We start from the raw sequence: 144,179 nt of genomic DNA on the forward strand, positions 1-144,179 counted from the left end.
GCATCATCCAAACCCCACAATTCCCTTCAAATGTGAATTCAATTAGGAACAGAACATCCCAGTGCAATGCATTGTGGGGTATGTAGTTCCTGCATGCTGTCTGTAAGCTGTGAAGTTATTACAATTTGTAACATCAGTGTTTAGTCCCTCCTTCCCTGCCAGGATTTCAAATTATGCAGAAAGAGAAGAACTGTTAAACAGTTGGATTTTAGCATAGAAAATGGCATTTATTCAGATTTTTTGAAGAAACAGGTAATGGTGATGGGTATATTAGGGGTTTCTGTGTTATGTGGGCCTCTGTATCAAATTTTGGTTTGGAAGCTGGAGTTCCCCTTTAATTTTTTTCACAGTTGCGTTTTCTTGCACCCTTTACCAAAAAAAACAAAACTCATCGAAAAACAGCCTCAATCACAGACGAAAATCGCAATCTTCCCTTCATGTTCAATGAATCGGAGAAAATAAAATTGCTTGAATGTTGACAGTTTTTTTTATTTGCCAAATTTTCTCATTCGAATTTTGGATTTTTGGATCGATAAATCTCCCAAATTCTTGAAAATTTAATCATTTTTAGATTGAACGTTTCACTTACAAACACATTGGAAAAAGTAATTTTTGAAATTTAATAAATTTGCCCCTTCGCTTTTAATAATATACTACCGATTCTAGAAAACGTCATATATTCAAAGTAATATTGAGTTAGAGCTTATGGGAGGCCATTGCTATGTATGATTTAAAGGGGTTGTTCACCTTTTAGTTAACTTGTAGTAGGATATAGAGAGTGATATTCTGAGACAATTTGCAATTGGTTTTCATTCTTTATTATTTATGTTTGTTGAGTTATTTAGCCTTTAATTCAGCAGCTCTCCAGTTTGCAATCTGGTTGCTAGGGTCCAAATTCCCCTAGCAAGCACACCGATTTGAATAAGAGACTGGAATATGAATAGGAGAGGCCTGAATAGAAGGATGAACAATAACAATACATTTATAGCTTTACAGAACATTCGGTTTTAGATGGGGTCAGCAACCCCCATTTGAAAGCTGGAAAAAGTCAGAAAAGATGGCAAATAATTATAAAACTATAAAAAAATAAATAATGAAGAGAAACTGAAAACTTGCTTAGAATTTATAGAAGTTATTAAAGGTGAAGCACTCCTTTAAGCTTGGACTAAAATCTGGATGAACACAGCAAAGCAAACACAAGGCAATAATATACATGACTTTCACTTCAAAGAAAAGGTTTGAACATGCTCACAAATTAAATAACTGTTATGACAAGTCCTACAAAGACTTTTGGTGTAACTGATCCTTGAAAGGAGAACTAAACCGCTCCAATAAGAAAAGCCCCTACCTACTACCATAGATAGCCCCCTCCCTGCATCTCTCCTGTATATTTCATTACCCCTGAAAGTGTCCCAAATACATTGCTCACGTACTGGTGTAGAGTAAGAGAGATATAATTAATGTGAGGGTATGGAGGGGTTTGTGTATGGATGCTGGGTTTTTGTTTGGAGGGGATGAATCTGGTGCAGAGTAAGCATAGTGGAGCTCATGGGCAACATCTTCTGGATCTTTGCTCTTCATCTATAAGGAGCTCCGTATTGGCGCATGCGCAGATGGAGCAGTCTTCCAGTGCGTAATAACTTAGTATGAGCCAAAAGTGCCATAAATTGCAGAAGGGAAGGAAGACGACCCAAAGAAGACTGAAGATCCGGAAGATGGCACCCATGAGCTCCACTGTGCTTACTCTGCACCAATGTATTCAGAATACTTTTAGGGGTAATGAACTATGTGGGGGAGGGAGCAGGTTGGGGGGGGGACAGATCTAGGGTAGTAAGTAGGGAATTTTCTTAATGGGGGGTTAAGTTCTCCTTTAAGACTGTTTTGCTTATGCAGGGCTATCAATAGCGCTGCGACAATTGGTTTCTATCTTCTTTTGGAGATCAGTGTTCAATCAGAGGAACTGACCTGAATTCTGAACTAGCTGCTCAATAACGTCACTACATTATTCTTTATTGTTACTACTCATTCCTGAATAAAGTCACGGAAATAGAAGTCATGGAAATAGCAGCTGCTCCTAAAGTATAAATGGTGGTCACCATATCAATGATGTCGCTGGCCTGACCCATATTCTCTATCAGTAATGCAAGAAGAATATACTGTATTGCCCTGGGACGAGCTTTATCCATTTCGGCACACATTCTGCAAAGGTGCATGGAATTTCAAACCCAGACCCTTAGTTACCAATACCTATTACTGTTACTCAGGCACAGTGGGCTTTTTACACATACACAAGGGTTACACAAGATAGGGTTGAGTGCTTTCCTATGGGCACATGGTAACTGCAATAAAGCAGCCAAACCTATGAAACCCACTTCTATAAGATGCATATTCCACACTCAACCTGATGCATTGGCTTTATAACTGCTGGACTTCAGGCTAACGCTCTATCCATTTGCTTCAGCAGAGACAATATGGGTGGTGACGTAGTTTTAAGTCATAGCTTGTGCTATATTACATAGGCTACAAAAATATTACGTTTGCTGTTTCTCTTGAAAAGTCAGTGGTTTTAAAAATACAAATATACAACCCATGTGTTGCCGCTCGTGTCTGAAATTCCTCAGCTGGTGGTGGGACTTCTTCAGACTCTATAAAACGTATGTGGGGGGGGTCGGCATCCTGACAGGGTTCCTTATTGGCAGTCGCGACTGTACTCCTGGCACGTCGATCCGTAACCGGCTACTGACAAGTAGAGTTTCCCATCTGGGCAAACGCAAATTTCATAGAGTTCCTGAGAGTTGCCAGAATTACGCCGCGAGTCAGAAGGAGGAGTCGGCAGACTTAGCTTGGGCAGCCGCACCGTTTCAGCATCAAGTACCAACTGGAACACAACAGCGGCAGAGAGAAATGACAACAGACAACAAGAAGATTTATTCTGAGCAACTTTAAAGGGAAGCTGTCATCATTATGACAATGTCCATTTTAATACAGGTATGGAACTTGTTATCCAGAATGCTCGGGACCTGGGGTTTTCCCGGATAAGGGGTCTTTCCATAGTTTGGATAATCATACTTTAATTTTGCTGGAAATCATTTAAACATGAATAATAATAATAATAATCATAATAATAAACATAAATCCACTAGGATTGTTTTGTCGCCAATATGGATTCATTATATTTTAAGATTAAGCACAAGGTACTGTTTTATTTTTACAGAGTTAAAGGAAATAATGTGAATTATTTGATTAAAATGGAGTCTATGGGAGATGGCCTTCCCGTAATTTGGAATTTTCTGGATAACAGGTTTCAGAATAATTCATCTTATACAGTACCTGGACTACATTACGCTTGCAAATAATTCATTCTGATGTTTAAAATTGTATTTAAACTCTTTTTTTTTAAATTTTAATAATGGTGTGTATGCAGCCATATTAGTTCATTAAGGGGCAGATTTATCGAGGGTCGAATTTCGAAGTAATGGGAGTTTTTAACTCCCATAATTTCGAAATTCAAATTAAAAAAGGCCAATTAAAATTTAGCAAAAAAATATGTTTTTTTTTTGGGACAATAGGTCCGTTTTCGATCTAATTAGAATCGTACGAATCGAAGTAATAGAGCATTCGAGCGATTTGAAGTTTTTCCAAAAAAACCTTTGATTTTTCAAAGTCCACCAATTGACTCCAAATAGGTTCGAGGAGGTCTCCCATAGGCTAAAACAGCAATTCGGCAGGTTTTAGATGGCGAATGGTCAAAGTCAAATTTTTAAAGAGACAGTACTTGATAAATTTTAATATTCAAATTTTAATATTTTTTTTAATTTGGACTATTCCCCAGTCAAAGATTTTTTTTATTCGAATTTTCACTTCGACCTTTGATAAATCTGCCCCTAAGCGTTATGCTGTACTTGCAGAAACAGTCAGCACAGCATCATGTCAGTCCTTTTGGGCAGCTAATGCCATAGCCATTTCATCTCCCTGTCATCCACAGTACAAGTGATTTCAGAGCTAATTTTGACCTGTAGGATGTTGAAACTTACTCTAACCTGCTTTTTGGAAGGGTAAGGGGGTGTCAGGACCCACAGCCTCTCTCTGTATATAATGTATCTTTGGCTATAGGCCCCACTGCCTCAGAGAGAAACACCTGAAGCCACCCATGCTGCTTCCTATGGACATAAACTGAAACTGCATTAAACAGCAAACACAGGCAGTTCTTGGTATGAATATGCAAATTATGTCACCACTCCTAATACTATCAAAAGAAAAAGACTCTATGTATCAATGTAATATGAGCAATACAACTTAGCAGAGGAGCGCCAGGCAACACTTCCTTAATCAGTACCTTAAAGGGATACTGTCATGGGAAAAACATTTTTTTTCAAAATGAATCAGTTAATAGTGCTGCTCCAGCAGAATTCTGCGCTGAAATCCATTTCTCAAAAGAGCAAACAGATTTTTTTTTATATTCAATTTTGAAATTTGACATGGGGCTAGACATGTTGTCAATTTCCCAGCTGCCCCAAGTCTTGTGACTTGTGCTCTGATAAGCTTCAATCACTCTTTACTGCTGTACTGCAAGTTAGAGTGATATCACCCCCCTCCCTTTTTCCCCCCAGCAGCCAAACAAAAGAACAAAGGGAAGGTAACCAGATAGAAGCTCCCTAACACAAGATAACAGCTGCCTGGTAGATCTAAGAACAACACTCAATAGTAAAAACCCATGTCCCACTGAGACACATTCAGTTACATTGAGAAGGAAAAACAGCAGCCTGCCAGAAAGCATTTCTCTCCTAAAGTGCAGGCACAAGTCACATGACTTGGGGCAGCTGGGAAATTGACAAAATGTCTAGCCCCATGTCAGATTTCAAAATTGAATATAAAAAAATCTGTTTGCTCTTTTGAGAAATGTATTTCAGTGCAGAATTCTGCTGGAGCAGCACTATTAACTGATTCATTTTGAAAAAAACATGTTGTTTTCTGATGACAGTATCCCTTTAAAGAAACAGTAACACCAAAAAATGAAAGTGGTTTAAAGGAATGACAATGTTATGTCCTGTTGCTCTGCACTGGTAACACTGGTGTGTTTGCTATAGAGACACAAATATACTTTATATAAACAAGCTACTGTGTAGCCATGGGAACAGCCTTTCAAGCACAGGTTACAAAGTAGATAACGGATATGTTCTGAAGAATCCCATTGTTATCTACTGTTTATCCTGTGCCTTTACTCCTTTTCAGCTTTGAATGGCTGTCCGCATGGCTACACAGCAGCTTTATATAAACAATAGTAGTGTTTCTGAAGCAAATACACCAGTTGTACCAGTGCAGGGCAACAGTACATTATATTTTCATTCAACAGTTTAAATGTTTTGGTGTTACTGTTCCTTTAAGCACTTGCTATTATGTCCTTCTACCGGGAAGAACAGCATGGGGTGCTGCCACTAACCACCAATGATACTAGCATCATACCACTGCTGATACCACCATACAGTAAAAGCAAATAATGTCAATTGCAAAAGTGCTCAGAGGAGCACACGGAGCAATTTTATATTGTTGTATGCCTGGATATACAACCCCTTTACCCATTAAACAAATAACATACATGAAGCGATATCCTACTATAATTAGCTAACATTTATTTTAAGAAATAGGTTCCTGTAGTAGCATAGGCCAACAGCAAAACACAGCAATATGCTACAGTAAGGTGCAACCCATCTTGATTTATAAAATAGTCATTTTAGTAGCACATTATACAGTATTAATGCTAGTTTCCTCGTTTTCCCCTAATAGGCCAAGCCTCACGGTACAGCATAGAAAGTACACAGAACATGATCTTTTTCTGCCACCATAACATTTTGTAAAACAAGGTTATTTCTGAAAAAGAGAGTACAAACCATTCCATCGCTGCTCTGCAACTTGATGTCCTGTTGAGAAAGGACTTCAATGTTTCCTGCTTGAGCCTTTATGTGAACTCCTTTTGGCGCATCGATGCTCAGAGAGCGAGTAGGTGATTCTAGTCTGGAGGGGAGAGAAAATGTGTTAATTTTAAAATACACATTCGAAACATTCATTGAAAAGCTTGTTTACATAGTTACTTAGTTAAAGGTATCCTGTCATCGGAAAACATGTTTTTTTCAAAATGCATCAGTTTATGAACTTGACGTTGGTCTTCTTTCAACCCAACTTAAAGGGATACTGTCATGGGAAAAAAATTTTTTCAAATTGAATCAGTTAATAATGCTACTCCAGCAGAATTCTGCACTGAAAACCATTTCTCAAAAGAGCAAACAGATTTTTTTATATTCAATTTTGAAATCTGACATGGGGCTAGACATTTTGTCAATTTCCCAGCTGCCCCTGGTCATGTGACTTGTGCCTGCACTTTAGGAGAGAAATGCTTTCTGGCAGGCTGCTGTTTTTCCTTCTCAATGTAACTGAATGTGTCTCAGTGGGACATGGGTTTTTACTATTGAGTGTTGTTCTTAGATCTACCAGGCAGCTGTTATCTTGTGTTAGGGAGCTGCTATCTGGTTACCTTCCCATTGTTCTTTTGTTTGGCTGCTGGGGGGGGGGGGAGGGGGTGATATCACTCACTTAACAGATTCATTTTGAAAACATTTTTTTTTCCCATGACAGTATCCCTTTAAGGACTGGAGTCCAAAACTGCACTACATACTCCAGATGAGGCCTCACCAGGGACCTATAAAGAGGCATAATTATGTTTTCATCCCTTGAGTTAATGCCCTTTTTTATGCAAGACAGAACTTTATTTGCTTTAGTAGCCACAGAATGACACTGCCCAGAATTAGACAACTTGTTATCTACAAAAAACCCTAGATCCTTCTCAGTTGAGGAAACTCCCAACACACTGCCATTTATTGTATAACTTGCATTTATATTATTTTTGCCAGAGTGCATAACCTGCATTGAACATTGAACCTCATTTTCCAGTTTGCTGCCCAGTTTTCTAATTTTATCAAATTACTCTGCAACTTAAATTAAGGTTTCCCTTTCCGTTCTGCGCCAACAGGCACAGAAGACTTTCACCTAAAGAATTATGTGTAAACATCATTTTTGACGCAAAGCAATGGATGTGACACAATCCTGAATGACAATTTTGCATCTTATCTGTCTAAATATGTGCTCACAATTGCAGTCGATTTGAAGCATCAGGTGCAAATTCACTGGAATTATGGGGGGAAAACTTCAAGTTTATAAGTCCTAATATCTCTCACTTGATAATATATTTATTCCTATATATTTATATGTGCATCAAACCTTCATAAAACGCTTCCGCCTCTTCTTTAACCCTTTTTTATAATTTCAAGCCTCCCATCCACCTTACCGACCAATCAGGGCCTGATGCTTGATTATACGCATGTCTGGAACAAAGGGGTAGTTCACCATGAAGTTAACTATTGATATGCTATAGAATGTCGTAATCCTAGCAGCTTTGCAATTGGTCTTCATCATTTATTTATTACAGCTTTTGAATTATTTGCCTTAATCTTCGTCATCTTTCACTGACCCAGAACTATTGCTCTGTGAGCTTAAAATTGTTATTATTGCTACATTTCTATTCATACCCTTATTTATATTCCATCATACTAAAAGTTAATTTAAAGATGAAAAACCCCTTGTCAGTATAATTACTCTTTCCTTTTCAACTTTGTTGTTTTTAGAAAGCCCTTGGAATTCCTTTTGTATTGACTTTAACAGATCTCACATCCATTTAAAACATTCCTTTTCCCACAATGAATTACTTATTGACTTTAGAATGTAAATGTTCCAATTGCTTACTTCAGTTGCCTGTCCATACACTTTTCCCCTTCAATAATATATTTGATCTGTTGCCCAAAGATTGTTCTACATAATGAATAGTGAGCCTGACTAAAGATTTATATGAAAGAAAAGAAGGACTTGTTCAAGTCAAGGCTAAATCGCAAAACCGTTAAAATATGGACCTGGCATCAACATCTTTCTCACGTATTTCTGCTTGGAAAAAAACCCAACATTCGAACAACATTTCAATGATTTACCGTAACCCTAAATATCCATCTTGTCCAAAAAAGGTTACCCAATTCTCCTCCAGAGGCATTAAGGCAAGCTGCCAATACAGTGTCCTCTGGCAGAGACTCCCATCATTTTACTGCTCTATAAACCCTTTTCTTGCTGATAGTTAACAGCATTTCTATCACCACAAAATTATTATTAAACATAAAAATGAACAGATCAGTTCAGCATTATAATGCCCAAAAGTCATGCCATCGGTTAAAGCAAGTGCTCAATGATGTCACCCGTGTCTCACATGATGGTCATTTTACTATGGCCAATCTGTAAATTATCTCTGTCTAAATGGTGCTTTGTGATGTCATCAGTTATAATAGCTGCTTAGTGATGGAATTTATGTCACATGACTCACTGAAACTTGTATAGTATATGATAATAAATAATGTACCACCTGTTGTAAAATATGAGGATATTATGCGTAGCTCCTCGTTGGCTAATAACACCCTTATATTTTACAATTCAATATATAATACACAACAGCCATGAATATCTTATCTTATATCCTTATAAATGGTGACTAGTGATGTCATCAGTTATAAACGGTGAGTAGTGATGTCATTTCTGTCACAAGACTCACTGAAACTGGTGTATTATAATAAATAAAGTACCACCTGTTGCAAAATATGAGGATATTAGAAGTTACCTCGGAGTTCCATGACCCGTATAAAAACACTCGTCCTTCGGCCTCTTGTTTTTATATGGTCATGAAACTCCTCGGTAACTTATAATATCCTTATATTTTACAAAAGGGGGTACTTTATTCACTGTATAAACAGCAGATTCTGATGTCAGAATGTGCCATTTTTGACTTAAAGGGGAAGGAAACCTCGTCGGCGCTAACCCCCCTCCCCCCCTCCCGTGTATTGCCCCCCTCCCTCCTCCCCCCTGGCCTACCCCTCCCGCTGGGCAAATGCCCCTAACTTGTTACTTACCCTTCTGCGCAGGTCCAGTCCAGGGAGTTCACAGGCGACATCTTCTTCCACGCGATATTCTTCCTGCTTTGACCGGCGCATGCGCAGTAGGATCGTTTCACCGGTACGATCTACTGCGCATGCGCGTGACTTTTGGCGCATGCGCAGTAGATCCGTACCAGCGAAATGCTCCTACTGCGCATGCGCCAAAACGCCGGTCAAAGGAGGAAGAAGAACGCGTGGAAGAAGATGTCGCCTGTGAACTCCCTGGACTGGACCTGCGCAGAAGGGTAAGTAACAAGTTAGGGGCATTTGCCCAGCGGGAGGGGTAGGCCAGGAGGGAGGGGGGGCAATACACGGGAGGGGGGAGGGGGGTTAGCGCCGACGAGGTTTCCTTCCCCTTTAAAGACACAGGCACAGTGATCAGTGCTGTTCTCTTTCCAAACACGTTCAATCACATTCCCCACATGTAGCTTACTTACACCCACCCCAGTTCCTCTCTAGTTTCCCTACTCCTCTTTGCTCTTTCTCTTACCACTGCAAATATGATGACACTACTGATGGTAGGCTGGACCGTGGTGGTGGGGGGGATGAGAGCCAAACAATAAACAGGAACAGAAGGTACTCAGCAGCAAAGGGGAAGGGCACAAAGGTAGACAACAAATTAAACCAAAAAGAGGCAGGCAGCAGAGGTGAATAGACACCAGGGAAATACTAAAGTGGAACATAAAGTAGGGAGACACTAGTAGAAAAAAAAAGCAAAGGGGAGGGTGGGGAACAGAGTGGAGGGTGCCAAAGTGCTCCCTGAAGTGAGACACTATACATAAATCTTGTGTACAATATAGTGGATAATGTACTGCCTGCATACATTTAAAGATGAGAATATATTTCTGTCCTTGATGTTACAACCTGATTCAGTCACTGTTATAAAGGTGACCAATTTTCGTGAGATCCAACAAATCTGTTAAATTATCGTGAGGTTAGTGGGCACCGAACAATCTTGCAGCTAACGATTTTCGTCCAACAGATTAGAAAGTTTTCATCGGTCACAGTGAAATGTATCCGTTGTCCAATTGTTTGCAGGGCCAAGAAGGCTACTAGATGTATCGTTTGCACGTTTTACATTTAAAGGATCGTTTCAGGTCGTACCATAACGAAAAGATCGTACATGGGGAACGAGAAAGAATGTGCATGTCCATTTGCTGAACTTCAGTGTGTTCTTTAGGTTTATGGCTGGTGCTAATTCATGTAGAGACATCAACAATGAATGCTCTTAGGTTCCACATCTGAGCACTCTGCATCTGACCCTTTAAAGTTAAAAGGCTGGATATTTCATTGCTCTATAAAAAGCAGCGCATAATGAAAACAATAGAGTGATCCGTAATGTACATCACCAAAAGAATCTCTCGATGCACTTACTTTATATTTCATTTCAGCTGCTGCAAATAACATGGTATATTCGAAAAACGGAGCACCAAGGAGAACAAACTCCAATAGTTAAAAAGGATGTCATTTATTAATATCCATAAGCTTGCCACACAAATATTTTGGGTCGGCCTGTTAGACGCGTTTCGTGGCTTCCCGACACTTTCTCAAAAGAGGATCCATCATTAGGTGAGACTAGGGATGGGTGAATTTGACCCGTTTTGTCAAAAATTCGCCTTGGGCGAAATGTAGCAGACGCCCATTAAAGTCTATGGGCATCAAAAAAATTGTTGCGCGGCAAATTTTTTTTTGACGCACGGCACCATACAAGTCTATTGGCGTCATTTTTTCGGCAAAACAAGGCAAAAAATTCGCCCATCCCTAGGTGAGACTATAAATGTAAGCAGTACACCACAGATTGCAAACCAATAACATACCAAGCATACATCACATAATATGAATATTTCTTTCAATTCATTACACTAGAAGGAATACAAGTAATAATTTGTTAATTAATAAATTGCTATGATGGGTTCATCAAGCAAAAAACAACTGAAGCAGGGCTCCTTTCAGAGGCCTCTTACTTAATGCGTTGACCAAGTACATCAGGAGAATGACTTAACGAGACTCATGGAGTTGACTGGATACATTGTGCCAATTTGATACACGTGAATGATTGGAGCACTCACGGGCCAATAAAATTTCGACTTGACACGCTAGATACCGCATAAAAGTGTCCTACTAAATTCTCTCGCTGCATAAAACCTATAAAAATGAGCCCAAGGTAAAAAAGAGAATAAGATAAACGGTGATGAAGCCTGAAGTAGCTAATAAATATCCATTTAGGCAGCCTGTACAAGCTGGCAGCGCCGCAGGCAAACGGAAGAGTGTGAATGGAGCCATTATTATTATTTTCCTTTAGATAATAGTCAAGATGATCTTTAGCGAGCCAACAAGGCCAATCTTCGAGATTAGGGGAAATGCTGTTGGACAGGCAGCGAGTCGTAAATGAAACTGAATGAGGATGGGAAGGCAAGATTTACTAGTGAATATAATGCAGTATAAAGTAAAGAAAGCAAGTAACATGGAAGCATGGGTCATTTTCACTGGCATACGTACTCTGCGCTTATGGAAATGAATGGAAATAGTTATTTCTTTGCTGCATAAATCTTCTTTATGGATTTATAGTTATACTGCAGCTGCCAAGTGCTATACCCACAGTTACACTGCACTGAGCTCCCTCCCCACAAAGCTTTTACTTCATTCCTTGGGCCTGATACAAGGGGTATAATGAGACATATCCAAGGTCATAATAGGCTGAAGATACAAGCAGGGTCATTGTGCATTATATTTTGGGCTTCTGTACCAGGCAACGACAGCCCTTTAGCGGTAAAGATCTGTGTCTCCAAAGATGCCCCAGTAGCTCCCCATCTTCTTTTCTGCTGATTCACTGCACATGCTCTGTGCTGCTGTCACTTACTGAGTTTAGGGACTGATTCACAATACACAGTAAACATAGGGGGTTATTGACTAAAATCCAAACGTTTTTTTTTATTTTTAAATAAAATATGAGATCATTTTGGATTTTAGTAAATAACCCCCATAGAAGCTCCTCATAAAAGGGTAATAATCAGAATAAATCAGTGCTCCTCCATATATCACTTGACAAGAGAAGCAACCTGTAGGTACTGCCATCAGCCTTGTCTTGGCTACACAAGTTACTGTATATGAGCCGCTATTCAAAACCCACTTTGAGTCCTTTGCATTTAAAGCATTTGCAGCTTAGTGTATGGTAAGCCATTAGTACTAGACTAGGACTGTGCACACATGAGTATGATCTGTGCTTCTGCATATGAAAATCTAGAACTCATGGAGGACAGGTTTTGGTAACAGCAGTACAAACCGGATGAAGACAAGAGAATATTTTCCCTCTTGACCTGGAATGTAGATCAAGGCCAGGCCATGGGTCAAAAATAAGTTGACAGAATAATAAGACAGATAATATGAGAGTGTTCTGTGTTGCCTACAGTCCCTTCAGGTAATCTGTTAGGAAAACTTTCTCCTACCAGTTCTATTCCTCCCACTTCTATGTTTGGGCTAAGTATGAATTATGTGCATAACCATAGCCGCCAGCAATACCTGCACAATAATAACCCATAACAGTTATTAAGACCTTATAATAACCATACAGAATGCATTAGCATAGAACAGCAAGTACAGACAGAAGGCGGACGTGAGTAAAATAGAAGCTCTATTTAATACATGATGGGCAGCTGGGAGAGAGAATGATAAGCAAGCCGTTTTGAAAGCAGAGAGCACATTGACCTCAATTTTGTGATGTGCCGACTCTTTGGATAATTAAAGAAATGACAAAGGTTCTACTGAGAGTAATTGAATTTGTCAGGTCACAGATGCTGTTATTATAGACCATGATGGCATCCATCATATTTCTGTGCAACACAAGACAGGTACCTTTTTTCATTTTCATTTTTGGAAATAGTTTCTTTAAACAAGTTAAAGAAGACATATTATGTAAAAAAAAACAAGAATGTACCAGTGCATTATACTATTTTAGATATAGCAGGAATGTGCTTTAAAAAGTTGTGTTTCTGTTTACTTCATTGAATATTTCTGCAAAAACCCTACTAGTCCCACCCATCAGTTCCACTTCCTGCTGCCTCCTTTCCAAGGCTATGCAGGGGATCTGGAGGCACTCAGCACACTGCACTGTAGGATAGGAACCAATAAGTAGCTAGGTTGACCTGATATAGAAGGAATGTGCTTTAAAAACTTGTGTTTCTAGTAACTTTATTAAAAATGTATGCAAAAGCCCTACTACTTCCACTTCCTGCTGCCTCCTTTCCCAGGCTGTGCAGGGGAGTCAGCGGCACTCAGCAAACAGCACTGTAGGATAGGAATTAATCAGCAGCTAGGCTGACCTGATAGGGAACTGAAGCCTGTCTTTGCTTGTGTGACTGTAGGGCTGTGATTGGCTGTACCCCTCCAACTGTGCTTCTGTCAGGGACCATTAGGAGACCCCCGCTCCTCTTTGAAACAGGGGCAGGGACTAGAGAACATCTAAGGGGAGCTCCAATGAAGGGGCTATTTTTGAAGATAATGTTAATTTACAACCGAAAGGAACATCTAGTTTTATTCCACATACCTCCATCATATGGGAATGCCGCTTGTTCCTTACTTACATAAACTTTCATTGGTGAAGATATATTAAAAGGCCACCCTCTGAGATGTTCCTTTTTTTGTAATAAATCATTTTTTATTTGCATACAATATTTTTTTATTTAAGTTCAGTTTTTGTGCCAGCCTACCATTGAATTGAGAATGTATGACATTACTTCCCTAAGCTGAAGGTCTGGGGCTTGAGCACCTGGACCCCCTGTTAGAATTGGTAAGTGTACCTTACTGCTTACAAGTTTTCGATACTGGACATTTTTCTTTCCTTTCCCCTTTAACACGCTTTTTTGCCCTATTATTATTATCTGAATGCAAATTGCCTTGTTTGTTAAACTTTTGGATAGACAGTTCACGTAAGGTCATATGAATAGATGTTGTCACATTATTTTTCTTCTAGGGGTACTGTTATCAGTAAAGTCACTCCAGTCTTACAATTTGTCCAGTGACCTCCATGGGCACATGTATGGAGCTATTTTAAAAACCCACATTAGGATGAGTCCCAGCTTCCATATCGGTCCAATTTCCCATCCGACTGGCTGCTCTACCTATGTGGCCAAACTAGACTTATCAGACTGGTTGGTTGTTGGGGAAGATAGCTGGATAAGTCAAAAATTGGCTTATGACTATCACAAGGTACTAAAAGACAATTCGTTTATTATGCTATTATTATTCCATTATTCCATTTATTTATAAAGATCCAGCATATTCTGCAGGGCTGTACATAAGGGTACATAATAACTGATGTAATGTTAATGTTGAAGAAATGTTACTGATATGTTAGTGAGAAGATAATGGATCTGTGGGATGAGATGTGAGAAGGCTGATGTGTTATTCCAGGAACATATATTTTTTTCATTACTTGTGTTATTTAGCTTTTTACTCAGTAGATGTATGATTTAAAGGGGTTGTTCAACTTTGAGTTAACTTGTAGTAGGATGTAGAGAGTGATATGCTGAGGCAATTTGCAATTGACAATTAAATTTTTTTATTATTTATGTATGTTGAGTTATTACGCCTTTAATTCAGCAGCTCTCCACTTTTCCACTTCAGCAATCTGGATGCTAGGGTCCAAATTTCCCCAGCAACCATGCATTCATTTCAATAGGAGACTGGAATATGAATAGGAGCAGTCTAAATAAAAAACTGAGTAATAAAAAGTAGCAATAATAAAACAATTGTAGACTTACAGAGCATTGTTTTTTTTATATGGGGTCAGTGACCCCATTTGAAAGCTGAAAAGAGTCAGAAGAAGAAGGCTATTCAAAAACTATATAAAAGAGAAAATGCAGGTCTATTGAAATATTGTTTAGAATTAGCCATTCCACAACAGTTAACTTAAAGTTGAACCACTCCTTTAGGTAGAAAATTGTATTCCCTATGCACAGATAATCCCGCTGTATAATGGACTCCTGCTTATCTGTGCTCTGGGAATTAAACAGGGAGACCAAACTATTTCCCCGTTTGCCCTGTTTAGCTCAAGAAACACCAACAAACATAGATTTTCTGTAACTAAAACCATAGGCAAAAGGTTTGTACAGTACAAGCCCTGTTCATTGTACTCATGTTGATAAGGGGGGGGGGTATACTGCCCCTTTAAAGTAAAATGATACCCCGGAATAATGTAGGTGTCTATACAAATATACTGCAGAAAACAGCTCACGTGTAAAATCCTGCTTCATCTTAATAAACCATTTTAACAAAGATATACGTTTTTAGTAGTATGTGCCATTGGGTAATCCTAAATAGAAAATTGGCATTTTAAGGGCCGCCCCCTGGGATCATACTATTTACGGTGCAAACAAACAAACCAAGGAGACACATACATGTTAGGTCACATGAGCCAATCTGTTGGTTAAGTATTTATTCTGAGGGTATAGTTTTCCTTTAAAGTGGACTTGTCACCCAGACACAAAAACCTTTTCAGATTAAACATGAAATCCAATTTCTATTTTTTATTAAAGCATTCATAGCTGTTGTAAGCTCAGTTAAAAATCTCAGCTGTCAATCAAATATTGTCCAACCCTCCTCTATGCCTTAGGCATAGAGGCGGGGCTAACGATTACTTTCACTTTCCAATCAGCACTTCCTTGATGTTACTTCACTCCCCACTTTCCCCGGTTCTCTTCACTGTTTAATTGTGTAGCCAGGACATGGGGATGGACATCAGGTCCTCCATTCTGGTGCACAAACATGATTCTGAGATGACACAAGGCTTGTCTTAATAACAGTGTCCACAAAATGGCTCCTGCCTGCTTGCTATCATTATTAATTACCAGACTGAAGGAAACAAGATTCAAATAATTTATATTGTGTAATTAAAGTTAATTTTGCTTGACTAATGTGATAAAATAGGATTTTGAATAATTTTTATTCGGTGACAGGTCCCCTTTAACAATGCCCTGTCTGCTCCATCTGTAATAAACTCATTAAGCAAAAGGTAGGGCAATGCTGAAAGTGGGTCTATAGTCATTACCTCAATTGCTTAGAAGAATCCGCTCTGATCAGCGGCGTTTCCACCGAGTGTTCAAATAAAGCCCCTTGCGGTCCTGCAACAATGAAGAAGAAATCAATGAATTACATTTTCTGGAAGACTTTAACAAAAAAACGTATACAGGTATTGGATTCATTATCCTGAATGCTTGGGACCTGGGGTTTTCTCTTTTGTGGATAAGGGTTTTTTCTGTAATTTGGAACTTGATAATTTACTAAATTGACTAAATAAACCATTTAAACATTAAATAAACCCAATAGGCTGGTTTTGCTTCCAATAAGGATTAATTATATCTTAGTTGGGATCAAGTACAAAGTGCTGTTTTATTACTACAGCAGAGGTACACTTGCCGTAACTCTGAGCTTTCTGGATAACGAGTTTCCAGATAACGGAACCCTGTATTGATTTCCCAGAGTTATTTAACGCATACAAACAAAATGTATATATTAGACTTCTACAGAATAAGAACACTTACTTCTTATAGAATATGAACAATGGGCTATGCAATGCCTTGTACTCAGCATAGTTTACATTTGCTTATTTTTATAGCTATATTTGTCCTCTAGAAGCTTGCCATTATTTCCATGTATTTATGTGCATGCCATTTATTGTAATGCATATTTAATGTCTCTAAAAGTGCTTAATCTGTCAATATTAAAAGCCATTTACAAATGGCGAGCCTTCGACTACAGGAAATTTAGCTCGGCCACTAATAACGCTACACTGGAGTGGCTGCAATCACAGGAAACACTCTTTGTGTAGCAGATATATATGATAATTATGGTAATAGCCTAATAATTAAATTTTAAATGCAGATCAGATCAGCAGACGGAAGAAATCTCAGATGCTAATTACATTTCGCTCCCATTGAGCTGCTATGCATCAGAGGAAAATCCAGCTGATTTGGAATTTATATGTAATTATCAAAGGAATGAAGAATTAAGAGACCATATGTGATCGAAGATGGATAACATTAATAAAATATATATATATATAAATGTGAAGTTACGCAGGATTGGCGTTAGGGAAAAGGGGGTTGAAGGCAATGAAGGAAGGCTGGGGATTATCTGGCACTGCTGGGTTGCCATTGACAAGGACAGTGTGCAACAGCAGGAATAGAATGTGAGATATTGATTGGAAAACTCCTTTTATCAGTGTATCACATTTCAGAGCTTTGCAGCTTTTGTCTAGTTGCTGGCAGAGTTGTGTTGCTGACTATGGCAGAGTGGAAAGACCGCCATCATGGGAGGACAGGATGAACTTCTATTAGGGTTGGACCACCGAGGAAGGGGGGGGAAGTATTTGGTCCAAAAGAGGCAGGGTGTTACAATGCAAGTACGAACATTGGGGTCCTTAATTCAATCCATTCCTACCTAAATCAGGTAGGGTATATAGAAAAATATCTGTTTTAAGCAAGGAACAAACCTGTTACTCTTAGTTTATCTGTTCCTACCAACACCTCGTGTTCATCAACAGAAAACAGCATCTTGCCGTTGGCCGAGTTGATCTGAAACTGCTGTCCGTGGGTCTCTATTGCGTTAGGGCCTAGAAAGAGAAGCAACAGTCAGTGGATATTAATTCGGTTTCAGGCATGTCCCAGAACACGTGTAAGGGTAGGACAACACAGACGTTTTCGGCGCGATCCGAAGCACTCCGACAAAACACACACAACAGAAATAAGGTAAGTGAATGCATTGTCGGTTGACGTTGTCGCGTTGATCCGATGCGACAGCATGCAGGGTCTGCATCCGACAGTTGGTCCAATCAACGCTGCAACTTCATCTGACAATGCATTCACTTACCTTATTTCTGTTGCATGCGATTTTGTTGCAGGCGTTTTGTCGCAGCGCGTCAGATCGCGCCGAAAACATCCGTGTAGTTCTACCCTAAAAGATTTCATAATCTTTGGTCATTCATTTCTTCTGGAATTCTGGGAACTAAAATGAGAAATTGTGCATGACTTTATTTCCATTGATTTAATTCATTGGCTTCTTTTCTGCTTGGATATTCCTGGACTCGGCACTGCCTCTGTTTCCTTTCTTGTAACCGACAGGAGCCCTGCTTTTGCTTTGGCAAACAATCGAATACCCTTCAAGGCGGCACCTCTTCCTGGAATTCCTGGACTCATTTAACTATTCCCAGTTCCAATGTATTGGAATTTACGGCCAAATATCTATTTGAAATAGATAATAACCTTGTTCGGACATGCAGAAACATTGAAATAACTATTAACACCAAAACTCCATATGAATATTAATGTCTTAATAAAGTGAAGCACATGTGCACCTTGCAGTCTCTGCTTCCTACAATTTCTGCCACATTAATCCTGTCTGAAATGCTAATCCTTCCCTTTCTCTGTAATGCTGCTGTCACCAGGTTATATACAGAAATGTTACCTGAGGGCTATGTCATTTATAAATCTATTTAAAAGCACTGGAATAAAAGATTTTACATTTCATACACATAGGTTTTCTGTTTTGCTTTGTTATTAAAATATAAATATTCACTCCAAATTCCTTAAGGTGCAGTGCGATTTCCTTCTGTGTCCATGTAAACATACTGCACACTCTTCCATCAGAGTGCAATCGGATGTGTATAATATAAATATGTTTCAGAATATAGTATAGAAAATGAACTTGCAATTGGTAAGCTTGAAGTGCATCTTTTTTACGTAAATAGGACAGATACAGAAGGACATGTATAATTGAGCACATCCATATTGGATTAAAGTAAAACATAACTTTTATTAGGATTGTTAGGCATGCCCACTGGTACTAATATAGGCACCATCTCTCCCTACTTTACCTGCTATCCCACAGTCACACTCCCTTCCCAGAGACTATTATCCCACTGTTACTATAGGCACCATCTCTCCCTACTATACCTGCTATCCCACAGTCACACTCCCTTCCCAGAGACTATTATCCACTGTTACTATAGGTACCATCTCTCCCTACTATACCTACTATCCCACAGCCACAGTCCCTTCCCAGAGACTATTATCCACTGTTACTATAGGCACCATCTCTCCCTACTATACCTGATATCCCACAGTCACACTCCCTTCCCAGAGACTATTATCCCCACTGTTACTATAGGCACCATCTCTCCCTACTATACCTGCTATCCCACAGTCACACTCCCTTCCCAGAGACTATTATCCTAGTGTTACTATAGGCACCATCTCTTCCTACTATACCTGCTATCCCACAATCACACTCCCTTCCCAGAGATTATTATCCCACTGTTACTAATGGCACCATCTCTCCCTACTATACCTGCTATCCCACAGTCATACTCCCTTCCCAGAGACTATTATCCCACTGTTACTATAGGCACCATCTCTCCCTACTATACTTTCTATCCCACAGTCACAGTCCCTTCCCAGAGACTATTATCCCACTGTTACTATAGGCACCATCTCTCCCTACTATACCTGCTATCCAGGGCCAGAACTAGGGGTAGGCAGAAGAGGCAGCTGCCTAGGGTGCAACAATTGAGGGGCGCTGGGCAGCTACCTCTTTTGCTTACTCCTAGACGGCCATCCAGCTTGCTCGCTCTCCTACCAAGCACGTATGCGCACGACGTCCATGCATGACGTCACTTTGTGTGCGCAATGCCATTGAGCGTGCGCACAATCGACAGGTAATGGATGAGGTCGAGTTGTCCGGCTGGGATGCCTAGGGCGCCCAGCCGGATTGGCCCACCTCTGCTGATTTCCCATAGCCACAGTCCCTTCCCAGAGACTATAATCCCACTGTTACTATAGGCACCATCTCTCCCTACTATACCTGCTATCCCACAGTCACACTCCCTTCCCAGATACTATTATCCACTGTTACTATAGGCACCATCTCTCCCTACTATACCTGCTATCCCAAAGTCATGCTCCCTTCCCAGAGACTATTATCCCACTGTTACTATAGGCGCCATCTCTCCCTACTATACTTGCTATCCCACAACCACACTCCCTTCCCAGAGACTATTATCCCACTGTTACTATAGACACCATCTCTCCCTACTATACCTGCTATCCCACAGTCACACTCCCTTCCCAGAGACTATTATCCCACTGTTACTATAGACACCATCTCTCCCTACTATACCTGCTATCCCACAGTTACATTCCCTTCCCAGAGACTATTATCCCACTGTTACTATAGACACCATCTCTCCCTACTATACCTGCTATCCCACAGTCACACTCCCTTCCCAGAGACTATTATCTCACTGTTACTATAGACACCATCTCTCCCTACTATACCTGCTATCCCACAACCAAAGTCCCTTCCCAGAGGCTCTGCCTTAGGAAGACAGGCACAGAGCAATTTTGGGGAGCAAGGCTGCAGAGGTTGCAATACAGAATAAAGAAGCATAAAACAGTTTGCAGAGGAGATTATAAAACATATACACAGACAAACATCAAATCTTATCAGGCAACATGTACTGCATCTTCTTTCTGACATTAATAGGCAAAATATTTCAAGGCACATCCTCTGGTTACATGAAATCTGCATCCTTTTCACTTTCATTAAATGCTTGTTAGGAACTTTTCATAACTCCAGCACTTAATAACTTCGTGATGTATCTCTTCTAATCACCCTTATATTAAATCACCACTTTAACGGCCCGGCCACATATTAATTAAGCAGCACAGAAGTCTTTATTCTGGCTTGTGGAAGATCTCAAACAAAGTCATTTGTTCCCTCACGATAAATAAGAAGGAGCTGCTTCTCAAGATGAATTCCAAATGATGTTCATTTGGGATTCATAAAGGGAAAAAACCTAATGAGATAATGATGTTCATCATTAAGTCAACTCTGCAAACCTGACTTAAGGGTATTGTGTTAAAAATACTCTCTCTATGCTTCATTAACGCCACTTAATATACTGCTCTGCTGTTTTAAAGAACAAACACACACTTACAATGTATGTTTAGTGAAAGGCAAATATCCATACTTGCACATTGCTGATCTGTTACCTAAATCTTCTACACATTTTTAAAAGAATACGTTCATCTTTTATTTCTTGTGCTATGCCCCCTAATTAGTGTTGGGCATTTTGTATGATGCCAATATATCCAACCTTCATGAAGTTAGATATATTAAAACTGCTGTTTAATGGCTTCCTTTGTCTCTTTAGGCTTCCATATCTCATCTATTCCAATAATTAATCCTAGTTCACCTTTAAATCATCACTTAGTATGTGGCAACCCTAGCAAGCATTCAGTGGTTTAAACTAGAAGACAATATTAGAGAACCAGGATAGAAAATAATATTAAGGGGTAGAGTTATCAAAGGTCGAAGTGAAAATTCGGATTAAAAAAATATGACTTTTGAGCTAATTTTTGTGACCAGGGAATAGTCCAAATTCGATTCGAATTTGAAAAGAAATAAAAAATTTGAATATCGAAATTTATCATGTACTGTCTCTTTAAAACTTCGATTCGACCATTCGCCATCTAAAACCTGCTGAATTGCTGTTTTAGCCTATGGGGGACCTCCTAGAACCCATTTGGAGTCAATTGAAAAATCAATGTTTTTTTTTTAAAAAACTTTGTATCGTACGATTCGAACGTGATCAAAAACAGACCTATTCGATGGAAAACGGACCTATTTGGCGAAAAAAAAATTTGATTTTATTTTTGTTGGTCTTTTTGAATTCGGATTTCGAAGTTTTTAAAATTCGAAATTCGACCCTTGATAAATCTGCCCCGCAGCAATAACATTGCAGCGCAAGGCTTGTTTGGATAAAAGGGTGATATATACTTCAAAGCAGAAAGGAAAGGTAAAATCACCGGAGGGGGGAACCAAATTGTTAGGCATCCCCTAGTGATTCTAGCCACTTCTTACTATGCACCGCTGGTCTCATACTCAAGGTGAGGCCTTGTCTCAATGTACTAAATATATCGATAATGGGTTGAGTGCAGAGGACTCTTGTATTTGTCTTTAGATATTTTATGGTGCCTCATTGCACCTCGCTTAATGGTTTTAAAAATTAGTGGTGGGCACAACTTTGCCTGGTTTGTTATACAAGACAGTACTTTATATTTGCTTTAATAGTTACTGAGTAACACTGCTTACTGAGTTACACAGCTTGTTACCCTGGGATGGAACACTCATTTTTAAAAAAACACACCAGCTTGTGATACTGTTTGCAGAGTGATGAGTCACCATCTTCCAGTCCTCCATATGTCCCACGGCTTGGGCTTGTGCATACAAAATATGAAACCTTATTTCAGTAATGTACCGGTACATGCGTTTTTCTAAAATAGGGACACTTAGGAGAATGAAGGGCGATTGTGGTAAAGTGGTTGGGAGGTATCCTCTACTGAGAAAGAATTGGGGATTTTTTTGAATAACAAACCGTATAACTCCAAGCAGTGTCACTCTGTGGCTACTAAAGCAAATAAAGTTCTGTCTTGCATAAAAAAAAGGACAACTATAGGGATGAAAACATAATTTTGCTCCCTGGTAAGGCCTCACCTGGGGTATGCAGTACAGTTTTGGGCTCCAGTCCTTAAGGAGGATATAAATGAGCTGGAGAGAGTGCATAGCCATACAACTAAACTGATAAAAGGGATGGAAGATTCAAACTATAAGGGCTGACTGTCAAAGTCAGGGTTGTTCTCAAGGTTCTTGCGAGGGGACACGATTACTCTCAGTGTCGGTCTGGGACACCAAGGGCCCACCAGAGAACCTGATATTAAGGGCCCTCATAACCGCATGTTTAAAAAGTTCATTGTTTAAATAAAAATTATGAATATATCCTTAAAGGCACTATTTTTTGGGCAATAGATGCCAGTTCACTGAAATCTATAAAAAAAACATTTAATACACAGAGTTGTCCTTCCTGAGAAACTCCCCTTGTCCCCTTGACAGCTTCCCTGGATCCTCCTGATTATCCATGACAATAAATTTGGCCTCAGTCATTTCCATGACCCCATCACAGACTCCTAAACTGACTCTTTTCTATCTGCTGGGAATTAATGAAACACAAGCAGAACCTGGAAAAGGTTGACATTTGTTAATGATCTGTGCTCCAGAAAGGGCAAAGGCCCACCAAAGTCAGGACCCACCCAGGAAAAGTCCCAGTACCTGGCAGGCCAGTCCAACACTGATTTACCATTTACAAGTACATTAGAGTACCATTATTACCAGAAGCCACTCTTTTAATAAGGGGAACATATGAAGCATGAAGGGATTCTTCACGATGAGGACAGTGAAGTTGGGGAATGCCCTGCTGGGTGAGGTTGTGATGCGATTCTGTTAATGCCTTTAAGAGGGGCTTGGATGATTTCTTTAACAACCATAATATCCAAGGCTATTGTGATACTAAACTCTACAATTAGTATAGATATTGGTATACAGTATATCTATATATATAGATATTTATGTATGTATGGTTGGTATAATATAATATAATATACAAATAAGCTACTGGAATCACTAAGGAATGCCTAACAACTAGGCACTTCTCCTTTAAAGAGCATCGTCAAAAATACATTTTCCCCCACCAGAGGTGCAGGCTAATAAAGCCTGAACTCCAGTTGGGGAAAAAATAGTTTAGAATAACAAAATGCCCCCTGCAAGTGCTATGCTCCCGGTGGCGGCAGCCATGTTCAGTCACAAGCATGCGCATAATGATCGAGACCCGTGACACTTTGCTTAGTGCCACAACATGGCTGTCTGCACTGGGTGTCCCCATCTGGTGTTTGTGCACTCGCACGCACAAGGGGTGGGGCTCTATTAACTTCCACCTCTGGTGGTGTAAATGTTTTTTTTGATGATAAGTGTCCTTTAAGTGCTCATACATTATTCCTGCAATTTATCTAACAGTGATTCAATGCAAGGGAAGCATTAGACTAGTCAGACCAGCGCTAATTATGATTCTGGGGGAAATGCTTTAAATATTTTTATGAATGTCACAAATAAATTATGCCTTCTTAGAGCATTTATGCAAAATATTACCTTTATAGAAACAGTATCCAAAAGGAATGTCACACAAGGTAAAAACTGCTTTAAAAAGACTTTGATGTCAGCAAGAATGCACTTTCACATTTTCCCAGTGCTTTTGATATTTAACAGGGAAATGATAGAACTCTAGGAATAACTCTGCTGCAAATGTGGCTTCAAACACTCATTAAACTGACGTTAAGGTGGGTTCCTTCATTTATTAGGAGATGAAGAGTCAGCAATGGAAAGTTTAGCTTCCACTTAAAGAATAGAAACTTAATTTGTATGGTTTAGAAAAGGACATTTTTTTATATTTATATTTAGCAAACTTTGCTTCACACTGCATGTCATGGCTCACACCTTGGCACAACAGGGCATTAATATTAATGGGTGCGGCATGCACAGACAGTTGTGGCTATCTACACTGACCTACTAAGGAAAGCCTGGAATTAACACCAGGTCCAGGCTCACATTTATTTCAGAGGTTCCTTATGTAACTGCATGTTATTCATCAAAGTATGCTAGAGGGGTGCACTGGTGTTTGCCACAATTCTCAAAGAGCCTATGACTAAGTGTTTGTAACATGACACACATAAGTCTATACTTATTTGACATAATAAATATTTTTACCTACCGGTAATTTAATGCCTGGTGGAAGATTGCCTTCTTTTGAGTGCCTGCTCTACAAATTTATGGTTTGGACAGCTCCTCTAGCGATCCACTACCCCCCTCGACCCATGATGGAGCCCCTGGAGGTAAGCATCGGGGGCAGCAAGAGGTATAAAAACACCCCTGTCCACTGGGTTGTGGCTATGTTTCACCAGTGACTTTGATCCCACCATTAGTGAACAGAACATTATAAAATAAGCCTGATCTGCTAAGGGCTAGGGCTCCCAAATGACCATAAACTTATGAGGAGGCAAGGTGCTGTTGAATTACGAATATTCAGCATTACATAGGAATTGGACACCAAGTGGATCTTGTAACTTCAGCAGAACGTGTGTATTGAGAACAATCCACAAGGGAGATCACAGAAATACATAAGGGGATAAGTATTAATTTAGCATATACTCACGATACTGCTCTTTGAGAACAGCATTCACCCCTATATAGAACAATCAAGGGAAGCAAATCAATCCACTTAAGATTCTCTCCCTTTTCTCTTGGAACTCTTCTCCAACAATGCAGCTGGCAACCAAGTCCCTCTAACACTCCTCAGTGGAGCTCAAACTGCTCAGATAAATAGTCCTGAGCCTAACTATCTCTCCTAGGGAGACCTATAACAGGAAATAGCTGACCACTTACTAGATCCTGCACTTATCTAGGGATCCCCTCTTAACTCCCTTCCATTATATCAGGGAGCCTCTGACAATAAGCCCTGAATCCTTATGGGCGGGCTCCAACATATATATCCACAAACACTGCCACAGCCTTGGAGGAGAGAGAAAGGATTCCAAATCAATGATATTTTGGTTTTATTCCAGCAAGTAACAAATATCTTTGCATTTTCCACTTTTACTTGGTTTAATCCTTAAAGGGTTGGATTATTGCTTTGGATTCAAATGCTTGCCAAGGATAGTGACCTCAACTTGCCTTTTAATTCATCAGTCTCTGGTACTAGTTGCTATCACTGCTTCAGGAATTTCAAAAAATTGAAAGTTTGGTGAAAACTTTTATTGGCTAACTGAATAAGTTACCATTGCAAGAAACTGAAATGTTACAAGAAAACCTCACAAGCTGAAAAATGTCCATATGATAAAACCTTTTCTATATATATGGATCTAAATTCATGTAAATCTTGAATATAACTGATGTAACTTCCCACTGGGATAAAGCTATTTTGGATAGATGCATACAGACATCACCCAACCCTTGTAGTTGTGTTATTGATTGAGAAAACACCCAGTATCAATAGTAAATAAGGGGAACATTATGACTTACCCACTGTGAGTCTGCCCATTATATGACCATCTGAGTTGCGAGCATTTACAGTGATATTCTGTGATGAATGTAAAAGCAGGGAATCGTCCTGAATAAGAATGCAGACTCATTAATATGAGCAATTTATTGTACCATTAAAAACATGCATATTTTAATTAGTCATAAAATGCCCATGTTGCATATTCAAACAAGACAGACTAGTAAACTCCAAAAGCCCCTACAGCTTCCCAATGACCTAAATGGAATACAAAAATATACAACAGGGCATTCTCAGTGCTGGTATGTTCAGGCAATTAAGAAGCAGCATGGATAATTTTTTTACCCAATTGAATCTGTCCTATAGACGATTACGCTAGATTTTTAGGTGGATAAACAATACTAAGGAGTTTGACGCTAAACAAGCATCAAGAAGAGAACTAAGTAAAGGATACAGTATTAAGGATAATATCAATGCACATTCAATCCATTTTAGAGCTTTGCACTTCATAAATGAGCCTTCGCGTCGGCAGTGAAAGCTTTAAGTGGGTTGGTTCACCCATGAGATAAGGGGAGCGTCTTACTTCAGAAGGTACTTGTGGTGGTCACATGGCTCTGGCAGAGCACACATTTCCATATTTTTTGGGGACAGTCAATGACCTAATATATCAGACTTGTCATTTTTTAGAGTTATATTTGGTTTTCTTTCTTTGGTTTTCAGTCTCCATTGACTTCCAGCGACAGATAATCTATTTGTAATCTTTGTAATTTTTCCCTCTCGCCTCTTCTTTTCATGTCTTTCACTTTTTCTTCCTACTACTTTTATAAATTGAATTGAGTGAAGACTTTAAGAGAAAAAAAACAGGAGTTCTTCATCAGTAGTCAACCACTTCAGTAAGGATGGGATATTTTACAAAAGTGGCTTAAGGTGGCCATACAAGCTCCAATTTTATCGTATGAAACCAATTCTTGTACAATATTCAGTGCGTGTATGGTGGGAGACGAGCCGACTGATATCGGCAGAAGATTTGGATATTGGTTGGTTTCTTGATCGGCTGTAAAATTGTAGAATTTTGATCCGGTGCCTTCGCCATTGTTAGTGCTGAATCATCTGATATGGGTAGAATTCTATTGTTTCTACTTGTATATCTAATGATTCAGCTCTACACGTGCATATTAAAATGAATGATGAGAAAGGGTTAAATAAAATGGGCATATAAGACCAGTAAGGAACCCTAGAGGATATTCTTGAGAAAGAGCAAGAGCATTAAATGCACAGAATATTGCTCCAGAAAGAACCCATATCACGAGAGGATGCAGTGATGCCAAGGGATCTGGTGAATAAAGTACCCCCTCTTGTAAAATATAAGGATATTATAAGTTACTGAGGAGTTTCATGACCATATAAACGCACAAGACCAAAGGCAGAGTGTTTTTATACAGGTCATGGAACGCCGAGGTAACTTCTAATATCCTCATATTTTGCAACAGGGGGTACTTTATTTATTATAATTTACAAGTTTCAGTGAGTCATGTGAGAGAAATGACTACTACTCTTCGATTATAACTGATGACATCAGTACTCATCGTTTATAAGGATATAATTTACAAGATATTCGCATTATATGCACAATGCGGTGTTTAATGATGTCATCGGTAGGGATGTAGCGAACTGCCGATTTGGTGTTCGCGAACGCCGTTCGCGAACACCGGCAAAAAATGCGAACGTTCGCGAACAGTTCGCGAACTTCGAACACCCGCTAAAATCGTTCGATTCGAACGATCGAAGGATTTTAATCGTTCGATCGAACGATTTTCATTCGAATCGAACGATCGAAGCATTCGATCGAATGCTTTTCATTCGATCGAATGCTTACAATCGTTCGAACGAATAGAAATCGTTCGATTTTTAGCGGTCGAAGGAATTCGAATGGTCGAACGATTTGTATTCGAATCGAACGCGAACTCAAAATGCGAACGTCGCGCGACTTTCGCGAACATTCGGCGGACGCGAAGGGTCGAAGTTTGCCGGCGAACAGTTCGCTACATCCCTAGTCATCGGTTATAATCGGAGCTTGGTGAAACTTGTGTATTATAATAAATAAAGTACCCTCTGTTGCAAAATATGAGGATATTAGAAGTTACCTCGGAGTTCCATGACCCGTATAAAAACACTCTGCCTTTGGTCTTGTGGGTTTATATGGTCATGAAACTCCTCGGTAACTTATAATATCCTTATATTTTACAAGAGGGGATACTTTATTCACTAATATTGGCCCTAGAATCTGTAGAATCTTCTATCCCATATTATTGTGCTTGTGTTGACCCTGGATTCCATTGCATTCAATAACATTTCTTACTATGTATGCTTTTGCATTGGCCCTAGCCCCTCTTACAGTGCATGCCTTTTTACAGAGGGGTCTATAAACTTTTTACTCAACTTCTATTAGTGAAAATTGTTTCTTTCATACTAATCCTAACGTTTTTTCTTTGCTGTTAACTGCAAAAATAATGAAGAAATACTCATTGTCAAGTCAACCTGCGTTCACTCAACACCTTCTTACTCCCCTTGCCCCCCCCAAAAAATAAACATCAGTATATTATTTACTACAATGGATTAAATGTCACAGAGAAGTATACCAAATAAAAATTAGATTGGATTTACTTAGCAGCTAGTGGTCTATTAAAACGGCAGGTCTTTAATACTGACATTTAATCTATTCGCAGAAATGACTTTGAAACCTTTTATTCCCCAATTAGAAAAGATAAAACTGTTATCTAACAAGCGTAAGAAGCCGGCAAACTTTTAAAAGCATGATCAGAATGGATAATTCCTACAGGAGGAAAGATGTTTGGGTCCAGTGTATGGTGCTCCAGATATTCCATTCAAGACCATGCTGTGTGCTGAATAAGAAGATTTGGATTTAATATTGAAATACTTACCACTCTGGAGTGAATTTCTTTGGCATACAGGGGGTAAAGAAACTCCGATTCCCCTTCAAGGCGCAGCCCTTCACTTGTAACACGTAAGTGTCCCATTCCGCTCTGTGGAAACATTAAAACATAAATTGTTCTTAAGGAAAATACTCTAAAGGATCAACAATTCTTAAATAAAGTTACACGTCAGATGGCACCTTTTCAAAATATTAATTCATCTCAAACTACTCTATGGTCCAGCACTATGGGCCCCACAAGGGATTGCCCAATGAAGCTTGCCACTTGAATGTGAAGGTTTAGTTAGAAAACCTTTTTTTATTTTTCAGCATAAGGAGTTTACTTGTTGGCTCACAGCAGTCTTGCTGTGAATGTGAAAAATAAGTTTTGGGTTGGAACTTGTGGTCTGAAAACCCTGAATTAAAGACGGATAAAATCTAGCCCAGAAACTTTATCTTTAGAAGAGCATTTTAGGGACAAAATGACATGAGTTTTGAGAAAGATGAGTTTATGGCTCATAGGTAGGGTTGCCACCTTTAAAAAAAAAAATACCGGCCAGTAGTAGGGGCGGGAACAAAAGGGACGGATTGTGATGCAAAAGAGGCATTTTCCTGGGGCATTTTCTCAAGTGATTTAGCTTAGAAGACTAAGAAACCACTGCTGTCTTCAGTTGATGTCAAAGGGAACCAGCTGAAATGGTGAGTAAAGGTGTTTTATCTGAAAACATCTGTATGTGCAAAAAGCCGCACCTCTCACCTTTCCTTTGATGTTCCTGCTTAGGTGCTGCAGATTTCTCAAGACGGTCAGCACACCTCATAACATTCAGTGGAAAATGGAAAGAGAATCGCACAGACACCAAATATGTTGCAGGTGGGGAACTTCCCCTATTTTTTATTGTGACCACCTGTGCATCAACGTTTCGGGGGGGATTAACCCTCCCTTCATCAGGACGTCAGCACTTATCTGAAAACATGTCTTTTTTTAGGTAAAGAACTGTCTACTATCAGTAACAGATGGTTACTTCTGAAGACGATGGAATGCGGCAAATGTCATTTTGGCCATTTTTCTGCCAGCTAAGATCCTTGTACATGAAATATATAGATTGACCATTACATATCCCCAGATCCCCCAAAACTACTATACAAAGACATTTTTATAGGAATAAATACCTTTTTTTTTAAAAAAAAAAATTTAAACATTTAATTGGAATTTCAGCAACAACATTTCTTTTTAAAAAAAGTGATATGATCCATTTGGCTAATTCTACTGAAACATTAAAACATAAATTGTTCTTAAGGAAAATACTCTAAAGGATCAACAATTCTTAAATAAAGTTACACGTCAGATGGCACCTTTTCAAAATATTAATTCATCTCAAACTAGTCTATGGTCCAGCACAAAATATACAAATCAATCTAGAAGGCAGAACAGACATACTGTATATTGGACATTGGAAAATAAGTTATAAGGAGAAGTTGTAATATATATATATATATATATATATATATATATATATATATATATATATATATATATATATATATATAGTGAATGGCATAATATTAATGCAGTTGAAGGATGACAATATTTATTTTAGTAAACATGATTACATTTAATTATTAACCACTGAAATGCTTACATTTTATTCTCCATAATTAATAATTAAGACCCCAGGCCTGATGCGTTTCGTGTGTACCAGGGACACTTAGTCATAGGCTGACACAAAAAGTCACAAAGCAGCAGTGATGCCATGCTTTGAGGCTGACTTTCTGCCTATCTTTATATATAGAAGATTCAGAACACAGTGGTCCAATTTCTAATGTGTTTGTCACTCTCGATAAATTACAGTTTTACGGGGTTTATTAACTAATGCAAGTAGCCATGTTTTTACCCATAATTTCAGGTAATCGCAGGCTTGAGGTGGCAAAGCACTTGAAGCAATTATGACTGATGTTTTAAAATATGCACTGTTATTGGATGCATTTGTATTTAAACTTTTTTATTGACTCACTTCTGTCACGTGGCATCAGAATGTCACAAGCAAAATGGCACTTACACCACCTTCGCCATTTTGGTAGCACCAGGCTTTCCCCGCATCAATAGACACACTTCTGTACAATTTGGAACTGGAGGTGAGACGGAGGCAGAAGGGTTGGAATGCATGGAGCGGCTTTGGACGCAAGTACTTTTAATGAATGGAGCAGGTTGCAATTGCCATTTCATTTATAAACGAGCCTTATAGGGTAATGTGAGCATGAACTAGCTGTGGAGCAACGGGCATCCAATTCTTCAGTAAAATGCCAAGTGTATTTTTAGTGGGGCAAGAGCTGTTCAATGTAGGCATATATTTCACATCTTATTCTTTGGCACCCAACTCTTCACTAAGGCAGTAAAAAGCTTCAAACAATTCAGAGTATCATACTCACCACATGTTGAAAGAGAATCAATAATGCTCATCTATCCCATGACAATTGTATTTTCCAAACATCAAGCCTTTTCATAAGCACAGCCAGATAAACAATACACATCCTCCTTCAAAAACTTTGAAGAAAGAATTTGCCGTAACAAATATAAATGTTTCCTTCCTCAGAAATCTGAGATGCTCGCTTTGTTCAGTTTGGTAGCTCATTACTAAACTTTTATTCCTTAATGTCTCTTTTTTTTATTATTTGGAGGTGCCTGTATCTAAGGTTCCATAAGCAAATTGTGGCCAGCCAAAGACTTTTGAAAGGATCAAAAGATCCTCTGTTTCAACCCATCAATAGCTCTCGTTCCGCAAGCTTAAAAGGTGGTCAATCTCTGCAGCAATACCTTGATGTTTAGAACTTCTGCTTAGTCTGTTAGTGTCAGCGACATGTCCCTTTCAACTAAGGATTACTTTTATCTTCATGTGTTTTTGAAGGACTTTGTGCCTGTTCCCATTCAATATACTTATTTTTATGCTCGGAATAATATGCAGAAAATGTGATGGTCATATTCCGCATTGACGTTTCTCCGATCTCCCTTTCCTATCACATACAGTGCAGGATACAATAAATCACAATCTAAATGGTCATTACGCTACTCCAGTACAAAATCGTTTAAAGGACACAACGGCAAACTCACAGCTATCCAAATCAGTAATTTGCTGGTATTGTGGCCGAATAGGAGGAAACCGACAGTGCAGACAGCCCACACCTCAGAAATCCTCAGAGAGGTTTCTGCTTTAATGATCACAGTTAGGGATACTTTGTTCTCTATGGGGATCTTACTAAATCACTATAAGTAGGAATGCAATGGAATTTCACCTACAGAACACTAAACTACAGTATATGAATAGAAGATATTACTTTGACGATCACTACAAGAGATTTAAGACTCACAGGGGCAAATTCACTAAACGACAAAGCGCCTAATGCCAGCGTGAATGCGCTAGCGTAGCGCATTTTCGTTAATTCGCCGATTCACTAATGGATGCTGGCGTAAATTCGCTAGTGTTACTTCGCACTCTTACGCCTGGCGAATTTGAGCAACGGACGTAACTACGCAAATTCACTGACGCGCAAATTATTGTGAACGCTACCCTTTTCGCCAGACTTCCTTCGCCACCTCAGACCAGGCGAAGTGCAATAGGGATTGCTTCAAAAAAAGTTAAACGCTGGCGTTTTTTCTTTTTTTATGGGTGGTAGGCTGAGAAAGATCGAAATTTTTTTTGGGGCTCCCCTCCTTCCCCCTACATTTCCTAACTCATGGCAACTTAACTATACAGTAGGCACATGTGTAGGGCAAAATAACAATTTTATTTGCTGTTTTGAAGGTTTCCCAGGCTTGTGTAGTGATGCTACATATTCCTCCATTGTAACTTGAATTTGGCGCCGTATGCAAATTAAGCATCGCTAGCGTAACTTTGCTTTGCTTGGCGAATTAACGCTAGCGCATCTTCGCAACCTTACACTTCCCCTGAGCGCAACTTCGGATTTTAGTGAATTTGCATAGCGCAGACGAAAATACGCCTGGCGAAGTGCAGCGAATCGGACGCTGGTGCAATAATGAATCTTAGTGTTAGTATTAGATTCACTAAAGGCGAATTTTCGCCAGTGTCAGCTTCACACAGTTCGCACCTGTTCGCCAGGCGCAAATTGGTACGCCAATTCTCTAATATGTGGAGTTTCGTTCTGGGCGCTGAACTCTAGTGGCTTTTTGCTAGCGTTACTTTGGCAGTGCGAGCACTTCTTAGCGAAGATGCGCTAGCATTCGTTTGTGCCTATTGAAAATTCGCTAGTAATCTTTCGCTTAGGTAAATTTGCATAGGGCGGGTAATTTAAAGTTGTATGGACGTCTTTATTATAAATGTTGCTGCAAATGCTTGAAGTTACCACTTTTTATCGCACATGGGAACCTTAATAAAGACAAGTCAGTTAATATAATGCCCTACACATGAGCCCACTGTAAAATGAATGGTCCATATCTTATAAAATGTCTGGAGAAAACCGGTTACCCAAAAAAAGTTTGTTAGAACTTTTGCAGGCAATCCCGCCTAAAAAAAGGAAAAGTCGCCAGTGTTTTTTTGAACATTTTCGGCACACAGAATATGATGTAAGTAACCCCAAGTCATGTGACTTGTCCTCTGATAAACTTGAATCACTCTTTACTGCTGTACTGCAAGTTGGAGTGATATCACCCCCCTCCCCCCCCCCAGGAGCCAAACAAAAGAACAATGGGAAGGTAACCAGATAACAGCTCCCTAACACAAGATAACAGCTGCCTGGTAGATCTAAGAACAACACTCAATAGTAAAAACCCATGTCTCACTGAGACACATTCAGTTACATTGAGAAGGAAAAACAGCAGCCTGCCAGAAAGCATTTCTCTCCTAAAGTGCAGGAAAGGCAAGTCACATGACCAGGGGCAGCCGGGAAATTGACAAAATGTCTAGCCCCATGTCAGATTTCAAAATTGAATATAATAAAATCTGTTTGATCTTTAGAGAAATGGATTTCAGTGCAGAATTTTGCTGGAGTAGCACTATTAACTGATGCGTTTTGAAAAAAACATGTTTTCCGATGACAGGATCCCTTTAAGCTGAAGGTTCAGGGCAGAGTACTGGGCCTCCTCATATACATGGTGATTCTCTGAAAAACATTTTTTTTGCTATCAGCATATTAAACACCAACAAATTAGAACAGGAATCATATACATATATATACTCTTCCATCCAATAGTGTAATGGCACAAGGTTAACCCTGTATAACCCTAGGGTTATCATGCTTTGTCACAGACATATGACATTTGGGTGGCAGGGCATATGATGATGTTTGCATACCTCCCAACATTCGCGCGTAGCTTGGCGAAAATTTGTTGAACACACTCATTTATGTGGCCACACCGCCTAATTACCATGTTCATTTTACAAAATTTGCCAGATTATGAAAGTTTGAACATATTTCTGTGTTTTTTATTCAGTTATTACAGTTTGTTTATGAAGTTGAATTGCCCTTTAAGCTGTGAGTCTAACTTTTCCCAAGGGACCTCCTTATCTAAATGGTTACAATTACTTATTTGCTTATCTCAAAATTGTTACAAAAGTATCTTAGCTGCACTTGGTGGCTGTTCTGGGCTCTCCTCCAAAAGCCAATTCAGTTAGAAACTTTGTATTTTTTTCTGGCTGTTCAGTGCAGAGAAAGTCGGGATTCTTCAGTACAAACGAGGGACTGCAGGTAGAGCTGTCAAAAGCGGTACTGTCCCGCTGAAAACGGGACAGTTGGGAGGTATGCGTTTGGGGTGGGAATAGTGGAACTATAACATCAGAGGCAGGAAGATGATTAGAGATCAGCGAAAATCCCATGTTCCACTAGACTTTGGAAAAGGTATAATTCTGAAACCCGGGCAGGTATTACTAGTACCCACTGCAAACTGGATATTGAACTATGTAAGACGTAACCAGCTCCTTATATAGAACATTTGAGTGGCGCAGAGAAACATTGGCAGGCCAGTTCATAACAGAGCGCTTGGCAAACTGGCAAACCTTGCTCTTGGAACGACTGAAGGGAGCTCATTTATGAACTTTCTCTTCTCTAAGGTATAAACCTGAATATTAAAGCACAGCGCTCAAATTCTGACAATTCAATTGACTCAGCCTCTGCGAGCTTGAGCAAGACTAATGGCTTTCTGAATTTCTGCAATGTACTCAAATTGTTTTATTTATTAGACTGTCAGTTGGATAAATGTTATTATATAGACTTCTGGCTTCCAAGATGCCGTTTTCTTTATGCATTTCAAATGTTCGGCAGTTTGTTTCTGAACTCAAGAAATACAAGTCATTTGTTTATAATAATGAGTTTGGGAAGATTTCATTTTTATCTGTCTGCAGAAAAACAAGGTTTCTGGTACCTGCACATGGGCAGCAACCCCAGGATACCAACAGTGTCTTAAATAGAGCTCTGTGAGGCACCAATGCTAACAATGGTATTATTTAGGCATCTGATTCCTTTGAACCCATTTCAACTTGACAGCTTTTAGGTTGCACACACTGATCCAGTGTCAGACTGCAGACCCTTGGGCCAACCAGAGGATGTGACTTCCACAGTCCAACCACCACTGATCACCTCTTGCCCATACCACAAACCCACAATAGGGCTGGGGCCTACTGTAATTTGTCATGGCAAACTGGTGGGCCAGCCAACATTGCATTGATGTTTATCAATAGTATCTGCCATAAAACAAGTGAAGTCAGTACATATGTTGTTTACAGGTGTAGGGGACTGGCAAATTAGTCTCCCAGTATTATTTAGCAGGCAGTCCCCCAGTGTTATAGACACAATTAGGAGGGGGGATCTGTTCATATTCCTGCTCCAAGATATGCCCCTTGGTGTTCACACAGTGCCCAATAGATGGCACTATGCTAAAGTAGAAAGTCCTGGGCAGCCATGTGCTCAGGGTCCATCTTGTGCTGGCTCTGGCCTGAGCAGGTATGCAGGGTATCCAGTGGAACCTAGACAGGCCCGGTCTAGTAAGGATAGGCTACTCACCTTAAGAGGTCACTCTAGGAGTGACAGACAGGCTATTTATCTGAGCAGCTTGAAACTCCTCTGAGGATTGTGAGTGGGATTATGATCCCAGTACCAATTGCCCAGAAGTAGGGACTAAGTGTACAGACCTAGGGATGTGAGTTTACCCTCAGGTTTCACTTAGGGAACAGGCTGAAAGCTGGGTGTACCCCAAGCAGCTGTTTACTTTGTCCCCACCCCTGTGGGGGATAGCTACTGACCAAAGGTGCTGTGAGTATATGCGTATCCACTGTGCTGCATGATCCTGTTTGTTCTGTATGTGCACTGCATTGAGGATTGTTCTTGTACAATAAATATGTTCATTGGTTCAGTTATAAGAACCACTGGCGCCCAATTATTGCACCCTGAATCAAGTTACAGCACACTACACCCTGCATTCACATTGTTTGCGAGGGCTTACTCCCTAGGATTTAAGGTCTCATCCGGAGCACAATATTGGGAGTGGAGCTCATAAATAGAGAACGGTGCACTCAATTTACTATAGCGCTACACATGTAAACAAGTTATCATTTTAGAACTGACGGCTCTGCTGTGCATTTTATTGTAGTGCAATTAGACTTTTCTCACTGGATCATAAAGGTAAAATAACCCCAAGAACACACAGCGCATAATTCTGACTTTACTCATCGGAGCATTCAGCCAGACTTTGTAATTACTAATTTATTAGTAAACAATAAACAATCATACATTGTTGTGCTGAGATAATGAGGTTGAGCAAAGATTGTTTATAAGCAATTAGTAGAAGCAAGGCTGGTAATGAATTTGATGGAACGATACTGTTATTTCACCATCCATTTCGAGCTCTGTACGTGCGCAGACTGTCTTCTAAAATCCCTAACAGCCTGGTGGGTTACGTCGGCAGGTATTCTGTTTGACGGTACTAAAGGGTTTTGCCCATAATCACTAAGAATTCTGTCCTCAGAATACAAGGTGTTAACTTTTACCTTAAAAGAAAGAGAAATATTGCATAAAGTAGTATAACAATCCAGCATGCAACTGGGCTGGATGATGTCACAGGCAGACAAACAGGGGAAGGATTCCTCATGTCCCCTACAGTAGTTTTGGATAAGGGATTCTATTTCCTTTAACTCGCTTGACTATTTCTAATGCCTTTCTGGCAAATAACAGAAGCTTATCTGGTTTTATGGAAGGAACATACTCCCAGGATCAGAGCCACTGTCTCTTCCTTCTGGCCCACCCTGCTGAGCATGGCCAACCATGCACCTCCCTTCTAGGTCCCACAAGGCCCCACCAACTGTGCACTGCCATATTAAATTTAATTTATTCAAACTGAGATGAATAAAGTTAAAGATGGCAGTGTGAAACACAGGGCCATCTTTAATTTTTATGCTAGACCCAGTTGACAACCTACTTCTCTTTCATCCTCCCTCCCTTCCTTCCACCTGGGCTGACTATGCATCTCCCTTGTAGACCCCAGAACCTCACTGACTGCACACTGTCAGACTGACTTCTCTTCTCTGAAATGAGACAAAAAAAGGCTAAAGATGGCTATCTTTAAAGGACATGTAAAGGCAAAAAAATAAAATCCCATTTTTACTTTCTTTAAGGAAAGAAACCTATCTCCAATATACTTTAATTGAAAAATGAAACCTGACTGTATGCAGTGAAATTCTCCCTTCATTTACTGCTGTGGATAGGAATTGTCAGACGGTCCCTAACTGCTGAGCAGGGAAACAATCATACTTATGAACAGCAGGGGGAGCCCCCACCTTACTTCCCAGCCATGCAGAACTCAAGCAGCTTTGTTTATGACGATCCCTAAGCAGCCCAGACCACACTGAGCATGTGCACAATCTTAGTCTTGCAAAGATGTTTAACAAAGATACAAGATGGTGACCCCCTGTAGCCAACTTTGAAAGCATAAATTATTTGTATGATTAGGCTTGTGGTGCAGTAAGTGGAGAAAAAAAGTTACTACCTAATTAAGAACAGGGTGAAGTAATGCTTTTAATCTATCTGCAGTGATCATACTGGCATGTTTGGAGTTGATTTGTTTATTGGCCATTTTCTGCAGTGATCTCACAAGCATGTTTGGGGGTAATGAGCATATGATCCATTTCTGCAGTGTTCTTACATGTCTACTGTACATATAGTCATTGTCCATTTCTGCAGAAATGTTACTGGTATGTCTGGGGCTAATATGCTAGTTATCCATTTTCTGCGGTGCACTTACTGGCACGTCTAGGGTTAATGTGCTCATAATCCATTGCTATTAATGTGTTCACAATCAATATCTGCAGTAATATAACTGACATGTCTGTGGTTAAAATGCTCGTTGTCCATTTCTCCAGTGATCTTACTGGTATGTCTAAGATTAATGTGCTCATTATTCATTCTCTGCAGTCATTTTACTGTTAAATTACTTTTTATTATGGCTAAAGGATGTGGCAAAGGGCCTAAAAAGGTTGCAATGACCGCAGTGCATTTTTGTCCTTACCTTCAACTAACCTTGAGACAGTCCTGCTTGTCTGTCTAGATAGTGGAGCTGGGTGATGGTAACAGTGGCAGGTGTGTTCGGTGGGTCCCAGTCTGACACTGGTCCCCAAAAGGTTCCTTTTTTTAAACCAAGTATTTTTTCCTTTACTGACACAGAATCATTTTCTGTCTTTTAGAGGTTCTTTGCCCATTAAACAAACAAAATTAACAATTATAAGACACACCCAAGCAGAAACTCCAATGCATGTGAATTGCATCACGGCACATTAACGGGCTGATATCTGAAATAATTAACATCAATTGGAAAATGATTAATTACAACATTACTTCTGTATAACTTGCTGGAAGGCCTTCATAAACAGAGAGAAGAACCTCGCGCAACGAGATTAATTGCGTAGCCGTGGGAGAAGAGAAGCAGAGATAAAAGGATTAACAAAACAATAAAGGAACTTGCACGGCAAATACGAGAAATTTCATTTCCGAGAAGTAAATGAAGTAGTAATACACCGAATTAACATTCGCACTTAGTGGCCCTACAGCACTTGAAGAATTGAATTAAATGTGTATAGAGGCATCAAATTACTTTTTTTTTTTTTAGTTTTAGAGTTCCTTAAATGATCATAAAGCTAAAAATGCTAATAATACATGAGAAATATTTTGTGTTAACCCCAATCTTACTCTAAAAACATAAACTACTTGTTTTAAAGTGCCTTGAAGTGATTCCAACACAATACTGAAAGTAAACGCAGTCTGGAAACGCATTATCCAGAAATCTTTGAATTACAGGAAAGCCGTCTCCCATAGACTCCATTTTAACAAAACAATTCACATTTTGAAAAATTAATATCTTTTCCTCTGTAATAATAAAATAGTGCCTTGTACTTGATCGTAGCTAGGCTATAATTAATCCGTATTGGAGGCAAAATAATCAATTTGGGTTTTTTCATATTTATATGATTTTTAGTAGACTGAAGGTATGGTGATCCAAATTACAGACAGAAAACCCTGAGCAGGTCAGGATAACAGGTCCCCTACCTGTACTACCTTTGTCCTGGAAAGGGCACTTTTTTGTCCAGATTACTTTATTTAGGGTTAAACAGCCCAAACCTCTAGGCCCTTGTCACTAATAAGCACTGGAAACCAGACTGCTGCCCATTTTTATGGGAATATGGAGCAGCTGACCTCTTAGAGCCCTCCTAAAACATGGTCATACACTGGCCAACCCTTCAGTATCCATCTGAGCATCCCACAAGTTGCATGAATTGATAGAACATTGTTGGCTGTGCACCGACCTGGTCAAATAATCAATTCATCCATTTGCTTGGGCTGACAGTGCTCTACAATAAATTTCTACAAAATATAAAATGTATCATGCATAGGGCTGCCACCTGGCCGGTAAAAATCATGCTTGATGCTAATGTTACTAATAGGAAAAAATGTCAAGAATATAGGAAGGCCGGTATTTTTTTCTAGAAAAGGTGGCAACCCTAATTATGCACCCACCAGCACAATGCACCTTCAGGGGACATGTTTGGCAAATAAACTGTGATTCTGTCAAACAACCTCCGAGCGCACCTAAATGCCCATATGGCCAAAAAGTAAAGTTGGAATAGTCAAACTGCCCAGCCAAACATGAGCATGAAGAGACCTGAATCCAAAAAAAAGTGCTAGGAATCAGCATCAGACTGAGGGTCCATGGCCCATCAAGGTTTCTGTCTCGGGGCCTCCACCTGGATTTGGTGTATCTTTAATATAAATTTTGAGGGTAAGAACAGTGGAACCCAAGATGTATGTGGGGCAAAGAGCAGATTGTTATCGGCCTTCCTTAGCTGTAGGGTCTATAGTTACATCACTGGTTATGATGCATCTGGCACAGCTACACAGAAATGATGCCTAGAACTTTATAGGCACTTTATTATGCATTATGCTTCCAGTGTTGGGTATGCCAAGAACATAACCACTTTAACCACTGTTGTAAGAATTATTTTAATGTTGCATTCCCTAATTAGAACAACCTCAAATTATATGTATGACACAATTAACTGTTAGGTTCATTTACTGGGCACTGGGCAAATCAACCAGCCATTAGCTCTATTCCCTCTACTGCAGAAAAGCTAAAGCAAATCTGATCTCTGATTGGTTTCTATGGATACAACACTGCAGCAATTTTGCCCAGTGCAAGTAAATGAGGTACAGTAAAAAAAAATTTAAAGGGTAATACAAAAATACTAAAGATAAAACAATCTCTTAAGCCACAAGGGTCTTACATGGTAACTAGGTAAATGCAAAAAAAAAAATCACTTACTGGTGAGAACCACATTACTTTGAGAATCCAAATGGTCAGAGCGAAATTCACAACTAAGATGATGAGGAGAAGGAGGACGAACAGGTAGAGGCAACGTTTTCTCCATCCATAAATGCCAATATTGTAGACATACTGTTTCTCCGGCCTCTCGATGTTTGTTCCTTGTGTTGCTGTTGTATATTGTTCTCGAACCATCTGCTGTAAAACATATAAACAATGCATGACAAACCATTTCATAATCCGTCTTTAAGCAGCCACCTGTGCCTTTCTCATGAACACAAAGGGCCTTATTAAAATCCAGTATTTGAATAAAAAAAGTCAGACCAAACTAGAATCCACAATTGGACCTTATTTATTATTAAAAAAGCATGATTCAATCATATCAGGTAAAAACACGATAAAATCTAGCCAAAATCCGAATCATACGATTATTTCAGATTTTTTTTCCTGAATAACTAGATTTTTTCGGACTTCTTCCCTAAGCAGATTTCCTAAGCAGACATTAGTGCACTGTATAATCAGAAGTTACTGGACCCCAAGAAAAAAATCTTTTTAGTGCTCCATTGTATAACAAAACATGGGGAGGATGTTTTGAAAACATATGCTGAAAGGACCATAAGGACTGCCTCTGGACCCTCTATGATAGTGATCCCCAACCAGTGGTTCCAGAGCATCATGTTGCTTACACCCCCTTGGATGTTGCTCCAATTAGCCTCTAAGCAGCTACCTATTTTTTAATTCCTGGTTTGTAGGCAAGTTTTGGTTGCATAAAATCCAGGTGTACTGCCAAGCAGAGTCTCCTGTAGGCTGCCAGTCCACATAGATACTACCAAATAGCCCATCACAGCCCTTATTTTGCACCACCCAGGAACATTTTTCATGCTTCTGTTGCTCCACAACTCTACATCTGAATGTTGCTCAAGGGTAAGAAAGGTTTGGGACCCCCGCTCTATGATGTTTGGCCTTCCAGCAGGCCTTCAGGTCCAGCGTCTCTATCTTCAGGCCAATGCAGAGTCAACATGTCCCCACTATACACTGACCCCAATGCCTATCAATGTTAACAAAACGGTATTTACATGATTGTGTTCTTTAATAGTGGAGTGTAAGATGAATATATGAAGTTCAGATGCTGTTGCTTTCACACATTGAGATATGAGACTTATGAGATTCTTTCATGTTAGTCAATGAATAGTTTCAAAAACTTTTTGATTCAGTGCCATCTGAGGGTGGCCACATATGCACTTTGGTTTGATCTGGCCTTGTTGTTCTGCCATCCATGCATTTATGGGTATACAGGTATTTTAGACAGACTTTCTTTAATTAGATGGCCAAGCAATCCAGTCTGTCAGTGCTCCTTTTTGGCATATGTGTTAGACATTGGCAGATATAGAAGTGAAATGGGCTGCAGTTCTCACTCAGCCCTATTTGATTTTTTCTCAAGTTCTCTAATCATGTACAGGTATGGGACCCGTTATCCAGAAACCCGTTATCTAGAAAACTCTGAATTACAGAAAAGCCATGTCCCATAGACTTTTATCCAAATAATTAAAATGTTTAGAATTGATTTCCCTTTTCTCTGTAATAATAAAACAATACCTTGTATTTGATCCAAACTAAAATATAATTAATCATTATGGGCAACGAAGCAAGCCTATTCTGTTTATTTATTGTTTAAATGATTTTCTAGTAGACTTAAAGGACCAGTAACAGCAAAAAAAGACACCAACACATATTAAACTTTAAAGTCGCTAAGTCCGCTCGCGCTCTTCTTCAGAAAAGGTGATCTGCAATCGAGTGTGCGGCGCTCCATTTCTCCCCCCTGCCTTCTTTATAGGAGATAGGGAGGAGAAATCGAGCGCTGCAGGATGGATCGCCGCCCTGTCTCCGTTTCTGAAGAGGAGCGCAAGCAGAGTTTTGGTAAGTTATTTCTTAATAAAGACTTAGCGATTGTAAAGTTTAATATGTGTTGGCGGAAAGATCCGATATCCGGAAAACCACAGGTCCTAAGCAATTTGGATAACAGGTCCCACACTTGTATATCATCATATTTGATAAAATGTTGGCTTTTGGATAGCTTTCTCTACAAGTAAACTATTTCAGGTAAGGAGATTCTGTCCTCATGTTCGCATGCTGAGCAGAAGGAATTCTGGGAAGGTAACCCAGTTTCCATTTTCAAAGAATACCCTTGGTCTAATGCTCACCAAATGGGATTTTAAGTACAGCCAATGCCATTGCTGATCACATCCAGTAATGTAACTATCCTTTTCCCCCTAATCCCCCCTCTGCTCCCCCAGTAGTTACAACACTGATCAAATCTCAACTAGAGACCAGTTTCACCCTTCTAGGGGCCATCAATATAGTACAGGGTTTTTCTAATCAGCAATTCTACAGCCATCAACACGACAAAGCATTTCAGGGAGTGAAAATTATTCTTTTTTGGGCCATGTTCTCTGCTTTTCTAGTTGTACAAAAAACACAACACATACAAAAAAAGCAATTTTAAATCACACTTAATAAACCATGTCCTTGCCGGATTTCTTAATCTGCACAAATGGCTTCTGTAATCAATGTAGATGAGCCTGACTAAAAAGAGGAGACGGCGGAAGAGCATGAAGCTTCGCTGTGAAGCTGTGGAACAGTAATGTGACTTAATTGCACATTACACTAATGTTTAGGAACATGACCGTGTAGAAAAAAATTGAATTACTTTAGGGTGCACCTCCGAAGAGTACTTAATATTATTATAGTTCTTGTTATAAATAGAAATAAGTGGTGGAATGCAATTGTAAAAACTGCGGCTGGATTGCACCGCTGAGAAATAATTGCACGCCTAAAACGTCCTCATTTACTGCTAGATTAAGTGTAATTTTTGCATGCAAATCTAGTCAGGCCTATAATCACTGTTCATTTTCTCAATGTACCATACACAATTATTCCAGTACTTAAGACAATTTAAGGTGTTTTTAGTTGTTTGCACAGAAGTGGACTTTATGCAGGGATAATAACCTTGGTTATATTTATTCATATCTGCCACTGAGAGCTGGCACTTGACAGCACAGAAAGCCTTGCTGAATTTAATAAGGAGTATACGGGACAGAGTCGTCGATAACTAGCGTCGTCGATAACTAGCGTTGGAAGCCCACTAGGAGAGAATGGGTTAACTCACTAATATTCAATATGTTTCCCTGCTCCTCGGCTTTTCTCTTGCCTTGTATGAATGATGAGATATAAGACTTTTAGCAATACAGGTATGGGGCCTGTTATCCAGAATGCTTGGGACTAGGGTTGCCACATGTCCAGTTTAGACCCGGACATCCCTGTAATTTGAAGGAATGCCCGGTTTTCCAAATCAGGAAAACTGGCAGGATTCCTCATGATTGACACAGCGATCGGCCAATCGCTGCATCATAGTCACGCCCCCTGATGTCACGGTGCACCTGCCACATCACGGCCCCTCCCCTAAGTGTCACGGACCCGCCCCCTGCTCGGTCTCCGACTGGCAGAAAAGGTGGCACCCTACTCGGGACCTGGGGCTTTCCGGATAACAGATCTTTCCGTAATTTATATCTTCATACCTTAAGGCTAGGGCCACACGGGAAGATTCAGGGAGATTGGTCGCCTGGCGACTAATCGCTGCGTCTTTGAGACGACTAATCTCCCTGAATGGCTTGCTGGTATCTCACACCCACTAGCGCTAAAGTCGCCTGCGCAATTTCGAGCGGCTTTGAAAAACGTGTGAATAGGAGCAGGCGACTTTAGCCATAGCGGGTGCAAGATACCAGCAAGCCATTCAGGGAGATTAGACGCGGCGATTAGTCGCCAGGCGACTAATCTCCCTGAAATCTTCCCGTGTGGCCTAGCCCTAAATCTACTAGAAAATAATGTAAACATAGGCATAAACAATAGGCTGGTTTTGCTTCCAATAAGGATTAATTATATCTTAGTTGGGATCAAGTACAAGGTGCTGTTTTGTTATTACAGAGAAAAAGGTAATCATTTTTAAAAATTAAAATTATTTGGATAAAATGGAGTCTATGGGAGATGGCGTTTCCATAAATTCGGAGCTTTCTGGATAATGGGTTTCCGGATAACGGATCCCATACCTGTATTGTAAGCATGTCTGGTTGAAGAGCTTCAATGCAAATAGATAGTTTAATAGAATCTGTAGGTCTGGATTTGTACTGATTACTGATTATTAAAAAGTATTAAAAAGCAGAGCGTTGCACTGGGAACAGCTGTTATATCTCCTTTCCACCCAGTTCTCATTTTCGTTCCCTTTTGGGGAAGTGAAATACGAGCAGGGTCGGGAGGAGATAGAGCAGAATAGAAAGCTGCCCCTGACAATCTAATTATATGATATTTTCCAAAATAGAGGAAACTCATGTCACCATTGTCTTGAGACATGCAAGAAATATTTTTTAAGGACATCAAAGCATTATCTCGCGGCACAATGAACAGATATAGGTGCAAATAGCGTGTTTTATTATTTGCACCATCAGCGGAACAGAGGAGATTTCCTTGCCCTGGCACAAAGGTTTCTTACTCCTTTGCTGAAAAAGCAGCTGGCAGTTTGTATAACGATACGGGTAGTGGGAACAGAATGGTTAAAAATAAGGCTTGCCCTACATGAACTTCTTTTATTTCATGGCATCTTAGTACTGGACATTCACAGGCAGCTGCCTTAATGTCTGCATTTAATGCCAAACGCTACTTGATCTTAAATCAGACTTGTCAGATGCCAAAGGGCTCAACACTCGCCGAGCTTGATGCGTTGAATTCGAAATTTGGAAGTGAGCCTGCAGACCCACATTTAGCCCCTGTCTATATAGCCCATAATCAATTTCTATTCTCGCTGCTGAATTTTTTATATATGTTCTTCCCCGCGTCCTGACCGCCCCCAACCTCTCCCTCTTGCCTCCCTTGCTTTCCATTTGCACTCGAACTCGACAACATCTCCATTCGTTCTGATAACTGCTCAGCTCGGTGGTACCCAGAAGGCTTTAAATATAAATGATATTTCATTTTAGTTTAATCATTTCAAAGAAGCAATTCTAATGACTGCTACATTAAGCCAGGAGCATAAACAGTGTTTTACAGTTCTACATTACTACGGTGCGGTGTGTGTGAGTGAGTAGGGAGTTCATTGGCCGGGAGACATTTTATGCCTTCTGCTTCCCAAGAAAATATTTTAACCATTGAAAGATTACATGTTGTAACAGCTTTTTCCATACACTCAGGGGTTATTTACTAAACTCTGAATGCAAAAATCCTGAAAAACTAATGATTTTTATTTTATTTTATAAAATCGGAATTTATTAAACCCTGATGATGGAAAATTCCGAATTAGAAAATCCAGCATCTCAGACCTGTCGAGGTTGCATATGTCTATGGGAGAAGTCCCAATGATTCCAATGCTGGGTTTTGTGCAATACCCCAAAGAAATCAGAGTTTTTTGGTGAAAAATATGGGGAAAAAAACATGAAAATCTGATTTTTTCCTGCAAAGCAAAATTTGTAGCAGAGTTTGTAGCAGAAAATGATGAGCTAAAATCGGACTTTGATGAATAATCCCCTAAAGAGAAAATCAGGTCCAACAGATGAAGAAACAATCTATCTCCTCACATCATTGACTACTAACATGTGTTACTCCTCACCACCACTGAACCTCTAGAGATGAGTGACTTCCTGAAATTTGTTCTGTTCCAGTTGTTGGAAGTCTCTGATCTGGATAAAAACAAACTAAACAACAATGTAGTTGTGTTATTTGTCTATTTGTTTCCCTAAGTGACATTTTTGCAGTTGGTCACTTCACTCAACAAATGTCACCTCTGGTTCTGCTCTCTGGTTAAAAACTTTTTACTTAATGTCTGTGTTTTAGGTTCAAAGAACCAAATGTCAAGCTCTAATGCACAGGCCATGAGGGTTTTCCATGAAAATATATTAATATACTAATTGCACCAGAACTAGAGTCACAATTCGCCAATAATCAACTGAAAAATGTGGTTCACCTAATTCTACAGACAGTGCCATATATATATATTATATATATATATATATATACACCAAAAAACAATCTGCATTTCCTTAGTAGGAGAATTAATGTCATATAGCGAGGGGGGTGATCATTTAGTACCGGGCAAAAAACAGTTTCATGAGTTCCCAGAAAATAAAGAGAGCTGTACTCATATGATCAGTGGCTTTATAACAGGAGAGACTAGACTACATAGCTGTAAAACACATGTAATAGAACCCAAAGCATGGGAAACCCTTACATAACAGCCAATACTTTTTGATGGATTTCACAGAACGTTCCCTTTGTGCCTTTGATGTTTCTTGGATTCTCCATATGCCATAAGGAATAATATAAACCCGGCTACACTCAGTAGGTAGGTCTTTAGTTGCAGGTAATTTTATGAAAGTATTTTGGATAAATTTAGAAACAGCAGACTGAACAGTACTTCTCATGCGCTTCTGGTGACCACCCCAATGGCGTACCTCCAGATGGTCCTGGTTTTTGCAGGAAAGTCCCACATCATGGATAGGGCTTTATGAGAGAGTGGATGGGGCAAAGCCGGGCCAAGCCAGCCAGGCACCCTAGGCAACTCGGCCAGCCCCCTCCCTCGCATGCACTCAGATGAGCGTGTACATGCATAGTGGAGTCATGGGGGGTTGATGGAAGCGTGTAGTGACTACCTGCCACCAGACTTTGGTTTGTGGAGAGGCCACCAAGGCCCGGGCCTAGGCCAGCAGGATTTTAGTGGGCAGCATGCTGCCCAACCACACCTACATTGGTTCAGAAACCATGGGGATGCGCAGGAGATACAAACGTTTTTGAAATTTTTTGTGCACCAATCCCGATTGCTCTGGTTCCGATGATGAAAATTTGAATGAATAAAAGTGAGTGGAGGGGGTGATGAACCACAGCGGGCCTAGGGGCACCCACTATGTAAATCCGGCCCTGCCTGTCATTGGTGAAGAGGTCCTGGATGAGGGATAGGAAGGGAGAAAAGGTACTTGCCCAGCGCCCTCTTCTGCCTAACCCAAGTTCCGACCCTGGTTTGGGGTAGTGTAAATGCATAACTCGGCATGCTTTACTCTGTCCATCATTTCATCTTTCAAATGTTGACTTGGTAGGTATGTAATTATGATAAGCTTTATTTACAGTACACATAAAACTGTAGGTAGTGCTGCCTAGTGCTGCCTAGATCAGAGTATGACTCCCTTGAATAATGGCAGTTGCTCCCTTGTAGTAACACTAAACACTTGGGGGTCCGTTTACTAAAGTGCGTTAAAAATATTCGCACAATATATAGACAGAATTTTCGCCAAATATGTTATCGCCAGTTTACTAACCTGCGGTAAATATAAATTTGCGAATTTTCTTGCGCAAGAATAATTGTTCGCCAGTTATCGCATTTGCTGAAAATAACGCTACGTACACATTAACGCATGGTTTACTAAACAGCGAAATGTGCTAAAGACAAAATTAACGCCAGAATATTCGCAAACTTTTACCGCCACATATGAAGTGGCGTAAAAGTATTTTTTCTGCCAGAAAATTCTCAAGGGGCAGGAAATATCCCATAATAATGTTTTTTTTTTACCCATCATTCTTTGCTGACAGGAGAGAGATCTGTAGCTATTGCTGACAGGATGTTTTGGCTTCTGCTTCTATCTGGTGCAACAGCAGCAGTTTCAGCTCAGAGTCGTATTATTGGCAGTGGCATCACAGTCCAAGGATTCGTCAGCCTCTACACTTTTTGGTTTCATTGTGATTGGCTACATTAAACTGTGCATTTCTATGAAGCAAAGAGATTGACTGGTATCATTTCCTATGATTCTATTGGCAGAAGAGTTTATATGATGCAGACATGTTTGATTGGTGTTACTCTGGTGATGTTGTTGGATGGTATAATCATCAGTCAATAAAGTTTATAGGTTTTGAAGATGCATTTCTGGCCATAAATGTCACAGTAAAAATTGCCATAATAACCGCCATAAAACAAGACTATTTTATAGCATAAATATTCGCAAAAACGTAATTTTTCGCCAGAAAATTCGCAACTCGCTAAAATTACCGCTAACGTAAGCTGGTTCCTTAACGTAGTTACCGCAAGTGATCGCAATGACTTCTGAGCGCATCGCTGTTTAGTAAACTTAGTCGCTGCGAATATTCTGGCGTAAAAATATTCTCAGCGATAACATGCGGAAACTTAAAGTCAGATTTACCGCACTTTAGTAAACGGACCCCTTGGTATAAATCTATATTCCTGTCAGTACATTTGCAATAATGGTTCCTTCATTTCATTAGAGAACAAAGGCAGGTTTAATTGGTTAATAATTACAGGTTAACTAATTATCCATTAGACCTGAAGAAGCTCGAAAGGTTGAGAAAATCAAGGACAGAGGGAGGAAATCACAAATCTAGAATAGAATAATTGTCTGGAGCTTAAACCTATGATAATCAGCAGTTATGGTACATTAACTACAGTAAGAATAATTATAGCAAATATATGATTGGTCAGTGGGGCTCATTTACAAACAGTGGGGAAATTTGCACCTGGGCAGTAACCCACAGCAACCAATCAGTGATTAGATTTTTTTCAACAGGCTGCAAGAACAATGAAAGCAATATTGGTTACTGCCCAGTTGCAAATATGCACAGTGTTTATAAATGACACCCACCAGTATGTTTCCTCTCCAGTTTTGTGAATGTTAACAGAAGGGGGAAAAGGGAAGACTCGCAAGCATCTTAAAGCACTGAAAAATAGAAACGATTCTTAGTAATTAATTGTTTGTACCATCCGGATAAATAAGAACATTCTTAGAAAGCTACAGAGTGACAACAATGATTTTCTCTTTACATAATACGCCTTCCATTGTATGCTGACACATGAGGTATCTGTCTTTAACTGCTGTTTTATTGTCCACCATAAAATATTCACTTTGTTTATAAAATGTCCCCGAGTTCATTAGTCACTGCCTATAATTAGAAGGAGCAGCTGTTTTCAAAGTTAATGTATTGAGGGCTTGTGGTGTTTGCTCATTTGCTTCTACTCCTCGGAGGCTAAGGGCAACTGCCTTCTCTTGTGAGCAAATGCTCCTCAATCCCAAAGTCATTCTACTGAGCCTCTGGTATCTGGAGCTGAAAGCAAAGCCATATATATATATAATTAAATAGGTAGGTGCACTCAGAGTACCTGTAAAAGCCTAGGTGCTGGAACAAGGAATCCTAATTACAAACAACAAAAAAGTCCGCACTCATAGGTCTTGTGAAGCAAAAAGAAAGTGGATTTATTCAACGTTTCGCGAGCCGTCATCATATATCTCACCTATATACTGTATCATGCATAATACATTTCCCTGATTTTACATTTTTCTGGATTTCACACCATTTTTTTCTAGTCCCCTGAAAAGCATAAAACGGGGGTTCTACTGTAGTACTAATAGTAATGTAGCATGTAATGTGAGCAGAAATAATGTCCCCATGCTACACATTAGCACAAACTATAGAATGTAAATAGATAAATATTGTATATCCTTCTGTTTGTCGCTTTAACCAAGAATTTGACCCTTTTTGTCAAAAATTCATGCAAAAAAAGTTATGAAATGGATTGATTGAATGGGCATTTTTTATGTCGACAATTTTCCACGCAACATTTTTTCTATTATGTATTAGAGTGCATCTGTGTTTTTTTGTGGCAAAATATTTCGCTCATCCCTACCAAGAACGATAACCGACCCATTTCTCAACTGCATAGTGACAGAAATACTACATACTGAGTATTATATACAGTGGACCTCACCAGTCTTAAAATCCACCACCATTCTATAAAATGTCAACAGAGGAGACATTCTGGGTGTTAGATTACCCATCAGCCTTTCTCATTACCCATGGGTGGTTAGTGGTGATTAGCTCAGCCATGTCAGGAATGAGTTGTTTAAGGCTGTCATAAACTAAAGAATCTCAGACAGATTCAAGCACACTCCTATTTTGTATCATTACGGGCAAGATGGTCAGGACAAATAGCTAGTGGTTGTCGAATAAATTCGCCAGGTGCGAATAAGCGGCTAGTTTCAGTATTTCGATAAATTTGCAAATCTGCCACGAAAATTTGCTGGCGTCAAAACATTCTGAACGCATGTTGAAAAAGTTGCTTGCATCAAAACTGCTGCGCGTCAATATTACTCGCCAACTGACTTTAACGCTGGCGTCAAAATTGATGCGAGTGTCAGAATTGAAACGGGACAAATTTGCCCATCAATACATATTTAATCATCCTATAGGACCTGATAATCCCTAGCTGAGCGCCCATGGTTTACTGTCAAGTGACACAAACTAGTTTAACAGTCGTGCTTTAACTCCAAAATATGACAGCCAGTGCAAATTGTGAAAATACCTGGTGGTCTAGTGGGCCAGCAGTGATGCCCGAAGAGCTAACTTCCTCTGCGCGATGCACGCAGCTTCAGAGTTTGATGCACCTGTCTATGCGTGTGCATCTTTTTACTTTGGCACGCCTCGTGACGTCATCGCAGTGCCTGGACCAAACATTCATTCCCCAACGTAGGTCTATTTTCATAGTTCTGGGGTGCTATTTCTTGTTAGTCTTGCATGTTCCTGATCTTGCCTGTCCCTGACCATTCCTAGTTTGCTGCCTGTCCTGACCTTTGCCGTTTATTGATTACTTTCTTGGATCATGATTTAGTACAGGTACTTTGCCATTGTTGTGTTTGACCTGTGACCTCGACTATTACTTTGTCTCCTGATTTGGTACTGCTCTGCCAGTTTGGTATTGACCCAGCTTGTCCCACAACCACACTCCTCATTCCCCATTCCTCCTGTTAATGTTTGGTTCACATGTCTGTCAAGAACTTCCCCCTTGGTCCTCTCACTATAAGACCTGGCAGCATCGAGTAGCGGAGGGCTCCTCTCGAAGCGGAAGGTGGTGGTTATAGGTGGAAAAGTGAGCCGAGGCTGTGACCTTGGGGTTTATTCTGGGGTTGGGATACCTTACATCACACAAAGATTCTCTAGAAAGTAAAGGGACTTCATGTCCTCGAATCCATCATTTCAACATGGAACAGTTTGAGGGTGGGGTTAGGTGATTCTGCCAGCCAAAGGGAAGGGGAGGGAGTTAGAGGAAGACCATCATGGTTTCCTCTCAGTCTCTGAATCATTTTTGTCTTAGGCCGTCCAGTTCAAAACCAGACAGGTGTCAACCCTATGTTTTCTCTGTAAAACAACATATATAAAAATAAAAAAAAATGTGTTTTGTGCACCTTTTTTAAACAACCAAATGCGTTTAGGTTAAAAAGGGGGTATTTTTATACTACGCTAAATGACTAAACACTTCATTGCTACAGGGTTAATGACCCACAGCAACAATAATAATAAATTCCAAGCAGACAACCAGATGATTATTTGACCTGGTGAATATGCCTTTATGGCTTTTATGATGAATTTCCAAGCAAATAGCAACTGAGAGTTGGGGTCAGCATAGAAGGAGCCCCCTGAGAAGACAAGCTTCTAAAAACAGAGAGAGACAAAGACAAATGCGTGACCTTTGCAAAGGAAAAAAAAAGCCGACTCTTCATTAAACAGTATGTTAGAAAAATTGATATATAACAGTAATACCAATTACTACTGAAAAGTTCTAGCATCACTGCCAGTATCACATGCAACCAGAGTTTCAAATAATCTGAACGATGCTGTATCAGCTGGTGAATAAACCAATTATTGTTCAGATTCATGAAGACATTCCATCAAATTCACTGACTAATACATCATACAATTGTCTACATGACAATAAGGAGGCTTCAGAGACAGCTATATAATGGTTACCTGGAACACCATTCTTCAGGCATTAAGGAGACTGGATATGTAGAAAAGAGACCTGGAAACACATTTAAGAAGATGCACAGTCCTCGTTAGCCCTTCTGTGCCCCCAGCAGTGCCAATACTTCCTTTTTTCCTGGTAGCGCCAATACTCAGAGAACCATCACACAAGAACAGGTGGTTCTGTGCCTAAGCATAATGACCTTCACCCCAGCCTTTGCCTCTTATGGGGCAAATTCACTAACCTCCGAAAATTCGCCAGTGATGGCTTCGCTCACAGTACAACACTTCGCCAAGCGTAGATTCGCCAGGACAACGCTAATTCACTAAAATCCAAAGTTGCGTCCAGGGCGCTGAACGCTGGCAAAGTTGAGCTACCGTTACTGCGCCAAGCGAAGCGAAGTTGCGCTAGTGTTGCCTAATTTGCCAAAGGGGGAAGTTAAAGTTGAATGGACGTATATGTTGCAGCAAATACATTACACTACACAAGCCTGGGAAACCTTAATAAAATAAAATAAAGTTGTTATATTGCCCTACACATGAGCCCAGTGTATAGTTTATGTGCCATATGTTAGGAAATGTAGGGGGGAAGCCAGTTACCCCAAAAAATTTTTACACTCTTTAGCAGCCTATCACCCTGAAAAAAGGAAAAGACGCTAGTGTTTTTTGGGACTTAGAAAATTTTTAAACTATTTTTTTAGGAATTCCTATCTACTCTATTGCACTTCGCCTGGTCTGAGGTGGCGAAGGCAAGTCTGGCGCAAGAGGTAGATTGATTCTGAAAATACACCATCTAACACCTATCGAGGTCATGTAAAAGTCAATGGCAGAGGTCCCTTGAACCATTTGAAGATGTTAATAGCACTCATGGTGTTTCGGTGGGTTTCGCTTGAAAAACTCAATCATTTCGAGAGATTCAAGTTTTTTCCCGCCAAAAACTTTCCAATGAAAACTTGATCTGTTGGAGTTTTTCACCCTGACTACACTGATTCGAGTTTTCTCTTAAATTAGAAACCATTTGATTTGTGAATTCATTAAAGTTCATTCGAGGTCTAGAAAGCTCACAAAGCTCTAAACTTTGACCGTTGATAAATAACCCCCTAAGTACTCCCAATAGGCTGGCTTTGCTTCCAATAAGGACTAATTATATCTTATTTGGGATCAAGTACAAGCGACTGTTTTATTATTACAGAGAGATAATCTTTTTTAAAAATGAGCATTATTTGATTAAAATTAAGTCTATGGGAACTTTTTGGATGATGGATCCCATACCTGTATTATATATATATTTTTTTTTTAAAGTCGTGAGTGCATTTTCAGGCAGAAATTGACTCCATGGGTGCACAGACTCATTACAGTTTGTCAATGCATGCACATATTAAAGTGAGGGGGGGGCAGAATCAGAACTTTCGTCAATACCAGTGTAGAAAATACGTGTGACAGTTGCTTTTACAATGAAACAAACACCTTGATGATCCCCACAAACACGACGTGATATTGATGAGCTGAAGAATTACAACAGATTTAAAATTTAGGGGCACATTTATCAGAAACTGTGCACTCACGCAGCGCATAACCGTGATTAATCTCTATTGCAACTTTTCTTGTCATTTTGTGATTATTTATGACATATTACTAATCACGATTGCATAAAGTAGAGGAAAAATGGTGGAAAACGTTACGAATCATGGGTTCTGTGTATTGTCAAGTCATTTTTTTCAAAGAAAAAAGATTTCCCAAATAGATTTGAAGAAGATCTACACCATTAAAAAAAAAGGAAAGTTTAACTAAAAAAGTAGCTAGAAATGTTGTACAGGTATGGGACCTGTTATCCAGAATGCTCGGGACCTTGGATTTTCCGGATAACAGATCTTTACGTAATTTGGGTCTTCATGCCTTAAGTCTACTAAAAATTCATTTAAACATTAAATAAACCCAATAGGCTGGTTTTGCTTCCAATAAGGATTAATTACTATATCTTAGTTGGGATCAAGTACAAGCTACTGTTTTATTATTACAGAGAAAAAGGAAATCATTTTTAAAAATTTGGATTATTTGGATTACATGGAGTCTATGGGAGAAAGCCATTCCGTAATTCGGAGCTTTCTGGATATCAGGTTTCCGGATAAGGGATCCTATACCTGTACATTATGTTTTGGACTTCTGTACCAGCCCCAGGAAACCAAATCTCTTTAGCAGTAAAGATCTGTGTCTCCAAAGATGCCCCAGTAGCTCCCCATCTTCTTTTCTGCTGATTCACTGCACATGCTCTGTGCTGCTGTCACTTACTGAGCTTAGGGACCCACTCACAATATACAGTACACATAGAATAGAAATGTCACAATATAAGGCTGATTAGTAATTAATACAGATAATTACTACATGGCAGCACAGAAACCAGTGCAATTAGCATCTGAAATTAATAATCAGCCCTGTAGCATCAGGTTATATTACAGACCAACCTCATTTTCTGCTGGATAATTAGTGACGACCCCTAAGCTTAGCTTCTCAACAGCTGCTCAGAGCCCACTGAGCATGTGAGTGTCACAGACACTTTCCAAGATGGCGACCCCCTGTGACGAGTTTGAAGTCCTGGATCATTGCTGCTATTGACAAGCTGAAACTTTAGGCAGGTGCAATAAGTTCAGTATGTAAAACATGGCATTTATAGCCTTACTCATTTTTAGAGTTTAGTTCTCCTTTAATAGGGTTCATTTACCAACACTGGGCAAATTGCTCCTGGGCAGTAACAATGGTAATCAGTCAAATTGTTGTTTTCTTTGCATTTTTTTTTTTATTCTAAAAACATTATTGCCTAATTGGTTACTATGGGTTGCTGGGTTACAAACTTTGCCCAGTGTTAAGAAATGAGACCCAGAATCTGTCGTCTATGGCATTTCAACAGGCTTTAACAAATTGTGCAAAATCGAGGCATCGCTATCAAGATTTTGTGCATAGTCGAAGTTTCGACCAACCATAATTAAGAATAAATCTCTGTCGCTAAATTATAAAATCCTCTTGATTTTAGAGATTCCTTCTGCACAGATGATGGTCTTTTATGGATATAAAAACATTCTTTTGTTAATGTCATTATTTTATGACCTTGGACAAGGTAGGCACAGCAGGGATCTGAAACTAACCACATATGCTATTGTTCATATCAAGCAATCCCGTGGGCGTATTTTACATTTGCTTTTCAATTACCTCCACTCTGTGGGCAGCCTTACTGCAGGTGCTGGCACCATATCAGAAGCTTGGTATGGTTTCCAGTATCAGACACTTTCATGGTATTTTACCCTTTGTGATTGTTTAGTTAGGGATTTATATATATATATATATATATATATATATATATATATATATATATATATATATATATATATATATATACTTTATGTAACGAAAAACATTGAATTCAGAGAGGTTTAAACAGTACAGTTTTTCTTATGATCTACAGGATTTATAGGAGCCTCAACGGATGTAACATATTAGAAAATATAATATATAACGTTCCTAAGGGGTCAAGATATCCCTCAAAAATGTGCATATTTTTTAGTTCATTATTGACAAATACATTGCATGGTAATCTCACTAGTAGTTAATGAGGCATACTAACCAGTAGTGATGGACGAATTTATTCGCCAGGCGTGAATTCTCTGCGAATTTGCACGATTCGCCGTCGGCAAATAGATTCGCAAAACGGCTGCGAAAATTCGCTGTTGAAAATTCGCCGGCGTCACAAAAAAACGGACCTTGTCACCGTTTCTCAAATTTTTCACAATTTCTCAAATTTTTCTGCGAAGCAAAATGGTGCAAATTCGTCCATCACTACTAACCAGCATTTCTTGAATTACCCCAAATTTCTAAAATTGTTTTAGTATATCTATTCCAAAGAAGCCTATGGGAACCTCCGTCATCAGTAGGAGGTGTTGCAGTATCTGTGCAGAACTAGGTGTAGGCACTGTAGGCAGAAGAAGACCCCAGCCTAGGGTGCAGCGGTGTGAGGATCCTAGACATGATGGTAATGGGGGAAGTCTTATGGAAGGTTGCAGGGGGGGTGTTGAGCAGCTGAAATTTGGGGGCTCATTTACTAAAGAGTGTTTAACGCTAGCGACTTTTCGCCAGCACTGCCACCCGCAGAGACATTGCCAATTCACTAACTAGCTCAGGCGCCAATTTGTTAGTGACACAGACAGTCGCTAGTGGTCATTCTTACTCTATCGTGACTTTTCGCTCTGGCAAACGGATGTTACTCAGCAAATTCACTAAAATGTGTATTTTACTGAACGTTACCTCTTTCGCCAGAGTTGCCTTCGACCACTTCAGACCAGGCGAAGTGCTATAAAGTAGCTAGATCTTCCTCAATTTTCTGTCACTTACATCATATCCTGTGAGCCGAAAAATGCATCAAAGTTCAAAAAACGCTGACGTCTTTTCCTTTTTTCAGTGTGATCGCCTGCAAAAATCCTAACAAACTTTTTTTGGGGAACCGGTTTTCTCCACACATTTCCTAACATATGGAACATTCATTTTACAGTGGGCACATGTGTAGGGCTTTATAATAACTCTATTGTTTTTATTAAGGTTCCCTGGACATGTGTTTTAAAAAGTGGAATTTGTAAGTATTTGCACCACCATTTAACATAAAGACGTCCATACAACTTTAAATTTCCTGCCCTATGCAAATTGACCTCAGCGCAAAATCACTAGCAAATTTTCGCTAGGCAGAAATGAACTCTAGTGCATCTTCGCTTTGAAATGCTCGGACTGCCGAAATAATGCTAGTGAAAAGTCGCCATCGCTCGGCACCCAGGACAAAACTCTACATATTAGTGAAATGGCGTCGTTTGAGAGCATTTGCGTCTGGTGAAGTGTTGCGATGGGTGTGAAACGGACACCGCAAAAAATTCCGCCTGTTAATGAATATGCCCCTTGGAGTTGTATAAATTTGTAGTTGTAGAGTGGGGGGAGTTTGCTAAGCAAGGGAAGATGATGTCTTGGGCCTGCTTTGGGACCCCTTCTTGTTGAATGGTGCTATCCTAGACACCGGATTTACAACTGCCTCCCCTCCTACTTGCAATCAGTGCATTTGCATTGCAGTCTGCGTATGTGCTGATTGCATAATAGAAGATAACCCCCACCCTCAGCTCTGTCACTGGATTTAACTGAAAGTATCCAACTGCAGGCTGCCCTAGGCATGGGCTGTTGGGTGCCAATAGATAAAAATGGTCCACAAAGTCCTGGAAAATGTTGAAAATATATCCATAAAAAGTGTGGCCCAAACCAACGAAATCACATAATGGCATTCATGTTTAAAGGCATTCTAGAAGTTATTCCTTAAAAATTTCACTTGAGGACTCCAGTAGCAGCTGTCTATTTGCGTTACGCAGCTGAAATTAGGGGGCAGATTTACATATGGTCGAATATCGAGGGTTAATTAACCCTCGATATTCGACTGCCGAATGTAAATCCTTTCGACTTCGAATATCGAAGTGGAAGGATTTAGCGCAATTAGTTCGATCGATTAAATCCTTCGAAATGAACGATTCGAAGGATTTTAATCCATTGATCTAACAATTTTTCTACGACCAAAAAAACATAGGAAAGCCTATGGGGACCTTCCCCATAGGCGAACATTGCACCTCGGTAGGTTTTAGGTGGCGAAGTAGGGGGTCAAAGCTTTTTTTAAAGAGACAGTACTTCGACTATCGAATGGATGAATATTCGAACGATTTTTTGAAGAAGCCAATTCGATGGTCTAAGTAGCCCAAAAAACGAAATTTTTTTATTCTATTCCTTCACTCAAGCAAGGTAAATGTGCCCCTAGGATTCCAACTGTCAAAGTCATTTTCCGAGTGATGATGTTTCAGGTATTAAATAGCCTTATGCAGTCAATAATTGTACTCAGCAAATGAAAAACCAAACATTGCTTGGAAATGGCATAATATTATTCATTATAAAAAGGGACAAGAAAAACACAGAGAACCAATGTTTTGCTTTGACCTCAAATATAATTTAAAAAAAAAAGCAACCAAAAGCCGTTTCCTATTCCTGACAAGTGTGTACTATGCATAATTACATTAAAAAGCCTATCAGTTTAGTATTTTAGAGGAGCACAAGGTCACAGCTGCATCTGCAAATTATCATTCTACAATAACTTTCTAATGTCATCTTGGCATGTTTATTAATCAATTTATTTTTCTGTTTCAGAGCCAATAACTGAAGAAATCCACCTAACAGTGGCCTGTGAATTCAGCATTTTGCTTTTAATTAGGAGGGGAGGGAGGTGGGGAGAGCGCTGGAGGGAAGGGGAGAGCAACAAACATGGACTAGGGGTAGGCAGAAGACAGGTGCCCAGCACCCCCCTTTCATTGTACCCTATGTAGGGGCCTCTTCTGCCTACCCCTACTTCTGGCCCTGCTTTCCAGCTTTCAAATGGGGGTCACTGACCCCCATCTAAAAATCAAATGCTCTGTAAGGCTATGAATATATTGTTATTGCTACTTTTAATGGGGTTGTTCACCTTTGCTATAACTTTTAGTATGATGTAGAGCAGGGGTGTCCAAACTTTTTTTCACCAAGGGCCATATGCGGTAAAATACACAGACAGCCGGGCCACTCACTCGAAGTGAGGTACGTAGGTACGCCTTGCAGGTCCTCTCCACTTTTAATTGGCCAGCGTAGCGTGGCAATTTTTGGCCACACCCATTTTTGTGGCCACACCCCCTGATTACCATGTTCATTTTACAAATTGTTAATAAGTAACACACACATACAGACACACACACACACACACAGTGCCACACAAACAGACAGATACACACACAGTGACACACATACAGACAAATACACACACACATATACACACATATACAGACAGATACACACACACAGTGACACACATACAGACAGATACACACAGTAACTCACTTGATCTGTAACTGACACAGTAAGGTCTCCCTTGCCCGACTGCAGTCTCCCTAAATCCACCCCTCCCCCAAGCCAAGCACGAAGCAGTTACTCACAGATCATCAGATGCACACACAGTTCCAGCACAAACAGCATGTAACAGGCAGGCCACCGCCTTGATGAACAGCACCGGGATCCAGCCCAGGTTTGGCAGCCGCGTAGAAGCGGGATGGAGCCATGCTTCCACTTGCCGAGTTTAGGACTTCCAACACACTTCTCAGAGTCTCAGACACTGAAGCACTGTAGGTCCCCCCCAATGACGCTGTGGTTAGAAACTTTTTTTTTCTTGCTGCTGGAAAACTTGTCAGCACTTTTAGGGGGGGAGGGATTTTTGCACTCTGCGGGCCAATTAAAAATGGATATCGGGCCCCATTTTGCCCGCCGGCCATAGTTTGGACACCCCTGATGTAGAGAGTGATATACTGAGACAATTTCCAATTTCTTTTCATTATTTTTATTATTGAAGGTTTTTGAGTTATTTAGCTTTTTATTCAGCATCTTTGCATCCTAAGCAATCTGGTAACTAGGGACCAAAGCAACCCTAGCAACATGCATTGATTTGAATAAGAGAATGGAATATGAATAGGAGAGGCCTTAATAGAAGGATCAGTAATATGTAACAATAACAATATTTGTAGCCTTACAGAGCATTTGCTTTTTAGAAGGGGTCAGCAACGCCCATTTGAAAGCTGCAAAGAAAGAAGAAAAAAGGTAAATAACTATAAAACTATAAAAATTAAATAATGAAAACCAAATGAAAAGTTGCTTAGAATTTCCCATTCTATAACACAGTAAAAGTTACCCTAAAAGGTGAACTACCCCTTTAATAATGCAACATTCTATTCAGGCCTCTCCTATTCATATTCCAGTCTCTTATTCAATTCAGTATATGGTTACTAAGGTCATTTGGACCCTAGCAACATGATTGCTGAAACTGCAAACTGCAGAGCTACTGAATAAAAAGCTCAAAAAACACAAATAATAAAAAATAAAAAACAATCATACTAACCGTAAATTTAAAGGTGAATGACCCCTTTAACTGGCCAGTGAAATTTGCCAATTGGCCATTCTGTAGTGAGATTATAAATTCCAGTTGTGATCAAGACAAGTGCTGTCCTGCTTATTCCATGTACTGGGAAGGTTATCTAATATAAACATTAAGAATCGGGGCCAGATTATAATAAAACAAAAGAAAGTTATTCAGGTTCCTGGGTAGATTTGGGCCATATTTGGCTAGCAGGCCACTAGCTGCAATCTGTTTTTAAGCAACAACACTCCACTGAAACTGCCCTAACCCGACTAACTAATGACCTTTTAACAGCGAAAGCCAACAATCATTTCTCACTACTAATACTACTTGATCTCTCCGCTGCATTTGACACTGTGAACCATCCTCTTCTTCTCCAGTCCCTCCATTCAATTGCCCTTCGTGACTTGGTCTTGTGCTAGTTCTCTTCTTACCTCACTAATCGTTCCTTCAGTGTCTCCTACATCTTCTCCCCTTCCTCTTTCTGTTGGAGTTCCTCAAGGCTCAGTCCTGGGCCCCTTATTATTCTCCCTCTATACCTCCTCCCTTGGCAAACTAATCAACTCGTATAGTTTCCACTACCACCTCTATGCTGATGACACTCAGATCTATCTCTCCTCTCCTGATCTCAACCCAGAACTCTTAACTCGGGTGTCCTCCTGCCTGTCCGCTACGCTACCTTAAATTAAACCTCTCTAATGGTTCTCTTCCCTCCAACTAACACCATTAACATCCTGGAAGTATCCATCATAATTAACAATTCCACTATCACCCCATCTCCCCAGGCCTGATGCCTTGGGGTTATCCTAGATTCTGCCCTGTCATTCACTCCTCATATCCAGTCACTTATTAAATCATGTCACTTCCACCTAAGGAACATATCCAAAATACGATCATTTATCACCCAAGATGCTGCCAAAATTCTTATTCACTCTCTCATCATATCGCGTCTAGACTACTGTAACTCTATTTTAATTGGCCTTCCCCTCCAGAGACTGTCACCTCTCCAGTCCATAATGAACACTGCCGCAAGGCTCATAAACCTCTGCAACTGCTCCTCCTCTGCCTCGCCATCCTGTCAATCCCTACACTGGCTTCCTCTACCTTTCAGAATAAAATTCAAATTAATCACCCTGACATTCAAAGCACTTCATAACTCTGTCCCACCCTATATCTCATCTCTATATACTCGCCCATCTGCTTGCTACGCTCCTCTACTGACCTGCTACTCAACTCTTCTCTCATTACCTCCTCACATGTTCGCATTCAAGTCTTTGCAAGGGCTGCACCCCTCCTCTGTAACTCTGTCTCATAGTCTGTCCGACTTTCTCCCAACTTTTCTGCTTTCAAAAGATCTCTTAAAACGCACTTCTTTAGAGAAGCCTACCCTCACTTGTCTTAACTACTAAATGCAATACCACATACAATACCACATTTCTTATCCACTCAATTCTGATCTATCCCGCTCCCACACCTTGGGGGGAAATTCACTAAAGGGCGAAGGTACTAACGTTAGTGAAGATTCACCAGCGTGGCGTCATTTTGGGAATTTGCCGATTTACGGGCACAGGCATAACTTCGCTAGTGAAGGAGATAGACTCTAGCACTACTTCGCACTCTTATGCCAGGCGAAGTTTGGCTCTGGCGAAAGAGCTTCGTAAATTCACTCATTCATTCAAGATGCGCCTTTTACTCAACGTTACCTGTTTCACCAGACTTGCCTTCACCAGTTCAGACCAGGCAAAGTGCATTGGAATGTATAGGGCTTCTTCAACTTTTAGTCCTAAAAACGCTAGCGTCTATTACTTTTTCAGGGTGATAGGCTGCAAAAGTCTGTAAAAGATTTTTTTGGGTACCCGGGCTCCCCTCACATATGGCACATAAACTATACACTGGACATATGTGTAGGGCTATATTACAACTTTATTTTATTTTATTAAGGTTCCCTGGGCTTGTGTAATGTATTTGCTGCAACATATCCGTCCATTCAACTTTAACTTCCCATCGTATGCAAATTAGCCAACGCTAGTGCAACTTCACTACTCTTGGTGCCATAATGCTAGCGCAACTTCGCCAGAGTTCAGCGCCCTGCACGCAACTTCGATTTTTAGTGAATTAGCGTTGTCCTGGCGAATGTACGCCTGATGAAGTGTTGCGTTGTGAGCGAAGCCGGCGATGGCGAATTTCCGTAGGTTAGTGAATTTGCCCCCTTGTGTCTTATTCCCGTCCCTTTAGATTGTAAGCTCCTTTGCACAGGGCCTTCCTCACCTTTTGTACTGGTATTGGTTGTAATGTATGTAACTTCATATGTTCTATGTATGTAATTAATGTGAATTAGTTAGCTGTATACACATTTACTTTACAGAGCTGCAAAATATGCTGGCGCTATATAAATAACTTAATAATAATAATAATAATAATAGCTAGACAGCCGTATCTAAACATAAGGCTAGACCATAGGGTGCAGCATCTCCATCTAATAGTAACATTTAGACTGTAAGCTCCACGGGACAGGGACCTCCTTCGTCTTGTCTCCAAGCATTTAATAGTGCTTTTTATATTTATTTATTCATTTATTGTATTGATCACTATCTGTTCTATTATTATACAGTACTGTGCTGTGTGCACAAGTAGTGTATACAAATAAAAAAAAATATATATATATATATATCTATATATATCATAGGTTTCAGAACCACTATGAATTCACTAGACTGAAATTACAATTTTGTCTTTCATTTGGTCATTATTTTCTAACATTGTATCTAGTACATTCGGCGTCCCAATGAGCCTCTTTATACTGACTCAGAGGGATGAGAGGGAACCTCAGTGGGACAGTATCCAAGCTTGTTAGATTCCCAGGAGATCATTATCTTTTATAGTTTCACATCAAAGCAATCAGAGATGAAAACTTGAATTTTGATTACAAAACTCTAAATGCATCAAAGTCCTATGTTTTTCTTTTTAGATTTTCGTGTTGCTTTGGGAGATAATGAGAAATGAACAAATAATGATAAGAATTCTGTCACAGGGCTTCCCTGGCTTTTGTAAAAGTGTTACGGACTTTGCTTGTTTAATGCGACTGTAGCAACTCTTTACTATACTCAAATTCATGAGGAATGGGGTATACATAAACAACTTTGTCTAATGTAGAATTAAGAGCCTTTTAACAAAATTCAAATTTGTGAATCTTAAGAGATTTTTTTTAATTCAAAATAAACATTTTTTACAAAACTTGATTGTTTGCTTGTTTATTTAGAAAATAGAACGTAAAAAATAAAACCAAGATATAAACACCTGAATGCATTAATATTAATGGGTTCAAAAACTTGAATTGAAAAAGATCACTAAATGGGACACAACATCCCATTGACTTCTACATAATCTTGCCAGCTTGTAGATGCCAAAGATTTACAAATCTTTTGCGCTTAATAAATATTGAACAATCTTTGAAATCATAATTCCAGTTTTTCAAACCATAATTCATTCAAATTCATGCTTTTTCGCACCAAAAATTTGAACTGTAGCAAAAATTTTAATTTGCGTACTGATAAATGACCCCCTTATTATAGAAGTTTCTCTAATTTCATGCAGTTGTTTCCACTTAATTAAAATGCACCGAGTCCTGGATTTGGTTCACTATTCTGTCTTTTTCAGCAGGATTCGGCCAAATCCTTACATAATCCAAATACTTACAGGGTAATTTACTAAATTTTTCTGGTCAGGCTTTTTTGGCCTCATCATTTTTCGTGATTTGTTATACCCTGATGTTGCAAAAAGCCAGAATTCCAAGATGTCCCTATCCCAATTTGAAGAGATCGTGGTTTCTGCTGGTTTTAGCTCGATAATCTGACAAATTTGGGGTCAAAAAATTGGACAGTTTGGACAAAAACCCCCAAAATTTCGCGAATCCGGGGAAAAAAATCTGAAAAAATAACAAGATTCAATATTTCTCTCAATTTTATTGTGCTTTTTCCCGATCCGAAAAAAAAACTAATAAAATAAAATTGGGCATGGGAGTTTGGTCGATCTTTTATTTTTTCAATTATGAGATAAATTCGGATTTTAGTAGATAACCCCCTTAAAGTCACGTGACTTTTCTTCACAAAACAAGGAATAAGAGAAATGTTTTCTTTTTCCCTTCCTGCCCCAAATTTGCATATGAAAATTAAAATTCAGATTAAATTCAGTATTTTGGACTAATTTTTCACAAAGGAGTCTGGGTTTCGGCCACATCCCAAAATAGTGGATTCGGTGCATCCCTAAGTTGACATGACTAGTTCCAAGGAAAGATTAAGAAGTAAACAGGATTTAAAAAGGAAGAGAAATTCCCCACAACTCTCTGCTGGAAATCTGTTTCCTGATAAGTGATTTGCACAAAGTTTTTCTGAATACTTAAGAGAATCCTGTGATTTAGAAAAAATAATGTACTCTCTATTGTAAAATATGAGGACTTATAAGTCACCTTTGGCCTTATAACTTTATAAAGTCATGAAACTTCTTAGTGACTTATAATATTCTTACATTTTTCAATAGGGGGTACATTATTTCTTATATAAAATACACCTGTGTTAATCAACATGAGCCCAATCAACATGGAAATGGAAATGGTTGATTCCATTAAAGGAGAAGGAAAGCTACGGAGAAATCGTATTGCCAATAAATTAGCTGCAATAGTGCAAGCTAAAATGGTATATTTATTCTGCAGAATGTTTTACCATACCTGAGTAAAAAGCTCTAGAAGCTCTTGGTTTGTTTAGGATAGCAGCTGCAGTATGACCTTGGTGTGAGATCACTTCCTGCCCACTCTCTCCCTGCTCACTTATAGCTCTGGGCTCAGATTACAGCAGAGAATGGAGGAGGGGGAAGAGGAGCAAACTGAGCATGCTCTTGCCCAGGGCAATGAGGTTTAAGCTGAAAACAGGAAGTCTGATACAGAAGCCCATGTGTACACAATAGAAGGAAAGAAATGCAGTGTTTCTTTTGACAGAGGACTCAGAGCAGCATTACTTTGAGGGTTTACTGGTATATTTAGGTGGACCTTTCTGATAAGGCTTACTTAGTTTTAACCTTTCCTTCTCCTTTAAAAAATGGTTGATTCAATTAAAAATCTATAGTTTTTCTTCTAGTCATATATTGTGAAGAACACCGGAAGATTGGTTCATTTGCAATAGCTCCTCTTTAGTTCTTCAGAACAACTGCAGAAGGACAGTATATTTGGCCTGATTATCTTTCAAATTTAACAAAGAGATGAAGACACAATTAACACTAAAATAAGAAAAATATGAACCAACATTCCAGCTATTAACTGTGACATACACACACAGCAGAAGATTACAGGTGCCCTTTTTGATAGGATTGGTTATTTGACTGCTCATGCACAAAAACCAGCCATCATCATCTCTTTATTAAATAGATTCCTACATGAGGGCTTTGTGCTCTTCATGTGAATTACAGCTCATGAATTGATCATGACAAATCACCTAAATGACCAGTTACCATGGAAAATTATATCTTTGGCAGTGGTTTCTGGACGCACGTGTCATGGACATTGTATGAACCTTCATATCAGTTGATACATCAGTCAGTTTATGGCCATCTTTGCTCAATATAATATGATGGACCTGTTATTCCTCTTTTAATTATACCAATTAATTAATGGGAAAACCATTTTTTATAATAAAATGTGTTGTCAATGTTCTGCTGTTTATTTTTTTATCAATGAAACACTGAAACAAAGTCACACCTCCTTTTAGCGATATTCCTGACCTATTCCAGACCACTGCTGACGCAAAAGAAAATAAACCAGATAGTAAAATAAAGAAAATAAAGGACCAAATTGTATTTAATAAAAGTAGATATTGAGAAATAACATATCAGCAGGTAATAGCAGAGTGATACAAGGACACAGAACAATGCCCCGCTGGCCATAAATGGTTGTCTTTACAAGCTCATGCTGAAACTTTTGAAAAATGATTTTAGAAAGGTATATAGTGCTTCTGTCTATACTATTTTAATCTTAACTACGTGCATACAATTTTGCAATCAAAATTCAAATTTGTGAATTTTTTCCTTTTTTTTAATTAACTCACCAAACTTAAATGTGCACTTTTTTATTAAAAACTTGAATCTTGAAAACTCAATCAATTGAAAAAATGAAAAAAAAACTTGAATGCAATGAATATTGCATTCTATAGGAAACTCAAATTCACTTTGTTGTTAGGCATGGTCAAGTGACTAACGTTTCTTACGTTCTATCTGGTCCAGGTAAAAAGTAATCAATTTTAATAATTGGGGACTAAACAACTAACGATTCTAGATACTAAAATACAGGATCAGATAGGATCTGTGCCAAAAAAGTATAACAAAATCTAGAATCGAGGCCATAAATTAGGAAAATATTTCTGTGTTTGAGTATTATACAGTTCTTATAGCCTACAAACCTATATAAAGGTATGGAATCCGTTATCTGGAAACCCATTATCAAGAAAGCTTGATGTTATGGAAAGGCCATCTCCCATATTTTATCCAAATAATCTAAATGTTTAAACAGTAGCTTGTACTTGATCGCAACTAAGATCGGAAGCAAAACCAGTCTATTGGGTTTATTTAACAGTGACATGATTTTCTAGTAAACTTAAGGTATGAAGATCCAAATTACAGAAAGAAAAATCTAGGTCCCTGCCAATCATTCTGGATAACAAGCCCCATACATGTGCATGAGTTTGGTGTCCTTAAAATATTTCCTTTCATTGAACAACATCCTTGCTAATGCATATATTTGGTTTACTGTAAGGATGCACCTTATCCATTGTTTTTGGATTCAAGTGAATACAGAATCCTCCTCAAAAGATATGACAGAGTACCAAACCATAATTTACATAATCAGACTGAAGATCATTTTACAAAAATTCTAAAAAGAATTGTTGCGTCCAGTTGTCCACAATTTTGAAGTCACACGAATGAAAGCTTTCTGCTGAATCAAATCCAAACCCTAAACCATATATGTGTCTCTGTAGTACATCTCCTACAATTTTACACTCTTCAACATGGACTCTGTTAATGCTATTTCACTCCACTCTGCTTCTTCTGCTGTTGTAATTGGATTTTCCAGAACTGGAACCAATGAGTTGTTAGCCTAGGCAGGTACAAGGATGCAACAAGATATAACTGTCCATATCCTTCCTTTCTCCTTGTCTCCAACTTGTCTTTCCATCTATCTTCTCACTGCCTGCTGAAATCTCTTTCTATCCTGCTTTACAGTATCTGCTATTCCCATGGTCATGCCTAATTTCTAAACTTCTCTGTCCTTCACAATGTCCTTTGTCCTCCACCTACAGAGGCCTCCACCAACACTTTGCCCCACTTCTCCCAGCACAGCTCCCTCAGGATAATGTCATACTGACATTGTGATGGAGGAGCAGCTTTTAAATTTGCACAGGTCCAAATTCACAATTTTTGGGGCAATGAATTAATTTACAAAATTGTGGAAATTAATTTACAATTAATTCTGGAAAGGTAGCCACCTTTGTAAACAGACAAACCCAGCCCAGGTCATACTGGAGGTTTAACTGATGACTCAACCAGGAGATATTCTTATGTGTCTGATGGAACTGTTAAATATCCCAATGAAGAATACAAAAATACTTATATGAATTTATGATTTTATGCTGTTTTATAGGATTTTTAACGGGTAACAGCAAAAGTCTCATTTATTTAAATTCTATTTATAAAATACATAATACATTTAGTTCTTTTCATACACCATGTAAAATCAACAACAGCATTGTAGGGATCCTGATAGACCTACCATGAATTCTATGTGGCTGAGAACTCAGCATGACTTTTTATACATTAGCAATAAAAAAAGACAGAAATCAGCACAATGTTCCTTTTTTTAGACAAAAAAAAATTAACTGAAACCATCTATGAAATTGATGTAGTCTATTTTTGAAAAGGCTAAGCAATACAGATATTACAGAGAAGTGTAATTATATTAAATCATCAGGGAGCCTTGATGACTTTTTAACTTTCTTCTCAAAAGAATAATGTCTCACCTAAGCTATCTGCTCGGCAATATATGACTGAAGATGAAAACCTGCTAATTTTTGTTCCTTTAAAGAGGGAAAAAAACTAAATAATTAGCCTACATACAGTTTAATTACACTGAGTTTACCTATAATTGGGTTTACTTCTTAGGAATAGAAGTATTGGTTCCAGCTTGAGAGAGCATGAAGACGCTTCTCTTTGCCACCCTCTGCATCTAGAAATCCCAAGTTAAGAAGAAATAATTAGATGGCTTCCATAATATTTCCTCCCACTAGAAAACTCTGCAGAAGAACAATAAGAGTTGGTGGCTTATGGCACACAAAGGACCTTTTGATCAATATAGCCTTCTCAAAGTTTGCATACTATTGGGATAGAAAAACACCCTTCCCCAAAGACTGCAGCTTTCCATTCATTCCATAATTGTCTTTGGACAATTATGTCAACTTTCAAGCAAGATCAGCACAATGTATACCACAAACAGTGTTTGCTATTCTAATGATATCTGCAAAGAAGGGCAATTCGTTTGTAGCAAATCTTCCTTAAAGGGGAAGAAAACCTAGTCGGCGCAAACCCCCCACCCCCCCTCCCGTTTGCTGCCCACCCTCCCTCCTCCCACCTGGCCTACACGTCCCGCTGGGCAAATGGCCCTAACTTGTTACTTACCCTTCTGTGCAGGTCCAGTCCAGGGAGTTCACCGACGACATCTTCTTCCATGCGATCTTCTTCCTGCTGTGAACGCCGTTTTGGCGCATGCGCAGTAGGATCATTTCGCCGGTACGGATCTACTGCGCATGCGCCAAAAGTCATGTGCATGCGCAGTAGATCGTACCGGCGAAATTATCCTACTGCGCATACGCTGTTCACAGCAGGAAGAAGATCGCGTGGAAGAAGATGTCGTAGGTGAACTCCCTGGACTGGACCTGCGCAGAAGGGTAAGTAACAAGTTAGGGGACGAGTAGGCCAGGGGGGAGGAGGGAGGGTGGGCAACAAACGGGAGGGGGGGTGAGTGGTTTGCGCCGACTAGCTTTCCTTCCCCTTTAAGCGTAATGGCCAAGGGTGAGATTTGTTGCCTGTGATCATTTCGTTCTGCTGTGGGCGATAAAAAGCAATTCCACCAGCATCAACTGAAATTGACGGTGTTAAAATCCATGCAGAGTTTTTTTGAAAGGCAAATTCGGGTGATTTCGGAAATATTAAGCAACGCGTAGGTTTTGCCACTGGTGATTTCAATTATTCAGGGTGAAGAAGCATTTTTGGGAGATTTGCCGCCTGCAGTAGTACAAATTTAACTCAGGTGACAAAATCTACTCGGCCATTACCTTAAGGTAGCCATGCGTAACCAACCTATACTCTCTCCAATGGATCTTTCCATGGACTGAATAAACAGAAAAATAAATGAGGGATGTATGTAGAGTTTCTATCCAGTTGGTATTTGACTGGTCTAGCTAGTAAATTACCAGCTAGAGCCAAAGCCAGGGCAGTATTACAGATTTACCAGCACTGTTGTTGCCTGTAAATTTACTACCTATCTTTCCTACCCTCTTTAAAGCTTTTCACCACTAAACTCTGCCATTTTTAACCTACCTCCCCACTCCAACTACATTCTCTGCGGCTCCCCAGTGCTAACTAGAATGCAGCTAGGCGGCATCCCGCCACTGAAAATTTGCCGCCCTAGGCCCAGGCCTTTGTAGCCTCACCACAAATCTGCATCCTTTTTTCAACATCATACGCCAGCCCATTTCTATACCCCATGACATCAGACGTCCACATGACATCACTTCCACACACAAGTCCACTTGAGCGCTAGGAACCTCAGATGCAAGAGAAGCTTATAAGAAGCCACACAAGGTATGGCTGCCCTTCTATTGTTCTGATAACAGAACATCAGGAAGTAAACAGAAGCTGCCTAATCCTGGATCCAATTTATATCTAGTGGATGAATGGATGTTGGTTGGGATTGGCGGGCCACCATACACTATAATTGTGATAATTATGTAAGGTCACCTTCAAATGTCTAGTGTGTTGAAGGCTTAAGAGTTGATTCACACTAGCAATTTAAAGGACCAGTAACCCAAAAAAGATTACTATTGAATTCAATTTTATACCAGTTATGTCTATCCTGCACATGTAAAATGTTCTCCTTGAAAGAGACGACCTTGTTTCTATTACAGTGTACATGCTGGAAAGTTGAAATCTTTTGTTTGTTGCCTAACCATTACCTGCCCGATCAGCTGTCTTCTCTTTGTCCCATGGCAGGGGCAAAAAAGCCCTACAAAAGAATATTAAAGCTATAGTATATTTGAATACAAACATCGTACTATCTACAAACAACATGGAATTTTTGAGAATGCATTTAGGGCAATATCCTTTAGTGGAATTAAAGGCCCTTTAATGAGGCAGCTGTGGACTCTGGTTGAGTTTTTAAAAGGGGATGCTCTGAATTCATTAGCACAGTGTTTATAATATCTGTTCTTTCAAAAATTCTGCATCCTTTCAATAAAGCACTTTCTCGGGAACAACATGGATATGTATTTAGGAATCCAGACAATGGTCTGGTTGGGTCTTTTTTGATGATTTTTTTCTTGAATTTAAGTTAATTGGCCTCTTGGAATCATGATAAAACCTCTACCTATTGCTGCACACAGCTTTCAAATGTTGAATATAATTTTAAGGGACTCTAAATCTTTGCACCTTCTGACAGCTATGCTTATAGAGGGCAAACTGTGCCGCAACTACTTAATATTACATGATTAATGGTTCTAGTAATAACCACACAATCCTTGTGGAAATTCTCATGTGCAGTTAAAACAGAAGAGCAAAGACAACAGTTTATATTTTCTTTGCCAGATGAATCACAATCTGAATTTTTTTGTAGAAACTGCAGACAAGGTGGATTTGGAGTAGAGATAAATTCAAGCTGGCAGTTGCTCTGAATGTTCAGCGCAATAAGTCAGAAAATGAAATAAAGTAAGCTTTGGAGAGGGAAAAGAGGACATTTGTTCTGGGGTGCCTTGGCCTGAAACCTGTTCTTAATTTAAAATAAATGTTAACCCTGCAAATTAATGTTAAATTCTTCTTCTTCTTCTGCTCTTCTGAGCACTTACGCAATTTACATGATTTGTTTATTAGTTTTAAATTCTTACACTGCTAACATAATGAAATATAAACATCAGCTCCTCCTGCTGGTCAGTTCTTCCAACCACCCTGACAGTCGGGAGAAAATCTCATAAAAATAAGAAAGGAAAGTCTAGTTCCGCAAGGGCCTGCGTTTTTACACAATCTGCTGGCCTTTGTTTGCTTGTGTGTCTGCACTCACAGGCAATATTCTACAGACACACGCAGTGTATTATGGCGTATAAACACGTGACATTTTTGTGACAAAATCTGGTCCATGTATCTGCACCCAGACCAATGCAGTGCCTGTAAGTGCAGACACATGGGTGAGCAGAGGCAAGCAGATTGGCTGGTTCTTGGCCAGCATTTATACACAGGCCCCATGTGGATCAAGTCTTCTGATGTGCCCTGCTTGAGCAGGAGTAGAGAAACGGTGCATTATTATTATTATTTTTAACATGTATTTATAAAACAGCAACATATTCTGCATTCTGTGGTGTATACACTAAACAAACAAGAAAACATACAAAAACAACCAATAACTGAGACAAGTGGTAAAGATACCCCTGCTCAAAAGTTATTTTATATTTTTATATATTTTTATTTATATTTTTTTTTAATTTTTAAAGAATTATTTCCTTTTTCTCTGTAATAATAAGACTAATAATAATCTAAGATATAAACTAAGATATAATTAATCCTTATTGGAGGCAAAACAATCCTATTGTGCTTGTTTAATGTTTAAATGATTTTTTAGTAGATTAAAGGTATAAAGATCCTTACAGGAAGACCTCTTATCTGGAAAACTCCAGGTTCGTAGCTTTCTTAAAATTGGTCCCATACCTTTTCCATAATGTAAATGGCAGAAGTGTTCTAACGTGCAATTTTGCTATTAATTTAAGGATTTTTAATTTTTTTTATCCACACCAAATTCTAGGGGGCAGATTTATCAATGGTCGAGGTGAAAAAAATTCAAATTTCGAATTCGAATTATGGACTTCGACTAGTGAATAGTCCAAATTCAATTTGAATTTGAAAAAAATAAAAAAAATTGAAATTTATCATGTACTGTCGCTTTAAAAATTCGACCATTCACCATCTAACACCTGCCGAATTGCTGTTTTAGCCTATCGGGGACCTCCTAAAACCTATTTGGAGTCAATTGGATTGGGAAAAACTTTGAATCGAATTCGATTCGTATGATTTGAATTTGGCCGAATACGATTCGATTGAAAATGGACCTATTGCGACCAAACAAAACCTTCAACTTCATTTCGGTTGGTCTTTTTGAATTCAAATTTCGAACTTTTTTCAATTCGAAATTTCGACCCTTGACAAATATCAACTTAATCTGAAAAAATAAACTTTTCAGTAGGAGTTTTGACAGTTAAAAAAAAGGGTCACCGCGAATATAAAAATAAAATCAAACATCAGAAAGTTATTTGCAATTCATCAAGAGCATTGAGCTTTACAAGTGACAACAGCCTCAGAAAAAAAAGCTCATAAACAATAAAAGGTTTTAGGCTCCCGTGGTAAACACAATTACTGGGTCTTATCAAATATGGCTTATACGCAATATCCCCTCTGCTGTGACAGCGCATTAATAACAACCTCCCACTGTTCCACCAACACAGGGGATGCAATTCTGTCTTTATCAGCACTTTTTCCTCTTGGCTAGAGTTTGATTACACAATGCCGCCGAGAACATTTTATTTTATTTATTTATTTTTTGCAAAATAAATAGATGCATGTAATTTGCATGCTAAGGAAAACACGGCCAGTAATTGGCATGTCTTTTAAATAAAAGGGCATTTTTTTTTAAAGAGAAGATCGGAGCAGTTCCGTTAAATACAGTGAAACTGAGCAAGGTAACGCGGGAACCATTCATTTGTAAAATTGAGATATATGCAGAGCATCTCTGGTACATTGGGTGAATTCCATCTCAGAGTAAAAAAGAAATCATGAAATGTGTGTTTCTCCCACAGAGCGTGAGTAAAAAGATTTATTGAGGCGGCTGGTTACCTGCTGAGCTCCGGCACTCTTCACTGAACTCTCAGGATAGAACAGACGTCTTTTAAGAACAAACTTTTCTCCGGCGCTCTATTCTGAATATTCAAATGATAGATTAGGGGCTATCTATTGTGTGCCAATGATGGTTATGTAAGAAGCACAAAGTGTCCCCTACACTTTCCAGCTGCCTGAGAAAACAGACCTGAGGCTGCACTTCCACCCAAACATTCTGTGCTTAAACAAGAATAAAGGGATGGGATCATTAAAGGGGTACGGTCATGGGAAAACATGTTTTCTTTTCAAAACGAATCAGTTAATAGTGCTGCTCCAGCAGACTTCTGCAATGAAATCAGTTTTTCAAAAGAGCAAACTGTTTTTTTTATATTTAATTTTGGAATCTGACATGGGGCTAGACATAGTGTCAGTTTCCCAGGACTTCCCAGTAATGTGACTTATGCTCTGATAAACTTCAGTCACTTTTTACTGCTGTGCTGCAAGTTGGAGTGATGTCACACCCCTCCCTTCCCCCCTCAGCAGTCCATCAGCAAAACAAAGGGAAGGTAACCAGATAACAGTTCCCTGTTACATATAAGAACAGCACTCAAAATCCAGGTCCCACTGTGACCCCATTCATTTACATTGAGTAGGAGAAACAACAGCCTGCCAGAAAGCAGTTCCATCCTAAAGTGCTGGCTCTTTCTGAAAGCACATGACCAGTCAAAATGACCTGAGATGCACCTACACATCAATATTACAACTGAAAAATACACTTGCCGGATTAGAAATTAAATTTTATATGGTAGAGTGATTTATTTTGAGTAAATTAGGAATAATAACTACACCATAAAAATCATGACAGAATTCCTTTAAGATCATTCTGGAACATGAGTTTCCTTTGGGCCTAAATTATACAATAAGGCCTTCAGACACACATGCGTTTTTACCGAGCGGTCTGCTCCGCGGTTTTAAAAAAGTATGATTGCGTAGCGTGCCATTGCCGAAGGATGAAACTGCTAGTGTATTTACGCTTGGCTTTTCTTAAAAACTGCGGTGCATACCGCACCAAAAAAGCGGAGGTCTGCATGTGTGTCCAGGGCCTAACACTACCAGTGGCTTCATACTTTTTATAGGTGGCAACAGCTGCCTGCAAGGTGAGTAACCTGAACTACACCATATAGTGTATGGTTAGCCTCCTAGTGAAAACACAGGCGTGACCCATGGGACAGGAATTTTATTACTGACACATTTACCCATTGTGATTATACATCATTCACATCTGCCCCAATGGAGCTAGCATTCCTAGTTCCCTATCACATTCACACACAGTAGGGTAAGTGTGGGAGGAAAAAACACACAGACATGGGGGGGGACACTGATAGCAGATATTGCCCGAGTTAGAACTTGTAACAGTGAAACAGGTTTTCAGAACAAAAAGATTCACTTCACACATGGGGACCAGGTACACATGCCCCAGACCTTCAGCTTCAGGAGAACAACAAGCGATTCTTTCATAATCAAGCAGACACATGACCTTAATCAATAAATGCTGTACGTAATTTTATTAAAAGGTTCCAACACCTTTTAACATAGTGTAAATTAAGCCTGATGTGTTTTGTGCCTACATGGGATCAAGTGCCTAAGTTGGCATCAAACTCAGGACCCCAGCGTTGCATGGTAGAAGTGCTATCAACTGAGTTACCATGCTGCCCTTCTCTCCCAGCCTGCACCCACCTGGCCCTTAGCCTTAAAGCCCATGCCTAACCTTCCCCCTCTATTGATATCAGAGACAGGCAGGGTATTAGTGGGTTGATATCAAAGCAGCGGTTGTGATATGACTGGTGACATCGCTGGACTGTTTCACCCTGTTGAAATTTAAGTGGGTCATGGGCTCAGTCACTAGGCATATCACAACCCCTGCTATTATTTCATCTCACCTATGCCCTCGCATCAGGCATGAGGCCCTGACCCATAAAACCAGGGGTTAACCCAGAGTTCTGCGGGTTTCTGTTTGATACTTACACCAGTAAAGTGCAGCAGAACTCCATATTATCAAACCCATTCCCATGGGAGAAGAAGAGGAAGGAAAGCAGGGGATGGAGACCAGATTCAGAGGACAGATAGAACTGCCCTAGAAAGTAACAATCATGAATAGGTGCTAATACCCCGAGCAATCACAGTAGGAAGACACAGATATAATTCTAGCAGTTTATTTACTTCCGGATCTCTTTAAAGGGATACTGTCACGGGAAAACATGTTTTTTCCCAAAATGCAGCAGTTAATTGTATTGCTTCAGCAGACTCCTGCATTGAAATCTGTCTCTCAAAAGAGAAAACATATTTTTTAATATTTAATTTTGAAATCTGACATGGGGCTAGACATGTTGTCAGTTTCCCAGGTGCCCCCAGTCACTCTTTACTGCTGTTCTGCAAGGTGGAATGCTTTCACCCCCTCCCTTTGCCCTACCCCTAGCATCAACAGAACAATGGAAAGGTAACCAGATAACAGCTCCATAACACAAGATAACAGCTCCCTGGTAGATATAAGAACAACACTCAATAGTAAAAATCCAAGTCTCACTGTGACTCCTTCGGTTAAATTGAGTGGGAGAAACCACAGCCTGTCAGAAAGCAGTTCCATCATGAAGTTCTGGATCTTTCTGAAAGCACATGGCAAAAAAATACACTTGTTCAAGAATAAGATTTTATATGGTAGAGTGAATTATTTGCAGTGTAAAGATTGTAATTTCAGAAATAAAAACTATACCATAAAAATCACGACGTAATTCCTTTAAATCCAGATCACATTCAAAATTTCACTTGGTAATCTTGTAGAAAGTGTAAAAGCAGTCAAAGTGTTAATTACAGCAAGTCCGTCCTGTATAATCAGTGGTATTCGTGTTTCTATATTAAGATCAGAGACTGACAATGCTCATGAAATACCAAGTGCATCAATGTTCCACAGAAGCCAGTTCAAAAAGATTTCTAAATGTACTTGGCTGTTAGAGCATAATGATGGGTTCCCACAGACTAGAACGTTCGGAAAAACCCATACTGCCATTTCTTCATTTCCATTAGGAAGGTAATTTTGCTTAATTTAAAGAATGTCATTAAATATGTTATTAAACTATTAAATGAATGATGTCAGTGGCCTATTAGACCCAATACAATTTAATCTCTATAAAGAGGAAGGTAACGTGACCAATATCTATTCTCAAACACCTTCTCCCCTCTTTAGCATTTGACTGGCAGCACAATTACCCTGCCTTTTGTGTCTATAAAGAAGGCCATACACATACACTACTTGTACACCAGAAAATTGTACGACATAAAGTTTTTGCACAAATTTCAAAAGGTATGTTCTAAAGATCCATATCCTGACCCTGTTCCTCACAAGCCCATTCTTTGCCATGCAATGACATTTTTAGGTGTTCTGTAACCTGCAAGGAGTGCACATTCCCATCCCACAGGGAAGAAAACAAGGGTAGATTGAGTGTTGCTGCAATCCGTGAAAACCTCTGCAGAGAGCAGTACAGGTCCGAATTACAGGAAAGCCATCTCCCATAGACTCCATTTTAATCAAATAACTCAAATTTTCTCTTTATTAATAAAACAGTGCCTTGTACTTGATCCAAACTAAGATATAATTAATCCTTATTGGAGGCAACATAATCCTATTGGGCTTAATTGATGTTTATATGATTTCATAGGCGTCGCAACGGAATTTTCCTACCCCAGTTATGTAAGACTTGCCACTGCTTTCATTTAAATTCCGGAAGCAGCGGTGCATGAGCGTCTTCTGGCTAGGACAGGGAGCCGGTGGCTCAGTAGGGGGGATGGAGGGGAGGGGGGCAAGCGGCACAGACGGAAGGGGAGGAGAGAGACAAGGACGGAAGGGGGGTAAGTGGCAAGGATGGAAGATGGGCGAGTGGCGTGGGCAGGTGGTATTCAGGCGCCTTGGGTGGGCTCTTGGATGGACTACCGGTGGGCAAAGGGGTGTACAAGGCAGGGAAAGAGGTATGAGAGGCAAAGTGAAAATGAATGCAAAAAAGGAAATGTAGCGAGAGTGGAGACTAGAGAAATAAAAAAGGCTCCTGATGAGGAAGTGAAATGGATATAGCTGTGGTGAAAAATGGGGATCACATTAAAGATTTGGTAGGAGGTAGATGAATAGTTTCACAGAAGGAGAACATTTAAGAGAAGGGGACATCAGAAAAGGAAAAGTATAAAGGATGGGGACATAGGAAAATCACAAGAAGAAAACAAAAAAATGTTAATGATAAAGGAGGCTAGGTCTAGGAGTAGACTGGCAACAACAGAACAAAAGGAAAAGCAGCTTTGAAAATGGGGAGACATAAAGAACAAAAGTAAAAGAACAGACAAAAAGAGAATAGAATGGAGAAGAGGCCATTGGATAACAAGGTGAGCCATACCTTCATGCTATTAAGATTCAAGAAGGGGTTGGATGGCTTTTTAGCAAAGGACAATATACAGGGTTAAATATCTTTGAGTCAGGAAGGAATTTTGTTGAGGGAAAGTATGTATTTTTGTCAACCTAAATTACCATGGTTATATATGATTATTATGCTGATGCAGTGGTGTTAGAGTGCCCCATTATAATATAACATTGCTGTCTAATCAGTAGAAAAGGGATCATGCAGTGATAGATATTTGAATGTTTAACATTACCAATGCAGTCATCGCATGTCTTTACCTCCTACAGTTTACACGGTGCTCCAGGCCTACAGCTTCTCATTTTTGGCCTGACAATAGGGTGAGACAGTGCTGGGAGAGATGCTTGAATCTCAATCTTTATAATAGGCTTGAAGTGCCTGTGCTCACTGCTTCTTACTATGTAACGTATTTTTGGTGCCAATAGCTTTTTAGTTGTATTGTATATGGTGCTTGGCCTGCCAGTATTCACTGCATCTTACTGTTTGGGCTGTCGTTATCCATTGTTTCCTATGTGTGCATTTATTGTGCCAGTGCCCTGTGCTTCTTATTATATATTGTTTTTATAGTGCTGGGAGTGTCAAAACTTCTATATATTATGTCCTTGGGGGATCAGTACCCACTTCTCTCTATGTCCTTGGGGTACCCAACAGTCTCTGCATTTAATGTACTTTGGGTGCCAGAATCTATTTCTTCTTATTGTATAATGTGCTTGTATTGACAGCTTTCACAGCTCTCAGTTTAAATTGTACATGTGGTGTCAATACCCCCTGCCTGCACTTCTCTCTATATAATGTGCTTATGGTGCCATTTTCTACTGCCGTACATAGTAATGTTCTTGGGACGTAGGACCTACTGCTCTAATCGTAATGCTGATTCCATTAACTATTTCTCAGTTGGCATGATATGCTGGAGATTACATTTAGGGGGAGATTTATCAAAGGTCGAAGTGAAAATTCGAAATAAACGAAAAATTATTTGGAGTTAATTTGTGTGTACTTCAACTAGGCCCTAGGGAATAGTCCAAATTCGATTAGAATTTGAAAAAAATGCAAAAATTCAAATATCGCAATTTATCATGTAACTTCAACCATTAGCCATCTAAAACCTGCCAAATTGCTGTTTTAGCCCGTGAGGGACCTCCAAGAACCTATTTGGAGTCAATTGGTGGACTTTGAAAAATCTAAGTATTTTTTTAGGGGAACGATTTTTTTTATTCGTACGTTTCAGATGCGCTATTACTTTGATTTGTATGATTCGAATTCGATCAAAAATTGACCTATTTGATCTAAAACGGACCTATTCGGTTATTTTTTGATAAATTTCGATTGGTCTTTTTTAATTCGATTTTGGAAGTTATGGGAGTTAAAAAAAACTTCCATTGCTTCGAAATTCAACGCTTGATAAATCTGCCCCTTACGGTGTCTTGTGGCAGTGATGCTGCGTAAACATACTACAGAACAACAGTCCATGAATATATTATGTGTTATGCAGCACCTGCCATATAAGTCTGCACTTTAAACGGCAACGCTGAAAAATTATTCTCAAATACTAAATTCCCAAAACTCTCTCTTTAACTTTCTCAAAAATAAAGAAACTAAGACTCATTTACCTGGTATATAGCTTCCATGTTCCATCAATTTCGGCTTTTCAGAAGAAATGTGGTAACTGGTGCCAGGTTTGCTCCTGGTCTTTTAACCCATACATAACAACCAGCCATCTGTTGGCTTACTGCATTTATAATCGTAATATTATGTTGTGATGGGTTATCAGACTTGAAGCAAATGTTGCCCCCACTGCTATGGTTTGGTTTTCCTGAAAATTTGGTGAAGAGAATCATTGGCTTAGCGTGCCGCCAATCACCCGTCTCCTGGCCCCCCCCCAAACCAAATTTCCTGCTGCCTATGATTTTTTAGTAGACTTAAGGAATGGAGATCCAAATGACAAGACCCTTTATCTGGAAAACACCAGGTCCTGAGCATTCTGGATAACAGGTCCTATACCTGATTGCAGCTGACCGTAACTAACAGCCTGCTTGCTTATTAACAACAGAAACAGAACATATTTCTACATATTTCTGCTTTCGATCACATGCATAGTATTCACAGAGCAAACAGTCCACATCCCCTGTAGCTTTCAGTCTGCTTGCCAAAGTGGGAAGGAACTAAATCAGTCTGTAGTATAAAACTATGCAAACTAGTATAGAATCCAGGATCCGAGCAAGCAAACCAATGAAGCCAGCATCATAGTGGGTCAAAAATCATAGATACAGTAAGACATTCCTTTAATGCAGGGCTAAAAAGAGTTGGGGAGCAACACAAGCATGAAAAAAGTTTCTGGGGTGCTAAATAAAGAATATGAATGGCTATTAGGTAGCCCCTTTGTGGATTGGCAGCCTACAGGAGGATCTGTTTGGTCATAAACCTGGGTTTTTATGCAACCAAAACTTGCCTTCAATCCAGGAATTGAAGAATAAGCACCTGTTTTTGAGGCCACTTGGAGCAGCATCCAAAGGGTTGGTGAGTTAAATGTTGCTCACAAGCCACTGGTTAGGGACCTCTACTCCAATGAATATTAGAGGGGTTGGAGCAAAATAGAGAAAGATGGCATGAAAAAGTATGGCATGTGTTAAGACATAACTGCACAACTGATATGGTGAGAAAAAAATGAGATGGAGATGGACTTCAGCAGCTTCATTATTACATTATTAGCTAGCTACTGGGTCTTTTTGCAGAGTATGGGAGAAGGGAGTTTCTCACACGATGGGATGGATTAATCCCTATCATATACATCTTGCGAGGAGTAAATCATTCAAGGATGGCAGGAGAAGACCAACAGTCAAAACCATGGGTTGTATTTACTAAAAAGTCAAAATTTCCAGGAGCTGAATTTTTGGAAGAAAAATGTTGCTGCAGGTACTGAGATCTATTATCTGGCAAAACTCGGATCTGGTGTACTCCATAATGTGGATCATGAAGCACAATAGGACTGTGTTGCAATCAACATTGATTTATGCTAGCTTAGTTCAAAGAATGTCAACTACATTTCATAAAATTTTCAGTACATTTAGGTCGACTATGGATACGGGTTGGCTTGGGATTGGGTAGATCTAAAAATGTAATTTGCCAATACACTATGTTGGGCAGTACATGGTACAACTGAATATGAGCAAGTGAAGAGAAGCCACAGTAAGGACCCTCATCCATGATGGTTGCGTAAAGATTAAAAATAGTCTCTGGCATTTCTGCTGTATAGCTTAGAATATTTCAGGATATTTGCATGGCTGTTTTATTTTTACTTCTCGATGCACTGACTGTACGGATCTGCTATGGATCTTTCACGATGATACGTTACAATTACCCAAAATCAAAGAGGACGCCAGTCATTTCAACTGGAGTACACATTTATTACAGTTTTGTATTTCACCCTGATTTAAGTATGTGCTGAGAAATAACTGTAAAGAAACAATCATAAACTACTTCAAAGCCATATCTAAGAGGCAAACTTATTATTTGCATAGACAGCGAGTGCATGGGGACTCCAGCTTGAATACAGAATGATGCAAAACAAACAGCTCCCAGGAATAAACACACTGGACAACATTTGTTCAGAGAAATGTCTCTTATTTGGATCTTATGGGTAATGGTATACAAAACACACTTGAGAGTTTATTTTAGCAGTTGGTGCCAAAGTGACCCCCATTAACTTACACTGTAATTGCCTGAAAGGTCTTCTTCAAAGCCTTGTCATGTGATAGCATTTGGAGTTCCCAGGCTACTGTCATCAGCAAAGTGCTTGCGGAAGGGCTGCCAGGCTATTGAGGGAAGAGGTGGTGGATTTTGGCTCTCCTGTTTTCAGGAGCTGCCATTACCCTAGATGTTCATAACCTTTCTTCCAAACAAAGAACCCTTGGCTATTTATGAAATTAAAGGACAAGGAAAGGTAACGTCAGTTGAATTTTTAAAAATGTAATGACCTGAGTGGCCACCATCTTTGCTCCCCGCAATCCTCCAAGGCAGGTCAAGCTTGGCAGAGGCTCAGACACAAACATTTCCAATTTCTAAAGTGGGGTTTGGTATGAGTTAAGTGATTAAATTCACTGGGCAGTGCCAACCAAATTGGCTTGTCCTTTTATTTGATAAACAGAAACGGATATGTAGGAAGGCCACAAAGGCCTAGGATGGCACAAATTAAGCGGCGGCTAGGGATGGGCGAATAAATTTGCCAGACACGAATTTTCTCGCTTCGCCACAAGTGAATTAATTTGCGACATTTCGCCAACGACAAGTCCGTCAAGAAAAAAATTGCAGAGCGCATAAAAATTGGTGCGCATGAAAATTATTCATAAGCCCATTGACTTTAATGCATTTGGACCAAATAGTTGCGCGTATAAAAATTGTCACTCGCATTAAAATTATTTTCATGCCCATTAACTTCAATGTGTTTCGCAAATAATTTGCAAAATAATTTTGCGCACAGATTTGCCCATCACTAGCGGCAGCATGCTGCCCAGCAACATTTTGTACAAAGCTTTTAAAATAGGCCATGCAGGAGATTTTTCTGCTTAGAAAGGGGTGGTTCAACTTTAAGTTTAACTTTTAGTATGTTATAGAATGGCCAATTCTATACAACTTTTCAACTGGTCTTCATTGTTTATTTTTTTATAGTTTTTGAATGATTTGCCTTTTTTCTTCTGAATCTGTCCAGCTTTCAAATGGGGGTCACTGGTCCCATCGAAAAACAAATGTTCTGGCTCTTTTATCCCTATGACTCTGTGCCGCTTATTCAAATCAATGCATGGTTCCTAGGGTAACTTGGACCCTAGCAACCAGATTGCTGAAACTGCAAACTGGAGAGCTGCTGAATAAAAAACTAAATAACTCAAAAACCACAAATAATAAAAAAAAATGAAAAACAATTACAATTGTCTCAGAATATCACTCTCTACATCATACTAAAAGTTAATTTAAAGGTGAACAACCCCTTTAATCTTTCTTCATCCATAGGAACATACACTCAGCCTGGGGAGAATATAGATTCACATAAAGGAACATATACCATAACATGAGGACAATCTGCATACTTTATACACAAACATGGAAACCTCAAGAGTTTGCATAGTCCTGAAAGGACTCGCCCAATAGCTGACTCTCTTGTGGAAGATGCTCAGAAAGCAAATAAGAAAGCCAGAAGGTTACAAACTTGTGTGCAGAGCAAAAATGAATGTGCACCTTTAGCCATAGTTCCGCACAACTATTTGAAACTTCATGACGAGTGTAAAATACAGATTTAGGTTTGAACATTAAACCCTTCAACTGCCAGAAGTGGCTACCTCCCTTCTGAAGGCATTTCTCATGTACCAGTGGGCCGTTTTGACATTCCACAGTCAACACAATGATATTATTTAACAAAACTTAATGAAGCCCCTGTACATTATTAAAAATAATAATAATAATAAAATCCCTGTATAACAATTCACTGCCAGAAACAAACTCCACTAGTTCAAAGAATTAGAAATGAAAGGATAACAAAGAAGATTTCTGTCCCCCGAGGAAAAGAATTGCTAAAGACAGGTTAAAAAAAAAAAGGGCACGACAAATAAAAGTTTTCTGAAAGTCTCAACAAAAGCCAACACATGGAAAAATCTTACCTCTGTTTTCCCAGGGGGGATGATTTTGCTTTTTGTGTAGTAAAAAAAATAAAATTTCTGATGGTTGCGGAAACACGGGTTAGTCAGCCCTGCACTTCTGCACAACTCCTCGGATGGATAGTGTGAGATATTTTAGGCCCAGGCAAATATCACAGAAGGAAAATGCACTCACATGTTTGGCCGCCTCTTGCATTCCATCCCACTGAAACTACACACCCAGCTAATTTTACTCTCTGGCATTGTAGCCTGCTCCTGATTTTAAGGAGGGAGGAAATATTCAGTGTATGCTAAGCAGAAATAGGGGAGAAAGAGAAATGCAGAAACTTCTTTAACATTTGTTTGAATACTCATGGGCACATTTTCTGCTGGAATTACAACAACGGCGCATTGAGAGTTAAAACGAGAGGCATCACATCAAGATGACAATGAGATGCTCTGTGTGGAGTCTGCAGCCTCTTAATCACCATGAAAAATAATAATGATTAGCAGCTCACTGGCAGTGTTTCCCAATATAATCTGCCTTCAGCCTGCTTTACCTCCCCCAGGAATCAAAGACATATTTATTTCTGGTGCCATCAGTCTATTGGGCATGTTTTTTTATTGGTGGACACCCAAAATTTTTTTGTAAAATACTGATGAAAAGTAATGCCTTTTTCAAAGGGTCATGCTGAACATTTAGAATGAATAAACAGCAAATTTTCGTGCTTCGCCAGTGAATAAATTAGCACAACTGCGCGAAAGTTTGCCGGTAAAAAATCTGCACAACATTAAAAAATTGTGGCGCGTCAGAATAGTTGCACGCATAAAATTGCTGCGCATCAAAATTATCCAGATGCCCACTGACTTTAAAGTATTTGGAAAAAAAAGTCGCGAGTATAAAAATTGACGATCGAGTCAACATTGTCGCACGTCAATCGGCTTCAATGCATTTCAAAAATTTTGTGCCGTTATGCAAATTTTCCGGCGAAGCAAAATGCCACAGATTCGCCCATCACTATACATGTACACTGTGGCTGCCATAGATCTTGTACAGGTATGGGACCTGTTATCCAGAATTCTGTGGAACTGGGGTTTTCCAGATAGTAGATGGTTCCTTAACTTGGATCTCCATGTCTTAGGTCTACTTAAAATAATTTAAATCCTCATTTACTCTAATAGGATTGTTTTGTCTTCAATAAAGATGAATTATATCTTAGTTGGGATCCCATTACCATACCTCCCAACATTTTGAAAACAGAAAGAAGGACTAAAAGTTTTGCCGCGAGCAGCGTGGAGAATTTTTTTGGCTATGCCCATTTTATGGCAACACCCCCTAATTACCCTGTCCATTTTACAAAATTTGGAAGGTTATGGAAAGTTTCACATTTCGGGGGATTTTAGGGTCAGGTTTTATCTGTTATTACAGAATTGAGTCTCAGTTTCCCAAGTGACCTGCTTCCCTTATTAGTTATACTGTATCTTTGCTTATTTTAAATTGTAACAAAAGTATCTAAGTGCACCTGCCATGTATTCTGGGCTCTCTGCCAAAGGCGAACAACACGTCTGGTACAGAGCACAGTAGAACAGAAAGATGAAGGGAGACGCAAGAAAGACTCTATACTAGTTATGTGCGGGTCGGGTAAAACCCGACCCGAACCCGTTCTCCCTCCACCTGTGCCAGACTTCCAGCTTCCATTTATAGACCAGCCCCGCCAATGATGTCACAAAAGGGGCAGGGCAAGTAGGCGCTGGAAGTCGAAAACCGTCAGTGTAAGGTGGTGTGAGATGGGCCCAAACCCGCCTGACCCACTGATATCTATGATCTGAACGACTCTGCTTCGGAACTGGGTGATGGTTTACCCTTACTACATGCACTGACCAAAGTGTTTTTATATAAGTGAAATACTTCTTAAAATTATTTAAGAATAAAAACAAATAACACTATTGGCGCTTCCCCTGCCTCTTAATATGTTTGCAGAGCGAAAACAGAGACCTCCCTGAGATATATGATATGCAGTTTTAAGAGTAAACCTCTAGTAAGTTGCCATCTGCAGTGTGGAAGGGAAGCTGGCCCGGTTATTTGAAATAAATCACATGTTGTTTTAAATACACAGAAGTCTGAATCATTATATATATATATGTGTGGTATATGGCAGATTAATAAGTAGCTGATTTGTAACACACGGGTGTTACTTGCAATCAACCTTATTGCACTAGATTTTTGTTTTGTTTTGTCATTCCTCTAGCCCTGGGCGCTGATCTGTGGCGTCACTGCAAGTGGAAGATCCAGATCGAGAAACAGTGGAAACATTATCAGCTAAAAAGGGGACTTATTACAAAGGGTTCACTTCTCCCTGGTTTTACTATTTCTTAAACCAAGATATAGCCCAGGGAAAAATGAGCAAACTAAAATACTACATGGGAGGACAACTCAAGCAAAGATGTCCTCATCTTCTGGAAGATCCAAACAAGTAGAACTTTATATAGAAAGCCAGTTTATGGCCAACAAATAGAGTTGTATCTGAATAACATCAGTTCCCTTTTACATTTCAATCTCTGGTGTGTTGAGGTGTATTAAATGGCTTTTCCCTCTAGTTCTGTTTCACAGCCACTGACATCTGCAATACTCATGAATAACTAAATTTTTTTATCCTTTGATAGCCTGCTTCTCTGCCAGCTATCAGCATTTTCAGCATTTAGTTGCTGGGTGACAGGCTAAGGTTTGTGGAAGTCTTGCTGAGAATTAAGCGGCAGGGGTCTAGATCCTGAAGACACAGGTACACTTCCTCACTAAAGTATAGGCTTATACTGAAGACTTGTCAGACATAACACAGCGGATCCCAAAAACCAGTCACACGGTAACACTAATGCCTCTTTGTAATAGAAAACGTCTTCTTGTTCAATTTTTTTTAATTCAATGTCACTTGGTAAAGCAAACCCACACCCTTGATGATTTCAGGGGTATTTTCGTATACATCAGCAATAAAGTCACTTGAAGCTGGACACAAGACATACTTTTTTGTGCTTATAGTTATTATAGTTTTCCAACAGACTCAGTTTCCAATGCATTTGCATCTTGAGACATGTCAACGCCTGACAATTTGCTATGTCTGATGGCTAAGTAATGTCAAATCTCTTCCTTTTAGTGAGGCACTTGTAAAGACAAATTGCTGACAGCTCAAGTGGAAAGGGGCCTGTCCTAATCGATATTTTATCAAACAGTCTACTGAAATCCACAAGAAAGTAAGGATAGGTCTAAATGTAGCATCTACGGGCTTTAAAAAAGAATGTTCTTCATGCTAAAGTAGTAAATTGCAGTTTTTCTCTAGGGTTCTTTCAGAACTTCCCCCTGTGACCCTGCTCTGGCCACCCTTCCCAATGCATAAAATGTCCCCTGTTCCCCCATACCTCAATCTGAAATGCATAGCTGCACTCATACTCCTCCACACCCTAAACCCTTAAAGTAAAACCTTAGGCTAAGAATTAGGGTTAGGGTGGATGAGGATGAGGACAGAGGATGGAGCATGGAGCATGGAGAAGACCTGAGCATAAATGTAGGACTCATGAGTCGCGACTACTGATCCAGATTCAGAGAACGTCACCCTATTTTACAAAAGAGTAACCCTGCTCTGGCCACCCTTCTTCACGCATAAAAAAGTGTCCCTGATACCCCATACCTCAACCTGAAATACAGAATTGCGCAGGAACTCCTTCTTAGCCTAAGAATTAGGGTTAGTGATGCTGGACAGAGGATGGAGCATGTAGAAGACCTAAGCTTGAATGTAGGACTCATGAGCCCTGAATACTAATTCTAGATTACATGTAGGCAGAATCAGAATATTGTTCATGGTTCAAATAAAGATATTGTAATAACTCAGACATTTTCAAAGGGTCATGCTGAACATTTAGAATTAAGAAGGCGCAATTTTTATAGGGCCGCAGCCCAAACAGCTATGGAGGAGGTAGCAATCACATAGTTACATGTATAGTGATGGGTGAATACATTTTCCAGGGAAGAATTCACTGCAAATTTTCGTGTTTCGCCACCAGTGAATAAATTTGTGAAACTGCAGCGAAAGTTCGCCAGTAAAAAATCTGCACAACAAAAAAAAATTGTTGCACGTCAGAATAGTCGCAACGCATAAAATTGTTGCGCATCAAAATTATTCAGATGCCCACTGACTTTTTTATACTAGAGTATAAAAACTGATGATCGCGTCAACATTGTCGCGCGTCAGTTGACTTCAATGCATTTCACAAATTTTCGCTGTTTCCCAAATTTTCCGGCGAAGCAAAACGGCACAGATTCGCCCATCACTATACATGTACACTGTGGCTGCCATAGATCTTGTACAGGTATGGGACCTGTTATCCAGAATGCTGTGGACCTGGGGTTTTCCAGATAGTGGATCGGTCCATAAAACTTCGATTCGATAATATCTGCCAAAAGCCGATACAGAAAGACTGATTAATAATCAGAATATACAGACTGCACTGGGTCCTGTGTTGTCACGTAATCTAATGTGGATTTTATAGTTTTTGTATTGTTTAATACAAATGTTCCCCAACTCTGCAGAACCAGTGGCTGCAGCAAAATAATCCTTCCAATAGAATCCCAGTTTATCTGTTTAAATCTGGCTCCATGGTCTTTGTCCCTGCAGCTGGAGTTTAAAACAGTAAAGGGGATGAAAAGGCAAAAATAAAATCCAATAAAATCTCAACACAGTCGCCGACTGCTCTACAGGGAAACAAACAAAGCTGCATGAGTTCTGCTGGCTGGGAAGTGAGGCGGGGGCTCCCCCTGCTGTTCATAAGTATGATTGTTTCCCTGCTCAGCAGTTAGGGACCGTCTGACAATTCCTATCCACAGCAGTAAATGAAGGGAGAATTTCACTGCATACAGTCAGGTTTCTTATAACAATGGTACTCATTTTTTAATTAAAGTATATTGGAGATAGGTTTCTTTTTCATTAAAGAAAGTAAAAATGTGTTTTAAATTGTTAGCCTTTACATGCCTTTAACACTAACAATTAGGGTTAGGGTGAATGATGCTGGACAGAGGATGGATCATGGAGAAGACCTGAGCATAAATGTACAACTCATGAGCCCTGAATATTAATTCAGATTACATGTAGGAAATCAGAATATGGCTTATGGTTTAAATAAAGATATTGTGATCGCTCACACGGGACCTAAAAAAAAGCTGCACATGGGACAAAATATTTACCCAACAATATCCTAATATATAGTACAAGTCTTTTTATCTGGGTATACAATGACAGCACAGTGAGCAACTTTCTTTAGCAATTCATTTCTGGAACGGCATAGACACAAACAATGAAACAGCTAACGATAATCAAAACAGATATATACAGATGTATGTTCCTGACTTGACTATAGGCAAAAATAAGTATTTTTTTCCCAATTAGAGTGATCATCCAGAACATTGTGCACTCCCTGGGAATGGATAACGACTGCACTACACAAAGAACAACTACATTATGCCAACCACATGCAGGTTTCCCAGCCAACACAGCCTGGAATCTCTTGATTAATCATATGGGTAACAAAAGGGGGATAGCATTGAGAACATTTTAATGATTCTAAAATAATATACCTCAATAAATGGATACATGAAATGCAGTATATTCGGGAATAGGACAACAGAAGCATAGATGAAATAAATCTAAATGAGTTTGCATAGAGCTTGGGGTGAGCGGAATGCATTTAGGAAGTAACATTAACCTGATGGTCAATGCAGAAACCGTTTTTACTAGTGACTCCCCTAGTTGCAGACTGGTAAAAAGAATTAGGATAGGTTATGGAGGAACTAACTATCAAGTCCATAGGCCTGGACTAAATGGATACTATCTACAAACTAGATTCCCCCCAACAACTCCCTACTGGCCAACTCTCACTCTTCAATTATGTAGACTACGTTACCTGAACGTTCTGAACCAATATAGTAGGCCATAGTGGAACTGACTACTAAAACTTTAAAGGAGAACTAAACCCTAAAAATGAATGTGTCTAAAAATGCCATTTTTTATATTGTGAACTTATTGCACCAGCCTAAAGTTTCAGCTTGTCAATAGCAGCAATGATCCAGGACTTCAAACTTGTCACAGGGGGTCACCATCTTGGAAATTGTCTGTGACACTCACATGCTCAGTGGGCTCTGAGCAGCTGTTGAGAAGCTAAGCTTAGGGGTCGTCACTAATTATCCAGCAGAAAATCAGTTTGGCCTGTAATATAAGCTGATGCTAAAGGGCTGATTATTAAATTCTGATGCTAATTGCACTGGTGTCTGTGCTGCCATGTAGTAATTATCTGTATTAATTACTAATCAGCCTTATATTGTGACATTTCTATTCTATGTGTACTGTATATTGTGAGTGGGTCCCTAAGCTCAGTAAGTGACAGCAGCACAGAGCATGTGCAGTGAATCAGCAGAAAAGAAGATGGGGAGCTACTGGGGCATCTTTGAAGACACAGATATTTACTGCTAAATGGCTGTGGTTGCCTTGGGCTGGTTTAGAAGCATAAAACATCATGTACAACATTTCTATCTACTTCTTTAGTTAGGCTTTAGTTCTCCTTTAATGGAATCTGCCATGATTTTTATGGTATAGCTTTTATTACTAAATTATACTGTGTATTGTTCATAGTTTTAATATTGGTGTGTAGAAGCCATCTCAGGTCATTGTGCCTGATCCTGTGCTTTCAGAACCACTGCTGCACTTTGGAACTGATTTCAGATATGCTATTGTTTCTCCTACTCAACGTAAGTGCTGGAGGAGTCATGGCCGGATGTGGATGTTTTACCATTAAAATTCTATTATCATATCTACCACTAGCCGCATGGGAGTATTTTTAGCATTGTAGGTATCAAGGAGCTGTTATCTGCTTACCTTACCATCGTTCTGTTGATAGGCTACTGGGGGAAGAAGGGGGGGGTGACTTTACACCAACTTGCATTGCAGCAGAAGAGTGACTGAAGTTTATCACAGCACAAATCACATGGCTGAAGGCACATGGGAAACAAAGGCATGTCTAGCCCCATGTAGGACTTGTAAAATTAAACTAGCATTCTTGAACAAAATAGTAGGCTCTCCACATCACGGACCTTGATCTTGAGGAAAATACCAAACAGTTTATGCATACATGAGCCGGCACAAACAGAACCTTAGTCAGTAGATGCTGTCATTATTTCATTAAAAGGTTCAGATATTCTTTAACACAGTCTAAAAATAAGCCTGATGCATTTCATGCCTACATGGGACACTTAGTCATAGACTTTGCCTATCAATAAGTCCCCCATGTAGGTACGAAACGCATCAGGCTCATTTTTACAGTATGTTAAAGGATGTCTAGCCTCATTTAAAAATTAAATATAAAAAAACTGCTTGCTTTTTTTAACAAAGGAATTTCGGTGCAGGGTTCTGCTGGTGGAGCACTATTAATTGATGCATTTTGTAAAAAAACATGTTTTCCCATTACAGAATCCCTTTAACATTGTGAAAATAACTAGATTACTTTCATCTGAAGTTCCATTGCTAAATGGTATCAGGATCTACAGACTGTTATTCTGTTTCCTCCCTCCAGGAACATTGGAATTTCCCCTTTATAAATCATGAGACTGCCCAATTTGAACTAACTGGTACCACAATGCTATAGAAAGTTCCATTTGTTACTCCCAGACTCTCAGTAATTTAAAAAAAAAATACATTTATTTTTTAAACTCTAAGAATATTTCATTTTAGTGAATTATTACTCCATTGTTTCACACAGAACGTGAGCACTTAATATATGCTGCATACTACAATAATTTCATTTCTCCGCAATGTCACGGCAAATATAAGTCATCAATTCAACATGCCAGCAATTATACAAGCCATCATTTGTCATGAACATTTTAATCAAAAGCTGAGCTAGGATTCCATTTTTATTAGCCATGAATTAATGTCACGGAAAGATGCACAATTGCCCTATTCCAAATCATTTCCATCGGACAGAGTCACACTGACTTTCCTGAACCGCTCACATACATTCTTTACTGTTTCTCAAAAAGCCATGAATTCCATATTAAACCAGGCAATTCATCATGGGGGAAAAAGTGAAACAGTAATGGTATGTTCAAGCTTAGTTTCGAGCAGCATATCAATTTAAATTTTTTCTATATTTAAAGATAGTAGCAGTTTTGTATAACGAATGTAATGAATCTGAAACAACAGCGCCACCTGCTGCTCATATTGGCAAACTGGACATGACATAGAATGAAATTAATGGAAAAATGGGGTCTTGTAATTTGGTCTGCTTAAAACTAACCAGAGAACCATCAGATGACTCTTCTCTGTTCATAACTTAATTTTCTGAGTAAAGCAACATCACAAGACTTTCTTTTTTTTTACTAACATCATTTTATACCTATTGTGTCCATTTTACCAAAATGAACGGCAAGTGGCAGTGTTTCAAAGTCAATGGTGGAAATTCACTAACAGGCGAAAATTCGCCAGCAGCGGCTTCGCCACACTTCGCCAGGTGCAACTTCGCATAGACAACGCTAATTCACTTAGTTGAGAAGTTTTGTCGCTGGCGCTGAACGCTGGCGAAGTTGCACTAGCGTTAGATAATTTGCAAACGACGGGAAGTTACATTTCACTGGACGTATTTGTTAAAGCAAATACATTACACTACACAAGGCCAGGGAACCTTAATAAAAGAAAATAGAGTTGTTATATTGTCCTACACATGAGCCCACTGTATTGTTTATGTGCCATATGTTAGGAAATCTAGAAAATTTACTATCTTTTTCAGCCTATCACTCTGTAAAAAGGAAAAGAAGCCAGCGTTTTTTGGGACTTAGAAAAAATTTCAAATTTTTTTTGGACCAAGTCCTATCTACTCTATTGCACTTCGGCAGGTCTGAGGTGGCGAAGGCAAGTCTGGGGATAGTGGTAACATTCAGTTAAATCAAAAACTTGCGTGAATTTGCATAGTAACGCTCTTTCGCCAGAGCGAAAATTCGCCTGCCGTTAGAGTGCGAAGTTGCGCCAGAGTATATCTCCTTCGCTGGCGTAATTACGACAGCACCCGTTAGTAAATCGGCGAAGTGCCAAAATGACATCACGCTGGCGAATTTTCTACAGTGTTCGCCACGATTGTTACATGGAGCTTGCTTAGAAGTACTCCGGGTCAGTGCAGTTTTCTGCTAACAGGAGCACTGGCCTGGGGGAAATCAGGTAACTAATTATTACCACTTGGGGGAGGTCTAACATTTGCAAAAATATGTTATACCTCCAGAACAGGCAGCAGCAACACTAAAGCAACATTAATCATAGTGAACGCTGCCTTTGGATCTATCCTCCCAAAACTTCGGAAAAAATTCATCCATAGCAGAACCCTGAATCAGGTCAGATACCCTGGATAGCTTGCAAAGCAACTGGCTTTGGGATGGAACATCCCTGATTCCCCAGGCGGTATGCAGATACCCAGGAAAAGTACAAGCTCTGCTCCCTCCTACCCAGAGCTCGATTTCTATTGAGAGTGCCTGGAGGCCGGCATCCCCCCTCAGGGTCATGCACATTCGCATTCTACATACCTACATCCAGAGCAAAGGGGACTGGGTGATTCGAGATATAAACAACGGGCAAAATCTCCCACCTGCCCACTCCCCAGTGCTCCGGATGTAAGCAAGCTTCAGATGCAGATGGGAGGCAATCTACCCCTTCATTTGTGCCACCCTAGGCCTGGGCCTTTGGTGCCTTGCCACAGATCTAGGCCTGCCCCTACCCTGCTCACTTCAGTTCTTCTGGTTCCAGGGTCAGTAAGAAAGTCAACCCATTGCAGGTAGTGTCAGGTAGTGGGTCTGGGAAAGGTTGGTGGTTCCAGTTTGGGTTGTGGGTCTGGGATGGGTCTGTAAAGAACAGCAAACTGTAAGTACCTGTAGTAGCATTTGCTGGCCTGCAGCTCATGAAAACCTTAGCACTGTAGTAGCAGCACCAAGATAAAAATGGCTCCAAGTGTTTTATGTGCATTTAGTTATATATATTAAATTCCACTGTCTATAATGAAGGGTTTCCAGCTCCAAATCTTTTTAATACAAAGACTCAACGGAGTCTGTTTCATCTCTTGAACATGATATCATTAAAATAAGCAAGCTTAAGTAAGTCGTTCCACGTTACTATTTCAAGGGTGCCCTGGAGTATGGGTCGGATAATAGAGCAGACCGGTTCAACTTCAAAGATCTATGGGTATATACTCTGAAATGATGTAGAAGAGAAGGCCTAGTTCTTTTAGGATTGAAATCTTCCATTACTTATTTTAGATGAGATTTACACACAGTATTTGAAAGAGAACTGTCAGCGACTTACGGGGGATCCTTTTTACTTATAACTAGAGATTAATCAAATCCACTATTTTGGATTCGTCCACCCCCCCGAATCCTTCTCGAAAGATTCAGCCGAATACTGAATCGATCCTAATTTGCATATGCAAATTATGGATGGGAAGGGGAAACATTTTTTACTTTCCCTCCCCGCCCCTAATTTTCATATGCAAATTAGGATTCCGATTCGGCCGAATCCGAGCAGAAGGATTTGGCCTAATCCAAATCCTGTTGAAAAAGGCAGAATGCTGGCCGAATCGAATCCTGGATTCACTGCATTACTAATATCAACCACTAGGAAGAGTTTGGTCCACATTAAGGGGCACAGAGGATTATCCAGGTGCTTGATAAAATAGTAAGCTCCACTCTGCCTTTAATTTGAGCAGTATAAATACATTTAAGCACCAGGTAGGCCTCCAGCGCAGTTATTTCTTTGTTGAACTTTTGGGCTGTTAAATATTCTAAAACAGTAATATACAAATAGCTTATAGGGAGGTGTGCTTGCAGTAAGCACAATGCATAGAAATTATTTTGTTTACAAGAGGCAATACGTTGCAGTACGGGAAGCCAAAAATTAAGAATGTGCTTTAGACATATATGGTCCATTTATCTGAGAACTATTGATAAGATGAGAAAGTTTATTTTAAAGCGTATGGATGCCGAGAGCTGATGTTCGGCTATACAGTACATGCCAAAATGGCAACCCATTCACATTGATGGTTTAGTTATCTTCAAGATTTTATCCTTTCGATTTGGTCTCGAGCAGAGTCTTTTCGGTTTAGATAGATATTTTTGTGCTACATCTTCTATATCTCTATCTTTAAAATGAACGTGTTTAATTTCACTGTGTAATTAAATATTTTACATTTTCTGTAAACTGCAATAAATTTATTGGTAAAATAACACGCTTGTTTGTTATTAAAACTAATAAAAATTAAAAAAGACGATACACATGTAATGTAGAAAGCTCAGTTTCTATGTCAGTTGGTGTGAAAAAAAGATATATATATAGCAGAGGGATTTAGATAGATACTAGTGAATAAGAGAGAGGGGATTGGCCCATAAATCTAAAGAATATCTAATAAATGACATGAATAACAGAATCATTACGGAAAGACGTTTGAACTTGAATTCTGTATTTGATGGCACTCGGTAAAGCATCTGTCATTTGCCGATTAATGGTCTCCTTTATGTATTCTTTATGGCATAACAGATAAAGAAGCTCTCATGAATAGGATCACAAAGTGAATCTAAGGATTAGAATCCGACACCTTATATATTCATAATCATTCTTCCGCTCTCCTCAAACGACCTATATTAACTGCAATTGTTATATAAAAGAAACATTTACCCGACGACAGAACTAGGTTAGAAATAACGTGAGGATTTGTCCTCTTCAAGAAATTTAAATTTTTTCAAAATCATTTGCAGAAACCCAATTTGTACTTGTTCAGCATTAAATGATACCTACAAATATTATCCCCAACCAAAGGTGCGCTTGGGGGATAGATCACCCGCACCGGAAGGGAGCTCCCAGTGTGAGCAGCCATGTTGGAGCACACACATGTGCGCAATGAGCGAATGCTGCAACTTGCACATTATGCGCATGTGCGTGACATCATAGGCGAGTTATGGGCATGCGCTTTGACCTGACATGAGAGCTCCCTCCTGGTGGCCTAGCACTGGCAGGGGCAATTTTTTTTAAAACCGGAGTGCTGGTTCTATTAGTGCACACCTTTGATTGGGGATAATATTTTTTTGACAACTGGTGCCCTTTAAATTCCTTTCACACCATCCATATCCACTGCCACCTCTTGTCTCAAACCTTGCTATCTTGCTGCTCCTTTCCTCTGGAATTCCATCCCTGAATTCCTCTGTAAGGAGTGCTCTCTCAATCTCTTCAAGAAAAAACTAAGAGTCTACCTTTCAGAGCAGTAGAACTTTAGTCTAGTGCTGGTAACTACTGGACAATGCCTTGTGCACTTTTTCCCCTCCAATTAGTGCCTGTATGTTAGCCACCCACCCACTTAGACTGTAAGCTCTTCAGGGCAGGGACCTCCTTCATACTGTGTCTGTTACCAAATAGCATTTAGCTCTGTGTCCTTTTATGAGCTCATTGTAATGTGTATATTTATTGTATTTATTCTCTGACTTGTCCTCCATGTGTGTACTTTTATATTTTGCACTTTTATGCATTGTACAGCGCTACGGCTCCTTAACAGCTCTTTACAAATAAAGTTAAACATACAAATGTAGAGACCCTGAAGGTTAACAGTTTACTCAGGCAGTTCCCTCATATAGTTGGACACCTAAGGGGTCCTTTGATTTACCTAGGCAGCTAGGTCTCCTTTCCTGGGTCCACTATAATTTGATCTAGGTTATTGTTGCCCAGTAGGGGGCAGTGTTTAACAGTATAAAAGAGTCTTTTCTAGGATCTCACCTCTGTGGGAGGTTGTTACAGGCCCAGGGTAGAGTTGTGATCAAGTTTTAGTTTCCTTAGTGCTAGTTACTGTTGTCATAGTTGCTCTAAGAGCAAGAGGATGGCTCAGGGAAGATAGTGAGCAGCTTCTGCTCCAACAAGGAGAAATAGTGGGGTTAAGACCCCCCGTGGTGTGTAAACCACTAGTGCAGGGATCTCAGTGGGTGAGTTTAGGATCAGGTAGGGTGTCAAGTCACAAGACCCCTGGCTGAGGATCCCAAGCTCAGTATTCTGCCCTCAGGGAGGAGTTGCTTCTATTGTGTGAATTTGCCTTAAAGGAGTAACTACTCATTTAGTTTATTGGACTGTTCTACTGTTAATAAAAAAGTTATTTTTGCAAGGAAACCACTGTGACTGGAATTCATTCTGCTAAGAGGAACACTCAAGTTACAAGGAGTTGCTGGAGTAGGGTTGCCACCTTTTGAAACGGTGGAGGCAGGGGCGGGCCGTGACATCAGGGGGCGGGTCATTACATAGATGGGCGTGTCCATGACATCAGAGGGTGGGGCTATGACTTGGCCGATCGCTGTGTCAATCAAGGGAATCCTTTTGACTCGGGCAGCCCTTCAAAATACTGGGCTGTCTGGCAAGCAGTATAGTCCTGTCTACACACTATAATTAACACTGCTAAAGCACAATCAAGGGTGGGCTACACATACATACATATTTCAGCAGTCCAGGAATTGCTGATTAATACTTCACTAATCATCCGCGCAGCTTCTTCAGTTTGACTGACTGGTAACTATCCAGGGGATATGTCACAAAATTTCTGGCTTCCAGTTTCTTCCCCTAATATATTTTGCATAGCATATAAGTTTCTTTTAAATTGGATTATTTTGCACCACTCAAGCTCTGATCACAGGGGACATTTTTTAATCATTTGACTTTTGAACAATGCCGTACATGGCAATTCATTCTCATCTTTAAATCCAGTTTCTGCATTTCATCAGTCCGATGCACTGTGTTCCGCAATATCTTTTGAATTTCATACCCAGTATCTTGTGACTTTGCTACACAAGTTTTGGGGATGACCCTCCTGCAGAACATTTGTCTGTATCAAAAAACCTTTGTCAGTCCCAGTACAATCTATCTATGTTTGCAGGGCCAAGCAGGCAGCTCCCCTTTGTTTTCCTGGCAAATTGGTCTTTTTAGTTGATGGTCATTCCGAGAAAATCGTGGTCTCACGTTGAGGATCGGATCTTTTAACATCTATGGCCAGCTTTATCCAGATTTTGTGCTTTCTATGATGACAGTTCTAAGAAATGTCCAGTTTATAACAATGTTGCTGAAAGATCAAGTTGCTAGCTAAAAGCCTATAGGAAGTTTTTACATCTTATTAGCGAGGGGGAATTATATTCATTTTCCGATCACCCGAAAGCTGTATGAACAGGCTCATGGTTATTGAAAAGAGACAGAACGTGAGAGGTTAGAAGGGACAGCTTATTTCTACAATGTTATGAATTGCCTGAAACAGTCCAATATCTTGTAAACACGAAATTCCTTTTTAGTATTTGCCCAAATTCTCGACCTAATTGAAATCTAATTTTAATATTTGTGGAATGAGATGTAACATAAAATCTAGAGGTGCCATATACAGTAATTAAAGGCTTATTTTAAAGGAGGCTTGTATCAAAGGAGAATTAAAATTTCATGACAACAACCCAAGACCCCCTCCATTGCTCCCTCCCCATTACTCTTAAGTGTCCCTATCATTGTACCTTTGGTACAGGAGGGGTTGACAGACACCATCTTGCACCATCTTTTGTGTCCTCTTCTGTCACAGCTGGAGCATGCCCAGGACCCTAGGTTTAAATCGGTTTCAACAATGCATGCTCAGTATCTGTGATCTGAAGTGGAGCAAAATGGTGCTGACAACCAAGCTGTCAAACTGCTTTATTTTGACAGTAGGAACAGAGGGACACTTTTGACGGTTGACATGAGGAGGAGGCGAGGAGTGAGTCTGGGTTGGACAGAGTTTTTTTGCCTTTTAACTTAGAAATTCATTGAAACATAAGAAAATCCTGCTCTAGATAGCTTGCTGAAGGCTGGCAACAGTGCAATCACAGGTTTCTTTGCTCTGGTTTCGAGCGATGAGACCTGCAGCAATTTTTCAAGGTGGAAGGTTTGGTGCAAAGTTACATAGTTACATAGTTAAATAGTTAAATTGGGTTGAAAAAAGACAAAATCCATCAAGTTCAACCCCTCCAAATGAAAACCCAGCATCTATACACACACCCCTCCCTACTTTTAATTAAATTCTATATACCCATATCTATACTAACTATAGAGCTTAGTATCACAATAGCCTTTGATATTATGTCTGTCCAAAAAATCATCCAAGCCGTTCTTATAGTCATTAACTGAATCAGCATCACAACATCACCCGGCAGTGCATTCCACAACCTCACTGTCCTGACTGTGAAGAACCCCCTACGTTGCTTCAAATGAAAGTTCTTTTCTTCTAGTCTAAAGGGGAGGCCTCTGGTACGGTGATCCTCTTTATGGGTAAAAATGTCCCCTGTTATTTGTCTATAATGTCCTCTAATGTACTTGTAAAGTGTAATCATGTCCCCTCGCAAGCGCATTTTTTCCAGAGAAAACAACCCCAACCTTGACAGTCTACCCTCATAATTTAAGTCTTTCATCCCTCTAACCAGTTTAGTTGCACTTAGTCTCTGCACTCTCTCCAGCTCATTTATATCCCTCTTAAGGACTGGAGTCCAAAACTGCACTGCATACTCCAGATGAGGCCTCACCAGGGACCTATAAAGAGGCAGAATTATGTTTTCATCCCTTGAGTTAATGCCCTTTTTTATACAAGACAGAACTTTATTTGCTTTAGTAGCCACAGAATGACACTGCCCAGAATTAGACAACTTGTTATCTAGAAAAACCCCTAGATCCTTCTAGTGCAATAAACATTTTTGCCATGGCTGTAATAAATGATCCCTTTAGTCCAACCAGCACTGACTAAATCTCTGCACACCTCTGATGCCAATTTGTCTAAGCAATTTATAGTTATTTTCACTTGCAGAGCAAATAATCCCATCTTTTTGTAACCTCAACGGGTTCTGATGTTTGATGTAAAAGAAAACCAATAGCAAAACTAGGTCAGTGTTAGAACTGATTTTCCCATCATCGGCATGTGAAAACAAGGAAACTATGAAAACAGGTCAGATCAAAGCATTTTATTTTGATTTCTCTGGGCTGAAGATGCAATTGTATTAATTAAATTATAACTCAAGCACGTCCCTGATGGAAAAATGCAGGCACATAAATAATATATTCGCTAGGTGAGTTATAGAAAGTTTCGATGTATAAACATATTGATTAAAGAATAAAAATACATAAAAAAGTATAATGAATGTGAAACCTATTTCTCGACAATTTTTTTTGGGGGGGGGGGATTGTTAATTTATCTTATTGTCAGTGGTTAGAGGTCCCCAATCTCTGTCTTGGGGCTACTATACAGTACAGTTTGTGGTTATTTCATTTTGAAGCAAAACTACACAAGTCTTTGTGACTGGGACGACTCAACACTAGGCAACGAATAGTGATGGGCAAATTTGTCCCGAACGAGAAATTCTCGAAAAAAAGTGAAATGGGAAAGTTCCTGAAAAAATCGTGAAATTCGAAAGTTTTCACAAAAAAATCGTAAAATTCGGACGTTTTCACTAAAAAATCGTGACATTCAAAGGTTTTCATTAAAAATCATGAAATTTAAAGGATTTCACTCAAAAATCGTGAAATTTGAAGGATTTCACAATAAAATCATGAAAATCAGACATTTTCACGAAAAAATCAGAAATTGACGCCACTGAATTTTCACCGACGAATTTTCACAGGAGATTCCAGAATTTATTTGCTGGCGGCGAAACGCTGGAACTAAGGTGGGAGCAGTGGTCAAACAGGGGTGCAAAGCAACTACTGTATCCAATATGCCCAAAAAAAGCCCCAATCAGTAGGATATTGTGTAGTGAGCATTAAATAGACAACCATATGTCCCATTTGGCCTGAGGCCAGTCAGTCAGGTGACCCAAACACTAGCTCACGTATGATCTTATTAAAATAACAGAATCGATACCTTCTGTTTCACTGAAATATTTTAAGAAAAAACTCCGATCCCTCAGCACAATCAGTGTTAAACATGTCATATAAAAACTTAATTGCAAAACGTCGCTCTACATACTTAGGAGTAAAAGTTAATTTCAAGGTGAATGGTCCCTTTACATTTCTAGATTCTAATTACAAAAGGTACCCCCTTTCTCTGACGTTCTCATCGTCAAAGTGTATGTGAACTGGAAGAGCTGTCAGATGTTCCCCCCATCTGGATGGCTGATCTACAGGCTCATGATACGCAGCTTTGCTCTCCCTCCTGCCGCAACTCACCTGGAACCTGAAGAGCTGTACAATCTCCTTAAAATGATGGCTGATCAACTGGAGCTCATGCCACAGTCAGTCAACTGCTATGGCTGAATGCCGCCCCATCCGTTAATGCCAGGGAATTACAAACCTAAACCTGCTCAGTTTACTCATCCCTCCAGCAGTACTTGCTTTTTCTTTTTAAAGATTATGGATGCAGCTGAGTTCAAGTCAAACTGGACCGAGGTCGATTCAGAAATCCATGCAGTTCTAATATCCCTTTTTGGAACTCGAGGCCATAAATAATTTTAACATAAAACAATAACCACGTTGCTGTTTTGTCTCCCCATTCCATTCTTCCTAGTAAGGGTCGGACAGGGAATGCCGCTCTTCATTACACGAATAGGACTTGTTATCCAGAATGCTCGGGACCTGGGGTTTTCCGGATAATTGATCTTTTCATCATTTTGGTCTACTAACAAATCATTTAAACATTAAATAAACCCATTAGGACTGTTTTGCCTCCAATAAAGTTCAGGTATATCTTAGTTAGGATCCAGTACAAGGTACAGGAATAGGATCTTTTATCCAGAAAGCTCCAAATTACGAAAGGGCCGTCTCCCATAGACTCCATTTTCTCCAAATAATCCAAATGATTTGCTTTTTCTCTGTAATAATAAAACAGTAGCTTGTACTTGATCCCAACTAAGATATAATTAATCCTTATTGGAAGCAAAACCAGCCTATTGGGTTTATTTAATGTTTACATGATTTTCTAGTAGAATTAAGGTATGAAGATCCAAATTACAGATAGATCCGTTATCCGGAAAACCACAGGTCCCATACCTATACTGCTTTCTCATTACAGAGAAAAGGAACATCCTTTTTAAAATGCTGAATTATTTGATCAAAATGGAATTTATGGGAGACAGCCTTCCCGTAATTCTGAGCTTTCTGGATAATCGGTTTCCGGATATAACCAATGCCATAGCTGTACCTAGACATACAGCGATAAGACAAATTGAAGGGCAAACACTTTGGAACCTATGATTTTAGAACGTAATAAACAATCATCTCATCCTAAAATTAGATCAAAGTCATCCAATGTTACAAACACTAAATAACAGAATATAGTTTCTGGCTTAGGATAATAGCGCAATGTAAAGAAGACACATGTGAAGCAATAACTGTATTCTCACTGCTTCCATATTAATTAAGAAGGTAATTAACGCCAGGTGCTGGTAATCAAGCGCACATGATTGTCAGGAAGTGCTTACCCATCTAAAAGAAAATAAATATCATTGCAATATTCCAAGGAAATAGTGATTAGTGGGCCAGGAAAAACTCAGCAAAACACACAACTCTAATCAAAATCCTTAACTGCCTGGGCCAGCGGCCCATTGGAAAAGCACCCAGTGGGCCCCACTGACCCAGACCCCCTCCCCATTGACCCAGACCGACTCCCCACCAAAAGCCGAAGTTGCTCTCCCCAACCTCCCCTGATCTTGGCCACAGCGAAAAGTATAAGGGCAGGACTCCACGGACGATTACGGCGCTATCTGACGCTGCACACTTCGTCTGCATCCGACAGTCGTGTCGCGTCATATCAACAATGCGACACGATCCGACAATAGCATCCGACGTGGCGCCTGCGTCGGAATCGTCCGTGGAGTCCTGTCCTAAGGTACATGTGTGGGGCAGTCAGTTGCAATATCTGTTAAAGAGATACTGACACCAGAAATGAAACCTTTTTTTACATCTACCATAAAATAGACTTTGCATTCTTCTTATAATTTTGCCATAAAGTATTTGCCCAATGCTTTTAAATGACCTATCTGACTCCCTGTGTTCCTGTATGAAGGGACTGCCATATCTGTGCAGCAGGAGTCCGTTAGTATTAGAAACTCTAAGTCCTACTACATGGACGTTTTCATCGCGATCCAACGCGCTGCAACAAAATGGAAATAAGGTAAGTAATGGAAATGACGGATGAAGTCGCAGCGTTGATCCGACGCGACACGACTGTCGGATGCAGACGCCTTGGGGATCGTCTGCAACCCACGGTTGTGTCGCGTCGGATCAACGCTGCGACACCATCCGAAAATGCATTCCCTTACCTTATTTCCGTCGCATGTGATTTGACGCCGGCATTTTGCTGCAGTGCGTCAGATCAGCGTTTTGCTGCAGTGCGTCGGATCACGCCGAAAACGTCCATGTAGTCCTACCCTAACTGACAGGCTGAGATGGGACAGTGAGGTTGGCAAAACAGTCAGGTTTAGAAACTTCAGCTAACAATTACTTACAAAAACAAACCTCTCAGCAAAAAACAATGGGCACTTTTAGGGGCAGTTTTATCAAGGGTAGAATTTCAAAGTAATGGGAGTTTTTTTTAACTCCAATAACTTCGAAATTTGAATAAAAAAAGACCAACCGAAATGTATTAAAAAAACAGATTTTTTTTTTTGAGGGTGAATTGGCTGTATTCGATCGTTTGAATCGAAGTAAGATCGAATTCAATTCGAAGTATTTTCAAAAAAGTCCACCAATAGACTTCATATTCTGTAGGTTCTAGGAGGTCCCCACTTAGGCTACAACAGCAATTCTGCATTTTTGTAAGATGGCGAATGGTCGAAGTCGAAGAGACAGTACATGATAAATTTAGATTTTCGAACTTTTTACAAATCAAATCGAATTTGAACTATTCCCTAGTCGAAGTACACAAAAATAGCTTGAAATTCTAATTTTTTTATTTCGAATTTTCACTTCGACCCTTGATAAATCTGCCCGCTAATGTGCATTCATATTTGAAAAAGTCTTTAACGACTGGGGCAGGGCCCTGAGAGGCAATGGAGGCCCCTAAAGTGGAAGCCTGGGTGGGCCCCGGAACCCCAGTCCAACAGTGGGGTTACAGCATTGTTGGAAATGAATGGGGCAGACTCCCCTTTAGCAGTTATGAAGTGTGCGATTCCTATTTTATTTTCTACACAACTTTCAAATCCAGCCACAATGGAGTCTCATTTCTATACACTTCATTGGTTGTCCAAACAATAGATGATGTGCAATTATAATCGCTTTTGTTCCACATTCACTACCGTCAGTTTAACCTTTAAGTCACATTTAAACAATTTCTTCCTGCAATTTAGCAATCTCACACAGCGCAGTAACAACACTTCTCGTGCACCTCGTGATAAACAACTGCAAAGTATCTGCTGCGCACAACAAGCCAAACAAACAATGTTACAATGGGCTATACGACGCTCTTTCTTGCCTCGCCATTTAGAATTCCCCGAGATAAAAAGGAAGTTCCACCTTTATTCAAAAAAAAAAATCTATTTTTACTGTAAATTACTTTCCATTACCATAATTGCCATTTGAAACATCTGCAGGATGACGGTTGAGTGAAAAGATTTCGGCGTCATTTTTGTAAAGAGTTTTAATTAAAAATTACGAGCTATTCTCTTCCCAATCATATATTCTCAGCAGCTCCCCATGAGTCCTTGACTTTCCAAGCTCTGCCTTTCCTTTCCACTGCAGGGTATTGATAAGCAGCGCAGGCACGTTGAATCCAGCACACATAATCACTCTGAAGTGCCAGATTGTGCAGATTTTGCAGACCATGATGCGAACGTATTAAAAATCGTTTCTCCAGATCTGACAGAAAGCTGTGGTCCACAAAATATTTAGCAGAAAGTCAGACAAAAACAGAATTATAGCCTTTTATTCTCCCTGATTGCCCATTTTATTGGAAAATTCATGTCCCTATATTTCCCAATGGCAAAGAACAAAAATAATCTTGATTATTCCCTGGCAGCTCCGTTCATTTGCCTAGACTGAGTTCAAGCATTTATTAGCAGACTATATAGCCAAAAGTATGCGCCTGCCCGGCATCTCTTTCCAAACAAAGGGTATTAAAGGGGTGGATCACCTTTAAGTTAACTTTTAGTATGTTATAGGATGCCTAATTCTAAACAACTTGTCAATAGGCCTTCATTTCTTTTGTTATAGTTTTTTTTAATTATTTACCTTCTTCTTTTGCCTCTTTCAAACTTTCAAATGAGGGTCACTGACCCCATCTTAAAAAACAAAACAAAATTGTAAGGCTACATATTTATTATTATTGCTACTTTTTATTACTCATCTTTCTATTTGGGCCCTCTCCTATTCATATTCCACTGATTTGGAGCAAAGACGTGCATTGCTGTTTCCGTTCATCTCACAGGTGTTCCATTGGGTTGAGATTAGGGTTCGGAGCAGACCAATCAAGTTCTGCCTCTCCCATCTTTGCAAACCCATTCTGTATGGACCAAACTTTGTGCATGGGGTTATTACTACCACAAAGTAGTGGAAGGCTACAGTAAATTTGAGTAGCCCTTTTCTCAGAACTATAAGCATTATCAAGTGTTTGCTCTGGATGAGCTCTCAAGGGTGACCCCTAGCTAAATTGGATTCAGGGTACCATTAAGCTGGTATTGTTTCACAAGCATGGGCACCAGTGGTTCTTATAGCTTAAAGGGATCCTGTCATCAGAAAACATGTTTTTTTCAAAACGCATCAGTTAATAGTGCTACTCCAGCAGAATTCTGCACTGAAATCCATTTCTCAAAAGAGCAAACAGATTTTTTTATATTCAATTTTGAAATCTGACATGGGGCTAGACATTTTGTCAGTTTCCCAGCTGCCCCTGGTCATGTGACTTGTGCCTGCTCTGTAGGAGAGAAATGCTTTCTGGCAGGCTGCTGTTTTTTCTTCTCCATGTAACTGAATGTAACTGAATGTGTCTCAGTGGGACATGGGTTTTTACTATTGAGTGTTGTTCTTAGATCTACCAGGCAGCTGTTATCTTGTGTTAAGGAGCTGTTATCTGGTTACCTTCCCATTGTTCTTTTGTTTGGCTGCTGGGGGGGAAAAGGGAGGGGGGTGAAATCAATCCAACTTGCAGTACAGCAGTAAAGAGTGATTGAAGTTTATCGGAGCACAAGTCACATGACTTGGGGCAGCTGGGAAATTAACAATATGTCTAGCCCCATGTCAGATTTCAAAATTGAATATAAAAAAATCTGTTTGCTCTTTTGAGAAATGGATTTCAGCGCAGAATTCTGCTGTAGCAGCACTATTAACTGATTCATTTTGAAATAAATGTTTTTTTCCATGACAGTATCCCTTTAAGCAAAACTAGTTGTAGAACATGTAAAGAGAAACTGGAGTTCTCTTTCCTTCAATAGGAAACAATTCCACCGCCGGGGACCTGGTCCTGCCTGGAGGAGCCCAAAGCTGCTTAGCTGAATAACCCTGAGCTAACTGGCTCTCCTAGAGAAACTTATAACAAGAGATAACTCACTGGATCCTGCACTTGTCTGGGGTTCCACTCTCATCTACTCCTCAGGGAGTCCCAGGCAAAAGCCCCTTAAACAGCATGGCTCCCAACATATTTATATTAGCATACTGCCACCTTATGGCTACACTAGGGAACTCTAGGAATAGGAGACAATCTCCTCTCTAACTTTGGGGACCCTTAGTGGCCAATTTTTAGTGGAATGCGATATAAAAGAACATATTTACCTTACCAGTCCCCTAGTAAACCTGTCAACTCCCCCTGATTTCCCTGGTAGTTACCCAGTTTTGGATTCCCTCCCCTGGTCTCCCATCACTATTTGTTATTCCCCCAGATTTTACAGTGTCTGAAGCCAAATTGAAAGTGTGCATGTGCAGAAGCATTCAGTGAAGTCAGCTATGATTGTGCACATGTACAGTGATGTCACATCCGGTGTATATGCTGGGTGTGCAGGCAATGCAGCTATGAATGTTGCGTTGAAAACTACAGGTGTCTCTCATTCTTTTATCAGGATGCTACAAGAACTTTCTGAGGCGTCCTCCATATTTATCAACTTATAAAAAAAGGAATTCCAATGTAAAAACCAAAGAAGTTTTTTGGCTAATGCCCCAGACCTACAGCTCGAGGTGGAGGTATCCAACCAAAGGAGAAAATCCGCAGGCACTCACAGATCCCACAAACAGGCTTGTAAAAGAACTGAGAACTTTATTTAGGCCGCAAAAATAGAAAATGACATAGCCATACGCTTTTCATGCACTTAATCATAGGCTGTCCCCCATATTCATACCAAGTTTTGGCAGAGCAAGGGGCATGGCCAGAGTATAATGGGGTATAACATTGGTGTTATTACATGGATCTGGCTCCCTGCAGGCTGAGGTTTCTCAATCTGGTATCTGTTTTGGCAAAAAACGAATTACTCGAGGGTACAACCTTAGGGCACCTGCCTAGATTCAACTAGCAGCTCAGAATCAAAGAGATTAAGTGTATATTCAAAGAAACTACACCCTATTGTTATTAATAGTAGTTGAGCCAATCAACACAATAATTTTTATGGAAGAAATATTATTAAGAAAAAAAAACATATACCGACCATCCAAACGAAAGTCTCCCTGGAAGCACAGACTCTACTTCTCATTTTCTTTTGGACCTTGACACAAGTGTGATCTCAGTTGCACAATATTTCTTCCACAATAGCTGGTGTAAGTGAGATGATGAAGAAGAGGATGCTGGCATGCATGGCATGGACAGCTAACGAATGGACACTACATTGCTACAACCAACAATGAACATTCACCAATAGCTCAATTTTATCAACATGGAAGACAAACAAAGGAACAGCTCTGAAATACTTGCCTGCAAATATCTGTCTAATACAAAGTCATTCTTAAGTTTGGCTGTTCAACTGTTCCTGACCTATATCAGTCAACATGCTTTATTATATTGCGAGAAGAAATTGCAGCATGAAACAGCCAGGGACCCAGAGTTAATAAGCAGAGATTTATGACATCAGCAGCCAGTGTCGTTGTTAAGTTTATGTTATACCAACAAGTTCATGAACCAAATCCTATTAAATTATGTCATTAAAGAAATAATAAAAAAACTCAGGTTCCATATCTAACCCCCAGGCCTTTATATGGACTGCCCCCGTTTAATATGGAAGTTCATCTTTGCAGATAAAGTGAAAATACAGTACATTGAGATGGATCATTACAGACTTTCTTGTCCTGAGCTGCTCCCCAGTGCTGGAAGTGAAAACTACAGCAGAAAAATTCTACAAAATATTTATGGGAATAAACTACAATACGCAACCTTGGCTTTATGACTCATGATTGATTCACCACGTTTATGTGTAATGAGAGAGGTTTTATCAGTGTTGGCTGAGGGTAATACTTTGATAGAAATGTCTTGTATGAAAAGGCTTTGTAGGAAAGACCCCTTGAACCCAATATTTTGTAATCATTTTTGAATATTTTGTAGGAAAGAAACTATTGAACTCAATTACTCAATTACCTAATCTTTCTCCAATGACTACTATTAGTTCCTAATATGTTTATGACTTCTGGAAGTTTTCATGAGAATTTCCTTTATTATATCCAGGGGCAGAATATGTACTCAAATATTAATAAATTATAGGATAAGATCTCTGCTTCGGGTGTGCTTGTTGGAAGCCTGGCCAGCTCCTGATGAGTGCATGGGAAGCAAGGTCTGTTGTTCACCAAATGGTTTCATGTATTAGCTGATTGTTTATTAGAGCATATAAAACTGGGGCTCCCCATTTTGTTGTCCTGTGGAGTAAACGCGGGTACTACCCAGGGCCTTTGTGCATCGCTTGGGACTTCTCTGGCAACTGAATCTGGATCTCCCAGTCGCTTGGTGCAGATGAAGATGTCTGCTTCCTTTGCTCAAATGATGATATATATCTAAAGGTGGCCATACACGGGCAGATTTAAGTTGGTCCTTCAGACAGATTCGACTGCTTATCTGCGAGTGTATAGAGTATTCTGACAGGCGTCCTTGAACAATATCTGCCCAAAAATCAGACAGATATCGATCGGGCAGGTTTGATTTTCCCTTGCGATTGAGCTAGTTGATGCAGTCTTCGTCCCGTCGGCGCCCATTGCCATTGTTGTAATCATTGCAATCATTTGGCCCTAGGGCTGAAATATTAGGCTAATATCGCCCTGCATTTGGTGGGCATATCGAATAAAGATCTGCAACCTCGTCAAATGTATATTATAGTGTATGACCTTTATTTACTGTAATAAGGTTTTGCTTAGCATACTAGGAGAGTTATTTACTAAAATCAGAATTTTTCTGATTATAATAAATTAAAAAAGTCAGACCAAATTAGAATCCATGATTTGACCTTATTTATTATTAAAAAAGCTCGATTTAAAGGTTTGGGTAAAAAAATCGCGCGAAAATCCGAATCGAACATTTTTTCCTGAGTTTTTTCCCGAATCGTTCAATTTTTTCTGGCTTTTTCCCCAAAAAGCCTGAATTTTTCGAACATTGGCCTGAAAACCCTGAAGGTCAGATTTTCAGGCGACATCGCCAAACGAGCGGATCTTTCCCCGATATGCCACTAAACTGCGTCACTATATCGGGGGAAAGTCGAGCGTTCGGCCGTATGGCCGAATGATCGAATTACGATGCGCCAAGCGGCTCCGACGGGTTGGTCGGGTAAAAATCCAACCTCCAAAAAAGACCCGTCGGAAGCCCCCATACACGGGCAGATAAGCTGTCAAATCGGTCCAAACGACCAATATCGGCAGCTTTATCTGCCCGTGTATGGCCACCTTAAGTCCAGCACAGAACACAGAAACTTCAAAAAACAATAGGGACCTCTGCCATTGACTTTTACACAACCCCGGCAGGTCTGAGATGGCGGATTTTCAGATTTGGGCTTTTTGCTGAATCAGGCTTTAATATATATAGAAAAAATTGAGTTTTAAAAAAATCCCAGAAAAATATGAGTTTTGCCCCAAAAAGCCCGACCAGAGTTTATTAAATAACCCCCTAGGTGAGGTGTGTAAATTATTTCCGAGAGACGTATAGAACAATAATCAAAACAATATGTCACACTAAATTATAACACACACTGGCTACCATTATATAGACAGCACTAATGGTTCTTACAGTAAGTCCATAAATATTTGGACAGACAACTTTTTTTTTCTAATTTTGGTTCTGTACATTACCACGATAAATTTTAAATGGAACAACTTAGAATCAGTTGAATTGCAGACTTTCAGCTTTAATTCAGTGGTTTGAACAAAAAAGATTGCATAAAAATGTGAGGAACTAAAGTCTTTTTTAACACAATCACTTCATTTCAGGGGCTCAAAGTATTTGGACAAATTAAAAAACTGAAAATAAAATGTTCATTTCTAATACTTGGTTGAAAACCCTTTGCTGGCAATGACAGCCTGAAGTCTTGAACTCATGGACATCACCAGATTCTGGGTTTCCTCCTTTTTAATGCTCTGCCAGGCCTTTACTGCAGCGGCTTTCAGTTGCTGTTTGTTTGTATGTATGTGTGTATAACTTTATTTGTAAATCGCTGTTGAAGAGCCACATCGCTGTGGGCCTTTCTGTCCGAAGTTTAGTCTTCAACAAGTGAAATGCAGCTCAATTGGGTTCAGGTCAGGTGACTGACTTGGTCATTCAAGAATATTCCACTTCTTTGCTTTAATAAACTCCTGGGTTGCTTTGGCTGTATGTTTTGGGTCATTATGAAACGCCTCCCAATCAATTTGACTGCATTTAGCTGGATTTGAGCAGACAGTGTCTCTGAACACCTCAGAATTCATTCTTGTGCTTCTGTCCTGTGTCACATGATGGATAAACACTAGTGTCCCAGTGCCACTGGCAGCCATGCACGCCCAAGCCATCACACTGCCATGTTTTATACATGATGTGCTATGCTTTGGATCATGAGCTGTTCCACGCCTTCTCCATACTTTTTTCTTGCCATCATTCTGGTAGAGGTTGATCTTGGTTTCATCTGTCCACAGAATGTTTTTCCAGAACTGTGCTGGCTTTTTTAGATGTTTTTTTTTTTTTAGCAAAGTCCAATCTAGTCTTTCTATTCTTGATGCTTATAAGTGGCTTGCACCTTGCAGTGCCCCCTCTGTATTTACTTTCATGCAGTATTCTCTTTATGGTAGACTTGGATATGAATACACCTGCCTCCTGGAGAGTGTTGTTCACTTGTTTGGCTCTTGTGAAGGGGTTTCTCTTCACCATGGAAATGATTCTGCGATCATCCACCACTGTTGTCTTCCATGGACATCCAGTGCTTTCTCTCTTTCTCAGGATGTAACAAACTGTAGATTTGCCACTCCTAATATTGTAGCAAATTCTCTGATGGGTTTTTTCCTGTTTTTGCAGCTTAAGGATGGCTTGTTTCGCCTGAATGGAGAGCTCCTTTGACTGCATGTTCTCTGTTCACAGCAAAATCTTCCACATACCCCCACCCCTCAAATCAACTCCAGGGCTTTTTTCTGCTCCATTCATAATGACATAATGAAGGAATTGCCCACACCTGCCCATGAAATAACCTTTGAGTCAATGGTCCAATTACTTTTGAGCCCCTGAAATGAAGTGATTGTGTTAAAAAAAGGCTTTAGTTCCTCACATTTTTATGCAATCTTTTTGTTCAACCCACCGAAATAAAGCTGAAAGTCTGCAGTTCAACTGCAGATTTTTTTTCATTTAAAATTCATTGTGGTAATGTACAGAACCAAAATTAGAAAAAGGTTGTCTCTGTGCAAATATTTATAGAACTAACTGTACATTCCTATCCACAGCAAACGCTTTCCAAACATTTGAAAGTTCAGTGTAAGGTTACGGTAGCAGTTTAATTTCACTCCTGTATATTTCTCTTCTTGAGGTTTAGTATATAATACACTACACTGCCCCAATCATAACATCTGGGAAAAGCCATGACCCCCGTGCATTTGTGCTCAGTTGTTGCTGCAAAACCTTCAGTAACATGTAGACATGTCATTTGGAACATTCTTATCAGATAGGGAAGACATAGGGTTCAGACCCACAAAACTGGCATGAACCCAAGAATTTATTTGTATAGAGGGGTCAGAGTGTGTCCTCTACATACCCCATATGTAATAAAAGGCACTACATTTGCCCAGAAGCAGTATCCCATAGCAACCAACAAGATGTTTGCTTTTAAACAGGTGCATAGTTAAAGATTGTTGCTGATTGCTATGAGTTACTGCTCCTGGGAAAGTATTCTTCCTTTTAATTCATAAACCAGCATCTACAACCTTCTCCAGTTAAGCTTCCTCAGAAACTTATGCCAGGATAGTTTTGGTTACTGGGTTTAAGTGGGCATCCCTGACCTACTTCACGTACAATGTCTTGGAGATATTAATGAACTTTATGAAGGTAGAGCCACAAAAACCTTCTCCAGTTGAGCATCCTCAGAAACATATGCCATGGAAGTTACGGTTACTGGCTTGAAGTAGGCATCCACGACCTTTTTCATGTAGAATGTCTTGGAGATATTAATGGACTTGATGGAGGTAGAGCCAGTAGAACCTTCTCCAGTTGAGCATCCTCAGAAACATATGCCATGGAAGTTACGATTACTGGCTTGAAGTAGGCATCACTGACCTATTTCATGTAGAATGTCTTGGAGATATTAATGGACTTGATGGAGGTAGAGCCAGTAGAACCTTCTCCAGTTGAGCATCCTCAGAAACATATGCCATGGAAGTTACGATTACTGGCTTGAAGTAGGCATCACTGACCTATTTCATGTAGAATGTCTTGGAGATATTAATGGACTTGATGGAGGTAGAGCCAGTAGAACCTTCTCCAGTTGAGCATCCTCAGAAACATATGCCATGGAAGTTACGATTACTGGCTTGAAGTAGGCATCCCCGACCTATTTCACGTAGAATGTCTTGGAGATATTAATGGACTTGATGGAGGTAGAGCCAGTAGAACAGGGGTCACAAGACCACCAGAAGAAAGAAGACCTGGAGATCGAGGCAAATGTTCTATAAACCCTAAAAGAGCTGCTGCCAGAAACTCAGTGAACCCCTAGAGTCCAATACAGAAACAATATCCAGATTTCCCCAGTATCCAGGCCCATTATTTCCCAATTTAGCAGTACAGTAATTCCCTGGATGCCTGCAACATTCCAGATCTTCTCAACCACCTCAGAGGGTTACTATGAGTAACCCCCGTACTTGAGTTCAGAAACTTCTTTTGAAAATGTATATGTAAAATCAGATTGGGTACTCACATTCCACATGGACGCACCTTAAAATGAAAGATTAAAGTTACACTGAAATATTTTCATTATTATACAGTATGCTGCTGTATATAGCATAAGTTGTATAGCATTTATTATCTGTAATCGAGGTGGTACTGAAGGGTCCTGGCTATAAATCAGTGCATATAAAACATTTTGTGATCCATGTTCTACTAAAAACCATCTTCTTCCCTATCTCCCATGGTCATTTATGAGTATATACAGTGAAAGCACTCTATACTATATGTACAGGTATGGGACCTGTTATTGAGAATGCTCGGGACCTGGGGTTTTCCGGATAAGGGTTCTTTCCGTAATTTGGATCTGCATAGCATAAGTCTACTAAAAGAAATCATTTAAACATTAAACCCAATAGGATTGTTTTGGCTCCAGTAAGGATTAATTAAATCTTAGTTGGGATCAAGTACAAGGTTCTGTTTTATTATTACAGAGAAAAAGGAAATTATTTCTACGGAAGATGGCCTTCCCATAACTCTGAGCTTTCAGAATAACGCATCCTATATATTATATTATATATTATTATTGCTATATTATATGTATATCTGTAATCTGCCAGTGAACTCCTTCAAGTAACAATTTGTTAAAGAGACACAGTTGCTTGACTGTTGGCTGCCAATAAGGAACAGATAAACTGCGGCGCTGTAAATCCTATGGAATGATAAAAGCTCTGTTCTCCGTGGTGGCTAGTGGGAACATCTCCTGCATACATATCAAAGTAAATAATCAGAGAAATGGATGAGGGGTACTTAACAAAACATTAAAATAAAATGACTGCATCTTTCGAATGTCACCTTCTAAGCCACGTATGATGTAGCTGGCAGCAGTTGCTGGCACAGAGAGGGAAAGCCACAATAACTTATATACACTCGCTGCCTAAATAACATATATACAGTCACTGCCACAATAACTTATATACAGTCGCTGCCACAATAACTTATATACACTCGCTGCCACAACTTATATACACTCGCTGCCACAATAACTTATATACAGTCGCTGCCACAATAACTTATATACACTCGCTGCCACAATAACTTATATACACTCACTGCCACAATAACTCATACACAGTCGCTGCCACAATAACTTATACACACTCGCTGCCACAATAACTTATATACAGTCGCTGCCACAATAACTTATATACAGTCGCTGCCACAATAACTTATATACAGTCGCTGCCACAATAACTTATATACAGTCGCTGCCACAATAACTTATATACAGTCGCTGCCACAATAACTTATATACACTCGCTGCCACAATAACTTATATACAGTCGCTGCCACAATAACTTATATACACTCGCTGCCACAATAACTTATATACACTCACTGCCACAATAACTTATATACACTCACTGCCACAATAACTTATACACACTCGCTGCCACAATAACTTATATACAGTCGCTGCCACAATAACTTATATACACTCGCTGCCACAATAACTTATATACAGTCGCTGCCACAATAACTTATATACAGTCGCTGCCACAATAACTTATACACACTCGCTGCCACAATAACTTATATACAGTCGCTGCCACAATAACTTATATACAGTCGCTGCCACAATAACTTATATACACTCGCTGCCACAATAACTTATATACACTCGCTGCCACAATAACTTATATACACTCGCTGCCACAATAACTTATATACAGTCACTGCCACAATAACTTATATACACTCACTGCCACAATAACTTATATACAGTCGCTGCCACAATAACTTATATACAGTCGCTGCCACAATAACTTATATACAGTCGCTGCCACAATAACTTATATACAGTCGCTGCCACAATAACTTATATACAGTCGCTGCCACAATAACTTATATACAGTCGCTGCCACAATAACTTATATACAGTCGCTGCCACAATAACTTATATACAGTCGCTGCCACAATAACTTATATACAGTCGCTGCCACAATAACTTATATACAGTCGCTGCCACAATAACTTATATACAGTCGCTGCCACAATAACTTATATACAGTCGCTGACACAATAACTTATATACAGTCGCTGACACAATAACTTATATACAGTCGCTGACACAATAACTTATACACACTCGCTGCCACAATAACTTATATACACTCGCTGCCACAATAACTTATATACACTCGCTGCCACAATAACTTATATACACTCGCTGCCTGAATAACATATATACAGTCGCTGCCACAATGACTTATATACAGTCGCTGCCACAATAACTTATATACACTCGCTGCCTAAATAACTTATATACAGTCGCTGCCACAATAACTTATATACAGTCGCTGCCACAATAACTTATACACACTCGCTGCCACAATAACTTATATACACAATAACATATACACAATAACTTATATACACAATAACTTATATACAGTCGCTTCCACAATAACTTATATACACAATAACTTATATACACAATAACTTATATACACAATAACTTATATACACAATAACGTATATACACTCGCTGCCACAATAACTTATATACACAATAACATATACACAATAACTTATATACACAATAACTTATATACAGTCGCTTCCACAATAACTTATATACACAATAACTTATACACACTCGCTGCCACAATAACTTATATACACTCACTGCCACAATAACTTATATAGAAATGCATTAAAGTCAATCTGCGTTTTTTCTTATGGCGATATAAGAAAATCAATAAGATATTAATTTAATATATTAAATTCAATGGGCTTTTGTTTTCTTATGGGCTTTTTTTCTTGACAATTTTTTCTGAGGCGAATTTTTGCAGCAGTTTCACCAAAAAAATTTGGCGAAATGCAGAATTTTGCTGTGAATCCATGGCTGGCAAATAAATTTGCTTATCACTAGGGAGCAACAGATGCAGGACGGACAATAACGTCATTCTTTACCCTGACCATGTAATTCTTCCCTGGTGCAATCAATGGACTCACAGTAGTAAATCTAAATTCACCTCCTCCAGTCAAACGATTTTCCCTTGGTGCAACTAACTGAGCCATGCTGTCTAGTACTCAGGGCTGCAGAAGGTGGTATTTAAGGGTTGTTTAACCCTTAAAGGAGAATGCAAGCTCCAATTCATGGGGGTGCCAAATGTTAGGGCACCCCAAGGATTGTAATAACTTAGCTTATATCCCAGGCCAGTGCTCCTGTTAGCGAGTTAGTGCTCATCTTCTGTTTTTGCGCCGATGTGCAGTAGATTTTTGTTTAATTCATCTAAAAAAGCCAGCTTTTTTGTTCTACTGTGCATGTGTCGGCTGCTGGATTTTGAAGCAAGAAGAAGGGAGGAAGAAGAGTGCTTGCTCACAAGTGTCCCGGGCCTGTGTAGTTTTCTGCTAACAGGAGCACTGGACCAGCAAGTCAGGTAAGTCATTATAATCCTTATGGCAATGATTCCCAACAAGTGGCTCAGGGGCAACATGTTACTCACCAACCCCTTGGATGTTGCTCCCAGTGGCCTCAAAGCAGGAGCTTATTTTTGAATTCCAGGCTTGGAGGCAAGTTTTAGTTGTATAAAAACCAGGTGTACTGTCAAACAGAGCCTCCTATTGGCTACCACTCCACATAGGAGGTACCAAATAGCCAGTCACAGCCCTTATTTGACATGCCCCGGGATTTATTCTTGCTTGCGTTGCTGTGTAGATGGCTTCATTTCTGGAACATCAATGAGGGCGGTTTTAAAAAACTAAATAAGTGTCCACTTAGAATGCAGTAGATTCCCATTAGAACCCTGAAACCACCACAATGATCAGGGTTCTCTAATATCCATTAATGCACTTCACAGCAGACCAGCTCAGTCAAATATCCACCACTTCCTCGTGCCTTTTGATACATATACTGTACATCCCATCTGAATTTGATAAATAAGGTAGAGCGGTGAAATATAATGTTTTTGACCCCAAAGCTGGCACTCATAGCTGGGATATTTTATTAAGAATCAGTAACGTAAGTGCAGGGCCCAGGTGCACGCCATACAATCAGGCCCCCCCCACTTGAACAGAGCTTTTTGGCAGATTTTCATTTGCGTGAACCACTGGTGAGCCTAAGGGGGTGCGGGCCTTCGTGCGATCGCACCCCCTACACCCTCAGTAGTTCCCCCACTGTTAAGAATTAGCCTTGTACAAATACAGCATTGCCATATAATATTTTTCAAATATGATTACAGCGCTGCAAAATATGTTGGCGCTCTATAAATACATGTTAATAACAATATTAAGGTGAGCAGCCAACTGGAATATACATATAGGATCTATTATCCGGAAACCTGTTATCCAGATGGTTCCAATACAACAGCACCCTGCACTTGACAGCAATGAATCTGCATGAATCCATGTCCTATTGGGCTTCCTTTATAATGCTTAAAAGTTTTTTAGTGGATTTTAGGAACGGGTATCCAAATTAGGGAAAGACCCTTTATATGGAGGTACAGTAGCACTATAGCTCAGATTCCAATTTTTAGCAGATATTTTTGTTTCCCTTTGAACATATAAAAAAGTACAGAGCTGTACATACATCCGAGGTTCCCCCCAACACTACCCTTCATAAAGGTAAATTCATATGCTTATAAATATTTTAGCAGAGTTCTGCCGAATGGATTTATAATAAAGATGTATTATAAACCACTGTATTGAGAATGCTTCATTATCCTATATTATTCCTGTAGAATTGTGCTTACTACGGGGGAATATCTAAGAGAAACCCCTGGGAGTTCCCCTTGTAATCTTGCAATTTATGGCAAATCTCCGCTGATGTAAGACCATGCCCCGTCCACTTCTTGCTCCTTGATAGGAGTCTGTAACACAATAAGATGGCTATGGGAGGAATTAAGGAAGATTGTGGCCAGCCAGGTGGAGAGAGAATGGGAATTACTGTTTAACAGTCCTTTAATTGGCTGTTGTTCTCCACCTCCAGCCTTCCAGCTAGCTTTTGGCGGTCCCATGTCCTTGCAGCCTAGAAACATCATTATCGCCTCTCACAGTCCTCCTATTGTGTTATAATCCCACTGAAAGTGGTCAGAATGGGTGTGCCCTAGCAGTACAGCGGTGTGGTCAGCTAGGTTTTCTCCTTACCTACCCAGGGAAATACCATAAAACTGTCAGAATATTCTCAAGCTCCTAACATGCCAGGGATGCTGGGAAATGTAGTTCAATAATGGCTGGGGCAGGCCAGGTTAGATAAACCTGCTGATACAGCTGCATGACGATCTGCTATTACAGGGGTCCTCAACCTTTTTTACCTGTGAGCCACATTCAAATGTAAAAAGAGTTTGGGAGCACAAGAATGAAGAAGTTTCTGGGATGCCAAATAAAGGATATGGTTGGCTATTTGGTAGCCCCTATGTGGACTTGCAGAGTAAAAGGAGACTCTGTTTGGCAGTACACCTGGTTTTTATACAACCCGAACTTACCTCCAAGCCTGGAATTCAAAAATAAGCACCTGCTTTGAGACCACTGGGAGCAACATCCAAGGGGTTGGTGAGTAACATGTTGTTCATGAGCCACTGGTTGGGAATCACTGCGCTATTACATACAATTCTTTGAAGCAAGATCATTGCTGAATCAGTTCCATGAAGCAAGATCTAATACTCCTAATACTCCTAATACCCCTGATAAAGAGAGTATCAGTCACTTGACAGACGTTATGGCGGCTGGCAGGAAGGTGGGGAGGCACAGGGAATACCAAGAGCACAGTGCTGGATATGGAATGTGCTGGATATGGAATGTTCAGGTAAGGGAATGCTGAGATTGCTGAGAGTGATTGGCAAATTTGAGCCAATTTTCCAAAAACAGCGAAAATTTGGAGTCTGTGGGCAACAAATTTTTTTGCCCATTGGAGTCTATGGGTGTCATTTTCGAGGCAAAATTGGCAAAAAAAATTGTGTTCATCACTAGGATCCAAAGAACAAAGATAGAAGCTTTAACTGCAGTAGATTGTAGAGTCTATGGTTCTAACTCTCCAGTGTCATGGCCACAGAGCCCAAGTTTTTGGGGTCTTTTTTTTTATTGGGGAAAAAGACGCTGATTAGAAATACGAGGGGTTGTGCTCATGGCTGGGACTTAAAGGGAAAGTTTGCCTTATACAGATGGAGATGTTGATATTCTGCGACGGGGTTCCAATTGGGGGGAGGGGGACACTAAGGACTAGAAAAAGAGATGGAATTCCAAACGGTAGAACAAACAGCTAAATACTCCCATTCCCCACAAGAATAAGAAAATAAAGGCAATCAACACATTCTCAAGTATTTCTTTTATAAAGTCTGGAAGCAGAGAATCGATCTGAGAGCAGAGATTGCAACCGGGGAAGGAGAACAGCAGTAGAAAAGATTAGTAAGAGTAAAATTGTGCACCAGAGGGGGGTGTGTATCTGCTACACTCAGTTGGTCACCTTAGTGCAGGAGAGAGATATATGTATCCAGAGAGGCAAAAAAAAGATGACCAACTTGTGTTCCCTTACCTGTAGCTGAACTACAACCTCCAGCAACAGCAGCAGAGGGTGGCAGGAGATGCAGGGAGTTGTAGTTCACACTAGTGTGATTGTGGTGAGGGTGGCAGGAGATGCAGGGGGTTGTAGTTCACACTAGTAGGGTGGGGAGGGTGGCAGGAGATGCAGGGAGTTGTAGTTCATACTAGTGGGATTAGGAGGGTGGCAGGAGATGCAAGGAGTTGTAGTTCATACTAGTGGGATGAGGAGGGTGGCAGGAGATGCAGGGAGTTGTAGTTCATACTAGTGGGATTAGGAGGGTGGCAGGAGATGCAAGGAGTTGTAGTTCATACAAGTGGGATGAGGAGGGTGGCAGGAGATGCAGGGAGTTGTAGTTCATACTAGTGGGATTAGGAGGGTGGCAGGAGATGCAGGGAGTTGTAGTTCATACTAGTGGGATTAGGAGGGTGGCAGGAGATGCAGGGAGTTGTAGTTCATACTAGTGGGATGAGGAGGGTGGCAGGAGATGCAGGGAGTTGTAGTTCATACTAGTGGGATTAGGAGGGTGGCAGGAGATGCAAGGAGTTGTAGTTCATACTAGTGGGATGAGGAGGGTGGCAGGAGATGCAGGGAGTTGTAGTTCATACTAGTGGGATGGAAAGGGTGACAGGTTGGCATTTGTGACTATATAAATGGGGTTGGATTGTGATACAGATCTGTGGGTCTATCTCTATAGTAAAGTTAGTTTCTGATGAAATCTGAGCAGGATTCATTATCACAGTGTTATGTAGAAAGTTGGCGCAGCGCCTACAATACAGTTAATATATCGCCCCCCGACATAACATCAGCCCATGTGTCTGTGGACTCACCCAGTGTCCGGATCCGGCAACCGCAATAGAGTCCGGCTGTAAATTCATTCCCAGCGGAGCGCAGATCCCGGGAGCGAATCGCCCTCATTCAGGCAACTTTTCCCTCTCCGGGTGAGGCTGCCACATCTCTCCGCTGTCGCTCCATGAGTCCGACACAATCTCAGCGCTGCGCCCAGACGCATCCAAGCCCGGCGCCCAGTGGCAGAGGAAGGAGAGCGCAGGGGCTACAGACAGAAGAAGCGCAGGGGCTACAGACAGAAGCGCAGGGGCTACAGACAGAAGCGCAGTGAGGAGTCCGGGGAGCACTGACCAAGCTTCATTGTCACACAGCGCACGCACACGCGACTCCTCTCGCCTCCCGGCGCAGCTCCGACCCACAACAACAAAAGCTCACCTGTGTCTCCCGCCTCGGGACCTGCCCCTCTGCTCACGTGTCTGTCTGTCCCTCTGCCGGTGTTTGGGGAGCTCCTGGGAAACGCCATTCATTGTGCAGTAAAGCGACGAAACGGGCACTGCCGCAGCGATCTCAGGACTCCGGTGTGAAATCGGCTGCTTCTATAAAGGGCTTTCCACCCTGATAATATATTATGGCATTCTACACAATCATTAAACATTTGCAAAGATTTTTAAAAAAATATATTTTATTGGAATTGAATTCAGTAACTGTCAGGCTGGCGAGCTTCTGCACTGCTGCTTCTGACTCCTGACACTACTTTGGCCAAAGTCAGCTGATTAACAGACCGGGAGGAGAACTGACTTGGTTTCAAGAGTCGCACACAGTGATCAGGAGGGGATTGGGTTTAGTGATGGGAGAATCTGACTTGTTTCCCAAAAAATTACAACATGGCAAAAATGAGCAAAAATGTATTGAAGTCTGCGGGCAACATTGAGTAGCCACAGAATAACCACAAGGCAGTTGGGATTTAGGCAGATGGCTCACAGCTAGGGTTGCCACCTGGCCGGTAAAAATGATGGTTGATCCCAATGTTATTAATAGGGAAAAAAGAAAAATATGTAGAAAGGCCGGTATTTTTTTCCAGAAAAGGTGGCAACCTTACTCACAGGTGCCGTACAGAGAGAGTTAAGAGTTCCCCACTGGATTTAGCCTCAAGTGTGTGGTGGCAACAAGCTTGAGGAATAGTAATTGTGTGTGTTCTTTCCCTTGGATATCAGTATAGACCTGTGGTCCCCAACCAGTAGCCCGTGAGCAATGGCCTCAAAGCAGGAGCTTATTTTTTAATTCCTGGCTTGGAGGCAAGTTTTGGTTGCATAAAAACCAGGGGTACTTCCAAACAAAGTCTCCTGTAGGCTGCCAGACCACATAGGGGCTAGGGATGTAGCGAACTGCCGATTTGGTGTTCGCGAACGCCGTTCGCGAACACCGGCAAAAAATGCGAACGTTCGCGGACAGTTCGCGAACTTCAGACACCCGCTAAAATCGTTCGATTCGAACGATCGAAGGATTTTAATCATTCGATCGAAGGATTTTCATTCGAATCGAACGATCGAAGCCATTCGATCGAATGCTTTTCATTCGATCGAATGCTTACAATCGTTCGAACGAATGGAAATCGTTCGATTTTTAGCGGTCGAAGGAATTCGAATGGTCGAATGGTCGAACGACTTGTATTCGAATCGAACGCGAACTCAAAATTCGAACGTTCCCAAACGTTCGCGAACATTCGGCGGACGCGAACGGTAGAGAGCAAATAGGCACTCCAAAAAGCTCAGCTTTCATGTGTATCTAGGAAAGAAAATAGGATTCCACCTAACTGGCCTTGAGGCTTAACCCTCCTCCTGCTCCCACCCACTGCTCCAAGCCACAAGGTGGGTCAGTCCCACAGCTATAGAGTATAAGACCTTTCTGATATACAGTATACATGTTTACCTCTCTCTCTCCCGTTGCTAGTGTAATGGACAATGGACTACAGTCTAGGCTAGAATAAGTGTCCTCACATTGTTCCCAGCACCCTAAGGCTTCTGTACCACTATACTGTGGGTTTTTGCTCTGTAAGAAGCTCAGCACTGAAGCTCATGGGGCTTGTGTGGAGCTTTTCCAGGCTGCACTGCTATAAGGGGCATCACAAATATGTTCCTGCCAATCTGGAGAGCATTGTGTGGACCAAGGAACATATAAAGCATAGTCTATGCTCTAAAAATTAAGATTACAGCTATTTCCAGGTACTATGCCGTGAATTTGCCCATCCATTGAACTGGTGCCATTGGAGTAAACTTTCCCAGTGACCATTCAGTTCAGTTTACTGTCAATTGGCCATTACCCATAGCCATAACCCATAGCCATAACCTATAGCCATAACCCATAGCCATAGCCCATAGCCATAACCTATAGCCATAACCCATAGCCATGACCTAAAGCCCATAACCATAACCCATAGCCATAACCTATAGCCATAACCCATAGCCATAACCTATAGCCATAACTCATAGCCATAACCCATAGCCATAAACTATAGCCATAACCTATAGCCATAACCCATAGCCATAACCTATAGCCATAACCCATAGCAAGCTAATTAATAGTTACCTTATGCTGGGCCAGTGAACCATAGAGCAAGTTCTTATAGGAAGTGTATGGGGATGAATATGGGGATACAGTCTGAATGTTATTTTGGATGAGATTTGGGGTATCTGCTTATTCTATTAAAGGGGTTGTTCATCTTTAAATTACATTTTAGTTTGATGTAGAGAGTGATATTCTGAGACAATTTGCATTTGGTTTTAATTTCTTTATGTTTTTTCAGTTATTTAGCTTTTTTTTCAGAAGCTCTACAGCTTGAAATATTCACAGCTATCTGGTTGCTGGTGTCTTGTTTACCTTAGCAACCTGGCAATTGTTTTAATGAAAGACTTGAATATAAATAGGAGAGGGACCGATTAGAAAGTAATTAAAAGTAACAATAGCCATACAATTGCAAGCTCACAGAGCAATCGTTTTTTGGCTTTCCGGGTCAGTGACCCCCATTTGAAAGGGGTCAGATCTGTACACTTCAAGTAGACACTTGAAAGGGCATTGGCTGATCCAAGATACCAGAAATGGCTTAGGCACTTGGAATTAGAAGAGAATTTGGAGCCAAGTCATTCACTGACAATGTTGCAGGAAGCACAGGAGTGAGGATCAGATAGTGACTAATGGCAGAAGCCCAATAAATGCTAATCGCATTGTTCTTGATCCCATAGATTACTTGCCAGATACTTCCCATGTTACTACCTACCCCCAGTGATTGAATAAACTCAAGTGTGTTTCTGATACTATTTTGAAATATTCATATTTTAAAAGACAAAAGCTAAAGCCTACATTAAAGTAAATAGACATATTTACAGTATATCATATATAAATGCCTTTGTCAATAGCTTTAAAGTGCATGTGATCCTCCCACGTGTCTTGTGAGACACTCACTGTATTCCGGAATATATAGTGGATAATGTACCCCCTACTGTAATTTATAAAGATATTATAAGTCACCGAGGAGTTATGTCACCATATAATACATAACAGGTGACCATATATATTCAGGTCACATAACTCCGAGGTGACTTCTGATATCTTTATACATTTCTAGTAGGGGGTACATTATGCATTATAATCTACTTTTTGTGGGGGGGGGGTCGGCGTCCAAATTTTGGTCGTTTTGGGCGCGCCATCGTCTGTTTCAGACATGCGGCATTAAATTCGGACGCGCTGCGTCAAATTCCGACGCGATGTGTCAAAATTCGGTGGCCTGGGGGCCCCTGTTATAAACGGCACGTTCTGACGTCAGAACGTGCCGTTTATAAGGATATAATTTGCAGTCTGGTCCCATAGGGAAATGACCAGACTGTAGATTATATATTTATATACAATCCCTTCTATGCTGCTGTATTTTGATTTATCTTTTTCAAGAAAGAATGTAGAAACAGACATATTAGTTTGAGATCAACAAATGATTGTAGGGCTCACATATGACAGGGGGTTAAAATCAGCTGGATCAAATCTCCATGTTTTTTCTTCCCCACAATGCACCTTGCCTCCGCTTTTGGCAATCCACCCCAAATACCTTCTCCAAGCTCCCCCCCCTTCTGCTCAACTCATGAAATTCACCCTTGATAGGGATCCTGTTGGGATAACTCCACCCCCTTTGTGACATTTCAGCCCCTTATACCACAGACCCGCCCCTTATGGACAAGCCCCGGCCCTCATGGACCAGCCCCGCCTGTAATGTATTGGCCAAATGTTGGCAACCTTAGTGCCCATTAGCACTCATAACATTCTATTGCCCTGTTTGCAGAAACTCATTTTATAATCAAACTTTTACATTTTCAAACTTTTTTAAAGGGGTGGTTCACCTTTAAGTTAACTTTTAGTAAAGCCAGTTCTAAGCAACTTTTCAATCGGTCTTGAATTTTTAATTTTAATAGTTTTTGCCTTATTATTCTGACTCTTTCCAGCTTTCAAATGGGGGTCACTGATACCATCTAAAAGCAAAATCTCTGTAAGGCTACAAATGTATTGTTATTGCTACTTTTTATTACCTATCTGTCTATTCAGGCCTCTCCTATTCATATTCCAGTCTCTTATTCAAATCAATGCATGGTTGCTAGGGTAATTTGGATCCTAGTAACCAGATTACTGAAATTACAAACTGGAGAGCTGCTGAATAAAAAGCTAAATAACTCAAAAACCACAAACATTAAAAAATTAAAACCAATTGCAAAATTGTCTCAGAATATCACTCTCTGTGTATATTAAAAGTTATTTTAAAGGTGAACAACCCCTTTAATTTGTGGAGGAGTTTGTGTGAGTTTCTTAACCATGGGTCCTTCCTGGGTCCTGTATCCTATTCATTGGGTATGTGTAAGTATGTGTGTGTGTGTATGTGTGTGTGAGTGTGTGTGTGAGTGTGTGAGTGAGTGAGAGTGTGTGTGTGAGTGTGTGTGAGTGTCTGTGTGAGTGAGTGTGTGTATGTGAGTGTGTATGTGTGAGTGTGTGTGAGTGAGTGTGTGAGTGAGTGGGGGGGTGTGAGTGACTGTGAGTGAGAGTATATGAGTGAGTGTGTGAGTGTGTGTGAGTGTCTGTGTGTGAGTGAGTGTGTGTGAGTGTGTGTGTGTCTGTGTGTGAGTGAGTGTGTGTGAGTGTGTGTGAGTATGTGTGTGAGTGTGTGTGGGTGTGTGAGTGTGTGAGTGAGTGTGTGAGTGTGTGTATGTATGTGAGTGTGCTTATATGTGTGAGTGAGTATGTGAGTGTGAGTGTGTGTATGTGTGAGTGAGTGTGTGAGTGTGTGTGTGTGAGTGTCTGTGTGAGTGAGTGTGTGTATGTGAGTGTGTATGTGTGAGTGAGTGTGTGAGTGTGTGTGTGACTGTGAGTGAGAGTGTATGAGTGAGTGTGTGTGAGTGTGTGTGAGTGTCTGTGTGTGAGTGTGTGTGAGTGAGTGTGAGAGTGTGTGAGTGAGTATGTGTGAGTGTGTGTGTGAGTGTGTGAGTGTGTGTGAGTGAGTGTGAGAGTGTGTGAGTGAGTATGTGTGAGTGTGTGAGTGTGTGTGAGTGAGTGTGTGTGAGTGAGTGTGTGTGAGTGTCTGCATTGCAGTAGAGAGTGATGTCTGAAAAACTTTTTATTTTCCATAATTTTGTTTATAAACGATTTGTGTTGCTCCATTAAATGTAATCACAGCCTAATACAAATCAAATAACCTGTATAAAACCATCAATCGCTGGCTCTAAAGCTGAACTCCAATAGTTTGTTTTCTTTATCAACATTCCTTCATCTCTGATAGCAGAACCTTTGTTATTCATAATCTGATCCGACTAGAAGTGCCGGCGCTTGTGCAGGGCAGAACATTGATATATTTTGGTGCAGTATTATTCTCACCATGAGAATCACGTTCACTTTATTCACAAAACACTTTTTGTATTATCTTAATTTGCAAGGGATTTGAAGTCATTTTCCCTATTCACAACTCTCATAATGATATATCATTTGATTTATCCTGTTTTTATTCGAACGCATTCATTTTGTTACTAATCTTGCCTTTTCTACTTAGCAAAGGAGTTCACTGTTTGTCTTTTTCTGCATCATTCAGTCTCTGTAAGATATTTCCTGTGGTTTTTTTGTAGAGAACTGTTGATTCTTATGTTTAAAGCCAATGCTTTTATGGGGAAAGTGCTGCCACTTGCTGGCAAGATCATTTGTCTGGGGAAAGAGGGGGGGGGGGTGCTTGCAACGATGAAATCTTTCCTTGCCTCCATTCTGTTTGAATATTCAGAAGTGGTAAAAATTTTGAACCCCTTCCCCTTGGTTCCAAGGCCTGTGGCAAATGGCTTTTATTTTCTGTTTTGAGCCATCAATAGATGGCTAGTTAAATGAGAACTAAACTCTAAATATAAATGTGGCTAAAAATGTCATATTTTATATACTGAACTTATTGCACCAGCCTAAAGTGTCAGCTTGTCAATAGCAGCAATGATCCAGGACTTCAAACTTGTCACAGGGGGTCACCATCTTGGAAAGTGTCTGTGACACTCACATGCTCAGTGGGCTCTGAGCAGCTGTTGAGAAGCTAAGCTTAGGGCTCGTCACTAATTATCCAGCAGAAAATGAGGTTGGCCTGTAATATAAGCTGATGCTACAGGGCTGATTATTAAATTCTGATGCTAATTGCACTGGTTTCTGTGCTGCCATGTAGTAATTATCTGTATTAATTACTAATCAGCCTTATATTGTGACATTTCTATTCTATATGTACTGTATATTGTGAGTGGGTCCCTAAGCTCAGTAAGTGACAGCAGCACAGAGCATGTGCAGTGAATCAGCAGAAAAGAAGATGGGGAGCTACTGGGGCATCTTTGGAGACACAGATCTTTACTGCTAAAGGGCTGTGGTTGCCTTGGGCTGGTACAGAAGCACAAAACATAATGTACAACATTTCTAGCTACTTCTTTAGTTAAGCTTTAGTTCTCCTTTAACAGTTCTGTACTTTTAGGGCAATGGCACCCCAGGAGATTAATCGCCAGCGATAGAGTGACTAATCTCCTGTAAAAGCTTTCCCGCTGGCATTAATGAAAATTACTGTTGGTAAATCCCATGTATCACTTCAGTCTCCCAAAAGTTTCCTCTTGAGGCAGAAGATGGTAACAGGGAACTCCGCTGCCTGCGCTGCATTTTAGGGTCAGGTTTTTTTTCAGGGGCAGCTTTTTGACTAATAAACAGTGCGGGGGAGGGAAAGGGGAAGGGGCCATGGCAAACAGTTAAAGGGGCTTTTGTTACTAGGGGGAGGATTTAGTTCTCCTTTAACGTTGGGAGTAGGGATGCACCAAATACACTATTTTTGGATCCAAATCCACCCCCTGAATCTTTTGTGAAAGATTCCGCCGAATACCGAACCAAATCCGAACCCTAATTTGCATATGGAAATCAGTGAGGGGGAGGGAAAAAGAGAGCCGCGCACTACACGCGCGGCTAAAAAGATTTTTACTGCCTTGTTTTGTGACGAAAAGTCGCATGATTTTAAGAATTTGGATTTCGGTTCGGACAGGCACAAGGATTCGCTGAATACTGCTGGAAAATGGCGGAATCCTGGCGGAATACCGAACTGATTCGTGGATTCAGTGCATCCCTAGTTAGGAGGTGGGGGCAATTCAAGCCTGTGATAGACACAGTACCTGTGGACCACTCGCATTTTTAGGGAATTGTGTTTTTTCTGCCCAAAAGCCGACCACTTTGCGGCTATTCCATGGGCACCATTGTACTGACTTTACTCTGCGTCACAAGAAGATGACCCAGGAATCATCACATGATGGATCTCAGTTCAGTGATTTAACTGACTGCTAAAGGCTCTATTCTGAAAATTGTTGGGTTTGGAAAATTAAACATAAATACAGGTATGGGATCCTCTATCCGGAAACCCGTTATCCAGAAAGCTCTGAAGCACAGAAGGGTTGTCTCCTATAGACTCCATTTTATCCAAATTATCCAAATTCTTAAATATGATTTACCTTATACACGATCCAAACTAAGCTATTGGAAGCATACCCAGCCTTTTGGGTTTATTTAAAGTTAACATCATTTTCTAGTAGACTTAAGGTATGATGATCCAAATTACAGAAAGATCCGTTATCAGGTCCCGATCATTCTGCATTTAAGGTCCCATACCTGTATGTGTTTATTACCTCATGCACACTTGATATGACTTCATTGCAGTTTCTCATGAGCTTGGAATTGGCCTTTATCTACTATATCTGTATTACGCTTATCCATGCATGAATACATCACATAGGCACAATAATTATGACACAAAGGAAAGATGATTGCCTTTGCAAGCCCGGGGAAGTCATTACCCTTGTTAGAGCAAAACACTTGTTCCATGCATTATTCCTAAATTATTACCCAATCAATTTTTAAATACTGTGTTATTGCTGAAAATATTGCTAAATTGGAATTATATCTGCCAGCATAAAACAAAAAAAGACACACAGTTCCCTGAACTTGGCTCTGCTTCAGCAACCCTATTCTTATCAGTATATAGAGTAGAATAATGAACTGGTACAAATTGTTCCATATGCTGTGCCCTTAATTATCAATCTGGCCTGTCAATGGTGTATGGCAGATGTCAGTGGTAAATATATTTTATGGCTTACTGCTTCATCAACTTTCAATCTGTTGGAGCATATTCTCTGTTTCATGCTGGGAAAAACACTGAAATTGAAGACTTTAAATGAACACATTTTCAAATGAACATTTTTTTTGAATGGCAAGAAAGCCCTGGCTCAACAATAAAAATAAAATAGTCTTTAATCCACGTTACAGAAGATTTGTGAGTGTATGAGATTAGTGCACAAAACTGCACCGTCCTGGGATGCTACTAACCATGAAAACTCCGGTTACATCCAGGTGTCAGTGGGCCCTTTTGCTCCTAACGGTAACTATTATGTGTTAATTGTCTATTTCTGTATGGGAAATGCTAAATACTGTAGATGGGAAAAAATGCTAAATACATTGAAAAATGGAGTATATAATGTAAAGAAAAAATAGTAAAAAAATAAACAGGTTGAGTGGGGAGTGGAAGAAATGGGAGAATGGGCCCATGGTCTAAGGTGGGGGTCCCCAAACTGTTTTTACCCGTGAGCCAAATTCAGATGTTAAAAGAGTTGGGGAGCCAAATAAGTGCTGTGATTGGCTATTAGTAGCCAAGACTGGAAATCTGTGGGTTCTGGCAAATACCAGAGGGGCTGCTGTACGATGCAATAGACAGTCACTATTTAGTGGGCTGGTGGGGGCTGTTTCAGCTTCTTTGACCTTGAAATGCCAGGGCCTATTCTGACTCCCAGTCCAGACCTTGTAGCCCCTATGTGGACCGACAGCCTACAGGGATTTCTGTGTGACAGTACACCTGCTTTTATGAAACCAAAACTTGCCTCCAAGCCTGGAATTGAAAAATAAGCACCTGGTTTGAGGCCACTGAGAGCAACTTCCAAGGCGTTGGTGAGCGACATGTTGCTCGGGAGCCACTGGTTGGGGATCACTAGTTTAAGGTTTTCTGGCATCCCAGTCTGACACTAATCATGCCGTCATCTTGTTCTTCTTCTGGGATTCTTTCTGTCAGATCCAAATATTCACATGCAGTAGAGTGATAACTTAGAAGCAAAATGCTTTCACACTATTGACATTTGCACCCAGCTCGGGGGCTGAGGTAAATATCCAAGAAGATTGCAAACAGCAGCACCAACCCAGAGTTGGATATGTAGGCCAAACACATGGAAAGAATAAGCCACAGTTAGGCACATCGTTTTGGGGTTATGAAATAAGTAACCTTCCAGCAGTTTGGACATGAAGCCAGATCAAGAGGGAATGCCCATATAATGCATATTATTTTCTCCAGACTTTGAGGAGATAAGTCTGAGCACAGATGTGTCAACTCATACAGCGCGAAATTTGAAATCTTGGCGCCAAATTCCCTTTAAAAGGGAATTCTGTTTTTTTGACTCCTGCCTGTTTTTGACCTTGATTCCTGCTGCCTGCCTTGACCATTTTGCCTGATTGGCTACATTTTAGCCTAATCCTTGTCAGTCATCCTTGGTTTCGGACTCATTTTCAACCAAACGCTCGTTGGTTCCGCAGCAGAAAGCCCAGGCCCCAAAAGGATTTCTTTTGTGCGTCTGAGTGTACCCGCAGCCTCTTTAGGTTCCCGATTGATGAGTACGTTACACTTGCTTACCAACTCCACTGAAAAGCATAGAAGCATCAGACGAAATCCGCCAACAAAGCCAAGCAGAGAGCACAAATGGGGGAGGGGCCAGGGTGGAATGGGGGTGTGATTGGGCTGGCTGGGGGTGTGGTTAGGGGTGTGACAGTCAGATCCAAGATGCACTGAATCAGTTCATCCCTGTGAGCATATTACTCTTCATTGCAATCCAAATTAATTGTATGTATGACTAATATGTAAATAGTAACTATACTTTGCTAAACATTAAATGTAAGTTCTGGTACTTCTAGGGCAATGGGCAGCAACAATCTCCAGGTCTTTTAACCTCTAACAACCATTAAGAGGTTAAATCTTTAAACATTATTGTGTCTATACTATATATTGTCACTATTTTGCCCAGTTCCATATTCAGTGAGAAAAAGATATTTCAAAGTTTATCACGTGAAAACTTGTGGACGAGATTCAATTTGAGACGCAATTCAATTCATAAAAACGAATCTCAAGGTTTATCTTGTGAAAACTCTATTGAAGTCTATGGGAAAAAACTGGAGCTGAATTAGGAGAAAAGTTTTTTCTCCTCAAATTGAATCGCGACCATGAATTTTCACGTGATAAACCATGAGATAACCTTTTCTCATTGCATTAAATTTGGCCCGCTGTCTGTAAGTCATGTTCTTTGATAATTTTTTCCTGCAGAGGCCGGAATTAATCTCAGCACATCACAATACCGCACATACAGTATAAAGGGGGTGTCAGCTTTATTGGGGCTCATCAGGAGACCCTTTTTAAAATACATCAAAGGTGTTTTGGAGTAAATAAAAAGGAATACATGAACTCATGCTCTTTTTTCCTGCCACACATACTATAAATTAGTTTTGTAGTCCCTGTGGTATGTGTGTTTTAGTTAGTTGATAACGATACAATGAGGACATTGTATGGTTAACAATGATGACATTGTATGGGGGAAGTGTTAGAAGTAGGGTAAAGTATTGAGGTAAATACTGTCAATTCTAGTTCAGCCACCAGGTGGTGCTGTTGAGCTGGGAAGTCCCTGGGAGAAGTTATAGAAGGCAGAGAGCAGGGCATTGTTTCATCTTTGGCCGATGAGATGGGGATAGTACAGGATAACAAGTCGTCTAATACCTAGTAGGATTAGTTAGGTTAGTTAGTAGAAGGGGAAGATTGTTGGAGCTCACTGCAGGTGGTTTAGACAGTTTAGGCTCCAACAAGCAGATGAAAGAGTAACCAGTGTTCTGGCGGTACCTCGCCCAGTTAGGGATCCAATGGAAGAGGGACTAGATAAGATAGACCCAGGGGGTTATTTATCAAAGTCTGATTTTATCTCAACATTTTCTGCTACAAACTTAGATTTTCGCGTTTTTTTCGGATTTTCCACCTGAAAACTCAGATTTCTTATGCTTTTTTGCCCGAAAACTCCAGGTTATTGTACGAAACCCAGTGCACATCAAAAAATCATTGGGACTTCTCCCATTGACTTAGATGCAACCTCGACAGGACTGAGATGCCGGATTTTGTAATTCAGACATTTCCATCCTCGAAAATTTCAAGATTTTTGCATTCGTAGTTTAGTGAATAACCCCCCTAGTGTCTCCAATGCAAGACTGACCCTTGCGCTGAAAGTTAAGTTACAGCATCCCTGACCTGAAGGAAGAAGGGAAGTTAGGCAGCAGGTTGGGGCCCAGTGTCTCGGGGAACCAGAACTGTCCGGGTGTGTTATTAAGGGAAATTGTGTGGAAATGTGGCAGGGTGTGAACCTCCAGTTTATTTATATCTAAAGTGAGTATTGCAAGTTCCCTGAACTGTGACTGTGGTGTGTTACTCTGCCATGTATGTCAAGAGGGCATGGGCCGCCATATTACACAGTGACTCGGTGGGTAACACATCTGCCTTGTAGCTCTGGGGCTCAACTGCAATGTGTCAGTGACTCTCAGCATCGGGGTGTTGTGTGCAGACGCAAAAATTGCAACAAGAGAAAATAATAACCACTATATGGGAAGCACATTTATTAAACATTGACTTCTGTTTAATGCATGTCTCTTTATAGCAGGGAAAGTTTCCCTTCAAAAAGTGTATCCTACTCGTATATATTTTAAATTTGCTATAAGACACTGTATGCGCATTATTAGCAAAGTCAAAGAAAAGCAAACCAACCCCAGCTCCAGAGCCTGAGCATCTCAGTGTACATGGCCATTAGCATTTTTCCTGCCAAGGCCTAGTACCCAGGGAAATACCATCTGGTTCTGGTGCTTTATTTACCTTCAGATGATTTGTAATGTTTTGATGTTCTCGAGTCAGCCAGACATATATTATAGTTGCTATAGAGGGCCTATTGAATTGAAACATGTAGCTCAAACTGTCTCTTAATTTCCATTGTTACAGCCATGTTTTATATCCCTTACATAGATTATTTACATCATGTGTTTGGGGTTAACTTTAACATTTCTTAAAACCTGCAAATCTTCTGAGCTGTATACAGGAATGGGACATGTTATCTGGAAACCAAATTACTGAATGGCCAGCATCTCCCATAGACTTTATTATCATTTAATGTAACAATTCAAATTTTTAAAATGATTTCCTTTTTCTCTGTAATAATAAAACATTACCTTGTACTCAGGGGCGGAACTACCGGGGGGGCAGGGGGTTGCCTTGCCAAGGCCCGCACCCCCTCAGGGTAGTCCGCGTCCCGGCCCGGCTGCGCGATCTGCGCCAGGGCCCGCCCCCCTCTAGTTCCGTTTCTGCTTGTACTTGACCCCAACTAAGATATAATTAATCCTTATTGGAGGCAAAAACAGCCTATTGGGTTTAGTTAATGTTTCAATTATTTTTTAGTAGACTTAAGGTATGGAGATGAAAATTATGGAAAGACCCTTTATCCAGAAAACCCCAGGTCCCGAGCATTCTGGTTAACAGGTCCCATACCTGTATTGTATAATCACTGTATATTCAACATTTAAGCTTCTGGCATTTAGATTTTTGCTAATATTTTGAGTAAATGAAGGGTGCCAACATGTTTCCCCCATAATATAATTAAAGTGAAACATGAACCTCGCAATTCTTATCTGTTATCAGATATGAAAGATCATTTATGACTGCAAGTGTTTTGTCTAATTTCAGACCACATTTGTCATGTTTTGCTAACACTGCAGGTTTTTTCCCCCCATAGTTCCAGTGTAATTGTGTGCAAAGGTGAAGTAACAGCCGATGAATTTACGTCTGGTGCATCAAAATGCACAATTGTTTGTGTGCATTTTGGTGAAAATGTTCAAAGTTAGTTTTGCGTTGTTTCCAATACTCAATGACATCTCAGCACAATTGTTTAGGTGCAAGGACACTGCGTCTATTGAAGCAACAACTGTGCAATAACCCTGGGTTTCCAAGTGTCAACAGGTGCACAACCATATGGAAGTGCAAGGAGTGTGTTTGGGTGCAAGAACCATTAACACAGGGACTTCCACACTTCCAGAGATTCTCCTGTCACATCCCAGACTTCACATCCATAACAGCAGAGAGAAAACTCCACAACCTACTGGGAGAAGAGGTATTGCCAGTAGCAATAGCTGCACAATATGTAAGAGACAATCATAGACTGAAAGAAACAGGACTTTCCCCTATTCCCATAAACTGCCCCCCCTAACCCCACTCACTTCACCCCTCTACCTGCTTTGGCAATGCTAAATGTATTTGGTCCTGCCAATAAAGCTAGTTTAATTTAATAGATAGATAGATAGATAGATAGATAGATAGATAGATAGATAGATAGATAGATAGACCTTAATACTTGCATCTTTAACAGCATATGCATAGATGATAAATAGAGATAGATAGATAGATAGATAGATAGATAGATAGATAGATAGATAGATAGATGATAGATAGATAGATATTATTATTATTAACATGTATTTATATAGCGCCAAAATATTGCGTACCAGATAGATAGATAGATTGATAGATAGATATGGATAGATAGAGAGAGGGGGGAGAGATAGATAGATGACCTTAATACCTGCATCTTTAATGACAGATACATAGATGATAAATAGAGATACATGATAGAGAGAGAGAGATGATTAGATAGAGAGATAGATATAATAGATAGATTAAATGATATGATAGATAGATAAAGATAGAGAGATGGATAGCTAGATAGCTAGATAGCTAGATAGATAGATAGATAAATATGGATAGATAGAGAGATAGAATAGGTAGATAGAGAAAGAAAGAGAGAGAGAGATGACCTTAATACCTGCATCTTTCATGCCAGATACATATATAACCCTAATTTGGTTACTCTCTCTTTAAATAGCAATTAACCCATGGCAATCCAGGGCCCTGAGTCCCTTTTGCATATGAAAAGTGGGTACTGGGATTTACAGAGCAGTGTCTTCACCTAGGGAACACTGAGGAGCACTCTTAGGGGATTTCCACTAGGAAAAAATAAAACACCCACAGTTTGCAATAAAACAAATATAAACTTTATGTAAAACTGTATTTAGTAACTGTAAATGCAAATCACACCAATATCACCTTACTCTGTGGAACCTGTGTGGACGTAAACCCATGGTACAGTCTCTCAATACCACAGTCCCACACTTCACAGCGGGTGGATAAATGTAGAATAAATCCAGTCAGTTCAATGTCCCTTCCCCAAGAGCTCTTATGTTCCAGGTAGCACTACCTGCCCCAAGGTACCTTTCCCTTTGAAAGTTGTAGCAGCTCCCATGAGGCAGATACACGAGCAAGACCTGTTCTCACCCTGGGGAACACACAGTGGCCAAAATATCCACAGGCAAGAGATAGAAACTGGCTTACCCTGATGCTCAAATACTTTATCCAGCAGAGCAAAACACAGTCTTTTCCTCTTCCTGGAACTCCTTTCAAGCAGTGTGTCACGCTCCATATATCTGGATCTGTCTGGCTGCTGCAGCAGGGATCCCTTTATAAGCTCTGTTGGAAACCCTGTACATTTGGATCCCTGTACATTTGGCTCCAAAGTCAGGAACTCCCCCTCTCCCAAGGATGCACTGAGGCACCCAGCCAATTGGATGGCTCTTCAGCTTGTAACTGGGCTGGATGATGTCATAGACAGAAAAATATGGGAAGGATTTGTCTGATCCCCTACACATAGTTGATAAATAGAGATAGATGACAGAGAGAGAGTGAGATAGATATAGATAGATAGATAGATAGATAGATAGATAGATACCGTAGATAGATGATAGATCAACCTTAAAACCTTAAAACATTCAATCTTGCCCTTTTACATCTGTTGCCTTGAACCAGCATTTGGTGGTCTCTGTGCTGCCTCATAAATCACCTGACCAGAAATACTACAACTCTAACTGTAACACGAAGAAGTGGAGAAGCAAAACACAGAACTCTGTCTGTTAATTGGCTCATGTGACCTAACATGTATGGTTTGTTTGTGTGCACCATGAATCCTAGGATCCCAGGGGCGGTCCTTATTTCTTAAAATGGCAATTTTCTATTTATGATTACCCAATGGCACAGACTACTACTAAAAAAGTATATTATTATGAAAATGGTTTATTTACATGAAGTAGAGTTTTACATATGAGCTGTTTTATGCAAAAAAAATTTTTTTAGAGACTTACATTGTTTGAGGGGTATTGTTTTCCTTTAATAACTATTTTTTTAGAGCTACCACTAATTACTTTCCCAGAAGAGAAGAGAGAGAAGTTTTTTTTTTTAATGTTCTCTTAACATTTTGCGTTTTTGGAATGCTCTTTTCCAGACTTTTTTAACACTTTCTGAATTTAAGCAATTTGTTCACCCTGAGCAATTTCGCTCATCTCCCGGTGCATCACCTTGATCTCTTTCAGATATAAAAAGCTCTGCTAAATGCCAGTAATATTAGTAATAATCACTGTCTCCTGGTTCCTGCCTTTATTAAAGTGGAACTAATAATGGCTTATGATATAAGACAGACTTCCCTGTTACACATGAATCAGACATCAGTGGTGCACTATATCTCAGAACTCCATGGAAAAGGGCATCACATTGGGGCTCATTTATATCAACACTGGGCAAATTTGCCCATGAGAAGTTAGCTATAGCAACCAATCAGTGATTAGCTATTTAAAGCCAGCTGCAATTAGAACAATGAATGCAGCTATTTGTTTGGTTGCTATGGGTTACTGCCCATGGGCAAATTTGCCCAGTGTTGATAAATGACCCCCATTGAGCCTTCCTGAGCTGGGTACCCAATGAAACTTGGTCTGTCTGTATGATAAGCTGATGACAAGCCTGGCATAATAACTGGCCCTCTGTTCTGGCATATACAGCAACTTCATCATAGACTGTTAAAGTGCATGTAAAGTCTAACATAGAATAAGGCTAGAAATGCTGTATTTTGTATACTAAACATAAACAAGGACTTACTGCACCACAAGCCTAATCAAACAAATAATTTATGCTTTCAAAGTTGGCTACAGGGGTTCACCATCTTGTAACTTTGTAAAACATATTTGCAAGACTAAGACTGTGCACATGCTCAGTGTGGTCTGGGCTGCTTAGAGGTCGTCATAAACGAAGCTGCTTGAGTTCTGCATGGCTGGGAAGTTAGGCAGGGGCTCCCCCTGCTGTTCATAAGTATGATTGTTTCCCTGCTCAGCAGTTAGGGACCATCTGACAATTCCTATCCACAGCAGTAAATGAAGGGAGAATTTCACTGCATACAATCAGGTTTCTTATAAAAACTGTACTCATTTTTTAATTAAAGTATATTGGATATAGGTTTCTTTTTCATTAAAGAAAGTAAAAATATTTTTTGGTCTTTACATGCCCTTTAATCAGTTAATTTCTATATAAGAAACTCTGAACCGGGTTATTTAAATATAAGAAAGAATACACACCAGCCTGCAAATTTCTGCTTCCTCTGCTTAAAAAATAATGGAATAACAACAAATTTGACACCAGTGTTAAAGTCAATGGGCGTCCTAATAATGTTGACGGTTTTGACGTGAGCGACCTTTCCGTTGCGCGTCCAATATTATTTGATGCTGGCAAATTTATTCACCGGTGGTGAAACACAGAAATTCACCATGAATTTGCATCTGGCGAATTTATTCGCCCATCGCTAGTAATGGCAATAATCACCAAAACTCAAAATTTATTTGCAAGCATCTGAACTACAAGCTGAACTCATGTTTGTATAATTCAGTGTCAAGAAATTGATTTACATTATGTGCCATATTTGGAAGATAATAACATCTGCTAGAATATTTAAAAAAAATGCAGGAGCATTAAATCCAAGTTTGCATTCTGTTTTTTCCATCTTTATGGAATACCCTGTAGGCTGAAGCTATACCTTTGAGTTTAAAAGGGGTTGTTCCCCTGAAATTAACTTTTAGTATTATGTAGAGAGTGATATCTTGAGAAAATTTGCAATTGGTTTTCATTTTTTATTATTTGTGTTTTTGAGCAATTCTGAAGCTGCAACCATGCACTTATTTGAATAAGAGGTAATCTAAAGTAATCTAAAACATTTGTAGCCTTACATAGCATTTATTTTTTTAGAGGCGGTTAGTGGCCCCCCAGTTAAAAGCTGGAAAGAGCCAGAAGAAAAAGGAAAGTCATCAAACATTTTAAAAATTCAAAAATGAAGTCTATTGAAAAGTTTCTGAGAAGTATCTATTCTATAACATAGTGAAAGTTAACTTAAATGAGAATGATCCCTTTAAAGCACAGCCAGAATTTCTGTTAGGATTGAAATCTGTCTGGTTTTCACTCGGACAGCTCAGTTTTCGGAAAGGGCTGCCCAGATTTTCAAAGTAGGAAATCCGGACAAGACATTTAGGGGAATGAGTGGTGATTAGCCAATCACTAATTGCTACATCACCCTGACACCATAGTCACACGCCTGGAATTTTGGGTGTGGTCCCCAGAATTCTGGAGATTAGATGGGTATTACTTATAAGAATTAGTTAGTATTCATTTAAAGAACTGCATGGCTTACCAACAAAAATAACAATGTTCACAAGTTCCGCAACAGGGTTATATAAGGGAACTGAAATCTGACCTATTTAAATTGGACTGGAGGGACTGTCTACAGATGGAGCCCTCAATATTTTTAAAGTAAAGTAATATAAAGTTCGGTAATGATGTACAAGTGTGGGGCCATTATCTGGAAAACCCCATTATCCAGAAAGCTACGAATTACAAATGCTTGTCCCAACCAGTAGCTTTTCTTGCAGCTCCTAAAAAGCATAATATATTATATCCAACGGAATATAATATAAAATAACAGAAAATAATGACTTTTTCTTCTTCCTGATTATTTTCACGTTAATTTCTCTTCTTTTCCCCCCAAATTATTTATCTGCGGCCATCTGTTTCTGTTCAGGTTAGAGGAAAAATCATGGAAGGTCTTATTTACACTGAGGGTTTCCTTGGACTCCTGTTGCTAGTTGGCAAAACTGGAAGGTTTGACCCCCATTATGTCCTGCCTACATGTAATAGCAGGAATAAAATGCATCAGATCATTTTAGAATTTTCAGCAAGTTCTGTGCATTGCATTAAAATTGAGATCAATTTGAATTTAGTAGATTACACTGAACCCCATAATATTAGAGTAAATCACCATTTTTTAGTAAACTACACCTATAGGCAAAATCCTATAGAAAAATAGACTCACGGAAAACAGGATTTTGATTTGAAATAGTTTTTTTTTCGTTTTCAAACTCATAATACACCATGATATATTCTACAGAAACAATGATTTTGCTAGTTATTCCTCCATATGAATATAAAATACATACACGTGGGGGTTATTTACTAAAATCTTTTTTATCTCATATTTAATTAAAAAAAACACAACCACACTCCCATGCTCGATTTGACCTTATTAATAAAATTACCCGAATTAATCGGATCGCAAAAAAACTTGATAAAATCACGTGAGAACCAGAATCAATCAATTGTTTGGTACTTTTTCCTTAATGGCTCAATTTTTTTGAGTTTTTGACCAAAAACCCAGAAAAAACTAAAATATTTTGAGATTTATTATACTCCGAGGCTGCAAAAAGTCTGAATATGAAAATCTGCTATATCAGAACTTCTTAAGTTGTGGTCCATATCCTATTTGGAAGTTTCTGTAGTCTGTGCTAGAATTAGATTTTAGGGCAAAAATCCGGCAGAAATTCTGGCTTTTCGGGAAGCCTGAAAAAATCGATCGATTTGGGAAAAAAATCCAAAAAAATAGTCCAATTCATTAATGAGTTTTTTCCCTGATCCGATTGAATCAAGATTTTTTAATAATTAATAGTGGAATCTAGTTTGGTCAGATTTTTTTAAATAAAATTATGATTTTGATAAATAGCCCCATAAGAGTTGTGTGTTCCATGGGTACAAATTAATATTCTTATACCTCTTTCATGAAGCAGTCCAAACCTGAATTTCAGCTTTGATAGACCATTATTCTGCATATTAATATGCTAATGAGTGCAGCGTTTTACCAGGATCCTCAGATTACCGACTCCTGCGATGCAGGTCACCTTCCAAGTCTGATCACAGAACGTTCACATGTAATCCCTGAAGGCAAGAAAAAAAAAATCTGATTTAATTATAAGTTTGCCATCTGCACTGATCTTATGAACTAGTTACTATTAATAGCCTCCAAACTCCATACAGGGCCAAAATCTGTACTATATTTTGAGATCATGGCACTGCATGTAAATGATACTAATCTCAATTAAAGGTTTAGTTAACATAAACATTTTCATTTGCTTATATCCTATGTGTTATCATTTAGGGCACGATGTTAGCAATGCAAAGGTTGTAACTGAGTCCTTGAGTTTGGGGGCCTGAGGTCTGCTTGGTAGATACTCTGAATTTGCTGCTTAGGGATAATTCTCCCAAATGAATTATTTTTGATATAGTACTGTATTTTTATTTATTTACATAAATTCCAGAACTGGTCTGATACTCTATGGGGCATATTTATCAAGAGTGATGTTTGAGATTACCACAGTTCACTAGAGTGCCAATTAGAATTCTACGATTGACACTCTGAAAATTCGACTTCATCGAATTGTCGCTACGAAAACTCGACATTATCTGATTATCCAGCGCAGATCACGATGTCAAGAAACATTTTCAGCGACATCTGCCATTGACTTTTACATGACCTCGACCAGGGCCGGATTTACCCTCCTTGCCCCCCTAGGCCCAGCTACTGTGCCCCCCCGCACGCATTTTCTGGATGTGAATCTTTTTCCAATCAGGACATTTATGCAAAAGTGGATCAGATGGATCAACTAGCAGTTAGGCTTGTTTGAGATATATCTATATATATTCTCTATATATAGACACCTTTTTATACATAGATGCAGAGAGAGATGTGTCCCTTGTTTTGATAAGTTTGTCAATTGTGCTACAGTGGGCAGCCGCAGCATCAGTTAAATATTTATTATAAAATAAAAAAGTCAAATCTTGGCAGCATCATAATCTTTGTAGTTCCTATTTCTCAGCAGACATTATCCCTTATAATACATGAGTGATACTCCGAGTTCCCTGTGTAACTCAGCCTGCAGCCTTGTGCCTTTATATGGTCACAGAACAACCCCTCAGTGACTTCTAATATCCTTATCATTTACAGTAGGGGGTACATTATCCCTTATAATACATGAGTGATACTCCGAGTTCCCTGTATAACTTAGCCTGCAGCCTTGTGCCTTTATATGGTTACTGGACCCCTCAGTGACTTCTAATATCCTTATCATTTACAGGAGGGGGTACATTATCCCTTATAATACATGATGATACTCCGAGTTCCCTGTATAACTCAGCCTGCAGCCTTGTGCCTTTATATGGTCACAGAACAACCCCGTCAGTAACTTCTAATATCCTTATCATTTACAGTAGGGGGTACATTATCCATTATAATACATAAGTGATACTCAGAGTTCCCTGTATAACTCAGCCTGCAGCCTTGTGCCTTTATATGGCCATAGAACCCCTCAGTGACTTCTAATATCCTTATCATTTACAGTAGGGGGTACATTATCCCTTATAATACAAGAACTGAAATGATTTTCATTTTGTAGGAAGCAGGAAAGGGACATAAAAAAATCTGTAACAGGTTTAGAAGTTAGAACACTTGTGATTCTGCACCTCCAGCAAATCTGCAAGTTGACTATGACATATTTCTCTACATGGCCGATATACAGCAGATCTGCAGGGGAAATATTAAATGTACATACCAGGAACAGATCACCTTGCTGGGACACACGCAGCACAGCAGAGGCAGCAGCAGCACGAGCACAGAGAGGAGTTGGAGGGGGCGGAGCCACAGCGGGAGATAGGCTGGAGGAGCGGTCCTAAAGCCAGCCGGATCTATCAGGAGCAGCCGACTTACACAAGATGTTAGGGGGCGCCTTCTTGCCGCCCCTAACATCTTGCCGCCCTAGGCCCGGGCCTAGGGGGCCTTTCCCTAAATCCGGGCCTGACCTCGACAAGTGTGAGATGGAGTATTTTCAGATTCTAATTTTTAGCAGCTTTAGAGTATAATAAATCTCTAATAATTCAAGGTTTTTTTTATACGAAAAATTTGAGTTTTCCCCTTAAAGGGCATGTATAGGCAAAAAAAAAAATCCCATTTTTATTTCTTTAATTAAAAAGAAACCTATTCCAATAAACTTTAATTAAAAAATGTGTCGTTACTTCCCAGCCATGCAGAACTCAAGCAGCTTTGTTTATGACGATCCCTAAGCAGCTCAGACCACACTGAGCATGTGCACAGTCTTAGTCTTGCAAAGATGTACAACAAAGTTACAAGATGGTGACCCCCTGTAGCCAACTTTGAAAGCATAAATTATTTGTTTGAATAGGCTTGTGGTGCAGTAAGTCCATGTTTATGTTTAGTATACAAAATACAGCATTTCTAGCCTTATTCTATTTTAGACTTTACATGCCCTTTAAAAACCTCAACTAGATAAAATATAGTATCATTATGCCTGCAGTTTCAAAGGGACCTATTTATGATTGACTGCCATGAGTTTCCATACTCACAAATATTTTTTGGCCCTAAACCCAGAGTACGTGTGATGGTACCTGGATTATCGTGGTGGGGACACCGGATCCTTCCTTGATGCAGTACTCGCCACTTCTGGGAGTTTTATGCACATCTGACATCATTGAAATTGGCACAAAATTCAAATATTTAATGCACTGTGACCTTTTACACTTTTTCCCTTGACTGCCCTGAACTCTCTCTCCTTGGTCCTCTCACTAGAGATGTCGCGAACTGTTCGCCGGCGAACTTGTTCGCGCGAACATCGGGTGTTCGCGCTCGCCGGAAGTTCGCGAACGTCGCGCGACGTTCGCCATTTTGGGTTCGCCATTGTTGGCGCTTTTTTTTGCCCTCTCACCCCAGACCAGCAGGTACATGGCAGCCAATCAGGAAGCTCTCCCCTGGACCACTCCCCTTCCCTATAAAAACCGAAGCCCTGCAGCGTTTTTTCACTCTGCCTGTGTGTGCTGAAGAGATAGTGTAGGGAGAGAGCTGCTGCCTGTTAGTGATTTCAGGGACAGTTGAAAGTTTGCTGGCTAGTAATCGTTTTGATACTGCTCTGTTATTGGAGGGACAGAAGTCTGCAGGGGTTTGAGGGACATTTAAGCTTAGGTAGCTTTGCTGGCTAGTAATCTACCTTCTACTGCAGTGCTCTGTATGTAGCTGCAGTGGGCAGCTGTCCTGCTTCTGATCTCATCTGCTGACTGCTGCAATAACAGTAGTCCTTGTAAGGACTGCTTTTATTTATTTTTTTGTTGTTTTACTACTACTACTACTACTACTACTATAAGAGCCCAGTGCTATTAGTCTAGCAGTGTTGGGGAGTGGGACTGGTGTGCTAATCTGCTGCTCCTAGTAGTTCAGCAGCACCAACTTTAATTTTTTTTTTTTAATATTCATTTTTTTTTTATTTTACTTTTTTTTATTTTACTACCGCTGTAGTAGTGTATAAGTTGACCTTTTAGGCATTATTTGCCCTGTAGGCATTATTTGCACACTGTTTTCTTCAACCCGCCATCGAGCTGTGTGACCTTGTTCACATTCTGTCTAAATATCCATAATATTACCGTCTCCAGAAAAAACACCGGAGTCACTTTTTTCAAGCAGCCATAATATATTTTACGTAATCCGTATCCACCGCTGTAGTAGTGTATACGTTGGCCTTGTAGGCATTATTTGCACACTGTTTTCTTCAACCCGCCATCGAGCTGTGTGACCTTGTTCCCATTCTGTCTAAATATCCATAATATTACCGTCTCCAGAAAAAACACCGGAGTCACTTTTTTCAAGCAGCATTCATATATTTTACGTAATCCGTATCCACCGCTGTAGTAGTGTATACGTTGGCCTTGTAGGCATTATTTGCACACTGTTTTCTTCAACCCGCCATCGAGCTGTGTGACCTTGTTCCCATTCTGTCTAAATATCCATAATATTACCGTCTCCAGAAAAAACACCGGAGTCACTTTTTTCAAGCAGC

The 144,179-nt window shown here is 39.9% G+C and overlaps 1 protein-coding gene across 4 annotated transcripts; it reads right to left on the reverse strand.

The window, feature by feature from the left end:
- Window positions 1-1,048: 1,048 nt before the first annotated feature.
- On the reverse strand, window positions 1,049-120,831 carry sgcg.L (sarcoglycan gamma L homeolog). Of its 4 annotated transcripts, none has more exons than XM_041582667.1 (8): window positions 120,452-120,831; window positions 40,698-40,892; window positions 28,899-29,000; window positions 25,980-26,067; window positions 17,509-17,628; window positions 16,066-16,138; window positions 5,889-6,012; window positions 1,049-2,878 (listed from the first exon to the last, which is right to left on the reverse strand). In XM_041582667.1, the coding sequence occupies exons 1-8, from the start codon at window positions 120,497-120,499 to the stop codon at window positions 2,690-2,692; spliced, it is 939 nt and encodes a 312-aa protein (XP_041438601.1). In that variant the 5' UTR covers window positions 120,500-120,831; the 3' UTR covers window positions 1,049-2,689. The 4 variants fall into 4 exon arrangements, with proteins under 4 accessions (XP_041438601.1, XP_041438600.1, XP_041438602.1 ...); XM_041582666.1 differs by having other exon boundaries at window positions 40,698-40,895; XM_041582668.1 differs by lacking the exon at window positions 120,452-120,831 and adding an exon at window positions 83,801-83,973.
- Window positions 120,832-144,179: the final 23,348 nt, after the last annotated feature.

This window comes from Xenopus laevis, chromosome 2L, assembly GCF_017654675.1.
Source record: "Xenopus laevis strain J_2021 chromosome 2L, Xenopus_laevis_v10.1, whole genome shotgun sequence".
Lineage (NCBI taxonomy): Eukaryota > Metazoa > Chordata > Amphibia > Anura > Pipidae > Xenopus > Xenopus laevis.

Excerpts from the sequence above, each read along its gene's own strand:
- sgcg.L (XM_041582666.1), bottom strand. The coding sequence starts at position 120,499 with ATGAATTTACAGCCGGACTCTATTGCGGTTGCCGGATCCGGACACTGG. Across the intron at positions 40,896-120,451 it reads TTGCCGGATCCGGACACTGG|CAGATGGTTCGAGAACAATA; the intron begins GTGAGTCCACAG and ends TATGTTTTACAG. Across the intron at positions 6,013-16,065 it reads GATTCTTCTAAGCAATTGAG|ACTAGAATCACCTACTCGCT; the intron begins GTAATGACTATA and ends TCTCCCCTCCAG.